General features: G+C 40.8%; 1 protein-coding gene across 1 annotated transcript; it reads right to left on the bottom strand.

Moving 5' to 3' along the window:
• Nucleotides 1–246: 246 nt before the first annotated feature.
• PLXNC1 (plexin C1) lies at nt 247–70,349 on the bottom strand. The gene is made up of 31 exons (XM_041409864.1): nt 69,529–70,349; nt 59,395–59,517; nt 57,943–58,077; nt 55,831–55,931; nt 50,531–50,645; nt 49,393–49,537; nt 45,990–46,059; nt 44,551–44,626; nt 44,375–44,428; nt 39,852–39,991; nt 38,636–38,815; nt 37,293–37,380; nt 36,162–36,368; nt 35,857–36,048; nt 32,339–32,438; nt 31,191–31,292; nt 30,733–30,836; nt 27,118–27,159; nt 26,503–26,627; nt 25,759–25,957; nt 24,217–24,363; nt 16,745–16,922; nt 15,458–15,561; nt 11,187–11,241; nt 10,127–10,158; nt 9,931–10,038; nt 7,833–7,996; nt 7,248–7,395; nt 5,292–5,432; nt 5,123–5,197; nt 247–3,476 (listed from the first exon to the last, which is right to left on the bottom strand). The coding sequence occupies exons 1-31, from the start codon at nt 69,940–69,942 to the stop codon at nt 3,372–3,374; spliced, it is 3,969 nt and encodes a 1,322-aa protein (XP_041265798.1). The 5' UTR covers nt 69,943–70,349; the 3' UTR covers nt 247–3,371.
• Between the last annotated feature and the right edge of the window lie 51,547 nt (nt 70,350–121,896).

Raw genomic sequence — 121,896 nt, 5'->3', positions numbered from 1 at the left:
TTAGACCAGTGCCTCCCCTCCCCAGCATCACCAGAAGTTATATTGTACCTTCCTGTTCTTCGTCCCAACTTCAGTGTGATGGAAGTGTGCTGTGCTGACCTGCACGGCTCTGTCCTGCAGGGCTGGAGCTGCAGCACTGCTTCTCATCTGATGCCACTCTGTGTCTTACACTCCATTCCTTGCGTGACCTTGCATTGTTACCAGCCGTTTGGTTTCTTGTAACCATTTTAAAGTACACAATCAAACTAACCTCCAAATGCTTTTATTCTAGATAAACCCATACAAACACCAACATGTATTTGTCATTTGCACTTTTTTAAACCATTCATTTTAAACAACAGATTAACTTCTGTACAACAGGAATTACTTTACACATGAGTAAGATTTGACTTCAAACTAGATGACTGCAAAATAATGCTCTGTAAGCTAGTGTTAGAAACACGCTGTTTGCCATAGCACTTTGCCTGTAAACATGGGAAAGTAAGTTGAAGAGAAGTTCCTTTTCATTTCTGAGGATGCGCTTAGAACTGCTGTGTTGCCATATTACCCATAATAGTCAGAGGTGATTCTTTTTCTCTGTGTGACAGTAATGGCAAATTGCAGATACGGAAGGTGTGCCAATGTTTTGTGTGCTGACCCAAACCTACCAAAAGAGCCACAATCACTTAATTATACTTCACATCACTTAGTGAGATCCACTTGATGGGTTACAAAGTCCCAGTATGACTTAAAAATGGTTTACTAACAGAGTGACGCTGTTTAGGAGGCTTGAATAAAAGGCAATAATCCTATTCCAGGCTGTAGGTAATGCTACAGGGCCTGCTTCAACACATACTTAATCTCTAGAAATCATTAAAGCTATTGTAGCAAACAAGCAGTAGTACAAATACAGAATAGGACTGATTTTCATTTCCTCATCAATATAAACACATATAGTGAAGTTCACAGGATCAGACCCACGCAAACAGATTATATTTTACAGCTTCTCAAGCAGAAATGTTGACGTTGTTTTTTCTGCCTGTACAGAAGGTTACTGTTGAACAAAACTATCACAGTTCATTTGAATGCACTGCCAGCAAACACCTGAAGTAGAAGAGAACTAACTGGAAAGCGTAATCCGCTCCTGCCTCCCCTTCAGTATCAATTACTGTGCTTTTTCTGTTTATTTGATGCTGCTTTAAAAGGTTAGATTAAGAACAATAAAAATCAAGCCCTTACATGTAGGTATTCCAAGCTTAAGTGCTAGTCAAGACATGGTCCACTCTTTTAGGACAGAGGGCAAGATAGGTTAGAGGTGGGTTGGTTTTTTTCTAATTAAAATTGAACTTATCAAAATACAGTGTGCCAGGCAGAGAACTGCTGAAAGCATTGCAACACTGTAGTGCAGTGTCCTGAACAAAGCCATACATTCCATCAAGTATAAAGTGTAAACTTAATAGCAAGTGTAAGACTTGAAATTAAAAAAAAACCAACAAAGCCATCACAGTATGGGTTGGTTGGTGGCTGCCCTCTCTGGTATGCAAGAGGAACAACTTGTGCAATCACATGGTAGGGAGGGGGCAGAGCAGCAGGACCGTGTTTTTGTGTTTGCTTTTTCTCCACATTAACAGCCCGCCTCGCTTCTGCCACTGGGATTGTGCCTCGGGCCAGCTGCCTTTGTGACCAGAGCAGGCAGCATTAGCACCAATGCCTGAGCTCTGGGGCTCGAACTCAGCACCCTGTGACCCTCCGCTGCCTGGGAATCCTGTGGCTGCTCACAGCCCCAGCACTGGCTTTCTGTACCAAACCTGGGTCACCTGTGCCATTCACAGCCCATGGCACCTTTCCCACTGCCAAGGCAGGTGACAGCTCTTCCCTCTCCCACGGGCCACTCACCTCCAGTGGTGGATCCCTCCAGAAATGTATGGAAATGTATCTCCTTGTCATGAATGCCTTACCTCAAATCTAAGGGCACGTGACAGCCTCAGAACGTGCCTCCTGTGACCGAAGCAGAGTCCAGGCTGACAAACCATTCCAGCTCTCTAGTAGAGGGTAGGGTTGTGCTGGTGCTGTAGCAGAGCTGGAGCCCCAGCTGCTCCTCTGTGGCTTTGCTCAGAAACAACTGCACCAGCCTCATCCCAGCAGCACAGCCATGCCCCTGCTTTCCAGCTGGGCCGACTTTACCCACCAATGCAAGTGTAATGGACACCTTTCCTCCAAAACAGCCAAGCCTCAAAAAACCCCAGCCAGACTAAGGCAGACAGTTACCCCTCCCCACCCTAACCCCAGTCTCAAACCCTCGTCTTCCTGTTCTTAAATATTATTAAACCAACCTTTGACCTGACCCCCACATGCTGGCTTTAGGTCTGTGAGGCCCTTGTACACAGACGGCAAGGCTGGCCAGGACCATCAGCACTGATGCATGGGCTGATCATGCACCTGAGTACAGGTTTGTGCACCAAAGTGCAGCCATTGGCAGCTGCTTCATCAAATCACAAGTGTCCTGATGCAGTGCAGTTTCAGCTGTGAAGCTGCTCACGAGGGTTTCACAGCTTCTTTAAGGATGGAAAGGTCAAAAATGTAAACACAGACTGATGGTGGCTGAATGCCCTTTTCCAAAAGCTTCCCTTCACCTCTTCCCCTCAGTGGTTCGCTTCACTTTGGACATGGAATTTCTAACCTGACAAAGGTAAGTCCTGCCTTGTGGCACTTGGCCTTCCAACCTCAGACCCACTCTGTCTGCTAAACACACTTATCCTAAGTGTCACTTTGGTGCCAGGTTGTTGTTGGGTTTTTTGTTTTGTTTTGTTGGTTTTCTTTTTTTTTTTTTTTTTTTCCTTTTTTTCCTTTTTTTGTTTTGTTTTGTTTTGTTTGTTTTTTTGGTGGTTTATTTTTTCTGAACAGGAACTAGCGAACATTTGACTGGAAGGAAGGAAACTGCAGCTGACCCGTATTCTCACTCTCACAGTTTGCCAAGCTGCTGAAAGGATGTGGCGAAACATCAGCTTTTTCTCTTAAAAAAAAGAGGTAAGCAACTTGCAAGTTCATGTGGGCAACTCTGAACTTACAGTGTATTTTGCACATCTTCTATGTCCTTATTTTAAAGCAAGCAAAAAGCTTACTAGAAGGTATTTTTGAAACAAAGGGTTATGTGTGCTCAAGTACCTAAAAATGCTGACCCTGCCAACATTAGGTTCACTTTCACATGCCCCTGTGTGAATATGTAACCATGCCCATACTTCATTCCCAATTGTAGATTACGTGGAATGGTCAGAGTGGAGAAGAGTGTCCAAACGTTTCAAACCCTGTACATAAAGTCATTCAATACAGTTTTGGGAGCAGTAGCACTAATGTAAAATCCCCCACAGTGATGCTGTGAGTCAGTGCTCTGCTCAATGCCATTTGCATTTTTTCTTTTCATCAAATAAGGCTTTTACTTGCTGGAGCTGTTTCTGGACTTCTTCAAACCCCCGTTCTCGCTCGAGTTTGCTGACAATCTGTTAACAATTAGCAAAAGAGAGAATAAATTTTTTAATGCTTATTTTACTTGCTATTTTTCAAAGCCTGCTTTTCTGTACTCTAACAACTACTGACAGAAAAATGCATTAAGTGCCTGCCTATCTGTAAACATTCTTTTCCGACTTTAACACTTTACTTTGGTAGTTTTCCCTTCAAGTCATTCTGATCACAGGATTTGCAACACTTCCACAAAAGAATGACTGAGCCAAGCAAAAAAATCCAAAGCAAATCCAACACACGCTCACCTCTGAGTGCGAGGCAAGGCCAGTGCTCCAGCTTTTACCCTACAGAAGATTTGCAAGTGATATTTTATTTCTCTTCCTCTGCCCTATAAGCTGAAGGCAATAAACTGTCTCTTTTCCTCTAACTCACCCACTTGGCTCACGCCCAGGTGATAGAATGGAGCACTACTGCTGTCTGAAATATCTGCTGGCAATGCTACACAGGGACAGGTCTCAGTAAACAATGAAAGAGATTTAGCTGCTCCCAGTCAAAAGCCAGAGGGGGAAGAGCAGAGGGAAGATTTCCTTCTAAGGATGGGCTATGTTTAGCCAGTACTAGCTTCAAAAAAGCAAAAATGGGCACTAAGACTAGAAAGTAGACTGAATTCTCCTGTATCAATAATTTTAATAAGCTTAATAAAGGATGATGCCATTTTGAGTATCATCCTTTGTTTCAAGAGGTGAGGATTTCATGCTGAATCCAGGTGATTTGGGATGTTAGAGATCAGAAGTGGTAAGCCAGCTAACAGGTGACTGAGAGCTGGATGACTACAGCAAGTGCTGGTGCTTTGCTGCTGAGGATGAAAGAGAGAAAGGCCTGGTTGCTGGGAAACCCAGACAACCTGCTGGAAGCATAAGGAGGCCTTCAGGCAACACACCCCAGCTGGCTCTTATCTGAGTCCCTGCACAGGCACACGCAGCCTCTGTTAAGGATGCTGAACAAAATGGAGTGGAGAATCCTATCATGCAAAGTGGAGGACAAGGATTTTCTTAGAAAGCAGCTTAGAGGTAGCCTGTGACTAAGTACTTTCAGCTGAGAAAAGATTTCTTTTGTTAGTAATAGCAGGGACTGGAAACTATAGCTCCTTCTCTTTAAGAGAAAGACTATTAGAGGAGAGCATTAAGACAGCTATGATGGGAAAGGAGCAGACATCTCTTGCTTTAAGGCTGTGTGCTCCACCGAGGTGTTTGCACTGACTGTTAAAATGAGAACCCTGGTGCTACAGTCTGATCTGATTTCTGAACCTCCAGGGAAATGGAGCGCGTGCACAGGAGTTGTGGCAGGCATTTGCAGAGACTCTGCAAACACAGTAAAGCAAGAAGCCTCAGCTATATAGGAACTTCCTCAAAACTGCAGGGAAAATGTTATTGCTGCTGTCTCTGTGCAATACAGCAGTGACAGTAAAGGTGCACTGACAAACCTCTGGCCTGTGCCCTCGGAGGGGTGGGGGCTTCAGCCGCCCTGGGGCTGCGCTGCTCCAGCCCCTCAGAGCTCAGCAGCAGCAGCCACGGCTGCATGCAGGAGGGGCTGTCTTGGGAGTGGCACCCGGCAGGCTGCACAGCAGCCCAGCCCTGGTGTTACCCCACATTAAGGATTCAGCTGAAATTGCAGATGTGCTTACCTCGTCATAGTATTTCACTATGTATTTATAGATTTCAAACAAGGCCACTTTCTCATTAAATTCATTTTCATGTTTCTAAAACAGACAACAGTTTTGGTTAGATAGTTCTCCTTTAAAAAAAAAACAACTTAACATGAAAGCAAATGAAGTTGCTGCTTCTCAACCATACCTTAGATTCCTGAGCTAGAAATTCTTCAACCTCTGCAGTGGTCAATGGAGGCAGATCCCTGATGGCTTTGTAGTATGCTTTCACCTCCTTCTTGTAGAGAGGAATGTCTTTAGCATAGAGAAGTTTGTTTGTTGGTGCTTCCTTAAAAGAAAAAATTTGAAACCTTTTAACTTTTCACAGCACAGATTTCCTAAGGTTCCACCTCCACACAGTTAATTGCATCTAATTGTGTCTGTGTGACTCATTTTTCTTTGCTGTGGTTATATGCTAGGAACCAAGATTATGAAACAAAGATGCAAACCAGAGGCAGGATCTCACTAACAGTGTATTGTGTTTCATGACAATTGCCATGTAATTATTTCTATTGACATGGGGATTGATGACTTTTTGTCCCTCAGACATATTTTTCTTTCTCACTTCCTCCTTACAGGTCCCTAGATCTGAAAGATTATGAAAGCTGAAACAAAGAGTCCTAGGCCAAAACCCAATTTACATACAGGATTCAGCGGTACTGCTGAAAGGAAAGTTCCCTGGCAGTGACACACCAGGGAGTCTTGTTAGATGCTGTCCTGGCAGAGGTTCCCCTAAATCTCTTTGGTTCCTACAACTCCTTTCCCTCAGGGGTTTGAGAGCATGGAGAGCTGACTGCCAGACAAGCACAGCCAAAGTGATTTTTCTTCACCCCAGAGCTTCAACAACCCAGGTCAGCATTAAGCTATCCAGGAGCTTTAGGCTCATTTGAGGAAAAAAGTGCTGATGCTTGTGATAGGAGCCAAAGCCCCACCTGGAAAACTGATTTTCAGAATGCAAAAGTGGAGGCTGGTAGTTTCCTGTTTAAGCTCTGGGCAATAAATGGCATAACCATGTGTTACCTTGTCACCACTGCTTCCAATGTGTGATGAAGTAGTTTAAATGTTTATTTTCTAAATGGCTAAAAGATGCTTCAAGATAAAAGCCTAAAAATCATGAAAGTAAATACATTTTAGTACTAAAAGGTCACAAGATGTTTGCTGCATTGCAAACCTTTATCAGGTTTCAGCACCTCTTTTCAAATAGCTAACAGGAACTGTTGTTACAACAATTCTGTACAGTGGATGTTAAGCACAGAAACCTAACAACCATGCTAATTTGCAGTTTTTCCATCAAGGAAGTGATGTGATTAGCTTTAATTTATGATACTTCACTCCTAAAGTAACATAAATAAGAACATTAATTGCTATTTACTTCTAACAGATGAGCAGTTGGATTAGATCACATAGGAAATTAGTCCATTTTTAAATAAATTCTGTTTTTCTTGGTAGTATGAGCCTGAACAAAAGCTTCCTGCTTTGGTCCAAAGAAAAGGAAAATACCCTGGGGGAAAAGGAAGTAATTTTGATCCCCAGAGCTCTGGACACTATACTAAAGAGTTTTTGAATGTAAGATTCCTGAACTTGTTGCTCCAGCAAATAATTTTGCATATAAAAAGGGAGCAGCTAATATATGTGAAAGGAACTGTTTCAAACTTCAGAGGCCTTTCAGTATTCTTACAGCTTTCCCTAGCTTATTGTGTGTGTTTTCTGCACACTGGTGTGTGGCAGACAAAATATGGACTACTTATCAGATAATGTGAATACTTTGAAGACCTTTGTTTCAAACTACATTAAAGCTTCATTAGAACTTCACAATTTCCATTTTCTGCCACCTATTGTGTAAACACACTGTGCAGAACTGAACTGCAGAGAAAACAAGCAGCAGTTAACTATAAATAAGGCATTCTCGTAGCTGTGTCTGTCTGCTGGTGAATTCTTCAGTCTCAGGAGACAGTGCAATGAGGAATGGAAACCCAGTTTAATTAGGCCCCTGACAATTCTGCCCCCAGTATCAGCAGATCCAGGATTTCATCATCTTAATCATTATACAGTTGAAAAAGACATTGCTTGAGAAAGTAGTAGAAGACTGGAGGGGCAGCATTACCTTCCCCAGTGTCTGTTCTGCGAGAGAAAAGGCATCCATGAAGGCTTGTGCGATTACAGACAAACAGCCATCTATGTGTGAAGTCTTCTTGATGTCAAAGACAAACTGGGGATTCTTCAGGATGTTCACCCAGAAGCGAAGAGGAAGGCTAGACAGGAGAAAGAACAAACATCTTTAAAATCAACCACTCAAGTAGCACAACTGCTTTAAAATGGTCCTTAATTGCAACTGCACTCATGGAACAGAGCACTTTCCTGGCTGCTTCTTCACACTAAAAAAGGAGTCAGGGAACAAAGGCTACGGAGCAGACACATCTGTCAGGCACCCAGCTTCAAATAATGCTCTCAATCTGCTGCAACTTCTTACAGAGAATGAAGTCAGCGTGCAGGCTGCACAGACCTGGAAGCCCTGGTGGTTTGTGTTGTATTAAATCAATACACTAAAGTTGCTGTTATCCACAAAGCCAAACCACATCTTATTCCCAGACATGCCAAAATCTTATTCTTCTGACACACCTGACATTTCATTTTTGCAAGTACATTTTCAGAAAGCACATGCACCCCTGCACATCTCCCGTGGGCATACCTGTTGGTTTTCCATATGTGGACCACATCAGGATCAGTAATTTTTTTGCTCTCAGCCTGGGCATCCAAAAAGTCAAAAAAGTACTTGATGGCAACAGGTGCTTTATTGTTGGGTAAACTCCAAATGCTCCTGAAGAGCTTTTCAACAACTGAATGAATTGCCACCTGAAAAGTAACAAAGTTAATATTTTGTTACTATTACACAAGCAAAGAATACCTCAGAGAGCTGTGTGCGCCCGGAGAGAACCACACACAGAAATTACAACAAGCTTGTGGCAAACATCAGGGCCATAGGTTATTGGGAAACAAGACAGTAACAAAAATGAAACTACAATACATCACAATGAGCTCCCTCCATATGTCATGTGTCCTGTTGCTCTGCTTACAGGAGGATCATGGTGAACTCTGTGATAAATCACACATGGGAAGAACCACTTGGGCTAATAAAGACCCAAGTGGGTCTTTATCCCAGCATCAACTCTTGGGATACTGTTGCCACTGTTGTTAAAAGCATTTGGAATTTGTGACTGGAATTAAGAAGAAGGAGAGAAAAAAAGCAGTTTAGCCAGTTTCCTGGGGCACTGGTCTTCCAGGTGCCACCTGTGACACGTGCTCAACACGTGCTCATCAACACTTCACAGCCAAGTGGCTCTGGCACTTGATCTAATTCTAGGATAACAGCTTTGGGTGCTACAAGACACGAATATTAGAGAGAAGAACTGAAAGCTGGATATTTCTGATACTTAAGTGAAGATATTTGGTTCACTAAAGGAAGGGATTGGTTGCTGCTGGACTCACTGACATAATCACAGCATATTTATAAGCAGAGGCAAACAAAGCAAAACACTGTTTTCTGCTTTATTTCTTCACATCTGTTCTGAAGCTCAGTTCAGCCCAATATTCTCTTGACAAGAAGGATTTAATCATATCCCAGAGCCTTGATGAGTCCTGGCCAGTTCATTTCATGGGGTAAACTCTGCAATTGTGTCTGTGTACATGTATGGGAGAGAGGGGAGCAGAGACAGAGACGGTGAGATGCAATTTCCTTTAGCGCACAGCCTATCATGACAGGAATTTCACAGCAAAGAATATCACAGCTCTGTTGTTCAGGGCAGTGTCCTACTTTGCAGGAGATGATTAATTTAAAGCCCTTTAAAAGGTCTGTTTCTAAAAAGCCTGTTCTTTTCTTCTGTACCTTACCACCGTAAGACATTACTGGCTTACTCCAACATTTCCTGAGGGGTCATGTTAGTTTTCACAGGTCATGAGAAATGACCAGTCTTCACTCTCACTTTGGGAACTGTCCCAAATTCCTTCAGATGCTATCAACAAGCTAATTAAATCATGATTGATAGATTTTTAAATGCAAGAAGGTTATAATCATCATCCCTTCAGGCCTCTTGCACAGCTCAGTGTTGTGCAGCCATTAATATTTTATGCAATGTGCTGTTGCAAAGAGCTTTCTAACCATTGGGAGTAAGTCAGAAACAAGATGATGTTACCAGAGGGAGTGAGCAGGACTTATTCCTAAGCAATGCACATTGTATAAATTAGGTACTTGTATTATAAGTCCTAAGGACCTGGCTTTTAAAATTAATCTAGTTATTTTGAATGCTTAATCTGAAACCATAACAGATTATTTCATTTTGTGGGCAGTATCTTGTGAAACTCAGGCTTCAGATGCCATCTCTAAGCCGGGCAAACTCTAGAGCAGATTGAGGAGATTGTTGACTGAAAGCTGTTCATTCCAGAGGGGCTCATTCTCACTCTATGGAGCTCTCTGGTAAAACTCACTTTCCACAGGCTAAATACCAACCTTTTTTCTTTAACCTGAGAAGAAGGTTGTGCTTACTGAGGAGATACTATGTGTAATCAGACAATTTTACAACTCTAGTATCAGAAAACCCAAAATGTGTCTGTCATTGCAAATGGTCATTCCTCATAGTTAGAGGAGTGATTTTTATATGCTACCTTTTCATTTAACATTTGATTTACACACAGGAAGTCTGAACATTTTCTGGTTTAGTTTGTATTTCTGTTCTGCCAAACTATCCAAGCCAACATCAGCCCTTCCCCAAAACAGAGCTTTTACAGTTTACCTTGGTTGACAGAAGTTTTGTGAGATACATTTCTTTCACTTTGAATTTTTGCTTTCCTTTGTGACCTGCTCCCTTCACATCTTTGTTTGCTTCCGAGTCTGGTAAAATCTGTCATGAAGAGATTAGAGAGATTACACAGATCCAAATACAGCTCAGTATTAAATCTACCACTTAGCAGTGGAATGATTCAACTCACCAAATGACAGTGTTCATCTGAGTAGTCCACATCTAAACAACAAAAGCAGAGAGCCATTAATGAAACACACAGCTCCAAGCTTGTGCGTTCTGCTGTGCTCTGGGCCGTGCAGCAGGGTGCATCCAAGATGCCACGCAAGCAGAGCCAGTGTCATCCTTCCCTGCCTGCACTGTGGGGGAAGCCTCTGAGTTGTGCCCGAGTTCTGTGCACCTCCCTAGTGCCAACCTGTAGCTCAGACCACTAAGCTACAGCATCCTCTCTGCTGCTGGGGTAAGCTGGCAGCAATCACAGCTCCTCTGAAAGGAGGACAAGGTGAGATGATTGCAGGGCTTTAAGTCTCTAGGAGTGCTGAGAGCAGGTGGACTGAGGTCAGGCTTGACCACAGTGGCTGGGAACAGACAACCTCAGTTTTGCTGAGGGAGAGGCCACACCAGAGAGATGCACATGTCTCTCCTAACTTTGATGATAAGGAAACACAAGTTAGGAGTGTGTTTCTTCGCAGGGGCTACAGAAAGTTCTACCCTCATCCACCAGCTGGGTTGGAGCAACCTGCATCACAGGGCTAGGTGAGATGAACTGGCCCCCTGTAAGCACCCTTTATCTCCTGACATGCTGTTCAGACAGTGAAGTCAAAGCTTTCAGAAACACACTCAAGAGAATAAGAAAATTATCAAACAGTGGGGATTTTATCATTTGTGTTTCTGGACAGTGCAGCACTATGTGATGCACAGCTCTGAGCACCAGGGAGAGTTGTTCACTCTCTTTGTGTCACCTGGGATTCCCTGTCCTGCTTTCCTGCCTATAAGCCTCTATCTCTAAGCAATCATTTGCTGAGGACTGTAAGCCCTTCTGTCCTTCTTTCCTTTGCCCTCTTTCTTCCTTTTAGGCCCACTGTGCCTGCCAGAGGCCCAGAGCCAAGGCTCTTCATTTGGCTCAACTATATCAAAGTACCAATTCCTCTGACCTCCTGTAGACCAAGATACAATCTGTCTCAGCTCAGTTGTCTGCATTCCCAACCATTCTGCACAAAAATTTAAATGGGTCACAGTGAGTTTGTTACCTGATCGGGTATTTGCCTTCTTTTTGAAGACCTTTATGGTTGCTCCATTTGAAATCTGAAAGAAAAAACAAACATATCATGCTGAAATAAAAGTGCTTAGAATTCACAAAAGCCTCAGTTTCATTTCCTCTGTCCCTCAGCCCGTGGCAGTGCAGGACAGCCCAGCCTGCTTTGTTCTACCACAGCGTGCACAGCCTTCAGCAGGCAGCCAGGGCTGGGTTTTCAGGCAGGGGCAGTAGCTGCACCTTGTCAGCATTACCCAGTCAGGTGGGAAGGCACCTCTTCCAGTGCACCAGCCTTGAAGACCTTTCCCTTCCTTTGATTTTTCTGATTCAGTCCATATGTGGACACTTTCATTTTCATGTATTGCTCTGCACTGTTTCTTGCATCCATTTTTCTATAGATTGCTCAGGTTAAATTCTCTGTGCCCACTGCAACAGAATCTTATGGGAAGGTGAAGCAGAGAGGTGTACACCAAGGTGAATTCACTCCTGGTCCTCTTTCTTTCAGCTCAGTCTGTTCTACCCATGTTCTGTGGAGGGGCCATTCTGAGGGTTAAGCCTGGTGCTCCCAAGAACTATTTTCAAACTAAGCAAAATATTTATACACCATAAGATCAAGATCCATATCTTACCATCTTGGGATTTCTAGGAAAAATCTACCTCCTCCTTCCCTGAATTTATAGTGTTGCCAGGATGTTACACATTATCTTTAAAACAAACTGGCAAGCCATGCTTTTATTGTCAAAGCGTAACTAAAAAATGGCTCCCACTGAGAACTACACCACTGCTCTGCTATCAAATGTTGATTCTTGCCAAGTGCTAGTGTACTTGCCTCTATAATTACAAAAACAACCGGCCAGTTCTAGGAAGGGATCTCTGCCAAAATAATTTAAGTGTTTTTTAAACCTTGGCAGCCAGCCTGGTGTGAGAAACCAGTTTAAACATTAAGATACTCTATCAAAGGCTGTGTCTTGTGCCAAAAAAATCTGCACTTACATTTGCTCCTGGAAAGTAAATGCAATCTATTTTATGATTTTTTTTGCAGAGATTCCATCTATCACACAGACTTTCAGAACTATTTTAGATAGCACAGAACACTTGAAAACCACACTACAAATAGGAATATGCTGTAAGGCTAGCTTGTGAGGGGATACCAACACCCAGACAGTCCTCTCACTTAGCCCTGAAGACAGATAAACAGGAACAGTGCTAGCCAGCAGCTCAGCCCCCCCGGAGCAATGTGGGCAACATGCTGCCTCCATTCCCTCCCCAAGAAGTAGGAGGGCAGCTCAGTGCTGAAATGTGTTGACTTCTGTCCTGAGGGAGATGGGCAGAGCTCAGAGGGAGAACTGTGCTTCCCTCCAGGAATCTGAAGCATTGCTGCAGAGCAGCCATGACCAAAGCCAGCACTCTAGGTTTTATTTTTGGGACAAATTATGCTTTTAGCAGTGAGTAGACTATGCTTTCCCTTTTTTATCGTTACTGCAGCAGCCATACTTGCTGTTTCTTACAGTGTGATCCAATTTTAAAAAAACCGACCCAATTAAAAAACCCCCTTCTTTTTGCATCTCGCTGTCTGAATCACTTTTTGTGGTGGGCTGCTCCCATGGACATCTGAAAAAATGTTTGCTTTGTCAGTTGCATTATTGAGGGGGACAAACAGGGAGAAGAGAGATCTCTTCCAATCCAGACAACATGGAATACAGCTACTTTGCAAACCAGAAGACATGGTAGTGTGGCTCTATGCCTCTTGCTCCCCAGGCCTCCTGTCCTCACTGTAATCCAGTCCTTGCCAGTGAGCTCTCAGGATCACATTCAGTTTTGCTTGATGGGGCTCTGCCTGCTCCTGGAACATGTGGTACCCTTAACATTTGAGAAACTGGAGATCTGTGACTGGACAGCAGATCTGAAAGTGACTGTCCAGCTCTCTTCTTGTGTGGGGAATAGGATGTCAAGATAATTACCAACTTTCTTGTCATGGCTTGTGGTTATTTTCATGGAAGTGATAGTATAGACCTCATAAATAAACACATCGATAAACTTGCTAGGAGCCACAAAAATAGAGCACACAGGCCAGAGGCATAAGAGAGTCTAACAGTACAGTGGATTTTTTTCTCATCACAAACACTACACAAAAATTCAAATGCACCATTCTTGCATATTTTAAAAATCAGTGTAGAAACTAAGTCTACTTTTTCAAGATTGATTGGTGACTATGGGACCTTCACAACACAACCCTCATGCTCCAGTGTCTTAAAAAGGTTTGATCGTACTTCCCAATTGCTAACATCTGGTTACTTTCTAGCATTTAAGGCTGGTAAAAAAAAAGAAAAATTCAGGCTTGCCACAAAACTCGAGGCATTGTTGAAATGTAAGCTGGAATTTCTCAGGCAATGTTACTGCCCTCATAGAGTGTATGCAATGTTCCTTTTTCTTGCTATCTAGACACTTTTACATTCCTTTTTGTATCAATATGCATACAAGAAAATAAACCAGATATGCTAATGGATAATACTTGTCACTAAGCCACTGCCTAAAATGCCACTGAGCTTTTGCCTAAAATGTATGTTATTTTGTCAGTGTCAGAAAATGTGAACTAAAATATGGAAGAGACATGCCGTACAATTTCCATAAGGCAGCTGCTAAGCTATAATTAGTGTAGTTACAGCTTTGCAAAAACAACTGCACCTCCTACCTAACTTGCATCTGCAAGAAACCCTTGCCTGCAGAAACCTCAGACAAAACAAGGGCTGGGACAAAGATACCCAGGGATGACAGAGACCATTGGAGCAGACTTACTTGTCATGAGGTCTGACACCCATGGGCCACAGCATGCCATGAGCTCCAGGCATACAGAAGGCTGCTGGGAAAAGCAGGGAGCACCTGCAACAGCTGCCTGTGGAAAAGAGGCAGGTACTGCTGCACTGGACAGAAGTTCAAACACCTAATCTAATTCAAATCTACACTGACCTGTGCTGCACAGGCTCAAACTGCAACACTACAATGTCCTAATTTGTACAAAATCTCTACAAGTGGAGTGGAGGAGGTCACGTGTTCATCTACAGGCAAGATTCAAGACAGGCACAGGAAAAGCCACTGGATGGTGACTCAGGACGCCTGGGTTCACTGCTGAACCCCTGTGAGGTAAGAAGAGCAACAGATGCCCGCAGAAATCTGTAAAGTGACTCCAAATGAGCTTGCTTCAGATCTAAGCAGCCTTGTTCTCTGCCCAGGATACAAAGTCCTGCTAGAAATCCTTGTTTCTCTATGGATGGCACAGTACTTGCTCATGCAGACAGCAACATGTTCTGTGTTGGCTCAGGTTGCTCAGCACCACACTGCACTGCACAGCACAGACCTATGGCACCAAAAGTTCTAAATCAATAAAAATTTATGAACTTGTTAAGAGCCAGACTTTCAAATTCAATGAGGCATGAGAAAAGATCTGTATAAGCACTCAGCATGATAACCTCCATTACCAAAATCTATCTGTAAGCATCCCATGTGAACTTCCATATCACCTGAGGCCAATCACCTGCTGCACATTTTCCTCCAACACCTCACTCTCTATTTTGACTGGTGTCACTGAAAACTCCTCAGAGAGGAAATGCTGCTTGCTACGCTTTCACAGTGTGCTGCAGCCAGGAGGGCTCTGCCACCAGTTGCAGTTTTGTGTGTTGTTGCAGTGATGGACAGATTATTGCAGCATTGCAAACAACTGCTTTACAGAGACAGGTGGAAGCAGAGGGGAAGACATGGTACAAGTGCCAACAGCAGATGGAAGCAGAAACAGAGAGAGAAAATGGCAAGGAGACTGACATAGGAGGTATCAAGAAAAGAGGGAGAAGAGCCATCAATCCTTTTTATTCTGACTCGCAATGAGATTTCAGAAGTATCAATACTGCCTGTTCAGATAATCAAAATATGAGGTAGGATGAGGTAAACAGTTGCTCATGGTGCAACAAAAACTTAACAGCAGAGACTCAAAAAGACCCAAGGCAATGTTCATAGCTGGAAATCAGATTCTGTTTTAAATGAAATACTTGACAGAAGTAACAGTTTACCTGGTATGTTTGAACCAAGCAACTCTGAAACAAGGAAACCTCTGAAAAGCAACAGAAAACATGACTCATTGGCAAGAATGTTGTGTGCCACTCAGTTCTTTCCTTCTGTTGCTGATGCTCAGCTATGACTTCAAGCCATGCAGATCACATTTGAGAGCTGTGGAGAAACACCTTCTCAACTCATTGGTCTGGCTTCTGTGCTTACCTCGTAATGGCCGATGGTATTTAGTTTCCTTATCCCATCATCCAACACCTCTGAGGAACCATCAATATCTAACAATTCTCTTTGCTGCTCCTCAGACACAAGTTCTGCAGTATGAAAGCAACAGAAAACAATTAAACCTCAATGGCATTCTCACTGTACTGATATTTGTAAAGAAAAACAACACTCAACTATTTTTGCACCAGTGACTCCCAACTGAGCTGCTTCTCTCTATCCTTGTGCTAGGTCACATGAAAGTGGTTTTGCACTCCTACACTTCTGATTCCTTTTCTGGGGTGACAGCCTGGGTGGCTTCCCTTTCAGCAGGTTTTGGTGCTTCACTTTGTGTTGGTCAAGGTAGAGTTTTTGGAGGTGCTTTCACCTAATTACTATTCTGCTGCACAAGTGGGTCCTGCTGTTAAGGTTACATTGGGACTAGAAGAGAGGTTCCACAAGCCACTTCTAAGAGGTCAATAAAATGAGCTGTACAAGACTGACACAGTACTTGTGAAGGGTGGTCAGGCACTTGTAAAGGATACAGACATCAAGACATCAGATATGAAAACAAATGATGAGCACGTGCCAACATAGAGTCTGAGATGGTGAGGAAGTATCAACACCTTAGGGAGCAAATGCCAGCAATATAGAGTTAGTTAGGTTTCCTACCAGGGTGCGTAGGAAGTGGTATGGTGGTGGTAGCTACAGACCATGGGCTTTTGAAAACCCAACAAGGAAAGGTGGTTTGACTCATCTGCTGGAACAGCCTTATTTACATCTGCAGATATTGTAGGTGACTTCGTGAGTCACGGGCAAATTATTATATAAACCTATAAGATTTATTTGAAAGCTCTCCTGATCAAGGGCAATGTAGGCCTGTAGGAAGGAAGGAAGGGAGGTAGGAGGAATAGTACATAGGGACTAAAATACTTGACAATCATGATATGTGTCATCTCATCCACTGACAAAATGTAACAACCAGCTGTACTTAGGTGGACGGGCCTGCCACCTTACTTACCCCAGACAAGGAATAGGGAAATTCTATATGCATAATAAATAACATCTGTTTGTTAATTGCAATGCTGAAGTCCTTGCAGAAGTGAAGCAGATACAGCTCCAGTGTTCTAACTGATAACATAAATGATCTAATGTTTGCCTCGAAATTCCTCACAAAAGCTACATTCCATATGAACGCTGAAAAGAATCAAAGCCAAAGGTAGGCATTCCTAATAAGGAAACTCCACAACAGACCAGGAAACTCCATGAAAATACAGCATAGTGACATTCTCATACCAAGACCAATTTCATCCAGCTGAAGACCATAGAGAAAGCCATTCTTATTAAAGAAAGCCTGAAGGCTCTTCTCCTTGGCTTGGCCTATGGTGTCGCAGTCCAGAACATTAACTTGGATGGTTTGACAGGCATCTCCACTCTCGTTTTCTGGAACCTTTTCAAAGATAATGTTCAGCGTCTGGGGAAAGAAACACATGTTATTCTGACTTACAGGGAACACCTGGCATAGGAAACCTACAAACGCCTGACAGACTTTCAGCACCCGAGAGATTTTCAGCATATTTATTATTGAAGTTGTTTCAAATAAAGATTATTTGAAGGAATTACACAAAGAAGCATTTATAATTCTTCCTGTTCATAAAATGAAAAATAGATATATGTATAACTATATATTTTCAAGAGTGTAATTTGTCTTCTGCTTTTGTGCAAATATATTTCAGTGAATTACCAAAAAAAAAAAACAAGAGAAGAGGAAGAATTACAATGCATGTTCTAAAAAAGCAGATCTTTTATGTAAAATGAATGCCTTAACAGCAAAACTGTAAGTGACAAGAGATCTGATAAGGCTGCTGAGTAAGCAGTCATGGTAAGCATGATTGATTCAGAGTGGCTGGAAAGCAGTGTTAAAATGCATATTTACACCAGCAGATTATGCTGAGTGCCTTATATCCCACAGAAGGTACACCTCCCCTGGAGGTGTCGGCGTCTGTCTGCGTACAGCCCTGTCTCTGGAGGCAGCACAGACAGGGCTGCCACAGCAGCAGTGAAAAGAGAGAGCAGATAGAATCTGCAAAGTGGTACAGATCTGCACAGAAAAGTGCATTGTGTCCTATTAGTTGTTATTTCAGCTCAAACACCAGGTCTGGTTACAGCACCCCTGCCCTTCAGCTCATTGCTACTCTTGGCTGGGACACAACTCCTCTGCTAGGCTGCACACAAGCTGAGTAGGGACTGGAGGGAGCTGCCAGTGACACTGAGTGACCATCTCCAGGGAATTTTTTTTGGTCAGGTCATATTTCTGATCAGGTCAGGCAGATTAACTGCTAGAAGGCAGGGAATAAGGGATGAGCACAGAATTCCTAAGTTGTAATTGCAATTGCCAAGCAATAACATCAGAAATTTCCAGTGCCACAGCCTGCTCTGTGCAGTGAAATTGCTGTTCAGCTACATGGACACAGGTGTTCTGCTGGAGATGTCTTGGGACAGAATTAAAACAAGTGTTTTAGGTACCAGCACTTGATTGCAAGTGGCATAGGAAAATAAATGTACTCAAACCATTCTGGCTGCTGAACAGTTCTGGTGTAACATTTATCTTCTGACTGAAATGAGAGGACTCCAGGTGTGACTCTGAAGGACTGAGCATTAAAACAGGAAGCAAGTAAATAATTTTTTTTTCTCTGCTGTCATGTGAAGGAAAGAATTTCTGTTCAGGTTGTTGCAGGGACAACTTTCCTAACTTCTCAGAAAAAATGACAGTTATTAATAGTTGTAGAATAGTATTTTCTGCTTATTACCCAGCAAGAGTGGAAATTACAACATGCTACTGGTGAAAAAAAGTAGTCCAATGCAACAAAAATTAACTTTACTGTCTCTACAGAAGCAAAGGGATTATTAAAAACGGGGTTGCAAAACGAGTAAGATTATGGCTTAAGAAAGACTAGAATGTAACTGAAGTAACAGGGAACAACTTAATCAGAACACTGAGATGTTTAATTGTGAGGAAAATGAGTCCATGGAAAGGACAGATGGAATGAGAGACAAGGATATGTGGGAATTGCAGAAGGAGAAGCAGACTGGACACCATGCCTCAGGTTGGGATTTCATGCAGAAAATTAGTAAAAAAATATATTGGCACAGCAATGAGGGAGTCATGCTTGGTTAGGCCCACAGACCAACTGTACAGACAGCAGTCCTGTCCTTGACTCTGTCTGCCCTGAAGTCATGGTCTTGTAGGATTAAAATGTGGACAGGGACTAACTGTATTTTGTCCTTGGAAAACTCATTTTAATCAGCCTTTGCCCCTTCTAGTCTCTGAACTGATCTTTCTGAAGTAGATCCTTGCACTTTAACTGATGTTGATTTGGCCCTTCATCCTTGGAAGCATTCCTTTCCTTCTAACATTATTCCTACACTGCAATATTCATGTTCCTGCTCCTGCTTCATTTTCCACTCCTTTCAGACCATCAAGAGGAACTGTCTATCTCTCTTCCTCCTTTCCTTTTCAGCATATACTCTCACACAGGCTGCACAGGAATGTGCAGCCTCTTCAGTCATTAGCACATGGGAGCCCTCCCAGTCCAGCTCCACTTGCTGCAGGATGACAGCACTGTGAAAAGAGAGTAGTCACCCTTCATGTCAGTGGAATGCAAGTCATGTATGGACTCCTTAAGTGAAAGTATCCACAGTGTGAGGATAATAGGAATGCTTTATAACTCAAAGAAGTGGTCAGATGGGAAGGAATATTTAAACACGTAAAAGTCTCTAAGCCATGAGAGCCAGATGGTTTTGCTGATAAGATTTCCTGCAGAAGTTAATCTTAAGTGATAAAGCAATTGATGGGGAGCTAGGAAAGCCAATTATTATTAAGTTGTCCCTCTGCAGCTGAAGTTTTCATAAATCAGATTCAACTGTCTGACAGCACAGTCCCTGGCTTTAGAAACCATTAATCAGAAGCTGACAGTCACAGTCACTATACTTAGACACATAGTGCAGAACTAGAAAAAGAAACAGAAGTTATTGTAAAGTTATGAAAGCCCTTTTATGATCAGCTCTGGAGGTCAGAAAATATATGAGAAATCACGGGAGGCCATGTGAAAGTCGAAAGAAAATATCATCAAGCCTTTTTCTAAGCTCTCTCACTTTGCAGAGGAAACAAAAATACTATTAACTTAGCAAAAGGTTCAGGAGAAAATTATAGAACCTGGTTCAAGCTAATAATATCTAAAGATGAGATTTCACACACTAGAAATTATGACAGCAAGACAAAGTCACAGTACTCTTCAGAAAAGCTTTAACATGGGTTGTAAGAATTGTTAAAGGCTACTTAAGGAGAAGGTGGCACCTGCCACTATTTGCACAGGAACTAGCTTGGAACCTAGCTACAAGACAGGAACAAACCTAAAAAAATGTATTTTCACTCAGGCAGTCACAGAAATAATGATATTTGAAGACAGTATATGCAGATGGATTTTCAGATTTGTAGTTTCCTTGAAAATTAATTTCACACAATGAATTATTTAGCAGAGCTATTAATAACCGTAGCAGATAGTAAATGAGATGTGGTTTAATAAGCAATGTGATAATATCATATTTTCTTAGAAATAAAGAACAATAATCTGGGCTATTTAAGGACTCTTCATTACCCTATGCATCAGCTATGCATCTGAACAAATCATATTTCCATTTATCAGACAGACAGAAAAAAAACCTAAAAAATCCTCTTTTGATAGGTGAAAGGCAATTTATGTAAAGAGTCAGTACCAGGATGTACCATGTAACAAAACTGCCTTAGAACTCCTCCCATCTCCCAGACTGAAATACAATCAACAGGAAAAATGAGGTTGATTGTATGATCCTTCTGCAGCAGCCAGAACAGTCACCTGTGAAGAGGTTATAGAACAGCTGTAGAAGAGTTAGCCAACTGGCACAGAAAATGGTGCAGGAGTTAAATTTAGGTAGATGGGCACTACACAAAGGAAGGGCTGTGCTGTTGATCCTCCTGTATATGACACTCAGTCTGTCTCTAATCCAGAGGACTCTCCTGTAGCCAACATCTGCACTGCTCACTTTGTAGTGAGGGTTGCTGTGTTCTTTTCTGCTGATAAAATCCCCTTATGTCACATGCTTTTAATAGCTTCCTTATCTCTCACAAAGTGTGACTAATAATACCACAATCATGATGTCTTGTTAGGAAATTGGTTTCCTTGTCTCTGCTTTACTCCCTTACAGCCCACCCACTTTTTTTAACAGCCCTCTTTTAACTCATAAAGCAGTTGAACACTTTAAACAACCTTCCACAACGTGGCTTTGCTTTACTTTTGATAAAAGGCAGTTGGCTGAACAGGTGAATTAGATAATTTCTTCCCATCTAAAAATGCAAACACATTTCAGCAAAGCATCCAACAGCCCAAATGCCTTTTTTAAAATAAGCTGTGACTCCTCAAAGGAATGCTGGAGCACCAAGCCCACCGTAAGAAGTGTCCCCTGGTTTCCCACAGAAGACACACCACTGAGAACATCTCCTATTCCAGGCTGGCATTTTCCATTCAAAATGAAGCTCTCCAGTGAAACACTAGCTCTCAGCTGTGGAGCACACTCCTTCATCAGTCACTGAGCAAATTATCTGCCAGGGGTGCAGCTGCTTGTCTGCCTGTGAGAGAGCAGGCTTGCTTCCTCAGCCTGAGAAAAGGATCCATGACACATCCAAGTCTCTTTCAAGGCAGCTTTATTTCTCAGTACTCAAATATAAGCACAGCATGAAAGAGCACAGCTTCTCAGCCCGTACTTGACCAGCGCTTTTAGGAGCATCTTTCCTTCAATTCCTCCACTTGAGTATGTACTTCAGCAGCCTATCTCTGTTCAATGCCTCACCCTTTCTAGCAGAGAGGGTTAACAGTAGGGTGTGGGGTGATCCAAGGTCTGTGGCCTTTTAAAAAAAGGCATGGGGCCCTGCCAAGGAACAGCTCTAATGCAATTCAAACACTACATGTTCCTAGGTTCTCTTTTTTTTCTGGTTACAAATGGCCTGAATGTTAAAAAACCTCTCCTGACCTGTGGAGCTCGCCCTGATTTTTAGGAGCCTGTCTGCATCCTGCTTTTACTGGTTTGGAACTGAACTCCCAGTCCTGAAAGGAGAGATTCTCATGCAGAGCACCTACACCCTTGTTTGTATCCTGTTACTGATTTGAGAATTGAACTCCCTACCAGATGTATCCCTGTATCTTCAAGTGCCTACACAGCTTAAAAAAAATCTGGACACCAAATGTGTGCAGATTTGCTTCGCCATCTCTATATCACCCTCTTTTTGGCTGTATTTTTTTATGCTTTACTCTGGAGAGGTAGATTTTAATGTACTGCAGTTGTAGGGCTGGGGAAAGGGGAAAACCAAAATACCAAAAAATACTGCAAGACTCAGAATGTAACTTCAGTGAGCAATTGTACAAGTGCACTTGAAAACTCAGATCAGAATTTATTCCATTTAGAAAACAAAACCTGCAATCCTTTAGGCAGAAATGTTCTCCCACAGTACGGAGAAAACACTTGTTTCCCAGTCTGTAAGCTTACAGGTCCTGCACATCAATGCAGTGCATCTGAAGTGGTGTTAGTGAAGGAAGAAAACTGACTACTTTCTCTTTAGCCTCCTGTTAAATGCTATTTTTGAAGGGAAAATGTGCACAGCTGGCTTGCTTCTCCAGCCCAGAAAGCCTCACCACTCCACCTAAGTCTCTTCACAGCACAGTTTCAGCTTCCAGCGTAAATCTCAGACAAACCACCTAACAAAACCGTTTCCCAGTCCAGCCAGAACTACAGTCCTTGAATTTCATCTCTGCAATTTTATTGCAGGAGTTCTCTCTCCTTTTGTGATGGTTTTAAAGGGAACATTCATCCCTTCCCAGCTAAGCCCAAGGAATGCTGCAGCTAAACGGGAAAGCTGATCTATATTAACCCTATAGCTGCATCATTATCTCCTATTCAAAAGCAGGAATACAAAGTACACAGGCAGGAAACAAGGTTCAAGAAGGACTGTAGGCTCTCACTTCCTCATCCATCTGCAGTGTTCCCCAGTGATAGCAAGTCCTTCAGACCACTTACCTTTTCTCCTCTTCACTGCAGTCTGACCACAAGGCCCTGTCAGTGACTGAATGCATAGAAGTAGAAAAAGTATTTAAGGTTCTTCAGCAGTTTCAGAGTCAGCTATCCCCCCAAGGGGCTCTCAATTTGAATGTATGCTATAAATAAGAAAATGTTTCTGTGCAGTCTACTAGTAACAGGCATATTGATCTTGCTCTGCATCACCACTGCGTTTTGCATCCTATGAATACATACAGCAATATATTTAGATTTACTCTGGATCTCAAATACATGCCAGCATGCAGCACACAAACAAGGAAACCTAAGATCTTGGACTATGTATTCGATTTTTAGTCACAAACTTCCTTTCCAAATGCAACTGGTAACAGCTTGAAGTACCTTCAAATGCAGCCTCTAACAACAGCTTTGTAAGAAGAAGATTTGACTACTGCTTTATCAGTTTGAAGCTTTCATTAGAGAATGACAATTCAGAAATGGCTCTCAGAAATGTTGCCATTTCAGTGAGTTTCCTATGTGGCCCAATGAGAGAAGTCCAATGGACTGCTGACCACCCAAATTTTCCAGTCATGTAGTCTACTTCAGTATATGGCATCTTAGCACCTCCAAGTTCTTGCTTCAAAACAGGAGACAGGCAGACCTGGAAACTTCAGCCCTACCACGGACTTAGCACATGGGCTCTGAAAAGGACTGAAAGGACAGCACTTGAACTGTCCTTGCTGTGGCCATTGCTGCCTGCCAATTTCTGCTCACAAGGTGTGAAGCCCACTGTTCAGCACCACCTCATTATGTCACATAACTCTGACTGGAAGCCAGGAGTTAAGAAGCAAGGAAGCTACAAAAATAACTGGAAATACACATTTTAAAGTTCTCAGACCTAAAATCACTTGGAAACTCTTGAGCAGAAAAGTGCTCTGGTTATTCTGAATACCCTTTTCAGACCTCCTACTCTAAAAGCCACAGTTTTTACATGCTCCAAATTGCAATAATCCCTTCTCATCTCAGTGTCACAATGACAATCAGTAAGGGAATTCCAGCTTTCAAAGATGTTTGGGTGCAACTGGAAAACAGGAAGTACTTAGGTGCTTTGAGAAAGGCAAAAAAATCTATGGTAAATTCAGAAGCTTAGCTAGACCTCACAGATATCTTGTTTTTAACCAAGCAACTAAGTAAAATCCACCATGCTGTAACCTTGCTAATTTGAAGATGATCTGGTGCTAATAACATGGAAACCCACAGCAAATCATTGCCTGAAGATTAGTCACATGTAAACACAATAGAAAAAAAACAAAACAAACCCTCTGCATTCCATTCTTTCATTCATTTGTAAAGTGTAGTTTAGTTTTAATTCATGTTTATATTTTTGTAGTATACTTTAAAATAGGAATGTTTTTTTAATATCCTGAGACTTCATTAAACCTACTCTTTGGTGATTAATGCATGCTGTGAAGTGAGGAGTAAGTGCTATTTGTGAAATGTATATTGGAGAAACACCAGCTAGTTAAACTCTTAGCATGTTTGGAAACTTTATCATCAATAACAGTTTTACTATCTGGGCACTTAACCACTACCTTAGTGTCTTAAGAGCCTTATTTAGCTTCTTAGAAACAGAGAAAACATTACAGCTGTCCATGCCTGGAGGAAACACAAGCTGGCAAACATACCACTGTTTTGAATTCAGACACTTGCCACAGCAGCCAGTCTTCATTAAGAGTGTACAGGGCTTTGCAAGTTATTGCGTCAACAGGGCCTTTGTTTATCCTCTGATTGAGGGTTGTCACCAGCAAATAGAAAGGTTCACCAATTGTCTCCTAGGACAGGGAAAAAATAAAAGAAACATTTATTTTTGCAATCATTAAATGAGCATGAATAACTAGAAAAAAATCAAGTGTAACAAATGGTGCTATTTCTTTTTAAGTAACTCATTATCTTGCAATTATAAAATAAAATCCCTCCAAGCAGATTTATGTAGTTATTTGTTTAACCTCCATCTTTTGCTTTTCAGTGTGAAAGTCTCATGCAAATAGCAAGGGACATCTGGAGTGAGTGGCAAGATAGCTCACAGCCCCTTGCTGTGCACAAGTACACTACAGACAAGCTGCTCCTACTCCACCTGGCAGACACTTCCTAGTTCCACCAAAGAGTGGGTGGGGGGTGAGACATGCACATGTTCACATGCATACTTCAGCTACTTCTTCCATTTTCAGTCTTTTGAGAAAACAAGCTAACAACTAATTTCCTTTTGAATTGGTGTCTTCCCTTTTTGTCTCTGAAAAATGTCTTGGGAGCAAGCTGGTGAGACTTACCCTGGTGTATCAGCCAAAGAGGAAATGAAACTGGGGATTTCCTCTCCTGCCTAAACCCCAGGGCTCAGGAAAGCACCTGAGAAAGGAAGGATGTATCTCTATTTCCACGTGACACCATTCCTGCAGCCCAGCTAAGGCGTCTCACTAGCACAGCTCTGTAAAAATGTCTGGTGTATTGAGAACATATCTCTGGCAGTTCCTTGGCACCCTCCTCGGTTCCAGGAAACCACTGTGAACTGCTGAGCCTCAAACAATTCTGCTGCTGTATTAATGCAAGCACTGATGAGAGTGATACCAACAGTGCGATAGCATCACGTTGATAAGAGAGACAGGAAGAGTAACCAAACACTGAAACCAGGAACAAAGTGCTATCAAGTTACTAAAAGAAACAAATATTAAAATGAAACTAAATGCTCATTTTGTTTTCACCTGAGGTAAGTTAGATCTTGAAATCTGCAATATTGCTTGGAGGTTGAAAAGTTTGGAAAGAAATTTAGTTTTCCAAAGGATGGTATTCCTTAAATATCCATTTCTTGTTAGTTTTCCAACAACTTGCATAGATGGGTACCACTGCATTTTATCAAGTGTATCAGTCTTTCAATATGATCACAATACATCTCACTGGGCTGAAATGTCTGCTATGAGACAAGGATATGCTGGAATGACAAAATTAACCAAATCTTGGCCAAATACATGACACGATCATTGCTTGGAGATGTGCTCTATTCCTGAATTCCACTGATGACAGCCAGCTAAGTCACCTAAACTAGAAGAGTGCACACTCATAATGTTAAAGGCTAGACTGAATGCTTTAAACTGAACCCTCTGACAGCTTCTATGGAAAAAATCAATTAAATAAATTCTCTGCATATCTTTTGTAGTGAAAAGATGTACACATACCCGGAGAAATCCAGAAAGGCAGACAGACATCCAGTTTGTCAGCAATTTTTCTACCACAGATTCAGTTCGCCTGAGCAGGAGCTTAGGCTGTACATTGCTCGATTGCTCCATCAAGTCCCTTGTCAATACTTCCAAAATATGGGTCAGATAAACTAGCTTAGTTTGTAATGCAATTGTCAAGAAGGATGCAAACAAGCACCTGTGGGGGGAAAAAAAGAATGCTCTAATTCTGGAATTCCTCCTCCCAGTCATCTTTAATAAATGAAACACATTTTAGTGCAGTTCATATCCTAAGTTCTTCTTCCTCAGGCACATAAATTGTCCACTGTTCTCTACAAAAATATCAAAAATGCAAGTCCATCTGCTCTTGTGATTATTTTTTAAACACAGAACGTGTGCCTCTAAATTTAATTTTGCAGAACAACACCTGCTTCAGTGACAGAACATTTCTAAACTGTAGAACTGTTGATCTAACTGCAGGAAGTGTTTACAGTTTTGAACTGAGTTTTCCTGCTCGTTTGCCTCTTTGTTTATATGTACAAACATTCCAATTTCTCTTTAATTGCTTGTTTTAATGGCAATGTTTTTTCTTCCTCAGTGAGTACAGATGGAGAAGGAAAAATGCTCCAGAGTACTGCGACCTTGTTTTGCAAAAAGTAGCAAATACATTTGTGTGCTACAACCCATGTTGTTTTTTCCTGCTAATTCTTTTTCTTGAAGATGATAAGTATAATCATACTATACCTGTCTTTCACAGAGAAATTTTTCTGCTTTTCAAGGGTGTGAATGAGAGTAACAAGAAAGTTCTTGTTACAAATTAAAGCATGCAACATGTTGAAGCTTTCATCCTTGCTCGTTTGGTCTCTGCTCTGGAATAGTTAAACAAAAATAAGCAAACTGTAGTTTGGCTATGATGGATTCTTAATGCTCATAAAAAAAATGGAAAGACACATATGAGATAAGATCCTGGCCTCATTCAAATCAGTGGGAATTTTTCATTTATTTAAGGTGTCTCAGGCTTTTATCAAAAATGCATTTATGTTTGAGTACAACACGGAATGTACACGTGCAGAGCATACATTTTCTGCCCTATATGCAAAGCAATATCAATAGTTAAGTTTGCCCACCATTTCCCATGATGAGATTCTGTTTTATCTAAGTAAGTCAAACACACATTGGATAACAGCACCTTACACTTGAAACTCCTTTTTGCATATAAACCCATGTAATCCTCCTTATGGAGGAAAGGGAACATACTGAAAATGTAAGCTGATGTCTTCTAGGACAACACTGAGAGAAGGGATACAATCACTCTTGAAAAAGAAATTAATTAAGGCATATCACACTACATCAGCTTACCTGTGGCATTTCTTCACTGAAGATGGATGCAAAGCCTCCTGACTAAAATATAAGGGGATATTTATCATTTACAAGTACACCAGAAGTTCCTAACACATGTATGTTTAACATACCAAGCATGTCCCTGATACTATTCGAAACAAAACAATGGAAATGTGGACTTCTAGCAGATACAATACAAAAACTGTACACAGTAACTTCTGCAAAGGTGCTGCCAAAGCTCATTGGAAAGTGAACTCTCAAAAATGACCTGCTATCATCTTCAATGTGCTGTGTGTGTTACTCGATGCTGCTGAGCTGCACTAGCACAGCAGTCAACCAGTGCTCCCCAGGAAGGGCTGTGTCACTGCCATCTGCAATGTGCTGCTGTGCAAGGGGTGCTGCAGGCTGCATCCTTCCTGCCTGGCAGCGATAGCCTTTGGTACACAGAGCTGCTGCTAACGAAGTGACACTTGAGCTCATCTGCTTCCATTCATTTCCAGGCTCTCCATGAATATTTGCTAATGAACTCACCAGGACATCCATGCTGGCAGTCTCCACTGAGGCACAGGTGACAGCACACATCCAGTCCTAGCAAAAGCTCTGACACAAAAGGAAGCCCCCAGTTCTCAAGCACCTTGTCAGTGCCTCTTGAGCAACAGATCTAAACCATTTACTGTCATCTGCTTTATCTGTCATGCTGGCGGCCCCTAGTTTCCTTACAGAGCCACAGAATGGTTTGGATCATAAGGGACCTTAATGGTCATCTAGTTCCAACCCCACTGCTGTGGGTAGGGTTATCTTCTACTGGACCAGGCTACATAAATCCCCATCCAATCTAGCACTGAACATTTCCAGGGATGTTCAATTTCCACCTACAACTGCTCTGGATGACCTGTTTCAGGGCCTCATCATCTTCATCATAAATTTCTTCCTTATGTTCAATTTAAGTTTATCATCTTTCAGTTTAAAACCTTTAGCCCTTGTCCTATCACCACAGGCCCTGGTAAAAGGTCTGTCTCCATCTTTTTTATGAGCCCCATTTTAATTGAAAGGCTGCCTTCTTTTCTGAAGGCTGAACAATCACAGCTGGCTCAGATATCCTTCATAGAAAAGGTGTCCCGACCTTCTGAGCATTTTCATCCCCCTCCTCTGGACCTGCTCTAACAAGTCATTCCTCTTGCTCTGTTCTACCCTACCAAACTCTTCCCTCTTTTCCTCCATCTGCTATTCCTATTTCTCCAGAACTTCTTTAGCAAACCCTACATCAACTACCAATAAAAGGCACACACACACACGTGCATAGAGTGAGAGAACCACAAATGTGTTAAAAGTTAAAAATGCCTGTGATCAGGGAACAAGGACTGGAGCATTAAACCAAACAATGTATGAAATTGAGGGAAAACAGAAATAATAAGACAAATTTAACAAGCAAAGCAAAAATTACGCTTAGCATCAAGAACATTTTAAAGAGTAGAGATAATATCCATTTAAGACCTACAAGCATTAAAAGCTATTAAGCCAGATCAAATATAGAAAACTGAAGCAGTGGGAATCAAGACTCTCAGAACAAAGATGGGGTTGACCACTCTTCATTTTAGGTATGGGAGTCCCTCTTTAAGCAACTTGTCCCATCCTAAGGGATATGCCTCAGACAAATGGCATGAATTGCTTTCCTGAGCTGCCCATCTCTGCACTGACTACAGAAGATGCTCAGTCAACAGCTTCAATTTCCATGCTTAAACAGCTTAGACAGGATGAGACAAAGCCCATCAATCACACTGGAGGGCACAAAGAGGGCAATGTGGACATCATTCAAACACATGTGGTTAGTGAAGGAAGTGGTGGTTTGTCACTTTGACCCTTCTGTCAACCCTTCTGACACCCAGCTGCAACATACACCCCACTGGCTTTTCTGTTCTTCTATAATATTTGTTGAGTGGAGCACTGCTTTTCTGCCACATTCACACAGCACAAGGCATGTTTGGACACTCCTGAAATGTAAACAGTTAGTACTTAGCAGAAGAAATTGGTATACAACATTTTAAGTAACTTGCCTGACACTGTATGTTTGTAGAGAGCAAACAGTAACAAGTGTACCTTTGTGGGATAAGTATTTCAAACTGAGACAAAATCCAACTGAAATAATTTCCAGGATGAGCAGTGGCATGAGACTCACCAAGGCAAAACAGGAGTCCTTCCCATTTTTACTTTACAGACTGCAGCAGAGTGGCAAATTTTATACCTTTTTTTTCTTAACTTTCTATTTGCATAGAGCACAGCATTTCCACTGAATCAGCTTCTACAGACTATTACTGTTTTGACAAGGGAAAGTATAGGAAAAGGTATATTCTTAAGAATAAAACTGCTATTTTAATGCTAATCTGCCTGGCAACAAAACAAACATAAAGGAAAGAGATGCAGGAAGTAAAGTTTCTTTTCCACTTTCTTCAAACGACCTGGTGACCCTCTAAAAATTAGGCTGGGGGCATCACAGTAGTACCAGCAGAGATATTCCCAGTGCCCTTTGGTGTGAGAACTGGACTCAAATGATATAGGGATTTTGCATACGTAATTGCTAAATATTATTCTGCCTTGGTGTCTAGTATTTGGTGTTGTACAAAAACCAAAGGCCCTGATTCTGCACTGCCACATGTATTTAACTTTATCACAATGAGCCTTTACTAGGATCACAAAGAGCAATAACGTGAAGCAGTGTGCAGACAAGAGCGCAAGACTTGGCTGCAGCAGTGATGAGTAATACATGAAGCCTGGTAGATATTTCACATCCACACCAGTTATGCCCTAAACTAACCAAGTTTCTACTTACTGGTGTTAGTCATACAGGAAAATATCACTAGTTGAGATCACAGCTTCTGCCAATTGGATAAATGCTTGTAATCACTGGTTACCATCATGATATAATACTGAAAGCTGTGGCAAAGGCACTTATCAGCCTCATAAGGTGCCACACAGGCAAAAGAAAATAGTAAGAGAAGTAAAACATTCAAGAGAACACCTCTTTGGTCATCTGACACAGTGGCAGAAACTGCTTCAACGAACACTGAAAATATCTGCCTATCAACTGGAAAACACTTAACTACTTATGTCATTTCTAAGCATTTGAGCTGCACCCCTTTGAATCAATATCTTACCATTTCTGTCAGCACCTTGGTGCAGAAAGTCAGCACCATCTTAGAGCCATTTCTTCATCCCACAAGTCTAATTAGGAAGTGTCATGATGTTAGCTAGCATGTTAGCTAGCCTGACTGTTACTTTAATTAGCTATAGCATTGGAAGTGAAAGCATGGGAACAAAAAAAGCAATGGATAAATTATAGCTTAGTTAAGATGGCCTGCAAGGCAAGCAGCTCAGCGAGGCTGAACAAAAATAAATGGACACACACAACCCTTGAAAATTCAAGAATATTGCTTTATCTACAGCACAAAGGCTTGGCTAAATATGGAGATATACAGCTTTAAGTGTTCTTTGGGAATTCTTGATTTAAGAAAAGTTTCTTGTGAGAACAAAGTGCAATTACTGTGTAGTATTTTCTTTAGTTACTTGATCCTGACCTTCCTCAATTTTTTTAACTATTAGTCAGGGTTGACAAGTGAAATACTTGTAAATATTTACCTCTGGAAAGAAAGTTCTAAGAGCGAAGTGTTTGTAGTCAAGGAAGGGAACTGTTCCAAAACTGTCCACCACATCTAATTCATCCATCTGCAGTTCAGCAAATCCTGAAAATGCACCCCCCCATCCCCACCCAGAGAGTTAGCTTAGTTGACACAAAATCAGCCTCACAATTATAACTTGGCCCCAGTAGATATTCCTTCAAAAACAGTTTTCAGGGAAGTGGGGCTGTTTTTACAGCTGAAGCTCTTATGAGCTGGAAAGTAGCAATCTACTTTTTTGTTGAAGAAAATACTACAAGCAATCCTATTAGCTCAGTGCTATTCACTACTGCCGTGCATACAATATTAAACAGGAACTCTGATACAACACAAAAATATTCTAACAGCTACAAAATGAAAATGTTTATATAATGTGAGCTTCTTGACAGTTTCAGTTCAGAAAATACGCTGCAGACCTACCCTCACGTATTTCCTTACGAATCTCATACTCCAGCAGTTCAAGTTGCTGACTCTGTTTACGAGTTAACTCTTTGGATTTGTATCGAGTAACTATGAATGCCACTAAAAGGAAGAAAGAGAGACTCTGAGTGCAGAAATCACAGAACAGAAAACTCCTACACAAGACATAATTTATTATCAAGAAACAAAAAGATTAATGTACATTTGCACAATTACTGTTTTATTGTTGTCCCTGTGCTAGTACCATGAGCCCTAGTTATCTGGATCTATATACACCCCAATCTTTAGAAAAATCATTCCTTCTAACAAGGTCTTGAATTGTCAATCCAACTTTGTTTGAAAGTCCAGCACACCCTGTTATATACAGCCTGCACAGTGAGACAGAGACTCTAACAACCACTTCTAATAATAGCAACCTACTTAAGGTAGCACAGATTAAAAAAACCCCAAAAAACAGTTGTTTTGAACAGAAAATCCACTTACGAATTGTTAACTTTTCTAAAGCTTATTTAGAGAGAATAAAGGTGTGACATATGGTTCATTTTTAAAATGAAGTTAAGAAAAAAAGCAATCAACCAAATGAACAAACTCCTATACTTATTAAAATAAATAGAAATTTATCAAATATATAACCAGGTAAAAAGACTCAGGGGGAAAAAAAAAAAAAAAAGAGAGCACCAAGAGGAGAAGAGGGTAACTATTTACCTCCCCCAGTTTAGTAATGACCCACAAATTCATGAATCATCCAAATGAGACTGAGCAGAAACACCACAAACACTGACTGAGGACAAGCAGTTTGTTAGGGTACATCTGCCCCAGGGACAGGAGGGTAGCTGAGCTCTGGCAGCTGGAAGGGACCAAGCTGTGACACAAGGATGTCAGTTCTGTGGCTTGCTTCATGAAGTGAAAGTGAGTAATCCCAGCAGAACAGACAGAAATACTGTCTTGTAACATGCTTGTGACGTGCTGCAGTCTGACAATTCGGACTTCACCACCAGAACAGAGTTAACTTTGTCCACTCTTACAGGGAACAGGGTAAAATCACCAGAGTGTGTGTGACAGTTCCAGACATGTGAGTATGTACAGTGTCTGTGTCATGATCATACCCTTCAGCAAATCAAAAGCTGATAATACATTATTCTACTTACCTATAATGACACCCACCACAATAGGTAGCAAAATAAGAACATATAAATATATGTATGATGATGTTGGTTTGACTTCATGCTCAAAATTTCCTAATTTGACCTGAAGAAAAGCAATGACTGTGTTAATAGAGAACAGGCATTATATCAGTTCTTAAAATGACATTTAATGTATTAAAAGAAGGTATTTAAGGCACATAAGGACAATGGTAGAATATTGGGAAGACAGTAGAGGTTTAGCAAAATGCATATGAACCAACATTAACTTAACTTTTACTGTATTTGATGTTTAAGCAGGGTAACAGAGCAATGTTGAAATAATTTAGAAGTCCTTATGTACCACCAAATTTTGTCATGCCCTTGCTGCAAAGCAGAGCCCTCAAATGAAAGGCAAGATCTGGCCTCCACCTGGCCAAGTGGCTTATGCACTCAGAGTCACTGCTAGGCATTTTGGCATTTTAGAACAAGGGAGGCATGTGTTTGCACTCACAGTGTTACTCTGCTGAGCAGAAAAGTAAGATAAGACTCATAAGAAGAATGGGGGAAGTAGAATTTTTCAGAGACACCTGGCCTACAGCCCTCTTCCCTATTTCTCTGATGAAGTTTCAACCTCTTCATGTAGGACGTTGTTCCTGAGGGTCATTAAGAAAAAAATGCAACATACGATACATGTCCAACACGTATATGAACATGTCACAATACATGTACAACATCCCCCAACCATGGCCTTGTCAAAGGCAGGACAGGCATTAATTCTTAGGGATACATGAAAGTGCTGAAGTCTGCCAAATGCCAAACTGAGGCATTTACCACTGATAATTATGGCAGAAGAAATTTCACAAAGGATCTGAAAGAGGACTGCAAAAGCACATAAATAAAGGGTAGCTAAAACTATAAACAGGCTAGACATAAAAATATGTTTTGGCACATAAAAAGAATACCACCAAGTGCCAGGGATAGAAATGAGCTTGAGATAATTGAAAAGGAGGGTTGAGTTGAAATTATTTTGGGTTACAGCAGGGAAGGCAGAGATCTGGTGATTGCAATCAGTGGCTTGTCACAGGAGGTGAGCAGCCAGGGCAGCTGCAGACTGCCAAATGGAAACTCACACCACAGCTATACAGACACAAGCAAGCAAAAAAACCCCACAGGGCTGGAAGGACACAGCCTTTGTATTTCTGGGGCTGCAAGGAACAGAAGACAAAGCAGATCTATTTCCTTCAACAAATGTTACTTTTTCCTCTGATGTTTCTATGTTTTCACAGTTCCTATGCAAAGTTCTTTTGCTCTGCGCCTTCCTAGGATCCCATTAGCCTTTTCCAAGGCTCAAATGCATTAGTGGCTAAATACATTACCCATCCTGTGACTAATACATCTACTTTTCTAGACTTCTCATGTACAACTGGAGACTTCCCAAAGCAGAAACTTCTTTTACTCATCCTTGTTTTTTGAAAACTGAGACAAAGCATTCACTTCATTATCTGCTCATATTTTGATTATCTTTATTCTTCACCATAACCTTCCTATCTAGTGGTCTCATTTCTTTCCTTATCTTTTTTCTTGCTTATAAATCACAGACTGTGTAAGGTACACCTGAATTAATCCAACTCCTACTCCTAAATTAATTTCATTTTTCTGCATGACATTATAAAACCCTCTCTGGCCTGGTGATGCCTCTGAGCTTTATGTCATTGGCAAGTGTTACTAATGCATGCCTTATTTTTGTGTTTCAAGTCAGTGTTGATATTAAAGAATATCTGTATGAATATCAGCATTGCCCAGAGTCAGCTCCCCACACACAGCATGTGATTTGTCTAACCCCCGGCACCCTCATAATCCCCATGTTAAATAGTTTACTGAATGGCTTCCAGGTACATGTGATCTACAGCTTTTTTGTTGTTGAGGAAATCACTCATCTTAGAAAATAAAGATATCTAGTATGATCTGCTTTCATTAAAAGGATTTTGACAATTATCCCATTTTCCACTTGCCTCCAGGTCTTCCATGAGTAACTCAGAATACATTCTAAAGTGTTGCATAAAGCTAGGATTAAATCAGCAAGCATCCATTTGCCTAGGATTTGGGGTTTTTTCCAATTTAAAATACTGGGTTTTTATTTGCTGTTCTCCAGTCATACAGTACATCTCCTGACATCTGTTTTATTTAAAATCTTTCCTACTAAGCCTACAGTGTCATGTGTCACTTTTCCCTCAGTGTTATGATGGGAATGATCCTGCTCCTGCTGTCTTGAGCCCTTTGATCAATCTGAATCTTCCTTCTGCCACAAGAAAGGCTTTTTCTACTCTGACACCTTCATGCAGACTGATCATTCTGTCTTTGAACCCACACTCAATATCTTCTTTCTTCTGGAAAACTAAGGCCAGAGATACATTTATTCTTGAGTCAAACTTACATTTTATACCATCTTATTATTTTTTCAGTGGCCCTACTTCTTCTATGATGATCTATTCATAAGGATTTTAAAAAATGTGAGGATCTGCTACTTCTATATTTTTCTTATGTTGGAAAAAAAATTTTAAGGTACTAGAAGTGCAATGTTACATGATAACTACTGCATTTGATTTGCTTTAGTGAAGTGGTGCCCTTTCTATGACAGTCACTTCTATGAAGTTTGCAGGATGAGCATGTGATAGAGCAGGGCAACACTGATTTTTAAATGCAACACCAAATTCAAAAAGGCTTTTCCATGCCATAACTGGCTCAGATGGCAGGATCCACAGATGGGGGATCAGTTAAAAGTGATGAAAAATCAAGAATAGCTTTGTTAATCTTTACTATGAGCCATATGCCTTGAAGTCAATGGAGTTATTTCAGTTTTATACCACCACACACAGCAATAAGAGTCTGGCATAATTTTTCTCCTTTATAAATGGTAATCATAGCATTTAAAAAAAATTGTATCTTCATCTTATTCATGGAGCAAATATCTTAAGCTGCAATTCAGCTTTGACATCCATGCTAATGTCCTTATATTTGGGCCTGGCTTTGTGCCACGTGCTCAAAGCATTTTAGCTATCCCAGTGCACATTGAATTTCACCCCCTTTTTCATACAGAAATGCCTTCTGTCTCATTGGTGATCCCTGAGACAGATCCTTACCTACTTTAGTAGGAAAAGCAACTGGGAGAACACAATCCTTTTTCTCACGGCCACACTGGAGAATTAGAGTGCTTACAGACCTAAGATGAGGGGCTCTCCTGGAGGCAGTGGTGCTGTTGCAAAGACATCTGCTCTGCAGATAAGAGGTGTGACGAGCCACTGCTCTCCTGGAGCTCAGCAGCAGCGAGTTCAGCTCCGACTGCAAAGCTCTGACACCACCCCAGTGACCAGACAGAAAATGAACTCAGGTCTGTCAGTGGTACCTAAGCTAGGCAGGCATGCTTAGGGATGAGGAAGAAAACTGTACTACCAAGTACTATGACAGCATTAGTGATATATTTTACTGCTCTTGTATAAACATTCAAACACTGCTGAATTGCAACAAAAGAGATTTCTACTTACAAAAACTTTCACTGTGGAAAAGTCAATCTTGTCAGTTCCTTCCCTTTTGAATTTGCACAGTATGGTGCTACGGTCTGGCTTTTTGGTAATATTTTGGACACTGAACCATATCTTTTTGGTCTGTGCACCAGTCATATATGATAGATAAACCTCTACCTCTGTTTTAGAGATGTTCAAGTTATCATTTTCTTTCTAGAGGGAAAAAATTGAAGGCAATGATCAGTCACTAAATACAGTAAGAAAAAAAAATTATCTCCAAGCACTATTTTAAATTAGGTACTGTAGTTTATTATTTCAAAACTTACATATATTTTTAATTCCAGATCAGGATCCAGTTCAGTGTGCAGCTGGTAGTTAATGAACACTGGGTCTGGGTGATAGTGTAATTTGACACATGGTATAAAGGTAGTATCCACTTTTAACATCATATCAACAACTTTACCCTCTGTTGCATGGCTCAGGCTTGGTGTTAAATAATGATATTCAGATGCATTTCCAGGACACCTAGAGACCTAGAAATGCAATAGCAAAGCTCTAACAGTCATTAAATACTCAACAGTGGGTACAATCACAAACAGAAGCACTCAAACTCATTTTAATGTCTTCCTGGCTTCACACAGCTACCTGCTAAACCTCTTCTCTGAGATTAGGGCTGCATGCAGAGCACCTGGAAAAATTTCTATGTTGAGCCCATGTCTACCTTTAAGTGCATTTGTCACACACTCTGCACACTGCTTTAAGGCTGATTGCTCACTGCTAAGGTAACTATTTCCTGCAATGAGACAGGAATTGTGACAATTAATTTTCCTTCTTTCCCCTCAATGTAGGTGACAAGAGAAGAGTAAGACAAGCTCTCCAGCACTCCTAGGAATTTTCTCTTTCTAACTTAACTCCAGAGAGAGGGGGTTGCTACAGACATCATAGCATTGGGTCATTGTTTACTCCACCGGGTGATTCTGCTGTGTTCTGGTCTCTGTGCTGCAGGGTCAACAAAGTGCTTACCTCCCCACAGCCCCCTCACAGCCCTCAGTAGGGTTTCATCCCTACATCAGCTCCAGCCTGCTGCCCCTCACTGAGGCAGTGGTACCATTTGGGCATTCAGCACAGAGCCAGAGGGAAGCATAGCACCCCCTCCTCCAACACACCCATATGTGGAGACTAGGAAGACTCAAAAAGGACAGATTTGGAGCAAGCCTCCAGACCATAAAAAAAGCTCAGGGAATTATGCAGGAGAGCAGCTTATGTGTATTTGTGATTCTGTACTAAGAATGTATAACTGTAATCCTGTAAGTGGTCATATTTATTTCAGCAGGGTGACTGACGTGTCCATGCAAGTGGTTGGAAATTATTGAGGTCTCTTCTCCTCAAACCTTAGGAAAACAACCTAATGCATCAAGAGACCTCTATTTGGTATTGTAAAGGAGATTCAGACTTACTGTGAGGTTTGATCTCTGGTCATCTGAAATAATCACACTGTCGACCACATTAAAATTTCTACCAGTTGTAGTAATTTTGCGACCACCACTGCAAAAACCAAAGCAAAACAAAACATAAACAAACGTGGCAAGAAAGGGAGGTCAATATTATCTGTCTTCCCACAGACATGCCCTGCATTAAGGTCGCAGCTGTGAATAAACTACTCAAGTGCATTTTGCTTTGGTAGCAGATAACATAACAAAGTTGAACAAGACAATTTGAGCCACACAGTGTACTTCCACTCTTTCCTCATAATGTAATGGTAAATATTTTGGTAACCCAAAACCACAGGACTCGATTGCATACACTCGTATACTTCTTTTCAGGGACTCTTCGCCTTTTTTTCTATTTATGCAGCCAAAGAACTCAACCATGATTTAACATTCTGTTCGAAGAAAGAGCATCATGGTGTTTCACTGCCCCAGCACAGCCCTGCCTGTGCTTAATTCTTGCCTTCTTCAGGACAAACTCATCGTGCCAGGCTCCTCACGAGAAACATTCTCGGCGGTGTTCAGACCATCTGTCTCAGCACACAACAGTGCTTCTGTCTGAGGGCTGTGGCTCACAATCTCTGCTGCACAGAGTTGGAGTAGCTTAAGGTATTATTAATTTCCAGCTGCCTGAGCTGCCTCTCACCTGGAGACGAGGGCATGCATCCTGGCTGCTTAGCTGCTGCAGCTGCCAGCCCAACCCATTACCTCAAATCCTCACTTGACAAGATATCAGATTCAGAACGTGCGAACGGGTAAAAACTGTGAAAGCAGAGGTGGAAAGCTGTGCCAGAGAATATCTTTAAAACCACCCTGCAAGTCTTTCATCAGGTCTATGAGTCTTCCACAGAACACAGCAAAGGCTTGAAAATGGCTCTTTTGGCTTTAGGGAATTATATTGTAAAGCAAGTCTGTGTATATCAGTGCAATAATGATTATTTTCACTTCACTTCCAATCCACTGATACTTTATACCGTTTCACAGATGAAGGCTACATTAGCATCAAGAAATCAAATTAACTGGAGTTAGAATTTATGCTATCAATATTTTTTGGGTTTAGGTTTAGTAGGAACAGACTACTTTTGACTTTTGTCTATAAAGGAGACCTGAGGTAGGCAGAAGAAGTCCACAGAATCCATCTTGCAGCTACTATGACCCTATCTATTAAATCACTTCACATGCTTAAATTTATCCAACACAACAGGTACAGCAGTCTTGGTTCAGCTGCAGTCTGGCCAAGGAAGAAGGCTCATATTGGCTCAGTGCAATTACATTTGAATAAATACATAGAAAGTACAGAAAGACAAACGCACCTGATCCAGGAGGTATTTGGTGTAATTCTAGAACATGATGGCAGAGAAACATAATGCAGGGTCATTGGTGGTGAACATTTTTTCCCATTAGCCTGGATACATATACTTTTGGCCTCTTTACGTGTTGGTGGGAGAGCAAATGTCATTTGTGTATCATTTAGCACATTTCTGACTTTAATGCTGGAGAAGGAAGAAAACAAACACTGAAACACAGATGCCACTTATTGGTGTTACTACACGAAGCCTATAGCCCACAGCAAGCGATAAGGAGAAAAGAGAACCGAATCTCTGTCTGAGCTGCCAGATGGAGGTGGAAAGAGAGAGCAGGGAGTTGAAGAGACAAAGTAGGGCATCTTTTGAATGAAGTTGCTATGTGACAATAATCACAGAAAACAGTATAATCAACCCTGGGATGAGGCTACATAGTGCAATGTGTGATTTTGCTGTTTTCTGTGTACTTCTCTGTGTTAACAGCATGGTCCATGAGCTAGTCAAGAAAGAGATTTTTCATTTTCCTTTTCATCTTCTTTTTCTTTCTCTCTTTCCTCCCATTTTTTCACTCCTTCCTCTCTCTCTCTACTTCCTGTCTTACCCTTCTTCTCTCCTTTTTTCTCTGTAGTTCCCTGAAAATTCATGGTTGAAGCAAAAATTGAACACTACCTTTTCAAGTGGTAGCTATGTAAAATGGGCTTCCTAATCACAGGCAGCCATTGCAGCTGCACCTGAAAATAACTGATTCAGAATAAGACTGCCTAATTATCTAGGGGCTTACACAGTGTGATCATCAACAGAGAAAAATAGGAGCTGTTGTACAAGAGATTTCATTCCCTGGTATGGTGTCTGTGCTTTACAAGCAAAATCCTAGAATACATGAGGAATATTTTGAAGCAGAGGAGATTCAAACAAAAACTGAGGCTTTCCTGTGACCTAGCTTTTTGGTGCCTGCTAGAAGGCATAGAGAGCCACAAATGTGACACTGTCCTACTGCTATGAGAGAACTGACAACCTGTCCATCCCTTGTGTTGTACTCAAACACCAAATTCATTTTCATCCTTTGATAATTTAAAGTGAAAGTATAACTAAAGGAGTGCAGAGCATCCCCTGCTCTGCTGAGGAAAGGTATATGACAACTGTTGACACAATCATATTGCTAGAGCAAAATGAATATAATTTTCACCATGCAAAGTAAATAGTGTTATTTTTCAGTTTAACTCACACATCTGGTTTACAGCCAGTGATTCCAGTCAGTATCAGTTTTATGCCTGATGCACGTGTAAAGTTTTCTCCTTTGACTGTTATTTCACTTTTGCCTAATGTAGAAATCCACAAAGGTTCAATGGATTGAATGCTGATATGCTATTAGGAAAGAAAGTAAAACAAGGTCTGGTTATGAAAAGGCTGGGCAGATAAGCAACAGCTGTAAAAACAACCACCACTCAGGAATGCAGATTTTATGGCACTGGGATACATTCTTATTAATAATTTTAAATCCTGTTTAACTTAATCCTGCAAAGTACTGACAATCACAACTTTATTATAAACCAACTATTTTTATCTAAATATTTTACATTTCAATTTATCTCATAACAAAGTTGCCCAAAGGAATCACAGTCTGACGTGCTGGAAGGTAGGTAGCATAAAAACCCAGCTTGAAATAACACATTTCATGTGAGAACTAAAAAAAAAAGGCAAGACAAAACCCATGGTGCTGTCACTATGAGAGATCAGATGAACAAATGAAGGCATCCTTTGTGACCTGAAAAGGGGAAGCAGGGTGGAATCCTCGAATGAAAATTTGAGAAAGCACCCCAGAATTAGCTTTATTAGAAAGTCTTTTCAAAGTCATACATAGAACTAAAGGTATAAAGCAACTGCAGGGGAGTCTTTTGGTATCTTATTTTTACGAGAAGAAATTCTCCAGCATTTAAAAATAACTCTAGTTTGCTCTGATGTTGTCACAGTCTTGCAGAAAAACTGTGGTCTTCTTTGTCTATATTTATTTATTCTAACTTCCTAACACTACTGAGCAAGAAGAGATATTTTTTTCCCTACTGTATTCTCTTGATACTTTTGACAGCATCTCATGTTTAATCACTTTTGCTGCTTCCCCAGTTTTACAATCACACAGACGGCTTCCTCTCTGTCTATCTTTCTGACAACAAACTGAAACATTCAAAAAAACAGGAAAATACGCATGTGAAACCACAAACTGTTTTGGACCTTTTCAGGCAAACCATTTTTAGCTTAACTTTGGACTGCCTGTACTACTAGTTTAATTTGAGTTTTTAAAGCCTTGTGATTATCCTGATTTTTGCTGTGTGCCTGTGGACACATTCACTGGGAAGTTCAGTCTTCCTGATCCTGTTAAGGGTGCTGGTGCAAAGCCTCTAGGAAAGTCCATCCCACAGGTTTTTCTCACTATTAATCATTTCAGGTACCCAAAACAGCACTAAGACTTTGGACTCGTAGCCTGAGAGGACCATGGGGGTCACAACACTTTGACCATTTCAAAAAGGTCCCAGCACATTGTCCCCACATGCTGCCATGGTTCACTGAATGCCAGAGCACTCCAGAGCAAATGAGGCATCTGTCACCACTGACTGAAAGCTGCAGCTTGTGCCTTAGGAAAAGGCCAGAGAGTGCAAAGGCTGGGGTCAGAGGGCCTGTAAAAGGGCCTCCAAGATGACCTCTCCTATGGATAATAGAGGAAAGCAAAGGAAATCCCTCACAAACAGCCTGAGGGGGAAAATTCTCTCCCACAATGATCTGGAAATCTGTTTAATCCTTGGGACAGGACAACTGAGGCAGAAATCTAAGACATTAAAGCCAGCAAACCACTATTGCTTTTCTTCACCTGCATCCTTCTTCTTGTGTCCACCCTCCAGTGCACCAAGGACAGTCAATATCCTCACACAAATCCAGAAGCTAAATACCACAGAAAGGAGGAAAACACTGTTTTGGGTTCTCACTGGTAACCACCAGGGATCCCTGAAGCACCAGAATACCACAGTATCTCACAAACACATGGGGATCCCCCAGGCTGCAGCAGGGCTGTGAGCCCCGGTGAGGGAAATGCCGGGCGCCCATTGCTCAGGGGTGCAGTGGGAGGCTGCGGTGCTTCGGGGCTCCCACTGCTCTCTTTGCCAGGCACCACACACCACAGAGTGCTTCAGATTACCTGCCTTGCTTCTTTTCTTACACCACAAAGAAATCACGGAAAGTATTGTTCACGGAAAGTTTCAGCCCCCTCTGAAATCACACCTTCCCTGAGGCTACACAGCACAGACTCCCTGCGGCCTCCTGGAGTCAGGGCGGCCACAGCGCTGAGGCAAGATGACCCCACCCACTCAAGAGTCCAACTCCCACCCAGCTTCAGCATAATCCTCAATACTTGCCTCAGCAGCAAAAGAAACCAGTGATTTCCTCACTGAAAAAAGGAAGGACCTAATGCCCTCACTGAGATCTGCAGTGCTCATTTCCCCAGCGCCAGACAGCCCCTGACCTTCCAGTTGCTATGTGGCAGGGGCAGCAAATGCCCCGTGGCAAGAGGGGCCGCAGCAGAGAGGTAGAAGGATATTTATAAAAATCACTAGTTGTGAGGCATGTGATTAGAGTGTAAACATGCAAAGAGACATACAGAAAGCTTGCACCAGGTCCTCAGGTAATGTAAATCTGCACAGTCCTGTCAGCTTCAATAGAGTTCCATATTTCTGAGCTGCAGCCTCCTCCCCCCTCCCCAGGACAGCCTAGCACTTCCCTGGGGCTGTGAGCACCGTGGCAGCCACATGCTCAGAGGTGTGGTTAGCGTGGATGCAGGTCTCGGAGAGGTCTCTGGCAGCAGCCCAGGTTAAGCAGTGTCTGCCCCCCTGGGGAGCCCCTCTCTGGCACAGCCCCTCCTGCGCTGCTAACACAGGGCACTGGATGGGGGAACCGGCCCAGACGAACAATAACCTGCTGAAAGATAATGCTTCTTGCCAGCCAAATCAGTTCCCTCGCCAAGGGTACTCAGTCCAACCGCTCCAAATGCTGCTCTGGCAGGGGAGGGGGAAGGTGCATGCATAGAAACCAGCAGCTGGAGTCAGGAGGAGGGCTGGGGCTGGCGCTGAAAAAAAGTATATAATCTAAATGCTCAGCTGGGGTTGTGGGAAAACACAAATCCTCTTTCTCCACTCTCCACTATGTTCTCCTTAAAGCACAATCAGTCAAAGGAAAGCAGGATTTCAAATGCAATTTCAAGCTCTCTGAATGGATCAATCACTTCTAAATAAACATCTGCCTTTGCACTGCCTCTGGTGCTTTCACTGCCTTGTCCATCACTGTCTTTCCAAGATAAGGCATGTGGAAGAAAGCCATCTCCCAGGCAATTCCAACTATTTACCAATGTCAAATTAATGCACTTGGAAGCAGAGCAAAGAAGAATTTCTTCTGTTTCACCAGCCATAATGCCTTAAATGCAGATCAAATACAGAATATTAATGCTCAGAAGCACAAGTAATACAATCCCACGCGTCTCTGTGAAAAACAAGATGTATTTTGTGATTTTGTTAAGAAACATCAGCTGAGCAGCTGAATTTAAGAGGTAATCCCTGTCTTGAGAGGTAAAAGTTTGGGTAGTTCTAATGAAACACTTAGAGATAAGTCACTATTTATAACAACTATGCATCACTCTCAGAAAAGCAAAAACCAAAAAGTGTAGGCAGCAAATCTCTATGTACTCACTCATCAATCAGTTTTCTCTCCACTACTCATTTCTTTCCTAACACCTGTCATAAGCAACAACTAATAAAAAGATCACCCAGTTTTATGAGAAAATAAAACCATTTTGGCTCCATAAAGAATGAAGGGATAACCTCATGGTTAAAGGGCTGACCCATGATCAGGAGGTTAAAGGGCTGGCTATGAGACAATTCATTTAAACTGTATGTACACATACAGTCCATATGAATTCTATAGAGAATTTAGTAACCAGATTCAGCAGGTACTTTGGCAGCACTAGAGACACTTCCTCCTTCCCAGTAATCCAGCTTGTGTGGATCCATCTCCAGTTTTGTCTACAGCCTGGAAACAAGGAAAATTTTTCTGAAAGTGTGAACTAGAGATTTACTAACACCCATGGATTTCAGTTCCTGGACTCATCCTCTAGCCACTTCTCTGTTATGCAGAAACTGGGTGGCACATCCTCCCCTTCCTTCTGCTCCCCTGGCAGCTATGTTTCAGGAGAAGCTGTGATCTGGCTGCATAAATGAGGAAGAGGTTTGAGACTCTGAAGCCTAATTTCCCAGAGTTGTCTGTGACAGCAGACTCTCAAACATGCTTTTAAGTCTAGGTAAGATATTAAGCCTGAAATGTTCTCCTTTTTTGTTGTTGTTGTTGTTGGTCAGCTCACATGTTCCAGCCCTCAGAGTGCTGGCTCCTGTGGAGTGACTAAATACAGCATACAGGCACTTTGGCATTTAAAGCAATGTTGTAAACACTGCATCTAGAGGTAGGCACATGACAATTGCAGTGTTCACTGTCTCAATGCCTGCATCTGAAACACAAGTTTTTGCTGGTACCTTTTAACACCAACAGAGCACTAAGAAGAAAGAGTATCAATCCAAATTCTGCATTACCTTCCTTTGTAAATGACTGCCTCCTCATCCATATCTCTATTTTTTCTGCAAAGTTCTCTCATTTTAAATAAGTTTCTCCCCCAACCCAGAGAGCCTTAATAATGCTGATCTTAAAATGCTAACTAACCTCTGTTTTCTGCACAGTGGTGATCCCCTTGGAAGCAGCTGCACTGCAATCATCCTGGAAAAAAAATAAGCATTTCACCATGTCAGGCTAAAAAAGAGACAGATTGCTGCTCAGATGAAAAAAAATACAAGGAAAAGGCATCACAGGGGATTCCAGTTTTCCCCAACAAACTTCACCTGGCAGGTGGTGACAGGAGAGACACGTATCCATTCACAGGTGGCACACTCACCCTTGTGTATACACCGTGAGCAGCTGGTAACACAGAAACACAATTTTTGTAAGACACAGGAACTCAGTCCAGATTCAGTCATGAATGTCAAATTTCAAGTGACAGAAAAGAGCATAAACCCAAGGGAACAACCAAGCAAACATGTAATGAAATGGGTAAAAGTCCATTTACCCTCCAAGCCTATTGTTCTGCTGTACTTATTCTGAGAAGAAATTTAGTATGAAACACAATCTGTATTGAGATGCTGAGGGTCATTAATTTCAAAAAAGGCAGGAAACAGAGGAAACACTTTGGGTTACATTTTACTGTGATTTACTCCAGTACCTTGAGTGGCCAGGTAGTACTTTTCAACAATAAAAGGGCAGAAAACCATCACTGATTATTTTCCAGCTTGTCTGAACCTCTGTTCCACATGTGTAGTGCTAGAAAGTATTGCCAGTTTGCTACAGCCTTTATCTACCAAAGATGAAGGTTCTGTTCTGAGACTAGTTAGTGGCTGTCTTGCTTTGCTTCTATCAATATGGAAGAGAGCCAAGAGCAGCACAGTCCCTCTCCCAACACGCTGAGAAATGCTCTGATTTAGAGAAAGACAGCTCCTTCCCCATGTTCCTCCAGGGACAGGGAAGTGATGTGCCACTTCCCAAAAAGCATTTCATCCCAGGTGCTTATGCTTATCCCCCGTTTTGCATAGGGGAGGAGCATTCTGAATGGGAACACTGTAGTTACATACAGCATGTATTAGCCAGATCTTTCTAAATATTAACAACCACCTATCACAAAGTGTTAGGCCACGTACTGGGCATGAATGCTTTCTCTGCCAGCTCTCAACACAGAGTCTGAAAAATAATGTGCAAAGAAGAATAGGTATTCATTATTCCTATTAGCAGATTACATGTTGCTTTCTGGTTTAATTATATTCATGTTACCTATAGAGCATATTTAAATTGCATCTGGGTCTAATTTAAAACAGCTTCACAAAGTGATTTTAAAGAATCTCTTGACTTCTCTAATCTAGGCCTTACACTGAGTACCAGGGGCCCACCTTTCATGCAAGGACAAAAAGAATTTTAATCTTATTGTGACATCCTTTATTATCTCTTCAGGCACTTGTCATAAATTCAGTCATTGTAATGCCTCTCCTAGAGTTAGTTTCCAAGGTCCCATTAAATAAGGGAGTCTTCAGAAGAAGCAGCTTTTTAAGGGGGAAAAAAAAAAAGAGAGAAGGAGGAGGAAGTGGGCCAAGAAAACAGATCTGACTATCTTTAGTGCCATGTAGTTCGTTGATAAATACAAAAAAAAAAAAAAGAATTATGAATTACTTTAGTCGCTTTCCCCCCACACACACATCAACCCCACAATGAACTTTAACAAGAATCAGACTCTTACTTTTTCAACTGAAATGTTTGTGTGATATTCCAAGAGCTTGAGGACAGTGATGCTTCAAGAACCAGACAATCTGGAAAAATGCACATGTTAGGTATATGATGGATATTACAAGAAATAACAGTGCAAAACTAATTTGAGTTGAAAACTCAAAGTAGCTGATATGCACCTTCTCTCATACATTCACTCACACTTTTGACTGATAAAAATAACCAGATTCTGTCCTTCCAGAGAACTTCAGTTGAGTTATGCCAACGCTTTATACACACATATTAATTAAGTTTGATACCATCATTGCATGACAAATAAAAGTAAAGTTATTGTCAGGATACAGACAAGGAAATGCTACTGTGTAGCAGGGATATAAAATCATCTCTCAAGAAGAACAGAGTGATATACACTGTGGTATAACCAGACCCTGAATTCAAGTCTTCTAACACAGCAGACTGTTCTAATGCAAGAGACCCCACCATACCATACTTCTCTCTCTTTCTGTCTCACAGACTTGGTTTCAGAGTCTCCTTTTGTAATCTATGCAGTAGCAATTTTCATCCTATTTAAATCTTTTATGATTGCATGAGTCAATTTGCCATTATTTCAGCTAGCAATTACTATACCAACAATTCACTGGCAGCTGTGGTATGAAAGAGTATCTTCCCTTATGAGCAGAATACCACATCGAACAGTAGAATTAGATATATACCACTTAAGCCATGGTCTCTTTCATCTGTGTGCCTGCAGATGTGTAGTCTGTGAAATGAATGGCTGCCTGAGATCAAATGAAACCCATGTTTGCAGACTTTTCTGACTTCTCTATGCTAGAAAGTAGCTAGCTTTTTAATCCAGAAAAGTTACATGGATTTTAAGTATGTCTATCTTACAAAGGTAGAGAAACCTTTGTCTTTATCACAGGCTACCTTGTTCAGAGGAAAGCCAGCTTTGGCTAGATCAGCGTTGCTAATGTAGGTATCTCCTCCCTCCACATGGCACCATGGCACTTGGGTGCTCACTGCAAAGGTCATCTGAACTGCTTGTTAGAAACAGCCCTTGGGACCACTCATATGTTCAAACACCTTACTAAATGGATAGCAGAATCTGACTTTAACAGCAGTTTTATGCTTAAAGATGTGGATGAGCACAGACAGACATTCTGAAATCCTCCATCAAACACCTGTTTGCATCTCCAGAAATCTAGTTATCAGCAGAAATCTGACATGTTGAAACACAGTTGCCTAAATCAATATATGAGAAAGGTCTCAGGCCATGAGCTACAGAAATAGTAAAATTCTCCTAGTATTTTACTAGAAGTACTAAGTAAAAGTAAGGAATTTATCTCCTACTGGCACAGCTTGTATTTACTTTTAAGCTTGTACAAATACTTTAAAAACAACACTGTCAAATATGCTTTCCTGATTCTGTCTGTGTTGAAATTAATGGAACCTATTATTTTCTGTATGGTCTGTGCTGACCTTTTAAAATGCATTAGACTGCACTGAGTAGCAGGTATTTTCAAAATGTTTTTCCAGGAAATGATACCTAAAGGAGTTTTGCAAGTGCATCCTCTTGTGAAACTGAGGTCACTTCACAGGAGATACCACAAATAGACAATGTTACTTCACACTTGAATTTTCCACTAAGAGATCTCAGCTCACAGGAGCATGTGACTAGCAGTAAATACTGGCAGGCACAAGATAACCTCACAGCCTTCTGGTTAACACTGCCAAAGGGCTCATTTTTGGCACAAAACACAGGCAAGGTGAGCTGGCTTCCATAACAACTGTTCTCTGAAACCTGCTAATGGAATTAAGAGAAAGCTTTAGTCTGTGAAGACAGAGAACCAAACTATATACTCCATAATTACAAGAGAACATGGCTTTTGGACTGGGTCAAAAAAGGACATTTCCCTCTTGCAAATCCACTAATGGTGTTTACTAAAGACAGCTTAATAGATCAAAATACTCATGGATATCACTCCAGCTGTCACTTTCTAGTGACAGCCTTTCCTTCTCAATTCCCCTGGATGGGAACTTGACACAACAGTTCTGTGATGCTGGAGGAGTTTTTCCCATACAGCCTCCTGAGATCCAAATATTCCAAAGAACCTTCTTCAGGGGCAAGAGCCCCTGAGAGAGAGAGCTCTTTGTAGCACTGAGCTCTTCAGAACAACAGGTCCTTGGAAATACCTGGTAAATTTCATTCCTCTTCCTATACCAAGGTTTTTATAAGAGAATCAGATTGATGCACAGTATTCCATGTCCTTTGGGCTATGTTATTGAGGAAGAGATAAAGGCAAGGCATGTGTCTGTTTTCTGTTTCCTCTTCAAGTCACTCAAAAACTTGTGGGAATCCTTGTGTTTGCTACCTGTTCCTTAGTTTAGATTAAAACTCTTGCATTCTAACATAACAAGTTTAAGAAGTTATAAGGCCAATCTCTGTTAAAAAAGCTTTGTACTTCTATACAGAGTCTTGAAGAAATGCAAGGGGGACACTGCCCTACTATTAGTCAAATAAGACTCCACTGTGAAGGGTTATGATATGATCCTTGAGACCAAAGCCTAAAGAACAGCTCAAAAGTCTAGACAATCAGTAATTTACCACCTCATTCTAAAACTTGTAGGTGCCCATTAGATACACAAATCAGATCACAAGCATCACACATCCCATACAAACCGCTCAGGTATCTAACTCTGAGAACCACTGGTGAACAAAGCAGTGTAAGAATTACTCCAAAATGATTCAACCAATAATTCAGAAGGATGAATGAAATCTAGTCAAAAGGATGCACCCACCAAATTGCCCCTGAACCATCTATTTGTCTAATCTTCTACATTGCACGATCACTTTCTCACAGTGTCTAAGTTAGGTTGAAACAGTTAATTAAATGTTACGATTATTTATTGTACAGACATTCATAATTAGATTCTCCTCTTATTTATGCTAGTACAGTTTTTGCAAAGACAAATTCTGTCTCCAGATTAGAGAAGAGTTAAGACGGGTTAATTTGTCAAGGCAAAGCACTAGACCAACACTGCTTCCATTGCTCCAGCCAGCTTGATTGTCACTGCAGTAATCTTAAGTTTCCTTAGACAGTTATTAATGGCACCATGTAAATAAATATTCTAATGCTAAGGCACTGCACTGCCACAGGGTCAGCTGAAGAAACTGCTTCCAGCCACAGGTAATGTGTATTATTGCTACAAAGGATTCTATATTAACAAAACTTTAATCACCAAGAAAATTGTGAGTATACTCACATCACTTGACAAAATATGAATTATTTTTCTTCATTGACATTTAATAAAAAGCATTATGTACTTTCACACTCATTAGGTCTCTATTTATACAGTACTCCCCAGTATTAAAGGACAATGAATAAGCATTAAATACATTTAATTGTAAAACATACCGTTATCAGTTATCATCGGAGTGGTTAGATTGCAGAAACAGGATGAATTTTTCAACACTACGTTTTCATAAAATATTTCAACAGTTGTTACAATTTTTATCATACAGAAAGTAAGGATTTTGTTTACATTTGCAGTCACAACAACCTATAAAACAATAAAAACAAGAATACAATGGGGGCTTTTTTATACTTGCTAAGTCATCACCTTGTCTCTACAGAAAACAACAAACTATGAAATGCACAAAACGAAAATTTCTGTGGTGAAAGCAAACAATTCACTAGGTAAACTCTCAAAAGAGGGTGACTCAGCTGAAGAAGCAATACAGAAAGAGTTCTGAAAGTAACAGCATTGCTTACTTTCAGAAATAAAATGGATCTGCATGGTATGTTAGCAAGCAATCTTAAATAATTTTGGAGTTTAAAACTAGAATATTGCTGTGTTTTATATACTGTTATATTCCTTTAAAAATATTTAAGAATCTTCACAGAGAGAGATCGTTTGTATCCATAACCAAAGAGTACTTAATTATGAAACAGAACCTGTATTGTAATGAATTATCCTTTGTTTCTGGCTGGGAGTGCTTTACAAATATGATTACATTAGTGTATTCAATCAGGAAATCAGAAACAATAGTGTGCAGATTAAGTGGCCAGTCACAATAGTTGATAATCAAATATTCAAGGCTGCGTGTGCTGTGAACAGATACAGAGTAAAGACTAATATCAAGCACTTAAGAATTTATGTTAGCATATGTGTCCCAGTGAATGTTTTCTAACTTGTTACAAAGCTCAGAACTTCCATACTGCACTTGATAGACAGTCACTGAAAATATTATAATAGCTGATACAGTGATACAATTGGAAACATTTCCAAGCAATGTTAGCATAGTAAATATTTGAAATTTTTACTCAGCATCATGAAATGTAGCTTCAAGATATTTTCCATAGGAGAGGAGGAGAAGATCTATCTAATTTATACATTGAGCTTACTGTGATTTCCAAGATATTTGCCAATTGTTGGGGTAAGAGGAACTAATGTATGGAACATGGTGACAAAAGAAGACAAGCTGCAATAAGCAACAAAATTACATATTTTAAGTCACAATAAACAAACACACATAAAGCTGGGTGTACATACCTGATATTTGGCAGGGAAACTTAGCAGGATTTTCAGATCTTTATCAGGTGCATGTGAAATGTTATACCAACCATTTATGCTGTTTGAATGTGTACAATTTTCTTTTAATGTGCACCTAAAAGTATACATAAAATTATACTAGCCTCCTTATCGTGCCTTTGACTTCAGACACTGTACTTCAACTTATTTAAAGTTATTGATTTTTTTTACAGGACTATTGATTTTTTACAGAAATATGGTTATAACTGCAAAAAGCTTCAGGAAAACAATCAGTAAAATCTTCTGCTTATCAAAATTAATTACAAGGCATAGATATATGCTCGAGGGTTTTCATTAAGTCAATGGGACTCAAGCAAATATGAGGTACTTGGCCAGTAACAGTGGAATTGGTAGCCCGGGATGGAATTCATCATAGCCTGTTGACTGTTCCATTGTACAGCTCTAGATCTGACCCCCTGGGTGCCCCCCAGCCCCCCTCCACATTCTGTGGGGAGAAATAGGTTCTTTAGGGTACAATTCACCTACCCTCTTTTAGACATTCACACCAAAATGAAATGAACCACACTATGGAAGCTGCTTGTTCTCTCCAGAGGGTATAAGAAGGGATGAGAGTGAAGCTCAAATGTAAAGCTAGACTATGAATGTGCATAGCTGATGAGATGCATCCTCTTCCCTAATCTCCTTTGTCACCCACTGATATGAATGGTAATCCTTCCCTTTTTTGTCAGTGCACTTGTATAAAAACACCAGATTTGAAAAGGTTCAAAATAGATTTCTCTGTCTTCAAGAATAAAATTAATTTCAGAATTAAGAGACCTCAAAGTAAATACAAATGTTAGAGATGCCAAATTGTAGGAAACACTGTGCAACAAAAAATTAAGGAAGAATGAGGAAACACTGGGACACATAAGTACTACAAAGATTACACATATTAAAAACATGTTATAAGAAAAAGACAACATAGGCATACAAATTAGATGGACAATCAATGATTTTGAAAGGTGAATCCTTAAAATGCTGTCTGCTATCAACAGTCAATGAACAATTCATAGATTAACTCCAAGTAATTTCATACAGTTAGCAATTAAAGACAAGTAAGTGCTAACTGAATATATCTTAATATTTTAATACTAAGATTGAATATTTATAAATAAATGTAACCTTTAATAGTTTTAATTCTACTTTTCTACCAAATGTAGAAGCATATACAGTTTCAATCCTACAGTGATATCTGCCTGGCATGATTCCTTTGGTACAAACTGGAAATGAGTTCACAGTTGCAAAGTATGGGCCTTTTTCATTAGGAGCTCACTGTAAAAACATATTTCACAGACAACGTGTTTTCCTTCCAAAATGAACAACATATTCAACAAAAAAATATCCATCACATTCTGAAATGCCCAAAATAACCCCACAAATCTTAGGAACCATAAAGTCATCTTCTCCGCAGATCAAGATGTTGGCAAGTGGAATGCAGTTAAGCACAAGGTCACTTCCTTTGTGGTATAACTCAGGAAACTGAGTTCCTGCTGGAAAAGAACCTGGTGGGGTTTTGCATCTGAATACATTCAGTTCATAATAATATTGCAATAAATTGGGACTATATATGCCTGACATATTTCAAACTGCCTGAGCTAGGGAAAATTTCAGTCTCATTTATATCTCTCTTCACCCTACTGAGATCACAAAGGCTCATTAGCAGCACAGTTTTAGAGCCACAGAAGACAGGATCTGTCATCAACAGATGCGCATAAATCGCATTCTCAGAAACATGCAGGCAGGTAATTCATACTGGCAACGAGGAAAGACAAAAGAAAGACATTCTACAGTTTCTGACAGGGTGAGGATTATAATGCTAAAGATGCAAGACAACACATTTGCAGTATTTGGCACTAAATAAATGCATGCATTTCAGTGATGCTAATATTGAAATATTAAAAAACTGTTTTTCAAACTGAATATTTACAACTGTCCCACAAAGAAGCTACTTGCTTTCTTAAGACTGCCTGAGGAACACAAGCAGTGGACCTGTTTCCCTCATTGGCAATGAAGAATCTGAGAGTTTTAATAGCAAAACCAGTAATGCCACCCAGGATCCAGGGTCATGCTTGTCTTTAGGTGAGGGAAAAATGCATCTTTTGTTGCTCTGAAAGCTGACCTTTAACACTCTAACAGTGTGCTGTGGAGAACAGCCATTTTCATAGGGATCAGTCACATCTGATGCCCCTCAGCATAAATTCTCAAAATTGCCCTGCAAAGGCTAAGAGCAAAATAATTACACTCACCTAAAGATGAAATTATTCTGTAATACCCCTATTTTTAAAAATTTTATATTAATTGCAAGTGAATGAATATAACAGATAAATATAATTTGTGAACCACAGGATTCTGAAAATTAACATACAGACTCAGACAAGTAAGTCTGGCTTTCTTGGAAAGGTGAACTGGACCTTATATATACAAATATGAAGGTATAAAGTACGAAACCTTTGGATCAGATTTCAGACATGCCTAGATATGTGTACAGAGAAAAGCAGAGTCAAGATTTTTTTTTAATATTCCACAGCAAACTAATCCTTTATAGTACTAAAGACTTCTCTACATGACTGGAACTGATATGATAATACTATGATAACACAATATTTATGCATACTGGTTGATTTGTATTTACTTAAGTCTCTGCTTCACTAATCTTTGTTAACTACAGATCCCAACATACTTGCCTTCTCTGTCCTGCTAAAGCATACTGATTTCCTCATGGAATGAGAACGTGCTTTCACAGAAAGCTGAGGCTTCCTTCTTTCTCCAATGTACCAACTCCTGAATGAAGTCACTGACATCCCACACATTGACTACATGCAAAAGTAACTCTGGGCATATTAAACATTGTGTTGTTTCCATATGGAAAATCCATGTAAAACATCAATACCTTTGAAATGAACATCAATACCTTTGAATTTGAATTGTATTTCAGCATAATTCAGGCAAATCTGATTCATCTACAAAAAAATCTGGAAACATTAGGAGAAATCACACAATGCTGTGACTAACTGGTTTGAATGACTGCAAGTGAAAAAGAGAATTAATATATGTCCCTGGAAGAAAGAGTAGAAATAGGAACAGTGGAAACATTTAGTTTCATTTTGTTTTCACTTGCAATGAGATGCACATATTTTTTCATTAAAGGACTGGATTTTAATTCACACTGTCCTTAAAATGAAGAACGAGCATTGCTAGTAAATTTTATGTAAAACTGGAGTATGTATTTTATTTTACAGAAAATTTATTTCCCTGTAAAAGTAGAAAACATCATTGATCCCAAAATTATTATGGAATATATTGCTTTAGTGGACACACATGGACTTTGATTAAAATATTGGCTAAAAATTTCTTCCTCTTTTCCTAAAGTTTCATTCAGAGGTGTCTCTTCACAAAGCCAAATATTGAATGACATTAAGTATTTAACAGTAAAAAATTATGTGGGTGTTGAACAGAACTTGTATTATAGTAATTCATTTTTTCTCCAAAAGAGTAAATTACTTCTGTTTCAATCAAACGGAAACTTTTCATGATTCTCCTCATAAGCAGGGGATTTACTGAGTAATAAGAGTTATTCACAATCTCTTTATAGGGCAATTAAAAGTCTGAAAAGCTTAGCACTGTAACATACACAGCTTCTATCAAGGGAGCAAAAGAGAGTTTGAGGAAAAGACAATACAGAATAAATACCTACTCTTTTCCAATAACTACCTTTGCAAACACAAAGTAGCAGATCTTCAGCAAAATCACACTAACACCAAATGGATAACAAACCAAAATGAGTAGTATTAACTTTCTAGAAGAGGCTACTAGTGGATTTCCTCAAAAATCCATCTTATAGGCACTTTAGTTTAAGATTTTAATCACTGGCAAATTGGCATAAAAGAAGGTTTACACTGTTGACATCTGCTGATGATAGAGAGTTGGGAACATTAACATGCAAAGGAAGATAAGAATATCACACAGGAAAACTTGGATAACCTTGTAATGGAATGACATTTCAAAGCATAAAGTACAAGAACATGTACCTACAGCAATAAAAATCTCACAACCCATATGTGTTACAGCCTGGAAACTCATCAGTTGGAAAGAAAACAAAGAAAGAGAAGGACCTGGGGGCATTATTTGATCATGGATGATTGTGGCCCATCAATGTGATGCTGTCATGAAAAAGACGTTTGTGATCCCAGAACACACTAAGGTGCTTCCTGGACAGACTGATTAAACAATATTCAACAAGGTACAGCTGAAATCTCTTCTGGAACACTTTGAGAGTCCTGGCCATCCTTATCTTAAAAAGATGCATGAATTTCATGGAAGGATTACTGGAGTGGAGGTAAGAAAGGAGTGTCTCAAGTGAGAGTGCCTTAGAGAAGTTCAATGTTTCAGCACACCAAAATGAAAAGAGAGAGAGAGAGAGAGAGAGAGAGAGAGAGACTGCTTTCATAAAAACATTGAAGAGGTGAGTGTGAGAGAGTGGGGAGGAACGTATTTAGGCAAAGGTGAAGTGAACACCAGAACAAATAACTATAACCTGTCCATAAACATACACATGACAAAAATGAGCAGACATATTTTTATCGGCAAAAAATGAGACTGCCAGGAAGGTGCACAACCAGGGCAGGAAGGACAAAAAGCCTATTTAAATTTAGAATGGTCCTTTGCAAGTTTTTAGTTTTACATTATGTGGTTGCTTGCAATTTCTAAGACTAGGCCTGACGACTCAGGAATTTCTCCAGTCCAGGCCTCAAAAAGTAAAATAGATTTCAAACCTGCTTCAAAATTAGTGTTGAAATTAATAACTCAAATGTGGGAATGAAGTATTTAGAAAGAAATTCTCCTTTGGCCTAAACCAAACTCAGTGGTTCCAAAATATGAACTATCAATACAGGAGACAACTAAGCACTCTTTTCTTGTTCTCACATACAGGATGCTTCCAGCTATTAAGATGTTTCAAGCACAAGTATACAATTTCCTCTCTCAATCTGGAAAACAAAAATATCTCTTCTAAAAGCAAAATTATTTATTATTCATAGCCCAACATATATTTTATGGATAGATCTCAAAAATCTGAGGGTTACAAAGCCTTTCAAAGGTTTCCTTTCACATGACAAGAAAGCGTCTCACATTTATGGCTATGACTGATTCCACAAAAAATCAGTAGATACAATTTTGATGTTGAATAGCCCCAAGCCAGTAAAAATGTACACTAACTAGTAATGCTCTGCTTTTACATGACAGTCTAAAATACTAAAAAATACCTTTGATTGAAAGAACACCACCCACAGTAGGGGTCCTTTGCAGACAAGCATTCTTGCTCAGAAGCAAATCTACCACAATTTGCAACTGGTATTCTTCTCACCTGAAACCAAAGAGTGCAATAACACATTGAATTAATACAGCCTCCATAAACAGAGAACTTGAAGATTACCATTAAAAATCTGACAGCAACCAAGCACAATCCCTCTGGGGAAGTCTCCTTATGGATTCCCCTCTGCCAGAAGACCTTTGGATAGAAATATGCAGCCTATTTTGCACACATTGTATTTTGCCATCAGATAATGAAACACCTCTGACAATAACAATTTGGTTCTACTACTCAAAGGCCAGCATGGGCAGATTAATGCAAGAAAGACTGATCAGCATAGTGAATAATAGATAATAATAGAAAGGAGGTATATTTTACAAATAATGCTCTGCTTAGCAGAACACCATTTTCCTCTCCTCAGAATGGAGATATTTAAATGATTGATGAAGGTGCATCCAAAAATGCATGCGCATAACAAAATGCATCTGTGTTTGCATCACCATGTCAGGTTACTGCATGTGCACACTGGAACAAACGCATGCAACTGCTTAGCATGCATGAAAATGCCATTTCAGTAAGTAAATGTAGATAATTGTGGCTATATTGTATGTATCTATACTTGTACATTCAGCTTGAATATCCTAGCCAGCCATTTTCAGAAAAGGAAAGGAAAAAGAAAAAGAGAAAGCTGATTACAAATACTGAATACAGATACAAATAATGTGATTAATAACAATGAGAATTAATGATCTTAGTAAGAAAAACTAATTCAAACCATATTTTAGCAATTTGCAAGAATTAGGAGTTCCTATATTTTGTCAACAGAAACAAGCATACACTGCTTCCTGCAAAATTATATTTACTGGTTTTTACATCCATATATTGTAAAATTCAATTCATCTGAAAGTGTGTGAGATAATCAATTCAGAATCCAGTCATAATCTTAGATTACTATCAAGTTAAAGAAGACAATGTAGAAGCCTTAATTCAGCTCCAAAAGATGATCAGAGAAGTGCATTTATTCCTAAAAGCTGTTGTTCCTCTATAACAACTTGGTCTTTTATCAAAGCTAAAGAAAATTCGAGTCTTACTTTGAATATCTACGTATACTTTTGACTGAGACTTTGATTCCTTCGATATTTGTGATCGATGTTTTATATCTGTCAGGGGCTCTCCTACCAACTTACCCCTGCTCTGTAACAGCAGGCTAAAACATTATGCTCACTGCCAGAAAAGTGATTTTATTTTAAGTGACGGTAATTAAGTGCTGGGTGAAATCCTGTTCAGCTAGATGGACAGCAAGCCCTTAAGCTTTCAAAGCCATCTTTCCCGCTGCTGGCGAGACAAAGGGATTTTCTGATTGCTGCTCAGTAGCCCTGCTGCAAGACGTGCTGCAATAACTGTACTGGCTCCCGGGAGCTGCTCGCCGCTTGAGCGCAGCCCCAGCACGTTCGCTCACGTGCAGCAGCTCTCAGCCACTGCTGGACTCCTTGGCCTCACTATGCACACATTGCTCACTTCTCGTTGTCCTTTTGTTTTGTTCTTCTGAAGTCTATGCCTAACTGAAGACAATGGGAATTTTATCACTGATTACAGCGTTATCACTGATTTCATCAGAACTAAGGCTTCAAAGCCATCTCTCAAATTAAGAGATTTCTCCACTTTAGAGAATCCTTAATTGACTGGCAAACCCTGACCTACCAGATCAGGATTGCTTTGTCTCCAAAGAGTATACAAGTTTTTTTGCTCTCTCTAAGCTTGGCTCTGCATAATCTGCACTTTCCTGACTCCAGGAAAAACACAAACAAACACTCTCTTGGCAGAATGGCATAAAATAACCATGGAATTAAGGGTATTACTGGATCATAGCAACACTGGGCAGCAGAAGCTCTGCAGGAGTGCAGTCCAAACTTAGACAACATAAACAGATATTAGATGGAAGGCTGGTAACTGCAGTTTGCATGTTAAAAGTCTAACACAAACCGATGCTTCACTTATAAAGTGGTAGAAATCCTTAAAGCAGTAGTTTATATGAATGCATTATTTTATTAAATGTTGTACTTACCTTATTGGCAGAGGGCAGATAGATGTAGTTATTATTCACTGGATCAAGTCGTAGTTTGGGGAAAATGGAAGTTTCTTCCTCAATTTCATATAAAACCTCTGGGCAATTAGATTTCATATCCTCATTAAGAATAGCCTAAAACATGTGTAACTGAATTATTCCCATGTTCTTTTATTGATCAATCAACATCTTAAATGAAAGCCTAATTTCAGTTACATCAAAGCTTCTGAATTATTGTGCCATGATTCAATTCACTTACTGCACTGGTTCTCACACTGGAGAAGGCTGAAGGAAAAGACCACAAGAACAGAATTTCAACAAAATCCATGCCAGACACATTTAGCACTGAATTTGGCACTGGTTTAGCATATGAAACTTGCCTTCCACCAAGCCTGTTACTGACTGATTTAGAAACAGAATGTGGAAGGATTGCCTACATCCCAAAATTACACCTATTACACCTACACTCCTTTTACTCCTATCAATGGAGAAGAAAGTATTAGCCTTCAGAAAACAAACTAACGTTCAGACACCCATAAAGTAAAAAGAATTTACACAAATTTCTTTGTGGCTTCTCTAAGTACACACGTGTGATGATATTTCTTTTTCTTACCTTGCCCAACTTTACTATTTTCCACCACCCTTTGCACAGAACTCAAGGGAACCAGAAACTTCATTTTGCAAGTCAATAAGTACACCAACGCTGGTTTTTCATAACTAAACAAGGGAAATGTGTTCACTGTCTCTACTGTGTTAAGGAGACATGGAAGACTTCAATTTAATCTTTCATTATCAAAAGCAAAATGAAATAAAATGGACAAAGCTTTTCAATGTCTCTACTATATTCCTCTACAAATGTCTACTTAATAAAGACAAAGAATGAGAGTCATCCTTTGCAGTGTAGGCAGGAAATGCACATTTTCACAAAACCCAGAAAAAATTAAAGCATAAAAGACATTTGACTGGATGGTTGAAATGTTTGATAATGAGATAAGACGACTTTCAAGCAATGGATTAAGTTAGCGGAGTCAACTATTCAGAAGCTAAGGCAAAATGAATCTTGACTCTCTAATGGACAGCTTTTGACATCACACAGGCAAACAAACAACAAATACACACACACTCTTCCAAAATCTAACAATATTTCTACTGGAAAAATCAAAGCAAGGAGGAAACAAGGCAGAATAACTGAAAACTCCACAGTCTGTAAATTAATACTGTGGGCATTAGGGTTTTAATGAAATGTTTACTTGAATTTTAGTAGGGTATGTAATTGCTTTTGAAGGTTATCTTGCTCTCCAAATGACCATACAGCAGTTATTTCACAAACGAAAAACAGAGATGCAGGGGATCATATTTGTTTATAATATACTGAATAAACCAGGAAATATTTACCCACTTGAATGCAACAGCAGCTGGTGGAGAAGGGAAGAAGTGCCACACTCAGCTTACCTTCAGTAACTGTCCATCATCTGTTCCCAAAAAGAGAACTATACGACTCAAAACAACTGTGCCATAAACAGCTACTAATCCAGAGTGAATCAAGGTAGGTAATTTCTTGATTGATCGTGCCTCCTGAGAATCAGATAGAAGAAAAACATATCAAAAAATCATTCACCTGTGCTCCAAAACTTTGAGGTAAAGAAGAATCCTTGGAAAGATTCAAAAGATTCACAGAGAAGCAACTTTAGGCAATACATTGGGTAACATTCCAATTCTGGCACAGTTTCAGAGCAACACATTAGTGGAAATTACACATGAATCTAGTTTTCCAGGTGTGATAACAGCCATATCTGTAACAAATATTATATCTGCTGCTGTTAAATCACTGACTTCAGTGGGATACAGACTCAGCCTAGCAGCAATAAGTTACTTTGCAATAGGATTTCTCTTTTTTCGCACATAAGTCCTGTGTTTATTCTGATTTTCCAGTTCTTCTCAATGAAGTCATGATTTGCTATCACCTGAAGGCTAGATACACTCAGCAACCACTCTCAAAGGCATGCAAACATTCTGGAGAAAGAAGACACTTCAAACAAACAGTGTTTGTGTATATAAAAATGCAAACTTTCATCTTCCATGACACTAGAAGAAGTAGAGACTTGTGTATTACATAAACATAAAAATGAGATAAAGCAATATAAAGCTCATGTCATAGGGAACATAAACATTGCTGTGTGAGCTTTAAAATCAACGTTACCCTCAATTCTCCATCCCACCTGGAGGAAATTAAGTGGCAAACACACGCAAGCAGCTCATGAAAAAAACATCATGCAGGAGATCCCTGTATCTTGCGGAATGAAAAACCAAACCAAAAAACACTGATTGTAGATGATCGACTGTTGAAAGGAAATCTGCATGTGTGAGAATAGGACCATTTACCAGGGGGAATCCCTAGAAGCCCATGTGTCTCCTTAGTAAGCAGTAACTTGGTTTTAAAGTCCTCTAAGTCAATCTCTGTGGTAGACATTGCCAAAGGTATGATCCCACCTGCTCTCCAAATGGGTCCAACCCCAGCCAAGCTTTACTTCACTTTCCCTGTATAATGTTTTCCAGTCAGCTTAGTTAAGGCAATGATGTGCCTAGAAGATGCTCTGTAAATCTACCCACCTACATCTTCATTTGAGTCATGCTCCTCATCACACGAACATGTGGCTGCACGAACACCAGTGCTGGCACAAAGGAGTGGCAGGCATGGAGAGGTAGGAGACAAGAGCTCAGGTAAGACTAGCTCCTTGGGAACAAGCCCTGTAGGTTAGCTGACCAAATCCAGAATTTCAGCCTCCAGGACAGATTCCTAAACCTACAGGAACCCTCTGAGTGTAAGAGCCTATTTCACCTAAATGCACAAAACAAAGTGTAGAATGGACCATCAAAACTGACATTTAGTAGTAAGGTGAAGGCATTTCTCAAAGTTATGAAGCAAATCCATAACACGGGAACAGCTGAATTCAACTCTCTTGCATGCTATGATGCTGGCTTAATCCCAAAAAGTCTTTCAACTAGAAATTTTTTTTTTGAACTGCAATCCTAAGTCAATTAAAATGTTCTTCAGTCATCTGAATTATTTTAATTAGCTTAAAAGAACAGCCACTTGGAACAAAAGAAGACTTGATTAACTTTCATATTTAAAGTCACAGGAAGAAGACACAGGGAAGTCATGCACTGGCACAGAACTTTGGTAAAACTCACTTGGCCATGAGAATCCTGTACCCTGGACATCTGTTCTAGATAGGAAAGTGGGGCAGGGTATGGTTGCAAACATTTTAAGGTGGAAAAAGTTAACTCACTTTATAATAGATCAGAAGGTAACAAAAGCCCAGGACAAGCGCACTCAATGAGTCTTCAGTTGGGTTAGGGAGTGAGGAAGTGGAGCTCCCACACTTTCATTTCCAACAAAATTAGGAACAGTTTTTCTGCAGTGCACCATGTAGTAGTGTAAGAGAGATAAACTACCCTAGGTTCCTCGCAGACTCTGTACAACAAGATCACAGAAAAGAGGAATATTCACCCTGTTTCTGAAAAGCTTTGCTGCCAGATTTTATTTTGACCCATATACTAATAAAACAACCAGTGTCATATCAGTGCATCCTCCTCATCTGACTGAAAAACCAATACTGACAAGTGTGGAAGTCTCCTCCCCTCCCTCTGCTCGCTAGAGGGAGGGTCAGCACGACATTGAGCTAACACGGATAAGAACGGGGGGAATTTAGACGGTGGACAGCCACCAAAAAAATTGTCTTCTCTCTTTTGCAACCTATTCCTCCGGTTTGCCCATTTCCCCCAGGGTGCAGCTGCTGCTTTCACCCTTCTGCCACCCCTTTTCCACATCCATTTATTGTTTTAACAAGACCCTTTACCTCTTCCACTGTGACTAAGAGGGTTACAGCACTGCAGGGCCTTCCCAAGCTGTTTCTTTCACAGCTAAATCCATTCTTAAAAATGCATTTACAGTCTAAACTTCCTTTACACTTGAAGAGTCGTTCATCTCCACGGTCATCTGTTTGTCTATCCTAAAACATTTTTAGGCACATACAAAAGCAAGAAAAGCAACAGAAATTATAATACCACCCTGTAAGACCTTCCTTTTTTAATTCTTCAGTGTAATTCTCTGTTCTGTTCTGTAGTCCCTCTACAGTCTATAGTTGTTTGGTTATTGGCATGGAAGGTATTTATACTAATTTTCTATTTGGCACTTCATTTTCAGATGTATCTCCACAGGACTCCAGCTGCAGCAACCATATTCACACTTCTGTCTTGATTTCCTCCTGATTATTTTACATTGCGTGCCTCAGAGGAAAGGGCAGCATTTTTAGCTCACGCAGCACCCATCATATGCAGCTGTCCAAAACGTAAAAATAAAGGGTTTGAGCATCTGAGTGAAAGAACAGATGCAGCTATACAAAAGAACACAAGATTTGTAAGTAGTGTATAGCAATAGTCAACACTGAAACAATAGATGCTTTTCCTAGGGGAAAAGAACTTTTACAACTTTATTCTTCTTTCTTAACTTCACCATCCTTTAACCACCTCCATCAATTTTTACTGTATCAGAGGGTAACAAATATTTGGGCATGCAGCAAGCCTTTATTAGGGATAAGGAATGAGAAAACGAACTGTTCCAAAATTTTATTTGCAGAAAGTTTTTTGATTTGTGCATTGCCCAGCAGTGTTAGGTAGACAAGCCTGTCCCGGTGAGTAGCCTGCAAAAAATCAAGGATTACCAGAAAATCAGAGTCTTCAGTGAGACCTTGCAGAGGCAAATCCTGAGGCTCATGAGCAAGGCAGGAAGAACAGTCAGAGGCTATGGCTGAGTGAGATGCTGATGGAGACTCCTGAGATGGGTAAGCTAGAAACTAGTGACTTCTTGCATCAGCAAAAACAGTCCTTCTCTGCCTTGAGATCTAAGTTCACAGAAGTGGTAAAGTGTCCTAATAACCAGTGAGGGAGAACAAGCTCCATGAAGGAAGGCTTTGAAACCAACTGAGCTTGAACAGCAGAGAGCAAAAGGAAGTGGTGGGTGACCGTGAGGGATGAAGGCACACACTTGCTAAACAGTCATGCTGTTACAAGAGGTTGGAGCTTTTTTTAGGGGACTCTACTCATTGCAGAAAGACTGAGGTGATTTTCCGTTCCTTGGACCACTGCCCATTGTTGCACATCCACATGGACACCAAAGCCATGGCCTAATGCAGATCAGAACTACAAAGTTCTGGGGGCAAAGTGAATAAGATGGGACTCCAGGCTCTTCTGCAAAAACAAGGAAGAACTGACTGAAGATGTGATAATCCAAGCAGAGAGCTGGAGACCAGGCTTAGGTGTGTTCAGGGAAATGGTCATTGGGATCCCCTGAGAGTCAGCTTTGAAGGGAAATAGAGCTCAAGTAAGCTAGCAGGTCTTTCAGGACAATCTCTGTCAAGCACAAAACTCGGGAAAACAAGCAGACGTTCCATGAGATGGCCTCTAGCTAAACAGGGAAGTCATGACTGAACTACACTGCAGAACAACAGCTTGAAGGAGGAGGAAGCAGGACTAAGGAGGAAGTCTCTGGACATGCAGGAATGGTGTTAGGAAAACCCAAGCTCACCTGGTTTTGGAACTGGCAAGGTATGGTACAGACAACATGAAGAGCTTCCACTACCACATGAGCAATAAAAGAATAAACAATGAAAATGCACACCAGACGCTGAATAGCTCAGGAGATTTACTGACAGTGGGTGCAGACATGGCTCTGGACTTCACCAGCAACATCTTGTGATCCTTTGTACGCACAGAGAGTTTAAGGAGGAGAGAAACTACAAGTACTGTAAGGATTAAGCCAGAGATCTCTTAAGAAAACTCAGATTTTACAAGTTTTAGGGAAGACAGATGGGATCTGTAGGAAGATGCTGAGAGACTGTCTGATGAAGCTGAAAGGTTATTCTCTCCTATTTCAAAAGGTGTGGAGATCAGGTAAAGTCTCCAACTGAATAAAGACAAATACTGCACCGATATTCAAAAAAAAACCCAAGATTTTTTTCAGGGAAAAAAGACCTACATTAGTAGGTCTCACTTTTTTCCTGGGAGAATCATGGAGAAAATCCTCTTTTAAACCATTTCTGGACACAAGAAACTAACAAAGTGACTGAGAAAAGGCAGCATAAATTTACCAAGAATAAATCATGCCTGACAAATCTGAAGTATTTATAAGACTTGTAGATGTGGTGCTCAGGGACATGCTTTTGTCGTAGATGATCTCACAGGCCTTTTCCAAAACTGGGCGGGTTCAGCTGATAGAAGAGACAATTTCAGATGGACCAAAGAAACAAAGCCAGGCTCTTAAACAAAGTGTATGTAAGGTAACAAGAGATAATGACACAAACTGAAACACTGCAGGTTTCTAGTGAGCAGGAGATGAAAAAGCACCACTATGAGGGCAATCAAGCAGAACAAGTTGTCCAGAGGAGTTGTGCAGTCCCCATCCCTGGAGTGTGAGAGTTGACAAGTCTTCAGTGGCTTTACTTCCCACACTAAACAGGGATGAATTGAAAACTCATTGTAATGAGACAGAAATATTCACTTAAAAAACATTAACTAGAAACCCATCAAACATCAGATGTAACACTAGCAGTCTCAGGAGATTGACTTCACTACTACAAAATTAATTACAGGATCAATTTTGATACAAAATTATATTTAGAAGTCTGTAATTCTTTCCTTAAATAAAAGACCATTAATCACTCTGGAATGAGTTACCACACAAATTCAAATGTCATTCCTGCAAATTAAAGGACGTAATTAAACTGATGTGACTCTGTTGACTTCAAAATCTCATTTTGGTAGAGTTTACACAAACTAGGATTTGTCCTAGGATTCCAAACTATGTTTGATAAATTAAGGGATACATACCAACCCTCATATCAACCACTGAAAAATGAAAAAGTTCAAAGATCAGATTGCTACAACTCTTTACTTGCATTAAATAATAGATGAAAATCCAACCAAGATAGTTTATTTTTTAGTAACTATCATAACTACTTAGCCTTTTCACATAATCGTATAAACACTTTAATATAAACTACAGCAATTCTCTTTCTTACAGGTATATGCCTAACTTTTTTTTTTTTTTCTTTTAAATTTTCTATCTGAAAAACTGAATCCTTGCATCTCCCTGAGTCCTTTCCTTCTCATGCAACTTTTTCAATGGCAAAACAAATTTCCAGATTTGTCATTATCGTGGTTAGGTAACACTCTACTCTTTCCCCTGTTGATATTCTCCAATTGGAACACTTTTCCTACTCATCTACTTGGCTGTGACTCACAACATCCTGGTTTGTCTGTGAGAGACCTGAGATCCTTGTAGGTCCTGTTCTGTCACAGAAAAATAGAAGAAAAGACTTTCACTAACTCCCACAGCATGTTTGTGACAAATTCCAGCATTTCTGCTGTGTTTGTACTCAGTCAGGTTTCTGAAAAGAAATTGAGAATGAGATTTGGCAAATTCACATTTATTAACTAAGGAAATTGTGAAGAAGATGCACTTATGTATGTGTAGGATATGCTATAGAGTCCAGTAACACATACACCCGGATAGTGCATGTAAGTTGATATATTCAAAACTAAGAGACACATGGATCAAAATAAAAATAGCCGAATTTAAAACTGCAAAATGTTTTCAGAGTAGTTTCAACTAAACCACCACTTGCCTCTTGCTAGATAGAAATCCTGTCTCTGGGAATCAAGTAGTGCCAATGTCCTGAATAAACGCATCCAAGTAGGACAAACTTCTTTGTGCACACTACTGCACAAAACAAAAATGGACTTACCTACTTCTCATATGGAGAAATTCCACAGAATATGTAGCAGCCACATACTTTTTGATAAAGTTGCTAAGCAGGGGTATTAAAAATTACTAGTTTTCAACTACAGACTCTAATCCAGCATTAAAACTTAATGCAAATGAGAACTTTGGTCTAAGAGGCAAAGTGAAGCTAAAGAGATTACACACCTACAGTGAGTTCCAAGAGGATGCAGAGCAATTTGGTTCCAATCCAGTGAAGTACTCAAGAACATGCTTTACTTTAAATGCATGGGCATGAAGATGATGGAAATACTTATATATGCCTAATGTTAAATATGTAATTAAGTGCTTTACTGGGTTAGGCCCAAAAGCTCAGTACCTTACAGGAATGAGTTCAGAGTACACCATGAAGCAACGGCATAAAAGGGAATTCAGGAGCACAAATACCCTGGGCTAAGCCCCTCTTGCAGTGTCCTATTGAGAAATGCAATGTGAGTGGAGAGGGATAAGAGGATGTCTTGCCTAGAGGTAATCAGAATAATAACAGAAATCTGAAGGATGACAAGATCAGAAGGAAAACACACTGCCACTACTCCCTAATGTGTATGCTTACTATAAATTGTACTCCTGCAGTGAAAAAAATCCCTGTATTTTCAATTCCTCTATAAACTGATAGTCCCATGTTTGGGATCCACATCACACCTGCATTCAAGTGTACCCAGCAGAGACGACCAAGACCTGCAGCACCCTGCAGCACAAGGTATCTGCAATGCAAAAGCCAGACTGACATTCAGCACTGTCCATTCACCACAAGCACCAGAGAGGTCTTGCACTCACAGCGCTCATAATGCTGCAACACATTCCTTTGCTCAAGACCAACACTGTCTTTAGCAGACTGGACTTTAAAGCAGTATTAAGTACTGTTGCTTGCTTCCTTCCCACACTTCATAGTATTCCTGACAGCTCTGTGCTATGAGGCACTCCCTTCTGGCCAGGGCCACTGCTGCAAGCTGCGCACGGATGGACATGCCACACTTCATCTTCCTGTCAGCTCTGACTCCAAGTGATGCCTCGTGGAGGCTGACACAGAACAGAGACTAGATGGAGCTAAAGAATTAAGTAGGTATTTATTGGAAGGCCTCAATGGATATACCTTGGGCAGCACAAGAGCCTAGCCAGGGCTACACCCAAGATGAACTCAAAATCATCACAAAAATTGACAACTGGTTGTGGGGTCTCACACTTCTGTAAATTCTGGTGCACTAGCATATTGGAGTTAGTTGTCCAATTACAGCTTTAGCTTATGAAGTCCCATTCTTCTTGTTTTCACTCTTCAGTCCACAGTTGTTTATGCTCTTGGGCACAAATTGGAAATTTGGATCATTTGTCCTTGGTCCTCAGCTAGAGAAGGAATTGTTTTGTCTACTTACTCTGTGAAGAGAGCTTACTATCCCCTAATATGAAGCTCAGAAGTACACACTAAAGCAGTACAGAATCTGAAAAATGTAAAAGCTAAAACCTGAGGCATCACAAGAACAGCATATTCCATGATTGCAGGGACTCCCATACTTTGGTGAGAGACAGTAGAAGGATCTGGTCTAAAGCAACCCAGAAGCAGCAGCATATGGGCCTGTCATCTCCAAACTTACTCTGCAATAGCCTAGTCTAACCTTCTGTAGTATAAAAAATATTAAAGCTGAACTACATGCATTTATTTCTATGTTTATACACCATAAGCACATATAATTAGCTTTTAAAAAGATAGCTAATTAGCCATATAATGTTACAGGTCATATTATTTCACAGAACCCACACATCCTGCTATCTCACAAAATATTAAAATACCACTTTTCTCTCAGTGGCAAACTGCATTTCTTGTGCCAAAATATTACAATCAATAACAACATCACAGGTTGGGACACAAGGTTAAGTAAGCAATCCTTTTAAAGATTGTTACAGTTGAGATTCTTCAACATTGTATCCAAATATAATCTAAGTTTCCAGGAGGGATGAGCCTTTTGGGACATGAAAGTAACTCTGGAGTCACAGGAGTCTGATCTGAATCAGACCAATCCTGAAGCAAGTGGATCATTGATTTTTCATATTCATGCCCTGAGAGGCAATGGGGACAGGGAATTGCCCTGTCCACAGAAATATGTGCCTCACCTTACCTGCAATGTTACTCTATGAGATCCATGAAGATCTTCTGAAATGTCTTGCATGAGGTTCTGTAAAATGTTTAGAAAGGATCTACTGCCCAGGGAGCTTTCTTTTTCTGTTTTGTTTTGCAGGCTCAGAAAGCACTTTGCTAAGAAACATTACAAGTAATTAGGAACAAATAATGCAAACTAAAATTCCAGCAAGCAAATAGGTATTTTGGGATCAGAATGAGACTTCAAATTCATTCCGGAAGTTTGCCTTGTGGGAGCACAGAAATCACACAGTAAGCAGTAAACTAGCACTGGAAATCAAAGGATTGGCTCTGGCTCCGTAGTGAGTTTCACTATTTCCTTCAGCACAGTTGTCTCACCCACATATGGAGTTCTCATTCACAACCACGTCCTCTAACACTGGCAATAGTCTCACAGCTCAGTAGGGAGACGAGCAGACTGAATCACACATGCCCTCTGGTAGTCTGTTTGGAAAAAATCTCAGCACTGCACTCCGCTAGGAGTTAGATTTGGAAAGCCAAGGAGTGCCAGTAAACCTACTGCACTTCTTTCAAGGAATTTCAAAGAAACTTATTGCAACACATCAAGGATTCAGAAGTTTAGCTGCAAAGACCCCGGAAGGTGTGGGAACTGCAAAAGGCTTAGGGATTGCTTTATGATGCCTTGCTTGATCCCTTATGGTTCTCCTTGATACTTTTCAGCGATCCTTTTGCCACAGCTCTGGAAAGTCTTCTGAGCCTAACTTAACTTAAAAGCATGGACAGGCCTTTCAAAAGCACCTTCTTCATCTGAATGACATTTTTACCTTCCTATATAATATAATTTTTAGGTAATTTCTTTACTACTGAGGCTACAGCAAAACCAGTAGCCTTGCCTATCCCACGCTCCATGCACCCAGCTCACCCTGAAAAGGAGGAAGGAGCTGGAGTGTTACTGAAGTAGGTGACATGGGGAACTCCATGGGATACCACTGTCTGTGAAAATGTAACAAAGAGATATCACCTATTGTTGTCTGCTGCTCACAAGGATTTGGGGAGGTGGCTGTGAGAGCCCTCCCAAGCAAGGCCAATTGTGAGAGGCTTGGGAAATACCCACCACTGAACAAGCAACCACAGATAACTAGTGAGTGACAGGGATAACAGTGCACACAGCCCAGTGCACAGGCAAATCTGATGGGTTTTTTTTTATTTCTGATGTAGTTGAAATGACATGAGATGTGAATGCACAGAATAAGATAGGAGATGCTTTATCTAGGCTGTATGGAAAATAAAATGAAATATGACTAATCCTAGGCTGAAAAGGACACATTGAGGGAGAAGTCTAAGACTCAGATCTGACCCAGGATGCCCTCAGGCGATCCCTCAGATGTGTCTTTCCCAACAGGTGGGTGGGAAGTATACCAAAATGTGGTACAGGATCAGCTTTTTGGAAACAGAACAAGCTAGAGAAATCACGAGAGCTGACAGAGCCGGGGCTGATGTGCAAAGCCTGGTGTGGCTCTGAAGTTTCTCGCAAACTTCATGTGCCTCCAGGTCAGGGACACCCCATGAGTCATGCACAGACACCAGCCACAACAATAACAGCCTCAACAAGGGCGTGCAGGGTGAAAGCTTAGCAAACGATGCCCAGACTTACACAGCTCTTCCCGTTCATATTGAAGTGTGTGGACGCACAGGCTTGCTCCTTCATCTCCTCCATCCCAAAGATGCAGACGGCAGTGCTGTTCCACGCCTTGGCGTTGTGGCTGTGGCGGAACACACCCACCCACCAGCCCCGCTCACCCTGGCGGACAAGGCTGGAGGAAATAATGAGGCTCCTGCACCCGCAGTCCAAATAGACGTGCCCTTGCAAAGTAAGGCCACCCTCTGAAGGGCGCAGCTGGCGCAGGACAGCCATGCTAGGCGGCTCCGTGTTATTGCCCAGCCTGGCCTTCAAGGTGTAGTAGGGAAAGAAAAGGTGATCTCCCCACTGGAGCGCGTCAACAAAGTGCAAAGGTTCTTCCCTGCGCTTGATGATGCCCAGCTCCTCCTTGGACTTCAGGTTGACCATGCTGCGCACGGTGATGACGGTCTCCTTGTCCGACTTCGAGGGCTCGCAGTGCAGGTGGTTCGTGTCGGCGCTGGTTGAGTAGGTGGCCGCCACGGCCAGGTACCAGGCGCCGGCCTGCTGGAAGACGACGCCGGCGGTGGAGCCGTCGGGCAGGCAACTGACCACCTCGCTTTGGTTCAAGCGCTGCCGGTAGGAGGGCTGCTCCCACACCTGGCAGGCGCCGCCATCCTGGGTCCAGCCGGTCAGCAGGATGCCCACCCCGCCGGCCTCCTCGTAGTACAGCAGCAGGTTGCTGCGGGTGCCGGGGGGCTCCCCGCAGCCCTGCCCCGCCGCGGGCACCACGCGGCGGCGGGGCCGCAGCTCGGGCCGCAGCTCGTAGAGGCAGCTGCCGCCCGCCACCAGCACGGCGCCGCCGCTCACCTCGATGTTGTCGATGGGGGCCCCCGGCAGCTCGAAGCTCTGGGGTCCGGCGGCGCCCGCCAGCGCCGCCAGCAGGGGCAGCGCCCAGCTGAGGGCGGGCGGCGGCGCCGCCATGGGCGCGGGCTCGGCTCGGCGCCGCGGNGGCGGGACGCGGTGGGGAGCGAGACCCACCTCGCCCGGCGGCGCTCAGCGCCCGGACCCGCACGGGGACCCCTCCGGGACAGCGGAGCAGGGGAACCCCTCCGGGGCAGGGCGGCTCCCGTGCGCTCCCTTTGCCTCGCTCCCGGCCCGGCCGAAGCCCCCCGCGGGCGGTGGGCGAGCGGCGGTGAGGGTGCTGAGCGGGGACAGCCGGTGGCGCGGTCGGCCGGCTGATGCCGGGTGTGGGCGTGGGTCAGACTCTGCTGGGCTCCGGCTGCGAGCCTGGAAACCCGTCTTGTCCCCGTTCAAATGCGCCGCAGAACCGCCCCGCTAAACAGCACTCTCGTCAGCCAGCCGGCCGATGGCACCTTGAGCGGGAAGGCTGAGGGGTCAGAGACCCCTGGTTAGATCTTGGTCTTGCCTGAGGTAGGACAAAGGCTCCTGGCATTCTCCCGAGTCCTGCAGGGCACACAAAAAACCTGTCCCTTTCCAGCTGTGCTGCTGAGAGATGGAAAGGGCCATCCAAAGCGCGCTGGGGAAAGGATGGGCCACGTTGAATGGAGCAACTGATTTATTTCATCTCCCACTGTCACTGCTGACTGAGGTTCAGCACAATGTGAAGTATAGGTCATGAGCTGAGTTTATGGTAAATTAACATTTTGCTGAATTTTAAATTAAATACTAAAAGCAGCAAAGATGCCTTTCAGTGTTCTCTTTTGGGTGCCCCTGGAACCTCTGGGTGAGGATGGGTGTAGGGCCCATTGCCTTACTGAGAAGAGGATGTAATGTTCAAAACCGAGAAGTCATCTGACCTTCCATTGAAACTGATTTTGTCTTGAAGTAGCTTGACAGCAGGAAAAAGTGGGACTGTAAAAATTAGAACAAAGTAACCTCTGCATGAATCAGTCAAGTGCAACATTTTCAAGTAGGAATTGCAACAATGTTAACAAATTTTGACTATCTGTCACCACCACAGTGCCCAGCAGCAGTTATTGTGCAAGAATTTATGTTGCCCTGGTCAGCAAAAATATGCCATAATTTTGCAGTAAAAAGTGTCTAGGACAAATATTCCCATGAAATCCAGAGCTCTCCACAGCCCATCTGCCTATCTCTTGTTCAGTGACTCCAAAACGCATCCAAAATCTGTAAAATGTAGCAGAGGATGTGGAAGAGAATCATTGCACAATTTTTCTTCTTGCCAGAGGCAAAGAGATGCTCTATGTTCTAACACTGCTTGCAGCTACCCATGGAGGACTGAACTTCTAGTCAGCATGTAGGCAAAGTAAATCCTCATGCCCATATCACCAATATAGGCTGTGTATGGAAATGTCATTTATACATCTTTGCAAAGGAGGCTGAACATGTCACACCGGAGTGTCTTACACATTACCTTGCCTTCTAGTTTAATTCCAGTTCAAATATGAAACTGTCAGTGATCTTCCTCTTGCTCTAGACTGATGAGGCTAAACAGCAAAGCATATCAGCATCCTAACTGCAAGACATTTCTTATTCTGGCTGCAGAACATGTCCAGCAACAGGTCATCTTCTGCAAACATCCCTCTTTTTGCAAAATCACCGAGCTCTGCATGTACTGCAGACACCTCTTTCTCAGGCTTTATGTTTAGAATAAGCCTCATGTACTTCACTGAATGGCTGGTTTGTTTAAATAAGTGAGGCCAGGCTTGTTCTAGTTTTAGAGAACAGCAACCACTCCTAGGACTGCAGACTTCTGTGATTGCCAAAACTGCCAAAAAGCAGCGTTCTGCTTCAATTTTTATCCTGGGAAGACTGAACTGCATACGGTGGCTGTCACATGAAAACAGTCTAGCTGTGTGGGCTAGCAGGTTCTTCCACCATTGGGATGGGATGGGATGGGATGGGATGGGATGGGATGTCATATCCCTCTTGTCCCAGGGACAGCCATCAGAGCACAGTTCTACAGACTATTCCTGGCCTGTCACTTTTCTATTTCTGATTTTATCTCTCTCTTTCCAGTGAAGTGGTAGCTTGGACCAGAGCCTCATCTTGCAACATTTAATTCTGCATATGCTTCTGAGAGCTTTGCACTGAGAGTTAGTGCATGGAGTTTTGCTCATGAGTGACCCAATTCTTGAAGTGGCAAAGTAGTCCCAATTCCTTTCAAAGCCCCTGAAGTAAATAGGAGTTTCTATCTTCAGCACATTCTTTTAGAGATACCTATCTGGGTATTGGAAAAGTTGAGCTTCTACTGGTGTTATGGAAACAGAAAAGGAAGCTACAGGTTTATTTTGTATTGCTTCGGAGTGTAATATTTGTTATTAACACAGCAGACCAGAAAAAAAAGCATAATCAGTTAATGACTGAACTGATTCCTGCATGAAATGATGCTCATGTTGGAACCAGATGGTCTTCCAAGATACCTTCCTACCCAAACTATTCAATGATACTTCTATAAAATCTAAGTAGACAATGGCAAATCATTTACAGTATTTCCTTGGCTGTCAGTTCCATAATTGGTGTTTTCATCCTGTTGTTGTACTGTGTTTTATTTTTCAGGCACTGAAGGGAGGGCAAACAAGGTAGTCTGCCTGTTAATGTTAGACTTTACAAAGCATTTCTGGCTAACTCTGGCACCCCAATCAAAATTTATAAAAAAGCCAGGGAAGCAAATTGAGCTTCCTTTGCTGTCCTAAGCAACACTTATGTACTTCAGCATGTCATGTTAGATCTGAAGTCAGAATGTGAATCACACCAGGATTTGTTTTTACATCTACAATTTAAAGAGCTCTCATTTAGATCTTCAACACTGTTAGGCAGAACACATGCTAAATTAACTTAAGATTGCTTTTCCACTACAGTTCATGCTTCTCTCCTCCTTATTTTTCATCTCCATGCTAAATTTCTCTGAATTTATGGATCCACAGACAGTCTTACAAAATATTACTAGTAAATGAGATTTATTTTTTTATGCTTAATTTATGTAGCTTCACTTTGATATTTCTCCTGTTTTGAAGTTTCAAGACCACTTAAGGTTTTATTTGTTTTGTTGATTAAATCCATGTGGTTACCTTAGCTTAATTCTGATTTTTTTTTTTTTTTTTTTTTTTTTTTTTTTTTTTTTTTTTTTTTTTTTTTTGCAAAGAGTAAATAACCTTTCATTTACATAGATAGTATTAATGTAGTATTAATGTTAACGGGCATTTTATCTCTGGTGTAATACTTGAAATAACTTTTTTTCTCATTATATAGTTAAGACAATTTTCTGCTGTAATTGCATGTTGACAAAATAGAAAGGAAATGCTGGGCAGTTCTGAAAAAGCTTTTCTGAGAAGGATTTCTTTTCTGACAGAGCCATTTGAATACTGAAACTGGGTTTGCAGATTTGGATTTTAGTTCTGCTTTTAGTCTTGTTTCTTTCTGTTAAGTTTTTTGTTTTGTTTTGTTTTGTTTTTTTCTTTAGATTTTCATTTAGTCTAAAAGTTACTGACCATTTTGCATTTTTATTGTTCTTCACAATGAGGGAATGGCAGATTCAAGAACAGGACTATGCTGTTATAACTCTGGGGATCTATATGGGATGCTATCAGCAGGATATGTCCATGGGCTCCAGGGAAAACATTGCTTTGCTGGAGTCCCACTAATGCATCTGATCCACTTGCCCAGGGAGACGCTCCTTTGTGATGAAATGCTGGAGCTGTACACAACTCCTGGGCATCTCTGACATAGCAAAATTCTCTGGTTAATGCCTCCCTTCATGGGAGCAGCGTGTTATAACTGTATCGGGCTTGTGTGGCTGGGCTTTGGTACTGGCGGTGGGGCTACAGGGGTGGCTTCTGTGAGAAGCTGCCAGCAGCTTCCACCCTGTCCAGCAGAGCCAGTGCCAGCTGGCTCTACAATGGATCTGCCACTGGCCAAGGCTGAGCCCATCAGGAATGATGCTAACACCTCTGTGATAGCATATGTAAAAGAAGGAAAAAAACCCTTATTGCACAGATGTAATTGTGCTCAGAGCAGAGCAGGGTGAGAATATGTGAGAGGAACAACTCTGCAGACACCAAGATCAGCGCAGGAGGGATAGGAGGCGCTCCAGGCAGCGGAGCTGAGGCTCTCCTGCAGCTCATGATGCACACCGTGGTTAAGCAGCTGTGCCCCTGCAGCCCATGGAGGGCCACAGGGGTGCAGAGATTCAACTGCAGCCTTGGAGGAGCTTTTGGGTTACTTTTAAAAGTAACCCCAGCTCTTGACCTGGCTGTGTGCTCAGTCAGAGGTAATAATCATGCAGTGGAGGGGCCTAAGACCTAGAGCAAGGTATAAAGCAAGAGCAATAGATGTGGCCCCTCCTGTATGAGCCAAAACACCAACCAGAAACTTCTGCATCAAGAAAAACACACCATTTGTCAAGGAGAAATTTAATCTGCAGCATCTATCTGTGCCAGTAGATAAGGAAAATTATCAAGAACCTGTTCTAAACTCCTCTTTGTTTTTCCCCTTCGCACATTTACACTTGCAGAGGAGATACTCATCTGAAGGCTTACTAAAACACTAGTTGATCAACATCTTTTATATTTAAGATGTCTAAACCAGCCCATCCAATATGAATGAGTCAGCTGTAGGAGAGCTTATGTAGGTTTTCCTGCTGGCAGATCTGAAAGGATGCTAAATTAAGCAGAGGGTTGTGGTATTAAGTTGGGCATGGGCCAAGAAGTGGAAGAGGAAATGGTGGATGAACCACCAGGAGTCTGGGTATATCTCTGTTGAGGTGATATTGATGTGAACTGAGGCTGTGAGATGCATACATCCTTTTCACAGATTCTTTGAGTGTTTCTTAGTTGACCTTTTTAGTAAAAACACATTATCTGTTATTGCACAAAAACTCCATAGTATTGCTTTGCATCAGCTTAGCCATTCACAGAGTCACCATCTGCCTAAATCCTTGATGCTTTCCTATCTCTGACACCCTTCTCTTATTCAGTTTTGTCTCATCCTTTTAATTTCTGGTTTGGTTCTGACCAGGACAGTGTTAATTTTTTGCAGTAGTCAGGAGGGGGAATGGCTATGACCCCGACTTTATTCTATACTTTATTCTATATAACCCCCTGTCATTGCTGGGGATGGGGAAGGGAGTCTGTTCCAGGGAGAAGAGATTCCTTGTGGTTGAGTAAATGTGGGGAAGGGAGCCATCGGTATTGTTGGGGGGTTTTCCATGTGAATCGTTTCTCTTTTTGTACCCTCTGTCATTAGTATTGTTGCAGTTACTGTTCCCTTTCTTATCTCGTTGCTGTTTCCAGAAACTTGTTCTTATCTCTACCCATGATCTTTGCCTTTTGTGCCTCCAGTTCTCTCCTCCAGCCCACTGCACGGGGAGAGGGAGGGGCAAAGCAGGGGAGCAAGAAAACAGCATGTGGTTTGGAGAATCTCAGTGGGGGCACTGAACTGGGCAGTACCATTCCTAAACAACAATAGTTTCTAACAGACATAATATTTAATGACTAAATCAAGAATTTTTAATGCAGAAGTCTAGCAATTGCTTCTTAAAAATTTTGCACATGAATTCAATAAACTTTCACCTAGTATGATTTGAAAAGTCCGTGTCATTCCACTAAGAACCTTCGGGTCATAGAAAAGTTAAAATGCATGCTAAAATATAGGAATGAAATTTATTTCAAATTCAACTTGGAATACTCACTCAAAATTGAAAAAAACAAGTGCTCAAAGTTGAGGAATAAGATGCTGTAATCTTCCTCAAGGATAAACAAAATGACTGTGTTAAAGAATAATCATCTCAACTTTAATTACAGAACTGGTTGCAAGAGCCACTCACTGTAGCATTATCATATACTGATATGCTTCAGGACTAGAATAGGTTCTGAGTGGAGCAATTACTATTTATTTCCACCATTCTTTTCTCTAATTTCCCCAAATGGTACTGATTTAGTGTAAGCCCACTGCAGATGTGAGTAAATACACTCTTATTTACAACTCTGCCTTTTGGCTGTGGTCCTTAGTGTGGTCACAGCCAGAGTTCCATAACCTGAAGCAAAATTACTTGGGAATTGAATCAGATTACAGATAAATGGCACTGCAGCAGATGGATAGGGGCATTTGTTAACTTTAAGAGAAGAGTACTAAAGGATATTAAGAACAAAGGAACAAGACATAATTATATATGTGTTCCAAAGTATTAAAATGCCCTTCCATTAATCCTGACAGTCACTTATAATGAAGTCTTACTTTTGCTTGCCATTAGGCCCACTAGCATCTGCTGGATCTAAATTCAGTGATTATTCCAAGTCCACCCTTCAACAGTGCAACACTGATGTGTAACATCTTTTACTTTCTAGTAGGTTGACTAAAGATGACAGCTTACCAAAACTGCTTTGCCAGGGCAGTGTGTGAGGAGGATCTTCCACACACTCTTGTATGCCAGAAATTAGAGATCCCTTCATGTATCTTTTCCCTAGAGCCCAGAAGCTAACTGTGGGAGAGGTCCCATCTGGAACACGGACGGTGACATTCAGTTGTTACCAAGCATACATGCCTCCACATATCCATATCAACAAATTAAAACACTTGCCTATATTAAACAAAGGTCAAACATGTCTGCAGAAAAGCATCGTGGATTTTTCTTTTGTAAGCAAAAATGTAAATAAAAGCTTGGTGCTACATAGGTTAGCAGAGAGAGATTTGTGGAATTAAAATTGATTTTGAAACATGAAAGAAAATGCTTTTCCAAATGCATATTCATTTAAGGAACTGTGTAACTAAGCACCTATTTACATATGTATCTACTTCTGCTTGCCTACTGACTACTATATTTTGAAATCCTGTTGGTGAGAGAAAGAAAAATAACTGTATTGTTTCCCAAAGTCAAAGATCTTTGCAATTATGCTGTGAAATGGATGGCTCATCAGAGAAAAATAATTTTGCAACTAGCTGTGTTTAGGAAGGCAATTAAAGAGGTTAGTTCCACTCAGGGGGTAACCTGAAAGCTGTTCTGGTGCTCAGACCAGTTTTGATCTCTCACTGCTGGTGCTTGACCTTCCCTCCCTTGACTCCATGGCTGATTTCCGCAAGCAAGTCTTCAAGGAAAAGTAAAAGCTGACCCAAGTTTAACTCCTTATTTGTTATTCTGGCAATTGTTTTTTGTGTATCTCTGTCTCACTTCCCCCTTTTTGTTTGTCCTGAAGAGACGTTTGCATGGAAACAGGATGTAAGAGGCAGAGAAATCAGCCCAAGCTGCAGGATATTCAGTGCCTGCAGGCTGCAGGGTTGGTCTGCCAGCTGATAAGGTTTTTCTTCTAAAGTCATCTAAGAAGAATCAGAAAGGCAATAGAATGAAAGAGAAGCCTGGTACATAAAACACCTCCATTTCTATAGAGAACATTTTTCAAAGTTGTCTGGGTAGGGACAATCTTTTAATGAGCCCTTTAAAAAAAAACATTATCAACACATGAGCAGTACTTAGTTCCTTTTTTGTTGGTTTTAATGAAAATCTAATTAATTAAGTTGGCCAAATTAATTAAGCTAATGAAATTAACCAAGAGAACTTTCAGTTTCGTGTTCAGAGGCTACAAAGACCTTTTTTGTCAAATAATCTTCTTAGCATTCCTACTCTGAGTTAATAGAAAGACCCAAGATATAAACTGCCTTTGCCACCAAGGAGCAGTGGAATTAAGTATTTTAATTACAACTAGAATTGTGCTTCATTAGTAAAATGTACTATAATGCAAGAACTTCCTTCCTTTGAATGCTGTTGAATAATGGTGTCTCTGAAAGAAACAGGGACAAACCACTGAATATGATATGAATTTGCCTGATGTTGTTTCTTTTTTTCCTAACATTTCCCTTCACTGTGTTCAGTCTGAGAAGGATCTAATTGAATTGTCATTGTCTCTGATGATTTGCCAACAAATTTGCTCAGAAAAGCCTATTAGTGGATGGTTGTACCCCAACCATCATTGTACATTATCGTACAATTATGTGCAACCATTGTTGTACATCAATCTGGAACACCATTTGGAAAGCCTGTCTTCAGGCTTTCCATTGTTGCCACTCTTATGACAAAAAGTCCAACAGACAGGTTGCTCTGCCTCTTTCTTGCTTTCTTGCTTTCTTGCTTTCTCTCTCTCTCTTTCTCTCTTTGTTTTCTCTTTATTTTTCTCTCTTTTTTTCTTTTTTTCTTTTCCTCTTGCTCTGTTTCTATTTCTCCTGTTATTTTCCCTTTTGAGCCCCCTCATATTTCAGGCACGTTTATCTTCATGCTTCAGGCTCCCTGCAAATCCCCTCTCTCGTGGGAGATGTTTACAGCCCATTTTATGACCAGGTTCCCACAGATTCCCCCATTCCTCTCCTTTCAGTGTAGCACATTGTTCAGGGCCAGGTCTGGGCAAATAAACCTGTGCTGCATGCCCTATTGGCCTTCTTTTTCAAAGGAAGTCCACGTTGTGAATGTGAAGCCAGAGGATTCTGGATTATCAGAGGAAAACAGGGATGGTGGATTTAGACCTGAATGAAGGTCAGTGGAAGCAAGAAACCTCCATGTAAGTGAGATCAGTCAGCTTCCCAATTCCAAATGTCATCAAGCTTATTTATTATCTGCAAAAAGGTCTCGCATCTCTTCTCCTTGTTACAAGTAACTGTGGCTTTTCTCATAATCTACAAATGCATCCAGGCTCCCTTATGTTCCTCATATCCCATAACTTCAGTAATTCAGTAAATAATCTGCCAGAAGAGCTCCTATCCAAAGAGCCCTCTAGGTATTATAATAACACCATTTATATGAAATGAAATGTTTACTGTACAGTCTGAAACTGAAATAGAGCTAAATTGAAGCACTCCATGCTTTAAAACCTTTCATTACTTAATCTACATGGAAAGGACACCAGATGTTACTTAGTTGTTGTTGTTGTTGTTTGTTTTTTGTCAAAAGTATATTGCTTTTAATATTCTAGCTGAAATGTACCAGAGGCAAGTCCTTGGCTGGTATGAAATGTCACAAGTCTGCTGTGGTCAATGAAGAAATAGCAGTTTATCCCAAAGGAGGATCTGAAACAAGGAAGAATATTTAGTCTGAATTGATGGAAAAATAAAGTCAAAATTTGTTTGTCTGCAAAATCAATGCCTGAAAGGTGATGGTGTTCTCTGTATCTCCTTATCTCCATAATTTCTATAAACTTTTAATTTTGTCTCATAATCCCTACATTCTTTAATTTACCAAATAATCTATTGTGAGAATTCCCATCCAAACAATCCTCCAGATAACATGGCAACAAAGATATACATTTAATAAAATGCTACTCTGTGGAAGTATAATTTATGTGATAATGACCCAGAATCTAAGAACTCATCCTGATCCAAAATGTGTACCAGTGAGAAGTAGTTTTCTGCATAAGAATTTCTGTTAAGTATTTCTCTGACTATTCAATGTGTACAAAAATCCTTTGAATTACTGTCTTAAAAAAATTAATAAATAACAGGTAGTTAGGCCAGGATTCAAAAAAACAGTTAAAAAAATAGATCTGTTACAGAAGAATGTGGAAGTCAAACAGTGGCTCAAAAAGCAAAACAAGAAGTTTGCTTTTTACACAGGGAAGAGCTGCAAAAATTACAATCTTTGCAGGACTGCTCTATATCAACATTGCTCGCCAGCCCACATGTCACTTCCTTTAGAAGAGTAGCAGTAATGAAGAAATGAAGTCTCTCTCTAGTCAAGGTACTTAGAGCCTCTCAATCCAGGCTAAGGGAAACACTTTTCAAAACTGACTCATAGGTGAAAGCAAAAAGTCAGCTTTTAACAGCTGTGTACAAAATTCTCCTGGGGTCATTGTTTGCAATTTTCAAGGGTGGGATTATAATTCAAAATGATCTTTAAAAACTGGAGAAGTAGCTTGGGGCAAAAAGAACAAAATTTAATACAGGAAAAGAAAAACCCACATAATTTCTTTGGCTGTAAAATCCATGGCTATAGCAATGATGCAGATTCCTTGAAAGCAGAGGATTCCACATGTCACTGAAACAATTAGTGTTGCAGGCAAAAGCTTGGGAAAAACATGGTAACCCACAGTTTTATACCAAATGGTCCACAGGGTAGCCTATCACAAGCTGCAATAAGAGACAACAGCATCACACTTAGAGATAAAAATTCACTGTAAGCAGTATTGCCTACAAGAGCACTCAACAGTGGCAAGGCTATAGCTGACGTGTTGCCTCAGTTTTTGAGCTTCTCCTTCTTGAAGGAGAAGAACCAGCCAAAAATCAGAATAGTTTTTTGAAGACAACACTTTAATTTTTTATTATAATTAATTATAATTATTAGAATTAATTAGAATGAATTAGAATTGGTTTGAGTTTGTTTTTCTCCAGAAAGAGAAAAGGATAAGCCAAGGAGGATTGCAATCTTCAACTATGCAACAGAAAAGGAAACTGTTTGTTCCCCTTGTCTGCGGTTGATTGTATGACAGGAAAACTACAGTGAGTAAGGTTCAGCTTTGACATTGGGAAATGTCAGGAAAGTGAAGTCTCAAAGGATCAGTCACTGGGCAGTATTTAAGAATGTAATCCTTGGTCAGGAATTGCTGGCAAATTTCATCTTGCCTGAGTGGTCCCACAGTGTCCCACCAAATTTGCAATTGGTGTTCTGACTCAAAATAGCTGAAAATAATTGGGTCTGAGACAGGCACAAATAATGTGTAAGAGGAAGAGAGATGACAGCATTTATTGGGCAAGATGTGTTATGTGTTCCTGTTTCATATCTTTATCAGAAACTCCAGCCAGTAGTGTTCTCTATGGTGATGGGATGGCATTTTCTTTTGTCTCATTCTTTATTAGTCCCCTATGTTAATCATTCCTTCTCCCCATTCAAATTGTTGTTTTGGTTTTTTTGCAGGGTGGGGAAGTGAGGAAAGGGATTCTCACTCTCTCATCTTGTTGGAACTTCCTGCATTTTATAGGGATTAGGAAGATGTTCTTGAAAGTCCACCTGGGGATGCTGGCCTCTATAACCACTTTGAGAAAAGGGAAGGTTCCCTCATCCTGTGACAGCTGCACAGACCACTAAGCTTCAGGAAGGCAAAAGAAGGTCAAGGTTTTGGAGGTAGAACATTTGCAAAGAATTGCCTTGCAAAACTGATGAGAAAATATTTCACTAATACATGTTCGTTAAAGGTAGAAGAATTACCTCAAATGTGAAAGACAGCAAATACTGATACAGGAAAAGAGGATGTGAATCATCATTAAAGTTCAATTTCAAAAACCACACAGACTTTATATGTTAGCCAGTACTTTTTGAACTGTCTTTAACTAATCAGCAAATATTTTTATGCATTTAATGGACTTAGAATAAACCCTGCCATTTGCTAGTAAGAAATAGCACTGTTCTTGGGGTGCTGGAGGGTTTTTTTTTTTTTTCCCTCTTTTTTTTTTTTTTTTTAATGGAGATTGTAATCAGTGTAGAAAGTCCCTTCAAGTCAGCCAGAGAACTTTAGAGGCTGAAAATTTCAGTCCTAAAAATCTAAAAAACAACTAGAAATAATAGAAAATGGGGCTGCAGAGTACCTTGAGAGGTCTTCTAGTCCGTCCTCTCTCTCGTAAGTTTCCTGTTCCATCCTGCTCTTTAAGGGTCTGCCCAGCAGCAGGAGACTGAAAATGGAGAATCAAGCTCATGATCCAGCCTGTGAAAGTATCCGGGGGGGGTTTTTTTTTTTTTTTTTTTTTTTTTTTTTTTTTTTTTTTTTTTTTTTTTTTTTTTTTAATGGAGATTGTAATCAGTGTAGAAAGTCCCTTCAAGTCAGCCAGAGAACTTTAGAGGCTGAAAATTTCAGTCCTAAAAATCTAAAAAACAACTAGAAATAATAGAAAATGGGGCTGCAGAGTACCTTGAGAGGTCTTCTAGTCCGTCCTCTCGGAGAGCTACAAGTAAACAGTTCTCAAGAGATTTTTATCTCTCCTGTTTGTAAGAGTCATCAGTGGCAAAGAATCTTCTGCCTCCCAAAACGAGCTGCTTCTGTGCTACATTAAGCATACAAGCAGAGCCTGAATGCATAAGCTGAATCTGGTCTTCTCTGGCTGAAGAGGAAACTCTCTCTGTAGGTTTCCTGTTCCATCCTGCTCTTTAAGGGTCTGCCCAGCAGCAGGAGACTGAAAATGGAGAATCAAGCTCATGATCCAGCCTGTGAAAGTATCCATGAAGATGGGTGACTGATGAGAATTTGTTTCTGCTGTGTGAGGAGGAAACCCTGGAAAAGTGGTGGGAGTTAGAGATGTTTGCTTCTTCCTAACTCCAACAGCTTCCACTTAAGAAGTGAATGTTTGTGCAGCAGGAGGTTCTCTCAGCCAGTGGTTTCCAGAGGAGGAACAACTCACCAAAGTGAGAATTGCATCTGTAACTATTTTGAGTGGTAGGTGTGGTTCCCTCTGATGCTAAAGTCTGGTGTGGTAGCAAGGAGACTTACAGCTAAGAGGAACAACTGGAAGAGAAACCACTTTGGCAACTATCCTGCCAGGCATTTTTCTTACTGCACAAGGAACAGAACAACATGGCACTTGCTGGTGTACATTTTTAAGGCTCTTTATGGTGAGAGTGCTTGACAGCTTCCCCTTGAGCTTCACAAATGAGTCTGAGAAGGCAGCAGTGACCTGTCACCTGTCCTTACAACCACAAGCCAGCAGGTGAGGTGCTGAGCCCTCAGATAGTGCTCACTCTCACTGCCTCTCACATCAGCCAGCTTTTCCAGTTTTTGAACATTGCATGGTGCTTTCTGCTGCTGCTTCCCAGCTTTCTGCACACAAAGTAATTGCTTTGAGCCACCACAGCTGGCCACAGATTGGTAACCACCTGCACCTTACAACACCTGTGTTTATTATCTCCTGTGAAGGGTGTGTTGGCAGTTTTCATATTAGCACTGATCTTACATTGCCTTGAAAATGTTATTTTACTTTTATGTGGTGCACTAAGACCTTCAACTGAGAATATACAAATATATTAATTACTATAGCAAGAGGTTTCCAGCTGCTACTGTCAGAGTAGTTGTCCCTTTATGGACAAAAACCCCAAGGTTCAGCCCTGAGAGTTCCTGAAAGGGTCTTGGGGCTCAGTCCCCTGGCTCAAGGCCATGCAGTAAAAGCCCATGTCGTGGAGAAGTTCATGAGACTTTTGCTGGCAGCAGAGAGGATATGGCAGCAGAAGCTTTCCTACCCTCACCTAAGGGCTAGTAGCACCTCTCCAGTTAACCTAGGTCACAGCCAGTGTCACTGCAGCTCTGCTGCTTCTGCTACCCAGACCTGGGGCAGGAACCTGCCGTGGAGAGGAGCACCAGCTGCCTTCATGCCACGTGGGATGATGCTTTCAGGGGGCCAATATTACAGCCCCTCCACAAACAGGAAGATACGTGTCTGGTTTGTGAGGTGCTGATACTGTACAGCCCTATGGCAGCTTTTGAATTGTAAGCAGCAAGGACCAGCAGATAGTGGACCCTTTGCATCGATATTCTTGGTCAGCCTATTTGTTTTCCTACAAAGTACACGTGCAAGCACACACACAAACACACCATTATATGTAACATATATATATAACATTATATGCAAGATGCACATAAAAGTGTAAACAGAAATAAATGTAGTGTCAAAGGCACAGAATATTATAGTGTGCCATAGCATAGACTATATATAGGAAATCACTGAAGATATTTTGCTTCCTGTGAGGATCACATCCCTTCCCACAAATCGTTACATAATCCTCCCATGGCAACTGCAGCATTTGTGCAAGGAAATGTTAGGAAAAATATGTATATTTAGCTGTTCCAGTGCAAAAGACCATGTTCCAAGGATATAGCTCAACATCTAACTCTTTTAATACTCGTGAAAGAGGCTGGAAACAGTTTCCCCTTGCATGCAGCTCCCTGAACTTAGCTGGAAGCTTTTTACCTGATGCACACGAACACAACGGAGTTAGGAAATTCTGGGGCTAGTAAATTTTGCAGTCTGTATTTTAGCCACTGGGTGCCGCTGCCAAATCACTTGTGAAAACCAGTTTCTCCAAATACAAGACTGCAATTTTAACAGCATGCCTTGATTTACCTTAGCCTGCTACGCCAGCTTTTGTGAGGCTGCTGTTATCCAAGGTTCATACAATAACCATTCTCTCAGAGCTGCCAATGGGCTTCAGTCAGCTGCAGTCAAGATATTTCCTCACAAAAGAGTCGTGGAGCAGCTTTTTACTGAAGTGCACAAGTGACAGGTGAGCAGGATTAACAAGAAGATCTAAAAGAAAATTTTAAGTAGTATTTCATAAACACCAAATATTTATATAGGGCTAAAAAATCTGATTCTTATGATATGAGAGGATTTTCTTGTAAATAAATCATGCATCTCTGCTGTTACATAAGCTAAAGTATTAGTGAAACAAGATGATCGATTAATCCTATTCCAAATTGCTACCATGTCCTCCATCATCATTAGAGAAGTGTTGTTTCACGTACACTTTTAATCAATTGCAGATTTTTTCAAACTGATTCTTCACATTATCCTCACTATTTTAAGTAGCCATTGCTCTGTTCAGAACTCCTGAATATAAATCCAATGCTGCCACAGTAGTCTAATGATATATTTAGACCTGAGAATACTTGTTTGCCGTCCTCAGTGGCTGTGAAAATGCACATGAAAAGCACATATCTCAACAGATGCAACTATTACTAAAAAACCCGTAATCATTTTGCAGTATCTTCAGACAAAAGAAGAAAATATGGTGCTGTTAAGTCACCTCTCCAGCAACACCTGGACAAGTGCCAGCTGAAAACCACTGACTATGCACTCACCTGGCTCTCCTCTGAGGGGCAATGACAAAAGGAAGGGAGGACATGGCAGCAGTCCTGTGTGGATGGCCAGAGAAGAGGGGAGTGGTGATAGCAGCAGCACAAGGGACAAGTGACAGGAGGAAGAGCAGCAGGGTTTTGGGGGTCGAGGGAAAGGCATATAATACTGCCAGTTCTCTCCAGTGAGCCTTTCCTACAAAACATTGAGAGCCACTGACTTACAATTCATGGTTCTGCAGGTGATAGAGACCAGGTCCTCATCCTGGAAATCATAAATTTTTTCTTGGAAATCATAATCTCTTTTATGTTGCTGGCAGCTGGCCAAGTCAGATATAATTTCACTGATTCTCTGCCTGAAATCAATTCGTTATAGTGCAGCATGGTGAGGGCCTGACAAATAACCTCAGAGAGCTGTTCTTGATTGTGGAGGGAATTTCATCCTTTAAACAGAAAAAAATTACCTCTCTTCATAGCCAGTTGCTTTCACTTGCTTGATATTAGCTTATGCAAGAGTGAGTTTCAGGCATGCATTTCAATGTCAAGACTTTGAGAAGAATTTCATTTTTTTTGTTAGTTTTATATCACCTTGTTTCACTTCCCCTGTATTCTCCTACATCCTGGATTTAAGAAACTAAAGGAAAGGAATTAAGGGTGACTTCATGTCATTTCTGTGCAAGGTACAGACCTGATGTTCCCACAGGAAAATGGTCTGCTCAATTCCCTAAATGTGAGCTCAATAAAAATCCCCAGATTCTCATTAAATGGTTGGAATGTGTTGGACTGTAGAAGTCAAAACACTGCTGAAATTGTTCAGAGAAAGCTCTAGCAATCTCCTGCCTAATGGGTGTGTGAATATGAACATGTACATAGGCACAGTCCTTCTCCTGCCCTACTCCATGGCAGCTCAGCTGCTGGATTGTCTTTGGTTTTGGATCAGAGCAAAGTTACCTCCTTTCAAAGGACACGAAGCACTTTGATATCTGCTCCCCAACAGGAGGAAAACATCCTCCAAAACACTAAAATTTTCTTCTTAACACATTAATGTTCCTTTTGCAAGTCCAATCACCATCTTAATTGTTTTTATTTTTCCCTGGAGAGGTGCTACAATGAGGTTTTATTTGCATGAGCTATTTACTCACAGGTTAACCTGTTAACAGGTTATTGCTGTCCATGACCTTGTGTCCTGAGGGAGCAGACAGCCCCCTCCAGACCCCACAGCTGGGGCAAGCAGCAGCTTTTGAAGCTGTTATGGCTGCTCCAGGCCTCTGCATCCTCTTGCTTCTCCCTTGTGAGGACCTTGGAGCAGGGGACTGGTTCCACTGGCAGCTAGATGGGCACTGGGAGAGTACTGGCCATTACTGGAAAAGAAGAACAGGTACTCAGTTCCATTTTTAAGTGCAATGGGTGTTGTGCTTTCCCAGACTGATAACCACGTCCCCTTTTATTAATAAAAATCTCTTTGCTTGCGTCATTTCTCACCTGCCTGCTTGCAGCAGGTGTAAAAGCAGGCTGGATCAGGACCTTTAGCTTTTGCAGGTCTTAGGATGTGGGCTCTACTTGCTAAGGCACTTGGCAGATGATTGACAATTGCATCCACAATGGTGGGGAAGAATGATATTCACTTAAAGAATTAAGCTAATAAAGAAAATGTGGGGGACATGAAGGATGAGGGACAAGGGAGTTACACAGCCCAAGTGCCACAGGACGTGCCAGCACGTAGCTGTAGATAAACCATAGATCCTTGTGCTAATCAAAGACAGCAATTGTTGTCCTTCAGAGTTTTTCTGGTTAGAACACTTGTCAAACACAACTGTGTATTTTTTAGAAGATCTGACAGGAGCAAAAGTGCAAATGCATGGAAGGAGGCCTGACTCAGTCAGCTGCTTTTTATTGATGCCCCATGCAGGCAAATTGGCACAAACTGAAATGTAAGATTTCCTGGAAAAAAAACTCCAAAAAACACTGCGTGGTCTTCTGTAGAGAATCATGCAGGCAAATTGGCACAAACTGAAATGTAAGATTTCCTTGAAAAAAACTCCAAAAAACACTGCATGGTCTTCTGTAGAGAAGGCTAGCGAATAAAACAGTGAGAGATCTACTAAACTCCTCAGCAGGGGAAGAGCCTGCCCACCTTCACACACACAGCTGAACAAATAGTTTGCCTTCACTGTGATCCAAAGATACAGAGTCTGAGCCTCCCTCCCACTATTCTGAACACGGCACAACAACAGCAGGCTTCAGCTCTCTTCAACTCTTGCAAAAAATCAGTGCTGTTGCATCTTGGCTAAAGCTGGTTTGGATATTCCTGAAACGCATTGCAGCAGTCATAGTCTGACTGCTTCTGGAGATATGGTCTGACTCAAAACCAACAAAACTGGAGTTTCAGGATAATCCCTATGCTTCAAAGAGTCTCACTTACTCCATGTGGATGGTCCCAAAATTGGGGCCCAAAAGTAACTGCCATTGCAATTAGCGGCTTCAAGGGAACAAAGAAGGGGCTCTTTTTACTACAGTGAAACTGGTAAGATGATCTCTTTCCCAGACCTAAGCTCCCACTGGTCCAATAATAACCAATAACTGTGATTTCCATCACTTGCATCCTCTGGGAGACACTTATGTATCACTGATTCATATTGCAAATTTCCTTGTTATGCGACTGCCATAAGCCTGGCAAATCAAAAAGCGCTGACAGCTTACTGAAGGAGGAGATACTGAGCAGAGACAGACAGGAATTTCCCAACAAAACAACATGTCAACACCAAAACATTTATTTAAAGGAAACATTACAAATGCCAGGGAAAGTTTAGTGAGGAAGGTATTTTGGAGAGGTACATCCACACACCATTGATGGGCAGGTGCCCTCTGGAGAGGGATGTTATACAGCAAGCAGGAAGCCACCACTCACTGAATCTCTGCCTGGGTGTCTCTCACTGTCCTGACCCTCAGGAGCTGCTGCCTGCAGTATAAAGTGTGGGCATACTTTCTTCAAAGCTGATATGCCAGATGGATCATCCCTTACCAAATTAGAAGATGAAGTGTGTTGGCAGAGACTCCTTGGGAAGCAGGAAATGCCTGCACGATGCTTCCCACTCCCTTCCTAGCAGATTTCTCTGCCTCAGTGCTGCCTCAGTCGGCAGCTCCCAGCTCCCACTGGCATCAAAACCCAAACCTCCTCAGTTTCCTGAAATTACAGAAACAGCTTTGTACAGCTGAGCCCTCCATTCCCACCATTTTATTTCAAGTGCTTCCAGACCCTCTTTGATTACCTGCTACAAAGGCAGAAATACATATGGAGGTTTACTTTGATATGATATAGTTGAATCCTTAAAAGTAAATTATTATGATAATACCTAAAACCAAAAACTACCACGTCTTAAAACATTCTTTTTGTAAACAAGTGTCTAAATTTTGAATTATTTGCAGGAAGTTTCTACAATGAGATACTTGGGATCAAAATTTGCATTTGACAAAAAAAATAGGGGCTAAATTATAGGTAGTATTTTGGTCATGTGGCACTGGTATTATAATCATGCTTCCAGCCCAGAAGTGTTCACCTGATTTCTAAAGGCACCATTTGAGAGGAACAGCCAGCCTATTCCCTTGTGGAAAGACCAACTTTCATGTATTAACTAAAGCACTCGCAACAGGTGTAAACAACTTTCCATTAGATGTAAAGTTCCTGGTACATTAGACAACATCACACTTTAACCTTCCAAGATCTAATTTAATTCCTAGGATCAAGAGCTCATGTTACTAATACATTTTGCCAAAACCCTGGGATCATGTCCTACATATTACAGTAATTCTTTCCAGAAGAATTTAAATTTGTAAATAATGAAGAGCTCGTACAACTCCTTCTGTTAGCAGCGCTGCTGGGCCTTTTGCCAGTTTGTAAGCTGAAGAATTTTGGTGTTTAGTGCTCCCATCTGTTCGGAAAGCCTGAGGGTGAGTAGTTATCAAAAGCAATATGTGGGCTTTTTTATTCCATGTCTGAGATTTTATGACATACTTTGTCACAAAACAGGCCCCTGGGGAGAAGAGATTTCCCTCCACCCAAGTCTCTCTGCCTGGGGAACCTCTGAAGTCCCACATACTTGATTTTTGCCCAGTCTTGATCTAAACAGACCAAAATTCACACACATATACAATAATGCTCATCCTGATACCTCAGATAGAAATATGACCAAGTGTTTCTCAGTTATGAAAGAATTAAAATCTCAGACATGTATATACTCAGTGCAGAGGAATTCAATAAACACAGCTCTGTTTGAATGAGGGCTTTGAAGGCAGTCCCGCTGTCAAGGTATAAGGAATCTTTTGTTTCCCAAATAAACATATCAAATGTGCCTTTCTGCTGCATCAAGGTTTGGAAGATGAGGGCTCCTCTCCCCACTGGGATGGCCAAGTGCACAGGGGGACATGGGGCTGCAGGCAACCTGTCTGTTCCAGGGCACTGTCTGACTGACCCTGTGACCGGCATTCTCACTGAATGGGATGGGCACCTCACCTCAACCCTCACGGCTTGAATGCGCTTCTACAAAGAGGTTGTTTTCCACAAGCAACCATTTCATCAGAAGCCTCTCAGGACAGCTAAGGGCAGGTAGCTTGGCAGCTACAGGCTCTCTGTCTGCTGTGCCCAAAGGCAGTTTGCAATGTGGCCTCTGTCACACAGCGAGGGCAGCCCCTCTCCTCCTGCAGGTGATCTCTGCCTGCTCGCCGGGGTCAGGCCAGCCAAAAGGGAGTGGCACTCACAGTGCATCTCCTGCAAGCTCTGCCTGTGGATTAATCACAAGACTAAAGGCTGTCAACAACTTCTTCTGGCAAGACACGAGCTGACACAGATGTTGATGGCTCCAGGGCTGGTGGAGCCATCCTGCAGAAAGCAGAGGTGGGAAGTGGCAGTCTTTGTACAAGCCTCTTCCTGATTCATCAAAACCAGTTACTGCACCCAGTAAACTCCAGTGAGATGCCAGGGTACAGATGGAGTAATTCCTCCCTCTGCTTTTTTTTCTTCGAGAAGGTTTAATTTTACATGTTAAGAAACTGAACTCAAAAATTGGACAACAAGGGGAAAACTCTGAGGACCTTAGCTTACAAATAGATTTTTAATTGCTATTTAAAGTCTACAGTTTATAGACACCTTCCATAAACTTCTTTGGGGTTTGCCCTTGGCCTGCTTTAACTCAGAAGACTCACTGCCAAGATAATAAAGAGCAGGATCCTAAATGTTTACTGACATTCCTGCTCTGTTTGTTGTAAATGCTAAGTGTTGTAAGTGTTGTAAATGTTGATAGTTTTTGTTAGGTTCTTCCACTAGAAAACTGGTGGTTTCCTGTAGCTGTGTTTTAGCACAGCAGAATCCAGAAAAAATCCAAATGAACTTCATTACTAAAATTAAAACCAGTACTAAGAAAACTCAGAATTCAAACAAGTTCCACATTTGGAGAAGCCTGGCATGGCAGGCATAAGGTGATAAAGAAGAAGTGTAAAATCACAAGCCTGAGAAGGAGCTCCAAGGTACCTTTTTTTAACACCTTTTTATCTCCATATCAACCAATTTCCATATTCATTAAATATAGTGTGTAAGTATAACTCCACAGTTAACTCAGAGTACCATATCTGACTGGTTTAACTTAGCTTGCCTTTATTTTGCAATATCATTACAATTATGAAGACACTTTCATTCAATCCAGAGAAATCCATTGAACATTTTGAAAGTCAGGCCAGTTAGTCTCATTAAAAAAGCTCTCATCAGTTAAAAGTGTCAGAGCTGCTTTTATTTTCCTTAGTCACAATGCATTCCAGTCCTAACGAACCCAGCACACAAAGAGGTTTATTACCATTTTGCTCGGTTAGGAAACAACAGGAGTCTTCCATGTCAGTGCAGATCATCTAAAACCCCTTCTGCTTTGTATTTGTTATCAGATTTTCTAACACACCACAGCTAATTAAGCCTTTGCCTTCCAGACCCCAGTTCTTCTACTGCTGCCCTTCAGTTCCAGTTTTACTTGGCTTATGTGCATGGAATTGAATAAACCTGCTTTTGTTAAATTTCCCGGCTAAGAAGAATTGTTGGGAAAGTGATGAGAAGAATCTAAAACCAGTACCTGAGTGAAAGTTAGGCACTTATTCTTTTTCAGGTAAATGAGAGGCCCACATTTGAAATATAGTTGAAATTCAAGGCCTTTAGGGCAGGAAATTGCACATTTAGGGTTTTATTCTCAAGCTGGTAGAAATCATTGTAACTGCAGCCATGCATCCGGCTGGAATAATGAGTAACACCGCAGCCAACCACACGAAAGGCTGCTGCTGTTCCCTGCTCCACGGGCAGCGCTTGGCACTGCCTGGGAGCCTGAGCTCTGCGTGTTCTGGCACTGGGGCAGCTTAAAGAAGCTGGGAATTGGCACCTCAGCCAAGGTGGGGTGCAGGAGAGGTCACCGTGCGCTGGGAGGCTCTGCAGCCCCGGGAGCTCCCTGGGCGAGAATGGCAGGGAGAGCTCCCACGAGATGTCTTTTGGGAAATGGTAACTTCACCACGCGCTGTGGTTGTGGAGGGCAGGGTCCAAGAGATAAGGCACAGGCTTTGGCTCCTTGCCACCGCTGGGAAGGCTGGTAGGAAAGCAATGGGTTCAGCTCGCTGCATGGCTGGTTTAGCCAACTCAGCCGCGGTGTTGCCCACGGGAGTAAACACACACAGCGCAGGCACAGGGAGGTGTCAAAAGACATTTTATTTGCTTGCTTGTTTTTGTGTTTGTTTTCAAAGGAACCACCTTTCCCCCTTTCTCCACGGGGTCTCAGCACGGGCAGAAAGCACGTCTGTAAAGCAGCGTGCCGCGCCGTGAAAGGCCTTACAGAAACATCCACTCTGTGATTGCAGCCATTAGGGATGGGGGCACAGTGTGTCCCGTGGGAAAGGAGAGGTCTCTGGAAGTGCAGCTAAGCCAAGTGAAAGGGTCTCTTTCAGCAGCCAAGAAAGCATATCAGTATTGACTGGAAACATTAAGCTTGTATCAATAGTTGTATAGTTTAGAAAGTTTGACTTCCTGGGAATTAATTGAACATTTCTTTTCCAGTATGAGCACGTGCCCCCATCCCTCATGGAAGATTCAGTGGATGAATTTGTACTTTTGCATACTTTACAGCATGGTGCTTGCCATCTGTGACACTTGGATACACATTCTCTGCGAGGCTTGTTGGCATTTTAAAAACACAGGTTTTGGTGTGGTTTTTCCCATCTGAAGATGCGCTACAGGAACTCCAATTTTATTTTGTGGGGTAATAAATTACATGCACATGATTTGTTTGTCTTTGGTGCCTAATATATCAGCTTTAAACTTTACAGTTAACAGCTGCAAGGAGGCACGAAATTGGAGCTTTTATTTCCCGTCCACTGTCCAGACAGCTGCAAATTCAAGATCTGAGTTCTCTATTTTCAATAGTTTCTTCCAAATCTTTAGTTCTAGCCTGCTCTTTTCATCTTAAGTGAATGCTGAGCCATGGTGGAGTATGCAAGGGGCACAGGGAGCTTCCACATAGAGTGGTTAAGTTCCCAGGACTCACCCCATGTTTATAAACAGAGTTGTATCTGCTAAGGTGAGTGTGGAGTACAGAAATCATATTTAAGTCTAAAATTTTGTCTTCAAGGCTCTTGGAAATCTCCAGATTAAAACCCAAAGGCAACAAATCTTCTATGCAAGGTTCTACCATTTGCCACAAAATTTTGCTTTTAAAGCTCCCTAAAGAATTTCACACACAGAAACTAGTTAGTGACATCATTTTAGAACAGATTTTTAAAGTACCTATTAAAGGGTCACAGGCAATTAAAAAATTACTAGTGATTTATCAGAAAACTAGAATAATGTCTTAAAACTGCATTCAGATTTGATCCTTCTACACCTTATCATGCAGTGGAAGCATCATGTTTCTCACTGTTTTAGCAGGCAGCTCCCCGAGCAGGAGATTCCAATGAGCTCTGATTACTTGGGCCTTAGTGACTGTTGACATTCTGCACCTCATCCAGCGTGAGTTCTGATGGAACCATTTCCTATGGCTGGAACATTTCAACTTCTCTTCTCCTGGGTATCTTCCTTTAATATCTTGTAGTAGTTTTCAGAGCTCATAGCAAAAGTACTATCTTAGGTCTCTCCTCTCCACCCAGACCCAAAACATTACAAAACCTGTAAGAATGTAATTAATTTAAGGATTCTACAACTCTCTTTTGATATGGTTGCAACTGGCTAAAAATCACTGAGTAGGACAAGGAGAAAGACAAATGGATCTCTAGGCTCTATAATCATGTCAACAGCCAGATATCTGTAGGAAATTTGACTAAAAATAGTTTCTCTGTAAATTCTTTCTGTGGGACTGGCCTACCCAAGCCACAGGATATCCTTATTAAAGGACTACTATAGGAAATGGAAACATGACTTAAAAGTTCTGTCAAAGGTCCAAAACACATTATATAACACTTGATTACTTTCTCCAGTGTAGTCATCCTGAGTATTTCTTGTCAGGGCTCTAAGTTTGGAAGATTAACCTTGAAATTGCCATGTTATCTTCCACTCTGTTGTTCTAATAAAATTTCATTTCTCCTCCCTTTCTTCATGGTTAATGCATCGATACATTCTGCTGGCTGTGCGAATGTCACATAGGTGCACATGCCCTTACTAAAATGTAAAATTCATACTAGAAAATTCTTGGTGCTAGGCTTCTATTTCCAGCACAGCTAATAATAATTCAGACTACGTATATATGAGTATATATGTAAGCAGTAGTAGTAGTAATAATAATAATAATAATAACAACAACAACACAACCCCCATATATATGTACATATTTGTTAACTGTTCTTTTAAGGTGCCAGAAATGAGGCAGCCAGGGATCAGTTTAGGCAATGTTGTAGGCTGTGTGTAGGCAGTGAGAACCTAGAACATGAATTCGAGCTCAGCTTTGATGTAATCTCCACTGAAGTTCGGGGAGTTGCTCTGGATTTACACATTTATGAGAATGGAGCCTGGCACAGAGCCCTGTGGCTCAGGTTTTATCATACATACAAAATATCACCTAATTGTACTTGCTTCTACAAGATTAACCCCGATGGTGAGATTTCTGCATGTAAACAGCAGTGAAATACATTGTGTAATCCCCATGACTGATGTTTTCCAGCACCTTTTAGGCAGTGCTGTGGTGTCTGTCTACACCAGGTTCCTCACCTACCCGAGGGCTGACAGTATCAGCACAAAGGCTGGTTTGCAATGTCTCCTGTGCAGTCAAATCAAGCCAAAATGAACCACTTCAAAGCAAGGATGTATGGAAGGTAAAAATTTCTGATTCACCCTCCCCTGAAGGAGAAGGTGTAACGCTGACATTACACCTTCTGTGCAGCTGTGTGAAGTTTTTGTCCTACCTTCCTTTCCCCACCTTTCCTTACTGGTACATGAGCAAGCTTCTTGACACAGAGATAGGAATTTACCTAAATACACAAGTTCAACAGCGCTCACTACTCGTTCCTTAAGTGACCAAGAAGGCTCTTTGTAGCACCACAGCTTCTTGCTGTGAACATGATCAAAGATAAGGCTGACACGTGAAGATTTATGGCCAAGGCAAAGATGGGTGGTTTTAATGGGAGGGTTAACTGTGATCTTATCCTGTGCTTCTTTGTTCCCAGTTAATTTTGCATGGAGACCCAGCTCCAATTCTCTGAGAGCTCCCAGCGTTGTGAGCTCAGAAATCACAGCTGAAAAAAAGAGAAGTCACATAAGACTCTGCCCTTAGGTTACCCACGTCTTGAAAGGCACAAATTTGGCCTCTTTTACCTAGAAAACCCTAGAAAGCATGTGGCAGATGCAAGCAGGAGCATGTGAGCCTGTGATGAAAGCTGGGTTTATGACAACAGCCCAGCTTCAGGTGAGCTCCTTAACAAGCTTGGTTAGAATTTAAAAGCCTAATTAAGCAGAAGTCAAGCAAATGACAAACAGCTTTGTACTCATAGTGCTCTACTGAAAAAGAGTAAAGAATCCACCCAGCTCCTACCAAAATTAAAGACATATTTATAAACAGAATTGTTTCTAACAAGAAGACAAATCTCATCCTTGTGTAACTGTCCTGAGGTCAATGGAGAACCCTGAGGGATTAATTAAAATCAGAAAATTCATAAAAGTCTTCTATGATGTCCCAGCTGGTCTTAAACAGGGAAGTATATTAAGGGTTTCTCAACAAACATGTTGCAAGATTAGCTTCTTTTATTCAGCAATTCTTGTGTTCAGAAACTGTCTCTTTTTTTTCTTTGCAGAAACAATATTCCCCAGTACTGTTGGAAAAAGCAAAAAAAAAAAACCAAACTAAGACTCTTTGCATGAATAAGAAATCTTTAATTTGTGAAGGCATTGTTCTGGAAGTTGTGGAATCTGTTTTGTTTTTCTTTTTATTACAATTTGCAGAAAAAATCTTGCTCTAGAAAATGATAAGGATGTCTGAAGTTGTTAATTAAAAATAAATTTTTTTTGCTGAACTGTGTCTTGACAAAAAAGTCAGAATAAATATGTCATGCTTACAATCCACTCAGTCCTTTGAGCCAGATTTTCAATACAAGAGTTAATGTTCATGCATCTAAAATTATTTTGAAAAATATTTTGTAGTTTCAATAGGAATTGCAGTGTTTCTTTAAAAATTCTCTCCAACAAAATTATTTTTACAGTTTCTTTTGCTTTAATAGAGAATGTGCATAAGATCTACAGCAATCCACTAAAATAAATTGAGTAAAGAATTTTAGTCATTAGGAATATTCTTACAGCTTTTCATATTGGTTTTAGAAGCTTGAAGAAATAGCTCATTATATATTTATTGTATATCAATAATCCTATTCCATATGTAATTTTCCTTCCCTTTTTATTTTTTAAAGAAATTAGCTTTACTAATTAGACCCTCCAGTTCCCTAAGTTTCCAACAGAAAATGGTTCATTTAAAAAAAAGAAGAATCTATTTCCATTTAAATGTGTTATAGTAACTTGCTATTTATTTTAAAATGGAGTGAACAATACTATATTCATATTTTCTAATAACGTCTCCTTCCTAAATCTCAGATTATTTCTAACACAAAGTTGAATATGAACATAAAATAGAGTAAAGCTGTGTGTGCAGAAGCACAAGGGAAGAATAGAAGTAACAACATAGAGAAGCAAAAGCAACAACAGTAGAGCCAAGATTTTACTTCTCCAAAAACTGAAAACTTCCATTTATTTGTCTGTCTTTTCTCTCCATCTTTTTGGGAGGCATGAAGACATCTACAGGAAAGACAATTATGGGAAGACATGCTCTTGTTGAGTGAAAGACCATTGTAATATATGGTTGAGAGATTTAGAGGTTGCAGAAGAGGGAACACCCTGCTGTACATTTGTAGACCTATTTTGTGGCACAACTAAAAAATCTCTATAGAAACATTACATCCCACAGCACAGTTCCTGGAAGTTTAAGAATTGGCTGCAACTATCAGAACTACGCTAAGAGCTTTAGTTTATTACGTAAAATCATAATGACTTATTACTAGCAATTAATTTTAAACTATAAGAAGCTCTGTTTTAGGAATGTCTTGACTGGACATTCAGTGCCTTATTTGTACAGACAGAAAGCAAGCTTCTGAGCTTCAGCCAAATCCAGAACAATCTAAACTACATTAGTACTTAAGGCCTTATTTCTCAAGGCTGAATATTTTACACAAGAAACATTTTCAATCAGTTAGTGGTCACATTTCTGCTGGCTCGGTGCAAACAGCAGTCCACTTTTCTCCAGGCAGGTCCCATCACATTTTTGCAGTAGCTGTTAGACAGCAGTCAATGTTCAATGGGAATATTTAATGCCACCAGTTTTTCTTGGACTTGATCAGAAGCAAAAGGATTTTCTTGATCATTTAATCTTGGCAGAACTCTATCTTTCCTAGTCCATGACTGCAACAAAACAATCTGTAAATGTGGGGACACTTGAATGAATGCCCAGGGTGAGACATGGAAGGCAACATTAGGCTATACTCCTCACCTTCTGCAGCATGTCTTGGGGTTTCTCAGACCTTAACCTCTCTCCCCTTCTCTTTCATCTCCTTGCTCCTTACCCTTCCCATATTATCTATTCAGGTCCGATCCTCTGTTTCCATTGCTTCCACAGGCCCACACCACATAAGAAAAAATTGCAAGCAGAAAAAGAAGAATGCAAAATGATGCCAGACCTCACTAATCATGTCACAGCATGTCTGCGCACTTTGGAGCCAGGCATGGTGCCGGACAGACCAGGTCAAGATATCAACAGCTCTCTCCTCCTTATAAACCCTCAAGCTGCAAATCTGAACATGGAGATACACAAGAAAGGATTTAAATGAGTCCATAAACCCAAAACAACTGTTGGAAGTTATGTATCTAGTACAATAACTTCTTCATCAGCAGGGCAGAACCAGTGAACCTTAATGATGAGTTTGAACTTCTGTTGCCCTCAGCATCCTTTGAAACTTCAATTTCCATCGATTTAACTCTTAATTTCTCCTTCTCATAGACACTGTCTCTGTATCTCTGTCTTGTATTTTGGAGTTAGTTGCAGGCCATGCTCTTTTACCTATTTCACCAGTGTTTACCTTGTACTCATTTAAGGGATACACAATAACCAAGAAACAAGGCCTTCCTTGCATCCACTTCCCCCCCACCCCCAAGCACCCAGTGAATTATATGGTAATTGTTTATTGGAAATTACCTCACAGTTTACTAATTTTGTAGGATGATACAAAGAACAATTCTATTACAACATATAAATGCCTTGGAAGTATTCAGCTGGAACATATAACTACACATGATTCCTGAGTTGTTGGCAGTTAAAATGTAGCCCACATTTGTACATGGAAAATTGTATGCAAATAATAATCTTTTTGGAGATATATATCCCAGAACACACAATGCAAAGAGACAATAAAAATGGTTATGTAAGGATGATTTGGAAAAGCAGTATTTATATCAAGTGTCTGTATATTGTGAAAGCAGACGACCCCCTTGTCTGGGAAGAACGATGCATCTGACTTCATGATATCAGAAGGCTAATTAATTACTTTATTACACTATATTATTTTATATTATATTATATTATATTATATTATATTATACTATATTACACTACATCTAAACTGAAACTGTAGAAGCACTCAACTGAATAAAATCTCGTGACTGTCTCCTGACACACACACGTGGATGCAATTGGTCACGTCGGGTAGACAACCTCCAGAACACATTTCACATGAGCACAACAAGAGGAGCAGCAACTGAGATAAAAGTTGTTTTTTCTTTCTCTGAGGTTCCTTGCTGCGAAACCCAGAAAATATCTTTGGGAAGTTGTGCCTTGCTTTTCTCTGTGAAGAGAAATGTGGCCACTTCTGTACATTCAAAAAAACTCCCCAAATAAAACAGGATACTCTTGTGCTGACATTTTACTATCAGTTAATACATGATGAGTGTATTTTTAAAATGTTAGAAGTATGCATAAATTTTGCCAGCACAAGCACCTCTTGCTGCCCTCTTCATCTTAACTCCCTAACTTTCTTATTGGATAGGTAGGTAGGTTTACACAATTTTTCTGTACCTGAAATATAATAGTTAAAAGACAAGCATTTTTAACAAAAGCAGCACAAATAGGAAATAGAAGCATTAATAAAACCTCTAGAGAGTTATGACAAGCAACGGATGCTGAAATCACTGCGATCAACAACATAGGATGTTTTGATGATCAGCTAAAGATGGACTAAATGCTTCTACAGTTCCTGTCAAATATAATTGCAGTAGCCCAGAAAACATGAATCTGCAACTTTCATTAAATTTAACTGTTACCCTTCCCAGCATCAGCCTCTTAAATCTTTGTAATGAGCAGCAGGCATTTCGGTAATGTCAGAAATAACTATGATTTTGTAAAGTATTGCTGTTTCATGCATATGTCCATTTTCAGCAGTTAAAGACACCATCAACAGTCCTTTTTTCTACTTACTGCCTCTGATTTACTGGCTGACTTTGTTATTTCCTTTGTGCATTTTATAGGACATAATTATCTAAAACGGAAAGGAGAGAACTTCTAATAGACATTTTTCTGCAGACAGTTTCTGCTTTATATTTATTTAGTTCACCAGCCTCTCACATCAAGGAAGATGTACTGGCTTGCAGAGGGAATAAAAATGGCAGAACCGTGATGAAAATAAGCAATAAATAGTGAAAGATATATTACCAAATCATTCATTATTTCACCCATGTAGTTTCTCTGCTATAAAATCAAAACAGAAATTAAGCCATCACTTGCAAAATGCATCAAAGGTCCTTGTGACTGTAGGGACCCAGCACAGGATTTATACTCTTTTTAAAGCAAACAGTCTCCTTGAAAAACAGTGTATCAACCATCCAGCTGCAAAAAGGAGGGCTTTGTTTCATTTTCAGATTATTTAACCCCATTTTCAAGATGCCTCCATCAATTTAAAAATGAAAATAATTTTGAAATGAGGGATCCAGGCATGCTCTGTTGAAAATGTTTAAACTAGGCTACCACCACCACCAAAATTAGAATTTTCTTTGCTGTTTATGTCACATGCATAGAAGACACCATGCTGTACAAAGCTCAATCTGCAAATTGACTGAATCTCATTTACATATTGCATAGGCCCATCTTACAATTCAAGTGCACATTATTTCCCAACACTAAATTAGAAAGGATGTGTGTCTGAACATGATTACTGCATCTTGATTCTTCTCTTGATGAGGCAGTTCAGTAGCAATATTGAAAACAGAGTGAAGTCAATGAAAGGGAATTGGTCCCAGATTTTTGTTTGGAAGATGAGCACCAGAGAGCAGCAGTTCCCGGGAATTGAAGAGCTGTCAGCCAGCAGAGCAGCTTCCACAGTACACAGTCTTTGTTGTACAAAACAAAGCTGCAATGTGTGTTTAAAAAAGCACCAGTTTGTGTTCTTCTAACAAGCTCTTTTACTTTAAAAAGGAGATTTTGTGTTATTAAAAATGACTGTGATTATTTTAGAGAATAATATTTTTCATGTGTGGTAGATCCAGCTCATCACACCTTTCCCCTATTCCTATTCCAGGGATTTCTATGTCTGTGAATTTTCAAAGTTTGAAAGGGAAAGTGCTAATTCATACACTAGATATGGTGCAGGAGAATCCCACAGTGCCTAGTGAGTGTGCCTGGCACTTAGCTTTCAGTGCCATTGGAACTTCACAGCTCAGGATTATGTTATTAATTTTCCTTCCATCAATTACAGCATACTCTTGTTTTCTATCCAAACCTGCTACCTGCACGACATTCTGGGTTGAGGGATTACTCCCTTTAATAGTGACAGACTTTGGGCTTGGAAAATTATCAGCTATTTTGAGCTGTTATGAAGTGTGAGAGAATCTTGCTCTTTTCCTTCAAGCTTTTCTGTGCAACTGAGCTTCACCAAAACCATCAGGCCATCTCTCTCTTGCTTCGTCACTGCCAGATAACAGATTGCTAAAGTGAACAAAAGCACACAGAATTTAAAGATGATATGCTGGGTCAGAGCAAGGATCTATTTATCCCATCTGGCCACAGCAGCTGCAAGTCCATGAGAAAGAGGCTGATTATAATCCTTATATTGTTATATTTTCCCAGTTTCTAGAAATCAGGGATTAGATGCTTGCTGAGCAGAGCTGCTATTTAACACTCAGAGATCTCACTCCACAGCCACCTGCTTTTATTTTAAAACTCTTCATGTGCTAAAACTCCATGGCATCCTTTGTCACTTCCACAATTTTATGTGTGTTATGTGGAAAATTATTTTTGTTTGGTTTAGGTGCACTATTAAAACTTTCTGCTGAATGATCCCAGTTCTTTTATTGGGAAAAGCAGAATTGTTCAGTCCTCCTGGTTCTCCATATCATTCAAGACTTTTATACATCTTAGGTGTGTCCAGTTTGGACCTTTTACCCGTGTTAGCAGTCTTTATATACAAAGCTTCACTTTGCATAGAAGCCTCTGCTCATTTTTGCTATCTTTCTTTCTGAAGTTTTCTAATTTCCACCTCCTTTATGAGACAGAGGCTGAGACATAAGCCAACCCTGTCTCTAATCTGTGACAGCACTATTAAAATAATGCTGCTTTCTCTTAGTCCATCCCTAATGTTGTTCAAATTTTTGACAATGAAAGGCTGTCAAGCAGATGTGTTTGGAGAACTGTCCTGAGGTGTCCCTCATCTCCCAAACAAAACCAGCTGAATTTGGATCTGATAATGGCCAAAGTGTGCTTAGGACTGCATTCCCATGTGTGTATTACTTCATGTTTATCGAGGATTAATTTTATCTTCCATTTTATCACCCATTCAGCATGATGCAAACTTTTGAAATTCTTCAGTATGTTTTGGTTTCAATTGTTCTGACTATTTCCAAAGACCAGCAAACTTTCCCTTCTCAATGTTCTTCAACTTTTATAGGTGATTTGTGGTCATTCCCAGCCAGATCCCCCTGGGATTCCCCGAGTTACTGCCCCAGGAAGAATAGCAACCATTTATTCCTGCCTGCTGCTCCATCTCCTTTGAGCAGTTATTAATGCACAGAAATCTCCCCCTGACGTTTAGGTTTCTGTAAGATTGTTTAGGAAGGGATATTTTAGAAAGGTTTAGGAATCCAAAGGTAATTTTTTTTCTCAAGTTGCCCTTGTCTACAAGGGCAATGATCCTTTCAAAGAACTGTACAGGATTTGTGAGGCATAATTTCTTTATTTATGAACCCTGTCCACTATCTCCAGTAAGCTGTATATATTCACGTCTACTAATTCTGCTCATTATTATAACTTCCATCAGTCTGCCTCAGCAGGAAGTCAAATTTACCATTCTCTGGTTTCCTGGCTCCCCTCCGGAGATTATTTAAAAAATTGAGGCCACATTTGCCACCTTCCATTACTCTGGAACCTGGGCCAATATAAGCTATAGGTTACACACTACCGTGAAAAGTTCAGCAATTTTATATTTGAATTCCCTTAGATCCCTCGAGTGATTGTTACCTGTTCCTGGCAATGTGTTGCTTTATTCTCACTTTATTGGTTTGCTCAAAAACCTCTCTACTGACAGTTCAATTTAACATAACCCCTCAGCCTCACCCCTGTAAATAAAGACTTGTTGTGCAAACTTACTTAAGCCTCTCTGTGCTGAATTCTGACACAAAGAATCCTTTTCTTTCTTTTTCTTCTTTTTCTTCTTTTTCTTCTTTTTCTTCTTTTTCTTCTTTTTCTTCTTTTTCTTCTTTTTCTTTCTTGTTTTTCTTCTTCTTAATGAGCTTATCTTATTTTGTTAACCATCCTTCTTAAAGTCCTGTGATAATGCAATTGACTTTTTAACATTTTTCTCCTTTTAGAGCATTAAACTTTGGTAGTTTAGACACAACAGAGTATCTTTTCTATGATTCTACCTTGATCTGCATCTAGTATAACACTTTTTTCCCTATATAAATAGTATTCATCTAGACCAGTTTGGAGACTGTTTCTTTTCACTTTTCTTGAGAAAACATGGTCATTTATGATTTCTTCAACTTCTGTCTCTGTGTGGTGCCTGCAATGACATTTCCCCATTGTCAGCAGGATAAGTAATGACCGAAATTTTCCATGACTGTCTGTTTCTGATCCTGGAGGCCATGGCCACCACTGTGCTCCACTGATGTTGCCCCAGTATTAACCTATAACCCCCAATTTCAATCCAGAGTGATACCCTAGGACTTGTTGATGTGGGTGACTTAATCATATTATGTGACTGCCAAGGATTTCTTTAACACAGACACAGTTTCTCCACCAACAGACAGCTATGCTTTCTGTTATGATTTTTGCCTTCGTGCTACACTAATTTTCTTTCCTTTCTCCTAGTTCTCATTACAATATCCTGTAACAATATCTTCATGTAGACTCAAGTATTTCCGTTCATCTGACTGTTTTTTGACCATTACCTTTTGCCTACAGTCATTGTACATTTTTAATCTTATTCTCATTTTATGTTCCATTTGATTGCAGCTTTTTTTATTTTTCAATATTGCTCAACGGTTTTACAGACTTCTTTTGCATATTCTTTTACAGAAAAGAGAGATTTTTATCTCTTCCTCTATGGAAGATGAATCATCCTAGATTGGATGTGATTGTTGAATTTTCATCTTCCTTTCACTTCTATGCATGTATAACCTTTTAAAGTGACGTTTATGAAACTTCTTTTCACTTGCAAAACAAAGCAAGAATTACATTAGGCTGATACCAAGGACATTCTATTAATAAACTGGTCTGTTAAACTAAAGGTAGAAATAGTCCTTTGTGATGAAGTATCTTTGTTCTTTTCTGATTTGATTGCTGACACTTATCTAATAAAAATTAAAATGTTCTCCATGATCAATGCATGACTTATTAAATAAAATCTGAACTGCATATATAAGGCAGCCCAACCAATAGCAATAGCAGAGCTGAACACCATTCGAAATGCATGATGCATATTTTAGAAATTTTAGGAAAAACCAATAGAAGTGGCCACATTACCGTGGCATAAGCTAATGTAAATTATACCTGATATTACTTTCATTTCCCTTTCTTATCTTTTTTGCATCCAAGAAAAGCAGGCTACCTAGTGGAATTTTTCTTTTAAAAGATTGCTTTGAGAGCTTCATTGACTTCAGCAGAGCAGTTTTTTCTTCTGGCCTTGATCCTGTGAACTGATCTGGTTCAGAGTAGGCAGAATCTGCACCAGCATGGAGTCCTACTTGGCCCTGGGGTCCTGGGGAAGGTGGGCTCCTTGCTGGAGCTGTGGTCATGGAGGGGTGCCAGTAAGAGCTCACCTCAGTACTGCTACTTTTCCCAGTGGGAATAATTTTTCACGTTCTTATCTGAGTTCCTCAGTTCAGAAAAAGAAATAATATATATCATCACTATTTCACTGTTTTCCTGTTTACTTTCAATTGCAAAGTATTTTTAATGACAAACAATATTTAAAATATCTGCGTGTATATACATTTATATACCCACACACACACACTTTTGTGGATGTAAAGCATACAGGAACACACATATATTACATGTGCTGGCCCTCACGCACAGAAAACCACTAATTATACCTTTGAGAAGGAGAATAGAAAAAGAAATAAACTTTTTCCAGGCGCTTCATACTAAGTCTGAAGAAACGTCTCCAGATGTCAATTTTCTTATAGCAATTTATTTAATCTGTTCTTGGATTTACCTCATTTTTGGCTAATCTTGCACAAATTGAGTATGTCTATATGCACATATATATGTATTTTTGATAAATATCGAACTATATGTATGTTCATTTATCTATGTGTCTTTGGACTCCACACTTTTTCACAGGCAATATGCCTTTATAATGGAAAAGTAAATCAAGCCTTGCATATATTTAGGGAGCTGAAAGACTGCTGTTTTCTTTTAAAGACAAAAGGTATTTTTCAGGGCAATATCTTACACTCAAGTGTTGAAGTTTGTGGAGTGTAAGACTAATTGTTGCATATGTGTGGAAGGAAAAAAATGCTTCAAAATTCTCTATGAAAGAAGATCTAGCATCGTAGGGAGGGGAAAAAGCAGTTCAAAAAAACCAGCATAGGACTGAAAAGGGGAAGTGTAACTCCCTGAATCTGTGAAATTCAACTCTTAGGTTCTTCAAAGACAGAGAGATTCCTGTTTTGGTAAACTTGCAGTTGTTTAGATGTCCTTACCCAGTCCAAGTTCAGAAGCGAATCACAAGGTTGTGACAAGGCTGAGTAGTTTGCATAGGATAATTGTCAGCAACAGACAGGCAAAAATCTTCTCAAGATCCTAAGGATCTTTGAATATAACAACAGGTAATTAGCTGAAATAAGTTTTAAAGAAGTTGCTACTTTCCTTATTGAAAATAGTATTCATGCAAATAAACAATCATAACGATCTGTGATAACTCCTGATATTACAATATCAAAAAACTTTAGGTTATGTAAATAACACTATTTAGCCAGTATATGTCTGCTTAAATGAAATCTATGTAAAAGTCAATTTACTCATGAAATCCCTATATGAACTCTGGAAATGAAATTTGCTAAAGCATGAAATTTCTTTTTGGCCATCTGTTGTCTCTTCTACTGGAAGGATATTTTCTTCCTATCAGATGCGTTCAATGCAATAGCTGCTTCAATAATGTAATAGAACTTGAGAAACCAGTTGAGGTTTGAAAAAAGCCAAGTTTCCTCTTCCAATTTATAAAAATGACGTGTGAGAGGGTGACATCTATTAGCCCTAAAATGCTGAAAATCATACTGATCAGAAACCATTAGTCTGATTAAATGTCTATGAATAATGCTTTTTTTCTAAGGTATCATTTGTTATAAATGTGTAGCCTGTTCCAATTAAAACTTTTCTTGTTCATTCAGCACAAGAATTGCATTTTTATGCTATGATCTAGTGTGTATCTAGTATATCATCTTGGCTACCAAAAAGGAAATACCAGCTATAGTTATGAGCTACTTTTAGCAACAAACCAACATACTTTAATAGCTATCAACCAGTCAGAATCAGTCTATATGCAGGAAAATAAATCTAAAATCCAAATATGAGTAGATAGTCAAAATCAAAGAGGAGTATTTTAATTATGGTTAAAACAAAATTATTTCAAATCATCTTGTGTTGTCCTGGCACAAGAGGTCTCTTGTTGGCCAAGAAGTCATCCCCAGGACAGGTTCAGAGAGAAGCTGATATGCCCTGTAATGGGCTGAGCACTGGAAAGCCTGCCTAGGCGTGGGGTTTCCCTGCTTGACATGGTGGCCAGCAAAGCTTCTGACTTTTTCTGTAAAATGTCTGCTGGTCCTGAAATAACCAGAAGATACACAGTCAAGCCAAGAGCGGAGTTAAAGATTCTGTAGCCTTCAAAGACCATTAGATATTAGAAAAGTTAGTTTGAGACTTAAATTAGTACAAAGAAACAAACTGTATTTTTTGGGGTTATTGGATGATATATTGATTTCAAAAGAGTGAGTTGGTGAGTTTTATTATAGACAGCTAGCTTGGCTAGCTTGGCTAGGATCACAGAGTGACTTGAAAGCAGTTACCTAACTCTGTCCCTCAGTCCATCTCAAACCTTTTATTCTGGTCTGCTTACGAGTTTAGGGAGTTTCTTCAGTTAGCACTTGATTAAAACATGCCTTCTGCAAAGCTTTGCACTTCTGATATGAAGACATCAAGAGATGAGAACTTCACTAATGCCTGTGGTCCGCTGTTAAACAAACTCATTGGTCAAAATCTAAATTTTATATCTCATATGAATTTGTATGGTTTTGGCCTCCAGCCACAAATTTGTGCCTTTTCCCACTCAAGCACAGAGCACTTCTGTAGCTAGTATTTCCATCTCCTGAAAGCTACAATATTATATGCTACAATAAATTATTTACACATGCTTTCCTGCCTAATTGTTTCTTGATAATAAGACCTCCGTCACAGCAGCCAGGACACTACATGGATGCAGCTACACCAGTATGTTCTTACCTCGGATGACAATGCAAACCCTATGCTCACCTATGTAGATGAGATGCCAGACTGCTGTTCTTGATAAAATAACAACTCTTCAGTATATTAAAGAGCACAAGTTTTTATTATTGCTTTCTATACTCAAATAGAATTATAAATCAATGAGAGGAGCCCAGGCACTACCAGGGAAGGTACAACTCCCTGGACGAATGTTGCTACTGCCTCAGCCCCAGACTTGCTGCTTTCCCTCTCTTTTCCAAAATCATAGATAAGAACTTCGTTCAAAGTGGATTGCCAGAGTTTATTTATTGTACTTTACTAAGCTTCCCCCTTTTAAGGTCTTTAAACAAAGAGGCACTTCATAGCAAACCTCTGCTGGTTTGTCAGTCAAACCACTCTGACCTTTTGCAGCTCTGCCGTGATTGAAGAGTATTTTTTGAGTTTGAAAGGCTCCTATGGGACTTCAGTCATTGCCCTGCATATCACAGGGAATAATCCAGGCAGCCCTTGTCTCTCCAGTGTGCACGCTGGTTTAGTTTGGGGTGGTTTGGTTGCTCTGTTCCCCGAGTATAAATCTCCCAACAAAGCCACCTGAACTAGCTCCTTGAGACATAGCTTTACTATGAGATGAGTATAGACCAGAAGTTAATGTAAAACCTTCACACCCATGGCTTAGATAGCTGCACTCTTTGCTGGATTAAAAACTGGCTGGCTGGCCTGGCCCAGAGAGCGGCAGTGGATGGAGCTACATCCAGTTGGTGGCTGCCAGAGACAAACTGCATGAGGTTCAACAAGACCGAGTGGCTCCTGCACTTGGGTCACAACTCCCTGCAGTGCTACAGGCTGGGGATAGAGTTGCTAGAAAGGTGTTCAGGAGAAAAAGACCTAGAGGTGCTGGTCAACAACAGCTGAACATGAGCCAGCATGTGCCCAGATGGCCAAGAAGACCGAGGGCATCCTGGCCCTTATCAGCAACAGCGTGGCCAGCAGGACTTGGGAAGAGATCAGCCCTGTGTACTCGGCACTGGTGAGGCCACACCTCAAGTTCTGTGTCCAGTTCTGGGCCTCTCACTACAAGAAAGGCTCTGAGGTGCTGGAGCATGTCCAGAGAAGGGCAGTGGAACTGGGAATGGGCCTGAAGCACAAGTCTGATGAGGAGCAGCTGAAAGAGCTGGCTTGTTTAGTCTGGAGAAAAGGAGGCTCGGGGATGACCATATCACTCTCTACACTGACCTGACAATTTTCTGGGGCTCCCTGTAAATGAGACCTCAGCCTGTTGCACACCGTTCTGCTCTGTTATGCTTCTTTTATTACAGCCTCATTACACGGAAATTGAGCATTAAACTAGCGCAAAACCGCTGCAGTGGAGTGGGGAATTGGGATCCTCCCATTTTTACGTATATAGTTGTGCCACAAGCCAAAGTGTGGGTTTCACATTCTGGAGCTCTTGGCCCTAGGCTTTATGTATGAGTTGCTGCAACACAGCTGTAGGTTTGATGCTGTCTTACTAGGTGGTATACTGGCAAAACACAGCAAAATAATTTGATTCTGGGAAGAGATTATGGCACAAGTAGACCAAAAAAAAAACCAAACAAACAACCAAGCAGTGTTCCTGACAGCTCCTCTTGCTGCTGAAGGGGCTCCACCTTGTCTCACAGATGGCTGCCACCCCCTGTCCAAAGTAGGGGAAAGAGAGGAGAAAAAAAAAATATGAAAGCAAGAATGAGTGCAACAGTCCCAGGTATGATCACAATACTAGTACTTGGCATCACACAGCCAGTCCCTGGGAGGACCAGGGATGAGGGTCCAGTCCCATGGGAGATGACTGACATTGCCTCCTGCTCTCAGAGCCTCCTGGAGTCCAAGTAACAGGAGCTTCTGCTTCCTTCACATACCCAGAGCGATTGCTCTTCTCTGAGCAGAGACAGTTTGCAATTGTGCAATACGAAATAGGCAGATGATGACATGGGTGGTGGCACAGGAACACGCCCCGGAGGTGGCCTTGCAGCAGTGAAGAGGGTGATGGGAAGAGAAAAGCCAAGGGAAACTGCTTGGTCTGCTGGTGCTCAAGGCCAGCCCTTGATGCACAGACACCAAAGCAAGCCACATGGACAAGCATTGGCAGAAATGTTTGGTGGCTTTTTTTCCTGAGGCAAGGAATGTCCTTCTCAGGATGTCCTGCCAGCTTCCAAGAATGGTGTTCCACGTCACCATGATTGCCCTGGGACGGAAGAATATTGTGCTCTAGGTTAATTATAATTGACATTTGAATAAAAAATCCTCCATTCGTCACCCCACCGATGACTTTGCTATTTGATTCCAGTGTGCACATCTAAAATTAGGCTTTTGAGAGTACTTCATGGCAGGGGTTGTAAGTGGTATATTTTCATAAGCCTGCTGCTCTTAAGGCTTATGTTTTGCCATCTTATGACTTGGCTAATGGCCAGAAATGCATCTGCGTAAATTTGGGACTTAAAGGCTTGGTAATATGCTGTGACTTCAATAACAAAAGGACTGAAAAAATTCCACGAAAGTGTATCAAGCTCGCTTAAACAAAGAGCATTGTTATTTAGCCCTTACACTTGTACCAGTAAGAACATGGGAAATAAATCCGCAGCAGTCTAATAATCTACCAGGGTTTCAGTGTGGCATTATCCCCTCCTGAGGTTTCCTTGAAACATCTATGTGGACATTTCCACACATGGCATGTAATCTCAGTTCAGCACTGCGCAGATGTGGTGGGGCCTGCTACTGCTGTGTGCACTGGGCAGGAGGGAAATTGCCTTTTCCTTCACTGCTAACAACCCAAGCACCCTGCTTTGATAGCCTCTTCAGAATATGGCAGCTTATTTTTATACATTTTTTAATTGTAATCTATTACATAAAAATAAAAATAAGTCACCATCTGCACAAATAAGACAACTTGTAGGTAGTCAAAGATTTGGCATTGGATCACATTTCAGTGGGGTGTTCCCTAAAGAGTATCTCAAAATAAAACTAGGCTATTAAAAGAAACACTCTTCTATTTTTGTAATGAGTTTCTAATTTTAGTCCCCATTGTGGGCCCCAGGATTCTTTTTGGACAAGGGATGTGCTGATAATAGGGGTTAAGAATCCCCATGCAATCTGCTTCCTCTGATTCAGAGCATGTTTACTTGAAGAAGGTAGAATGTGCATGCTATGGGTGAATGCAAAGGGCAGCTCCCGATCCTTCGGCATTCATCGTGTGTGTGTCTCTAACACATTCCATTGTGCAGTTTGCTTTGATATCTCTGGTAGCAGATTGCCACAAACTGTGAAAAAGCACTTGCAGTGAGGAATAAAGGTGAGGTACACTTGCTCTTGTTTTCTCACTCCCTCACATTCCTGCCTGTGCTCCATCCTGCTTTTCTCCTGACGTCAGGGTAACACCACATTCATTTAATCTCTCTGGTGTGTGGCATGCAACAATGTCTTCTGTGATGCTGTATGAGCCATCTCCAAGCCTGCCTTTTTAGGTTTTCACTCTGCTCCCTGCATTTCAGCAGCCCTTTACTGTGGCACCATTTTTGTCATTCCTTCTGATATTTTTGTCTTTGAGTTTCTCCACATCCTGTCATTAAGTGATTTCTTGAAGCCACACTATGCACCCCTGTTATTTTCTTTCCTTCTGAGCGCTTGTCTTTGTCCACCATCCCAGCTAAGATAACCAGGATAGTGATTTGGTGTTTACAATTGCTAAAAAAGTGAAAACCATAGAGAATTTAGGCATACCAGTGCTGTGATTTCACTACCAAATCATTGATGGAAGCAGCATGGCCCAAGGGATAAGGGCTGGACAGAAGGGCAGGCCATTTACCCTCCAGCTCTGATGAGACCCAGAGCAATCGCTTAACTGCTTTCCTCTGGTTTCCCCAGCTGTCACATGAAGCTGATGGGGTGCCCCTAGGCTGTGCAGGAAAGAGGCACTATAAGTGGCAGATAATTATTAGAATTGCTTGCTTGATTTCAGGCCATGACATTTTGTCTCTCTGGAGACAGAGGTTAGGGAGGGGGGTCATGAGAAGGAAATTCCACATTGCTTGAAGGCATAGATGGCATTTCCATTACTGACGGAGAAGTGTGTAAAATAAATACATCACACATGAATGGTGTTATATATAATAATTTTCTTCCTTTCTACCCCACTGGTTTGAATTGTTCTCCTGTGTTTACTTTGTTAGATAGAAATCCCCTCAGATTTACAAATGCAGCTTTTGGTTGTGAATAACTTGTATTGCTCCACTTCAAAGGAAGGCTGAGCTTTTGAATGTATCTCTTCATTACCTTTAGCCCTGCTGATACCATTCCCTACAGCTTTAGAAAGCATCACCAGACCAGATGGGCTCTGTGCAGTCCTAGGGCACTGAGTGGCCAAAGTCCCTCCTCCAGCCCAGGGTCATCCGGTCAGATTGATCTGGGCCAAGTTTACCTCCTACAGTGTTTGTGGTGCTGGGGACCCCAAGGCTTCTCCATACTTCATGTTGAGGGATAGAAAAGGCTTTTGGGATTTTTTACCTTTCTTGGACACATCCAGGTTACTGCATGTGCACAGAATGATGTTTCTCCTCTGGCTGAGCTGCTTTATATTTGGCCAGATTTCTCTTTTCCCATCTGGACAAGATTTTCATGCAGAAGTAATGGATATTTCTTAGAAACTCTTGATACAAAGTCAGTATTGGATGAGGGAATGGGTCATGTGCCTCATGAGGAAAAGTGCCAGCAAGAGGTGAATGGATAAACACCATTGGTGAGGGTGAACAGGAAAAGAGGAAAAGAGCCTTTGCAGAAACCCTGCAGAATCAAGAGCCCAAACACTGGATTTGGAAAGGAGAGCTGCAAGCTTGCATGACTGGGGAGGCTGCATCATTTCAGGAATCCTGTGGAAGGGTCCTCCTTGTCCTGTGGTTCTGCAGGTACAGACCCTGTGCATTCCCCTGGGACTGGGAGAGATGACTTCCCTTCAGGAGAGTGTCATTGCCTGGTTAGCTCTCATCCAAGCATCTGCATGGAGAGGAACAGGAGATCAGTCATAGCTGGAGACATCCTGGTGCAGGATACAGAAGTCTCTGCCTGCCAACCTGATGTATTCTTGCATCTGGCAATTGGCAGAGATGACCAAGGGTTGTCTGGCATCAGATTGTTACCTTAGCTGCTCTTCCACATGGGCACAAATATTACTGACAAGGACTTTAAGCATATCTGGAGAGATTACATGGATTTTGGGGTGCTGGCTAAGGGCATAGAGGTCCAGGTTTTGTCTCCTCAGTCTGGCTGGTGAAGAGGAACTGTACCACTACTGAGTAACTGGGACTTGTTGGGACAACTCACACTACTGGAGTGCTGTGATGGGTGGATACCAGGTCTTCAGTGAAGACAGGCAATGAGACAAGGGAGTGTGGATATGTGACAAAGCAGCTCAGATATAAGGAGTTCTTCAATGGGAAGACAGCAGGCCAGGGGAGAATTTGTGGTTTGGGACAAGTAATCAATATTTGCTTCAGTCTGGTGGCAGTTTGTTATTGACCACTAAACTGGCTTGAGGAAGAAGGTGAAGCCTTCCTTAGAAGAACTTGAAGATATTTCTGGATCACATGCTCTGCTTCTTTTGGGAGATTTTAAATTCCCTGATGTATGCTGGAAGAGCACTAGAGAGGGATACAGGCAAGCCAGGAGGTCTCAAGAAGATGTCAGTGCCAACTGCTTCACACAGGTACTAGATAAGCCAAGCTGGGATCATACACACCCTAGACCTGTATTAACAAAACAGGTTTGGTCATGGAGACACTAAAGAGTGGACCTAAAGATACTGAAGGAAATGAAGAAGACAAGTAGCAGATTAAAGATCATGGACTTCAGGAGAGCACAGACTTCAGGTTCTTCAAATCACTGAGGTCTGTATCATGTAGAAACCAGCTCTGAAGACTTAGGCAAACTGGCAGGTCTTTACTGACACACCCTTCTAAGCACAAAAAAGTCCCTAACGTGTGGAAAAACAAACAGGTATAACAGGATATTGACTCGACTAATCAGAAAACTCATGACTGAGCTACAATGCAAAGACTGGATGTAGGAAAAAATTTCTTCATCAGGACAGTCAAGAAGTGGCTGCTCAGAGAGGTTGTGCAGTCTCCATCCATGGAAGGTTAAAGGTCCCAAGTGGTTGAATTCCTGGGCAAGCTGATTCAATCTTAGACCAAACCTTGCTTTGAACAGAGGGTTAGACTGGAGGCCTTCTGAGGTCCTTTGCAGCCTGCATGGTACTGCCATTACATGAAAGAGTTAACTTGGTAAGACCACCTGGTTCTTTATCATCTATGTCATTATGATCAATGAAGCCAAGTGAATTTCCATCATAACACGCTTGAGTAAGTGTGAGTCTAAGGCTCTCTTTTTAGCCTTTTTATGTGCACATTCAGGAAGGCAGCAGCTTTGGAAAGTCTGGATGTTGCAGATACCAATAACACTGCCAAAGAATGCTGGAGTGATGTACAAATGCCGATGTACATCTACCAATTCTCTCTCTTTGTACAGAAGTAGTTATAAGATCTACCAATAGATTAAAGGGATACTTTGGTTTAAAAATACAAAATCATGGCATCACTGATGTTATAAAGAGAAATGAAAGGTTTCTATTACTGTCCTTAGACTCTGTACCAAAATCAGGTCTTATTTTTCCAAGAACAGCCCTTCATGGAGTGGTGAGTATTGTTGATTTTTCAAGGATTATGGAGTTAAGCTTTGTATCAGTTCGATCTCTTTAATATTTGGAGATCAGCTTATCTTATTGGGCAGGTCGCCAAAAGTGATTACAACTGCAGAAACTCTACATTTGAACAAGGATTTTATCAAATCACTCATATCTGGAAAAAGGCCAAGAAAAACACTGACTGAAGAGAATGGAAATCATGCCTCAAAAATGGGATGAGAAGATGTGGAATTATTCAAAAGCTATGTGAACCTTTATGTACATCTGCCAGGTGACCAAAATTGCCATCTGAATAAAGCATTATCCCCAGTGAGACCAGGTTTAGCTAAACAAACCATTCCACTAGGCATAATCTGACATTTTCCATCCTTATAGCTTTTCTATCATGTGGGGATACCCCAAGAGCACTGTAAATCCATACCCTAAGTTAATGCGCACTAGCCTCTCCTTTGCAGACAAGCACTTAGAAGCAGATGTACCTCCTCCAGTATGAACACAGAGCTGCTTATTTAAATGCTGCAAGATCAGGAAGCAATTCATGGTCACTGCAAACAAAAGGGGGTAAATACACCACTGGCTACTGGAGTAGATTACTTAATTTAGTAATTAAGGCATCCATTACCTTTGGATTGTTTAGCCAAAAACCGCAGAAATAAATCCATAGGCATCCACTTCATGCATCAGTGTGTGCTCTCCACAGCCGGTGAGAGCACTGTGTGGAGAAGTACTTTCTCAAGCACTTACTGAAGGCTCTTTTTCCACTAATGGGAGAAAAAGGGGGAAAGGAGACAAGATTTTTTGCATCTCACTTGTGCCCCACAAAGCAGCTGTGCCCAGTCCCAAGTGCCAGGCGTGCAGAACACCTGGGGCACTGGTGCCAGCTGGTCAGGGTGGAGAGGCGTGCCAGCCCCAGTGGCAGCAGGACCAGCTCCCAGCACAGCACCAGGGGAGCGCTCTTTGAGCATGGTGAGACCACTGCCCCAGCCTGCCTTCTGCTAATACTCCAGCGGGAAGTCTGCACCAGCCAGAGGTTCCCCAAGGATTCAGGGGCAGCAAGGGCTGTAAAAAAACACATTACTTGGTTTCAGGCCATGGTCTGCATCTGCATAGCAAGCCGCTGTTTGCACATGGATAAATTCAGGATCTGTATTCCCTTTGCTCATTTCAATACCGTCTGTGAGTTCACAGAGTGAACATTAAATTCAGATGTAGCTGGAAAAGATTGCCTTTTGAACTAAAACTTCTCTTTTGTTGATTCCTTCTGGAGTATATTGCCTGCATTAAAGCATTTACATGTGCCAGTTTTTCAATTAATTTCACTTACATCACAATTCATGAATTAGAGATGGAATGTGTGGCCAGGTCATTTTATCTGCCAGTATATCATTCCAGAAAGAGAGGATATAGGCTGCTTTTCATTTCTTTCCCCAACCAGAAGGGAGCATTTTTTATATGCAAAAAAAAAAATTCATGTGATACCTTTGTGCCACTCGGGTTCCTGTAGATTGTAATAGGCATACAAAATGGGACTGTGCACACATATTTATGTGCATCAGGAGTAACAACCAACAGGAGGAAGAGAACCAGAATTAAGTGCTTTATATGCATAAGGCATGTCTACACAGATCAGTGCAGACAGATGTGGGCTCCTCTGCAGGATATGTTAGCTTGGGCACAGAGCTGCAGGAAAATGGCTCAATGACTTCCAGATCAGAACAGGCTCCCATTTGATCAAAACAGATCACAGCAGATGTGTGTACTTGTCTGGGCTAATCCAGGTAGGCATGCCCAAACTCACCTCCAGACTTTCAAAATATCCCTGGAATGGAAACGAACTTTTCCAGTTAGGACCTAAAATAAATATTTGCTGGGCTAACAAGCATACTTGATAATGTGTTTGAACTGGAGAGAGACAAAAAGGACAGCAGAAACCAAAATTAGATGATGATGAAACAGGTTGTTTAAGCAGAACCCGTTTATCAGGAAGCCATGGCAGGTCTCAAGCCCAGGGTCAGGTATTTATTTCCAAAAATGAAGAGGAACATGAAATTTAAAGAGTAAAATTTGGCAGAGTTCAAGGAAGAAGAGTGCAGAAGGAGGAGAAAAAGCAAAAATTAATTCCCTCTAAGGGGTTTAAAGACTGAGCTATGCTTTGGGTACCTTGGATGCCATTGGCAGTCTTTGTCTCCTTTTCTGCTCTCTGACTTTTTGAGAAAAGAAAGTGTAGAGTGATCATGAACATTAGCATGATCATTGATCAAATTCACCTTAAGCCACCAAACCAGAGCTACTGTCTGAAGTCAGTGAAGGGGGTAAGTCACTCCAAGAAGCTGCATTTAGGGTGGTGAGAAAGGAAATTTAGCATAAGTGACATGAATTACACCCTATGGTTGGTGTCTCTTTCCCTTTTTTGATCTAAATCATGTGAAGTCAGGGGAGGTGAATTTCATCTTAAAGGGAGTAACAGAAGGAAGAACAGTAAACAGTTCACAGAGGATTCTGCACACACCAGATCCATCTTCATCTCTGGTGTAAGCATAGGAGTAACTCAGTCTTCAGTGAGGGTCAACACAATTGCAAATGTTGTAGATAATGAAAGGCCTCAAATGAATGTCCTCAATTAAAGCAGAATTCAGAGGTAGCACTGTTGAAAGAGGCAGACTCACTTTTGACCATCTCCCCATCCCGCAGACCACATTTCTTGTCTAAATAAGTATCTCAGTCTATTGAGATACTTCAAAGTCACTATTTTTTTATGATGGTGCTACAACTTTGAGGTTTAATAAAAAAATCACCATGTGTATCATGTGTTTCCTCTGCTTATACAGATATTTACTAAATTACTAAATTACTAAAAAAAAAAACCCACTTCAATTGCTCCATTTAAGAGTCTTAATTTGGGCTTTTCCCCCTATCCACTTTACTAATGGTTTAAGGTCAGATTCACCTCCAGGTTTCCTTTAACAAACACAATCTGTCTGAGATGTAATTGGTATATGCAGTACTGCATGTTCAAAAATGTCTTGGTGAAAAAAGCTAATGCTGGCTAGTTCTCTATTTCTCACCACTTAGCTGACCAAATTTGCCCAAAAAGATTGGCAGATGTAGCAGCATCCTTGACCATCCCTATGCAGGCTGTGAGCAAGGGCTGGACCCAAGTGTCTGATGCCTACAACACAGGAAGATCACGGCACACTAAAAGTCTGTTTGCCTCCCTACTGCTCTTGCTGCTCTGACAAATGAACTCCTTATGTTAGAGAAAATTAACAATAATAAGTGTGCTTAAAACAAAGGCTTTAACGTGGTAGAGGGGCCATACTTTCCCCTTCACCCCACAGGTGAGATTAAAAAATGTCAGTGCTGTAATGCCCTTTAAGGTAAGAAAAAGCCAGTGAGGCTGTCTTGGTAAACAGACTAGCTTAGAAAGGAAGGAAATTTGCTATGTACCATAAAGATGGAAAGTATTCAAATATCTGGCTGAAAATGCCAATAAAGCACAGCATACACAAGAAAGGGTAATCATATGTGCAGCAGCAGCAGCAGCTAATGAAGGCTGCTTGGCTATAAAGACCTGAAAGCATCACTGTGCTGATGGATCGAGCAGCCCAGGCCTGTGTTATGGCTCGTTGTGTGTGATTGGTAAAGAATGGCCATGGCTAATCCCAGTATTTATCCCCTGCTCTAACTGAGGTCACTCACAGTGCTCTTTGGGAATGAAGTAAACATCCAACAGTGAAACACCTCTTCACAATGGTTGTCCACCCTTGTTCCCAGAGCAACCTCTCTGAAAAGTCACAAAAAGGGTAACATCATGGCATCAGGAATATTTTAAATGGGGACATGTTGTGATTAGGAGATGGTTATCACCTGAAAATCTGGGATTATTAGAATAACTAATGTTAATGCATTCCACTTGGGCTAGACGAGCTATGTCAGAGATTATTGCAGTTTAAAAAAATAAAACAAGAAATCTGAGGCAGTTGTGTTTCTCCAGAAATTTTATTCTTTTTTAATGAGTGTTTCATTTATAAAGTCCAGATTTTAGTATCCTACACAGCCACAAGACGACTAGGCCTACCTCAAACTGATCAAAATGGAATTTTTCCATTGGGTTCAGTTGACTATCCAAACATCTGTTTTGTGGTTCATTCAACCTTATACGTCAATATGATGTTAATCTCCTTTATACAGAAAAGCTGAAGCAGAGCCAATGATTTAACTTCCTAGGAAGATGGAAGATCCTTTCTCAAGCTGTAAATCCTTCTGGCCTATGCCCAAAGTGAAAAATGTAAATCACCAGAGTGGAAACATGGCAAACATGATTTTCTGTCTAAACAAGGGCAGTCTTAACTTTGGAAATTAATCAGACTCTTTATTAAAAACACCTTTAATGACAATGAAGACAAATCTCCCAGAAAATTACTTTGGAAATTAATCAGCGTCTTATTTACATATTTTTCCCAGTAGTTTTCTAGATTTGTCTTCATTGCCATTGTAGGCGGTGTTTCTAGGCCATAAAATTTCTCTTCTTTATGAACAGAGCCAGCAAAAGCAATTTTAATGCATTCTAAGCTTTCTTTCTCCATGGTATTTTCTAAATAATCCCATTCTTTCCTTTCCCTTAAACCAAATTTTTACTCTTTGCAGAGGTGGACCTAGTGAGGGATAGGAGCAAGGAGCTTTATCGTCACCATCCCTGCCCCCATGGCCATCATTGTCCCACTCAGGAAGACACCACTTGCATTTTGATCCAGTCCTACAGAGAGTCATTACAGCAAAATTCCCAATAAATTATCAAATGTAGCTCTCCATCCCCATAGCTTCTTCATTCCTTGCAGTTTTCTCAAATGAACGATCCAGGAAAATCCCAGCTTCCTTTGACAGGAACTTCACCTCTTGAAATCTGAGGACTGTCACAAGCAAGTTCTATCATGGATAATACAGTGCAATGCCAAAGCAGAGTTGAACAGTTTGAGAGTACTCACTGAGGGCTATGGAACTGAGGCAAACAGAAATCTAGAAGGACTCTGAAAATGCAGCAGAACTTTCACAGAGTTTTGAAGAATCGAGTTTCCTACAGAGTTTTAGTGGGGAAATGGGGCACGTGAAGCAAACAGAAATTAAGATAGCATGGCAGCATCTGCAGGGCGGAGGCGCAGGAGAGGAACAGATAAAAGGAGCAGACAGAGAGCTCTGGAGAAGGAGGGACAGGAGTGGCAGGATGAGGTAGGAGTGCAGGGAAGATGTGGATGTGGAGGAAGGGAATGTGGAGAGCACATGATGCCATAAAACAGCAGTTTCGGCAGAAAGGCTCTCGAGTCCGGAAGGGCAAGCAAAAGTAGATGCATGACATGGGAAGTGGGATTGTAAGTAAAATGGTTTGGAAACTGCTGCCAAAACATTATTGAAGTTTAGCAACAGGAGAGCAGCTCCTGCTCTGTTTCAGTGTGAAAATCTTGTCATGTCCTCCATAAATTTTGGCAGCAAATGCTTCAGGGGAAGGCGTCAGATCTGTAAATGGGTGCAGTGGCAATTGCAGCTGTGCACAGGTTGGGAGGAACAGCCCATTGCATTGTTCCAGATGTGGCAGAGTTGATTTAGGGAGCTCAGAAAGGTTCCTTAGCTCCTGCATAAGAAATGCTCACCTTGGGAGACTAATGCCACTTCAGCACCACGAGTTACCCTGGCACCCTATTGTTAGAGACTGACAGGAGTTTTGGAGAATAAGGTATAGCTGCTTTCAGTACACATACTGAAACACTGTTTTCAGTACACATACTTTCTGGAAATGTACTCTATCCACATCCATACCCCATGTGGCTGTTTGAATCTTATATCTCAGCTAGAAAGAGTTCCCATGGCAATGAATGGTCTAATAATAAGTCTGTGGAAGGAAAGGTTTCCTTTTATTCATCTCAGATTTCTTGCTTTTTACAAGTCAGTGACCTATTATTAGAAGGGAGAAAGAACTATTCACATCTTCTACCTAATGTAAATAATCCAGATCTCAGTTTTACTTTCACAGACATCAAGTTGCAGAGTAAATAGAAAAGGAGAAGATTTACAGAAGCATGAGCACAGTTGAATTTTGCAATAGCAGGAACATCAGATGAATGCAACTTGTTAGCAACTAGTAGAACCACTCAAAACACAAAAGGTGGTATTAATGAGATTAACTCCCACACAGAAATTTGATAGAAGAGAAAAACAGCAGTATAGAGACAGTCCTCAAGATTGGATTTGGGCTGTTCCATTAATAGCATTGCATTGTTAATGCAGAGAATGAAGATAGCAACCATTTCTTCATTTACTTGTACATAAGAACATGGAAGGGAAGATGACCTGTACAAGTGTGAACATGATAAGACATATCCTGTAACTCTTAGAAAAAATGGAATGAGAAAAGACCAAAATAAAGAGAATGGGTTTAAGAAAGCAGTCTTCAAATTACTCAGAGATCTAACAGGCAAGATCAACAAAGAAAACAAATGTAAAAGAGGAAGGATTAAAGGGAAGGTAGAGAGTCCCTGAATGTTACAGTAAAAGTCTGATCTATCCTAGTGAGGAGCAGGTCTAGAATTGAGTGTCAGAGGAAAATGTGGATAAATCACAAGGCGAAAAAAAGGTCAGCATATTTCCCATCATTATAAGGGAACAGGGGAATTACAAGGCAGTTAACTTTTCCTCAGTTCATAGAAAAATGCTGGAACAAGAAATCACAGAATTTGGGGAAGCTAGAAGATAAAAACCAGATAAATGACACTTAACAAAGATCTGTCATATCAAACTACTATGATTTACTTTCTGTGTCAAGGCAACAGGTCTTGTGACTTAGAAGGAGGAAGTTATTGGCACATGCCTTTATTTTATTAAGGTTTTCAACACACCTTGCATGGCATTCCCACAAGCCCAGAAAAAGTAGACAAATGTTAGAAAGAATCGTTACTGGTTAGAAGTATGTAATCAGAGATTAGTGCTCAACACTTCATTCTCAAATTCACAAAAAGTATCTGCTGAGGCTCGGCAATATCTCTACTGCATCCAGCACTATTCCAGATTTTCAACACTTCCATGGAGAGCAGGCATATGTTTTTTTAATTATAGGAATGACTAAACTGGGAGAAGCTGCAGTGATGACAGAAGACAAGATGGGAAGGTAGAATGATCTTGACAAATTGAAGAAACTATTTGGAAGAAACAGGGTGCAACTGGAAAAGGCTAAATTAAAGGTTTTAATAATTAAATAGTTATGGCAAACTCCAGAAACATAGGAAAAGAATGCCCAACTAATGCAGAGTAATGCAGCTTGGGAGTATAATAGTCTGCAAATTCACTACTAGTGAAGAATTCAGACACAAAATAAGCAACAGCTGTGTTATGATGGATACAAATGACCAGTCCATGAAATATGATGTAATTATTTTGCTATATGTGGTGTTGGTTAGGTTGTGTTCCACTGAGGTCACAGTGACTCAAGATGGATTTTTCCTCTAGGGGTTGGTAGGGAGAAGCTTGGAGGAATTTGGGATAGTTTGGAGGAGGTTCCTGTGAAAGATGATGAATCCTTAAATATCTCAAAATGACACACTCAAGTTACTACACATAAAAATAATTCTTTACGTATACAAAAGCTAAGTCATAGGAAAGGAATAGACTTCTCAATGTCTGCAAAGGGTTGGATGAAAAGTAGTGTCAGACAACACAGCAAGGAAAAGAGGTTACTGCTTACCAGGAACATTTCTGCAAAGCAAGGACTGTGCAGCATTGAAGCAGACTGGAAAAGGGGAACAGTGAAATCTCCACTATCAGGGCTTTTAAAAATGGATCAGGTAAGCAGTTGCCAAGAATCTATGTATTTGACTAATCTCTGTCTACTTCCTTCTTTGAATCACCCATAATTTTGCTATCTTACAACTCACACGGATTCCCAAATTATTCATAAACATTGTGAGTAATACAGGCACTAGTTCAGGATCTTCTGTGTTTCACCATATATTTGTAATGAAAATAAGCCTGTAGTCCTGCCCACTGCTTTCTGCCTCCTGTCATGGTATTACTCTGACTCTTACTTTCTCACTATTTATCTGCAGGGGTGATACATTACTAGATCTATGTAGAAATTCAAACAACCTACTTTGCCTTCAGATGTTACATTGCTCAAGTTTCAATGATAGTTTCAACCAGTTCTAGGACATGAATGCAGCAATTACTGATCATTGCCATATCTCAACTCCTAAGTGTGCTAATACTGGATAAGCTTTCTATTTGAAGTCCTCAGGCACACAGTAAGTTTACTTTCTTTCAGCCCATCAGCCTACTTGAGGTGTGGAGTACCTTCCCACTTGGCTAGACTATCTCAAAGTAGCAGCTCCCACATTTT

Source organism: Onychostruthus taczanowskii, unplaced genomic scaffold (genome assembly GCF_017590055.1).
Source record: "Onychostruthus taczanowskii isolate IOZ18803 unplaced genomic scaffold, ASM1759005v1 scaffold31, whole genome shotgun sequence".
Classification (NCBI taxonomy): domain Eukaryota; kingdom Metazoa; phylum Chordata; class Aves; order Passeriformes; family Passeridae; genus Onychostruthus; species Onychostruthus taczanowskii.
The sequence above is the reverse complement of the archived record's forward strand: the minus strand, read 5'-3'. Positions and strand labels throughout refer to the sequence as shown.

What these genes read in the sequence shown, in the direction of transcription:
- PLXNC1 (XM_041409864.1), bottom strand. Translation starts at nt 69,942, where the DNA reads ATGGTCAACCTGAAGTCCAAGGAGGAGCTGGGCATCATCAAGCGCAGG. An exon ending in ATCTGGAATTAAAAATATAT is followed by an intron (nt 36,049 to 36,161) that starts GTAAGTTTTGAA and finishes TTTTCCCTCTAG; the next exon opens with AAAGAAAATGATAACTTGAA. An exon ending in TTTCCACAGTGAAAGTTTTT is followed by an intron (nt 32,439 to 35,856) that starts GTAAGTAGAAAT and finishes GCTTTTCTTCAG; the next exon opens with GTCAAATTAGGAAATTTTGA.